This window comes from Nelumbo lutea, chromosome 8 (genome assembly GCF_056320005.1).
Source record: "Nelumbo lutea isolate HS-2025 chromosome 8, American lotus-T2T, whole genome shotgun sequence".
NCBI lineage: Eukaryota > Viridiplantae > Streptophyta > Magnoliopsida > Proteales > Nelumbonaceae > Nelumbo > Nelumbo lutea.
In genome coordinates this window covers 2942877-3087055 of record NC_142691.1, presented here as the reverse complement: position 1 = coordinate 3087055, position 144179 = coordinate 2942877, and the positions used below count along the sequence as shown (strand labels likewise).

The 144179-nt window shown below is 37.7% G+C and overlaps 4 protein-coding genes across 15 annotated transcripts; 2 read left to right on the top strand and 2 right to left on the bottom strand.

Moving 5' to 3' along the window:
* Window positions 1–1923: 1923 nt before the first annotated feature.
* Window positions 1924–46836, top strand: ELF8 (binding protein). The gene is made up of 24 exons (XM_088958406.1): window positions 1924–2299; window positions 6547–6613; window positions 6748–6942; window positions 20414–20514; window positions 20598–20651; window positions 20772–20888; window positions 21005–21068; window positions 21235–21449; window positions 21586–21670; window positions 29489–29589; window positions 29681–29773; window positions 30763–30831; window positions 31972–32064; window positions 32259–32525; window positions 33543–33623; window positions 33727–33885; window positions 34107–34202; window positions 38131–38232; window positions 38325–38432; window positions 38525–38749; window positions 43197–43463; window positions 43580–43651; window positions 45565–45885; window positions 46386–46836. The coding sequence occupies exons 1-24, from the start codon at window positions 2159–2161 to the stop codon at window positions 46578–46580; spliced, it is 3288 nt and encodes a 1095-aa protein (XP_088814532.1). The 5' UTR covers window positions 1924–2158; the 3' UTR covers window positions 46581–46836.
* An 11241-nt stretch (window positions 46837–58077) lies between these two features.
* Window positions 58078–63217, top strand: LOC148842197 (uncharacterized). Of its 2 annotated transcripts, XR_016103029.1 has the most exons (4): window positions 58210–59592; window positions 60126–60243; window positions 62167–62223; window positions 62402–63217. XR_016103029.1 is itself a non-coding variant. In XM_088956990.1 (3 exons), the coding sequence occupies exon 1, from the start codon at window positions 58692–58694 to the stop codon at window positions 59406–59408; it is 717 nt and encodes a 238-aa protein (XP_088813116.1). In that variant the 5' UTR covers window positions 58078–58691; the 3' UTR covers window positions 59409–59592; window positions 60126–60243; window positions 62402–63188. The 2 variants fall into 2 exon arrangements, 1 of the variants encoding a protein (XP_088813116.1); XM_088956990.1 differs by lacking the exon at window positions 62167–62223 and having other exon boundaries at window positions 58078–59592; window positions 62402–63188.
* A 9499-nt stretch (window positions 63218–72716) lies between these two features.
* Window positions 72717–75046, bottom strand: LOC148842196 (growth-regulating factor 1-like). Its single transcript, XM_088957984.1, has 4 exons — window positions 74269–75046; window positions 73667–74135; window positions 73101–73567; window positions 72717–73005 (listed from the first exon to the last, which is right to left on the bottom strand). The coding sequence occupies exons 1-4, from the start codon at window positions 74441–74443 to the stop codon at window positions 72998–73000; spliced, it is 1119 nt and encodes a 372-aa protein (XP_088814110.1). The 5' UTR covers window positions 74444–75046; the 3' UTR covers window positions 72717–72997.
* Window positions 75047–81646: 6600 nt separating this feature from the next.
* Window positions 81647–135153, bottom strand: LOC148842195 (DENN (AEX-3) domain-containing protein). 11 transcript variants are annotated; one of them, XM_088957982.1, is made up of 19 exons: window positions 134945–135153; window positions 132317–132765; window positions 131784–131969; window positions 131481–131564; window positions 126752–126811; window positions 126370–126414; window positions 123478–123677; window positions 119795–120274; window positions 112264–112390; window positions 111599–111796; window positions 111342–111431; window positions 107817–107879; window positions 107580–107654; window positions 107401–107451; window positions 106370–106447; window positions 96238–96372; window positions 93939–94046; window positions 89162–89227; window positions 81647–81977 (listed from the first exon to the last, which is right to left on the bottom strand). In XM_088957982.1, the coding sequence occupies exons 2-19, from the start codon at window positions 132611–132613 to the stop codon at window positions 81909–81911; spliced, it is 2412 nt and encodes an 803-aa protein (XP_088814108.1). In that variant the 5' UTR covers window positions 132614–132765; window positions 134945–135153; the 3' UTR covers window positions 81647–81908. The 11 variants fall into 11 exon arrangements, with proteins under 11 accessions (XP_088814108.1, XP_088814107.1, XP_088814106.1 ...); XM_088957981.1 differs by having other exon boundaries at window positions 132317–132655; window positions 134945–135152; XM_088957980.1 differs by having other exon boundaries at window positions 111342–111440; window positions 134945–135148.
* Window positions 135154–144179: the final 9026 nt, after the last annotated feature.

Sequence of the window (144179 nt, the reverse complement as noted above, 5' to 3'; positions counted from 1 at the left end):
TATTCAATAGCACTCTGACTCCCGAATTGATCCTGGAATTTAAAGACAAAGTACCCCGAGTCTAGGGCAAAAAAATTGACATGTCCAAACTGCCTCTACCTATTCTTAACGAATCACTGAATTGTGAAGAACGAGGGTTTTGGCCCCAGGACAAAGCCAACTAAGGCATTTGACCAACGATCCACTTCTGTTTGCATGTCTGAGGCCTGAATCTTTGCAACCTTTCCCCCTTCCCTGGAGTCCGGGGCAAAGTAGGAGAGAGACTGGTCCTGGGATCTGTTCGCATTGGCTTTAAGGAGCTTAATATAGGGAGACTGCTGCTTATCCTTGCCAAAGTTATCAGTCTCAACCTCCTTCTGCATTGCATCCTACTTACCACTCGACTCTCCCTTCGAGGTACCACTGGGGTTGGGGACCCCTGACCGAACATGGGCCAAGGGAGGCTCCGCGTTCTCACCACTTAAGGTCACAACCTAAGCATCAAGCCAAGCTTTAGTGTTCCCTAGAAGCTCCCGACCTTCTGTTGTGCCCGGTCCAAAGTCCCTACCCTTCCTAAACGCATCGCTTCTCATGAGGTTTTCCAAGAGTCTTTCAGCGAGCAAGCCAACCCGAGCTCTTGGAGAGTGATCCCCAAAGTTTCTCGAGCCACCTTCTAGCACCGACAGTGTTAGCCATAACTCCTTTGCAAAACCCTAACGCTAACACTTGCTGTTTCTTTTCGCTGACACTTATAAACACATTCGGTGAACACTCAAAGATCCATGCCATTAGCCTCAATTGATTTGGATCTATTTCATAAAAGATAAGACAAGCATTTACAAACAAAATAAATGTATTACCCTATCAGTAGGGGTGTCAATTGGACTGGATTTGGTCCAATCCAACGTGAATCCGTTACAAATGGACCAGGTCCAATCCAATAATAAATATTTTGGATTTCATTATGGATGGACCAGGTCCAATCCGATCCAATAAATACTTTGGACCATTAATTCTGAGTTGGTCCAATTCAATATATCTTATTAGTTCGTCCAATCCGTCCAAATTGATTTTGGTTTGGTTGGGATCCAATCCAAAACTAGTCCATTAACACCCTTAACTACCAGATCTACCCATTTAAGGTCTGACAATAAAGTAAACTCATATGTGGTGGTTTTGATCAATGCTTTGAAAATTGACCTGGAACTGGAACCATTTTGGCCACCAGTTTTCTGGTTGGCAGTTCGACCATCCGATTCGAATGAATTGCCTGTTTTGATGAAAAAAGGCAAAAAACCATTGAATGGGTTGATGATTTGACTCCCCGAGTCAAAAAATTATTGACCAATTCAATGGTTTTTAGCTAGAAACTAGGTTTGGGGTAAAACAGAACCAGCTGCCTAGAAGATTCGACTATTTGGATCAATTACAGTTCGAAAACATTGCTTTTGATGAAAAGAAAATTTTCTTCTTGGGGCTGGCATGTGTAAAGCTGAAGGTAAGACGCCCTATTAGTAATCAAGTAGCCCTCGCTATGGTGATTAGTGGAAATACTGTGTTGCTAGAGGCTAGAGCTGCCAATGGTTCAAGTCTGGTTCGGGACAGGGCGTACCGGTCCCAATCCGATTAATAATTGGTTGTATATGATCGACCCATCAAGAAATTAGGTCTGACCACATTAAACCCGATTATACGTGAGATGTTTAATAACTAATATAATAACAACTTAAGCAATTGTTTATACGTTGATAAAACCTGAAGCAAAAGTATGCTAGGATTACTTGGAGCTGGAGAAGCGAAAAGGAGTCTCGAGAAAGATCCACAAAAAAGAAAAGGAAAAGGCCCAGCCCCGTTGGCAATGGGTCCATTAGGACATATAGATGGATTGAGCATCAAATCTTGTTGGGCCAAAGAAAAAGCCCATTCCCTTACCTAATGGCTAATGCCACTGGCCATGTTCACGTTTCGGGAATGGGAAGTTGGGACTCGGCAATCTCCGAGTCCAAATCCAAATCGACCATGGTTTCGCAGTCTCCCTCGCGTTCCGTTGTCTGACGAACTCTCTCTTTCTCTATGCTGATCGCTTCTATTCGCAGGCGAGACAGAAAGCTTGGATTTTCTTCTGTGCACCTATCTATCTATCTCTTTGAATCTTCCTCGGCCCTAACTTTCAGAATCCATGGCGTGCGTTTATATTCCCGTCCAGAACTCCGAAGAGGAGGTGAGGGTTGCTCTCGACCAGCTCCCGAGGGACGCCTCCGACATTCTCGATATTCTCAAGGCCGAACAAGCTCCTCTTGACCTCTGGCTCATTATTGCGGTTTGTTTCACATTCTTATTCTTATCCTTCTTCAAAATTTAATTTCTCTCTCCTCTATAGGTATTTTGATGCCCGAAAAGCTTATTTGTGAATGTCGCCTCGCATTTAAGCCAAGATGCAACTTTTCTTTTCTTTTTTTGTTCCTGTTCTTAGATAGGTTGGTCTTTACTTATGGCAAGGTTTTGCGCGTTCTAGACATGTCTGGAGTTGTTCTTGAGTACAGGAGGATCAACAGAGTTCGTAGAATTTAAGAATGGGTGGATTTGGTTGAGTTTGCTATTACTCTATATTGAATAGTAGTTTGATTTCGAAGGCTATTAGCTTTTATGATTGACACTGTTAGATTCTAAAAAGTGGTGAGAAACTGAGAACCATACGAAGTATTAACTAATTATTGTTCAGTTGTAGGTCTTGTGAGGCAATACCACTTTGGTTCACTGGTACATAAAGGCAGTCATGGAAATTCGATCTTGTGATTCCCTATAACCAGATGAATTCTTTCTTCTGTTAGAGTTCTTGAGTGATTATATTACATAGTGACTAAATAAGGTGCTCTGTTACTAGGGACATCTTCATTTAAACAAGATCCCTAGCTTTGAAATTTCCTAGATATGGTTCTTGCACCCCCCCCTCTTCTTCCACTATTGCTTGGAACCGACAAGCATGAGAACGTGGATTTTAGTTTGAGGACAGCCATATGGTGCAACAAATGCTGGGGGTTAGGTCCATATTCAGTCTACCTACCCCAAGACATCTGATAACTAGGATAGTGGTCTAACCTATCAACGATTATGTGCTCATAGTACAACCTTAATATGGACGGATTCCTTCATCACCATCCAACTCTTATCACCATATATTTTTTGATCAATCTCTAATCACCTGAATATTGATATGCAGTTCCCATCTATCAAGGGCTATCTGCTATGCCAAAAATAAACTGTGAAACCTGTTATTACTGTCTCAATTCTCAGATCAGATCCTTTTTGGCCTTCCCTATTGTTCTTTTAGGCTATGATTTAATGGTTGTGCTCAATGGTGTTCATCATATGATGCCAAGTCATTCTTATTTTGTATATAATTTTTGGTTTTCTTTAATTCCATTGGATGCTTCCTTATCTAATTCTATTCATTGTGGTATTTTGGTACAAATTAAGGGGTAAGGTCATATATTTTGTATATTAATCCTTAAGTTCCCTTAGACAAAGGAAGATCAATTAAAATACCATGTGAATGGTCAGAAAATAGTTTGGATTTTTTGCCTAGAGATATCCTTCAGTCTATGCATTTGATTCTTCTGTGGATTCCTAGAGCTGATCTCAATAGTGGATTGATTAGCTTAGTCAGGGCCACTAGGGATTTCATGTATAGTGAAAGCACTTGCCTGTGTAATCCTTGTTGTTCTGCTTAGTGTTGCTTCCTGATATACATATTCTCATGTACTCTTTTTCTTTTAATGAATATAGCTATCATCTCTAAAAAATAAGAGGAGATGGTAAAAGTATTTACATACTTATATCAATCTGAATTCTGAAATTAAGAGTTGACTCTTTCACCCCTTTTGTTGACCATGGACTGTCTTTTGATTAACTGTTTTTATTTGTCAAAGAACAGAGCATAGTGAAGTAAGCAACTAGCTTTTAGCAGCCAGATACCTTTAGCTGCAGGTTTTGTGGTCGAACTTCAAGGATATTACAGCATACTCTGGTCTTCCAAAATGGAAGAGGCTCAGTAAGAATTCTACAAAGAAGAAGAACCAGAAAAAATAGAATAAGAAAACAAGAAGAGGAAACCGAACTGTAAATGTATAAGCTAGAGCCTGAAGTAAAAACAGTAAAAAATGTACCTTAATTGAGATTAGCAGCTTCAAACTTGAATCTTGAAGTTGGTGGCTAGCAGATGAAGCATCGAGTGACTTGAGCCCTGGCTTCATTTTGTTCTTTTGGTTGCAAATGATTTTTTTTTTTTTTTTTTGGTAGAAAGGTTGCAAATGAATTTTAATGGAGGATTATTTCCTCTTTTTTAAGTTAAGTAAATGATAGTGTGTAGTATGGACCACAATATGATTGTGTCCCCACCTATCATAATTCATAACTTAGAAATACAACAATAACTGAGAAAAATTAAAAAAATAATTTATTTCTCGTGTGCTTTCAATGTTCCTATGTGCGCCTTCAAGATTGACCTGGTTTGAGGTTGTGAGAAAAGATTTGATGGCTCATTCTTTAATAGCAGGTGTGTCCCTGGATCAAGCTGAACAGAGCCACAATACCCATACGTGTGGGATAAGACAAATGGTGATGATTATATCTAAGTTTCATCAGGTGTTCTGTCTTCAAATTTTTAGGATCCCTTGGCTATCTGTTGACTCCGCATAGTTATAGAATAAATATTGCTATTCATATCAACAGCAACCCACATAATATCCCCATGGTTGATTATTAGATTTTTTTTGGGTGGGAAATCATTGCCAACAAGTGTTTCTTGTGTTGATTGGGTCATGACTGATGAACACATGTCAGTTATTTTGTGATAGTTAACAGTGTAATACTTTATTTATTTACAAAAAGAATAAGTGATTTGTACTAATACATGTTATGCCAAGCATCCCATGGTTTAGTTTAGGCTTGCCAGCTACCTAACCCATCAAGATCCCTTTTCTTTGATTACATGGAACAATCAGCTTCCCTATGAATACGAATAACCTCCCCCCCTCCAATACATCTGATCCCTGTTGACTCCCTATCTTGTCAATGCATCTGCAATTTCGTTTGCTGACCTTTGTGTCCTCATGAAAGTGGTTTTCAGCTCCCTTGCTAGATGTGTTATTTATCTCAAAGTGTGCCTATACATCCACAATTGTGGATTATTATGCTTGATCCACTTCCACTCAATAACTACCTTTGAGACCCCTTCTATCAAAACACTGTAGTTGAGTGTCTTTCCTAATCTTAATCCTTGGAGTACTGCATGTAGCTCATTGTTTCTGATAAAAAAAAAACTATATGTAGTTCAGCCTTGATTAAGTTACCTTGGCCAATAGATTCAAATATTTTACCAAAATTGCCCTTCACGGTTCCTAGAAACTTACTCAGTGCTTGAAGGCTGAATCTCCTGAATTGCCCAGGTGACATCCCACAAAGTTCAGTTTAACAAGGTGTGTGCATGGTGGAAACCAAGTAATAGAGACTGTGTTTATAGCAGAAGATGATGAAGCAATATATTGCTACCTCCTTATGACATCTTCCATCGAAAAAGGATTAAATATAAGCATCAATTTAACTTAATGAGCCACTTTCATGGTGATATTCTCGATCAACGCTTCTTTTGCATAGGTCTCTTCTCCAATGATTCTTGTGTTCCTTTCTTCCCATACTGACCAAAGGATGATAGCCTTTGTACATGCAAATAATGTCTTCCCTCTTCTTTTAGGTATGGAGAAGAAGGATTCCTCAAAAATATGTGATGTCCTTTGGAGGTTTCTACCTACATCCAAAAAGAGCAAAGGCTAGGAGACTATTACTAGTCTCACCACTTGCCATACACTGGCATCCCAACAATTGGTTGCCAAACCATGAATACTTTTTATTGTCATATGTCACAACTTATCTGAATCAAATTGGAATCTCCCTAACCATTTAGCCAAAAGTGAGGGATTATTGTGCACCAGTTCCCCCAGTTCTAATCCCCCCCATCTTGTTTCCTTTTCTCACAGTTTTCCAGTTTATAAGATGAGGTTTTTTGGTCTCCCCCAGTTCCCACAAGAAGACCTCATAATTCTTTCCAATCTTTTTGCTATTGTTATTGGGATTTTGAAAACAGAAAGGAATTAGACCTGATGCATCTCCTTTAATCATGTAAGACTAATGAGGGCTTTCAGTAACATGGCTGGATTCTCTTGGAGATGCTTCTATTGGTGTTATATTTGAGCTCATATTCTTCTTAGGTTTGGCTGAGTGGTGGTAGAATCAGAACCTCTAATTAGGTTTTGCTTTGTGAAGTTTTCTATGTACTTGGTATATGCCCTTATTGATTAACATACACTGATTGTAACCCCCCTCCTGAATGAAAAGGATACTTTCTATTGAATTGACATCTAATATGATTACTTTCACATTTTCTATTGAGGTATTGATATCTTTGTACATATTCTTCTTAGGTTTATTTCTGAATGCCATTAAGTTCCGTGGTTTGTTTTCCTAAGAAAACATCATTTTTAATCTGTATTTATCATGGTAATAATGCAGAGGGAATATTTCAAGCAGGGAAAAATTGATCAGTTCCGACAAATTTTGGAGGAAGGATCTAGTCCCGGTACATCTGTTTATTGACTGATATATGCATGTTTCCAAAATGTGATAATGCTATCAGTTGTTGATTGACATCATCTAACATTCATTCATCATGCCATAATGCCGGTTTTACTTGTGAAATTTTCCTTGTTGCAGAAATTGATGATTACTATGCTGATGTGAGATATGAAAGGATTGCCATCCTAAATGCTTTAGGGGCCTATTATAGTTACCTTGGGAAGATTGAGACAAAACAAAGAGAGAAGGAGGAACATTTTATTTTAGCAACCCAGTATTATAACAAAGCATCAAGAATTGACATGCATGAGCCTTCTACTTGGGTTGGGAAAGGTTAGTATCATTTGTTTTTTGTATGCTAATCTTTATTTGAAATATGCTTCTTTGGGATGGCAACAGTGATTTTTTTTTAACATTCATAATGAGATTGAAAAATGCTATCTTGGCAGTTTGAAAAGCATATTTATGAATGATGTGTTTGAATGATATTGAAGTTAAGTGGTATTTTTGCAATAAAGTTGTAACTTCTGTAATTTATACCTTGCAAATAGGTGAAGCAGTGCATTATAATTTGTAATTTACCCATTTATCCCCAGAATCACCCTCAAAGTGTGCTCTTGATTTAAACCACATCATTATTCTGTTTCCTTTTATAAAGAGATGAGCTCAAAAAAAAAAAAAACCTAGAACAGGTCAGCACAATAACTATACAAGAGTGCACTGACCAGAAACCTCCCATGGCAATACCTTACATGCCCATCTAATTGCAGTTGCAGTTCAGAATTTTGCAACTTTCCAAATATTTGCTCCTGTCTTTCTAATATTCCATTCTTTTGGTCACTTATGTTGTAATACTTGAAATGCCTATTTTGGGAGCTCATCTCAACTCCTCTGGTTTTGTCCGTAAACAATTTTTATGTAGTTCAACTCTTTTGGAAAAATAAACAACTAATTTGACAGTGCCAAGTTGGAGTATCCAAATTGGATGTTCAATTCCTCTGGCACAGTTCTCTTTTCCCCCTTCTATTCTCTGTATATTTGGTTCATCCAATTTACCAGTGTATTTTTTATCTCTTTTTAAAATTCTTTCTTGAATGGCAAATTCAATTGAGAAGATGTAGAGAGAGTTCCTATGGGGTAAAGGACTTGAAAGGAAGTACCATCTAGTGAAATGGGATTGGGTTTGCAGGGATAAGGAGGGAGGTTTGAGAATTAGAAGGATGAAGTTAAGGCATTGCTGGGGAAGTGGTTATAGAGATATAGGTTGGAAAGGGAAGTTTTGTGGAGGAAAGTAGTGGCTTGTAAATATGGGGTAGTGGGGTTTGGTTGGGAGTTGGGACACTAAGGAGGTTAAGTCTTCTTATGGAGTTTGTGTGTGGAAAGGAATAACGAGTTTTTAATCAGCCTTTCTTGATTTTGTTTCCTATAAGGTTGGGAATGGTTTAACCATACCATAACATTTTGAGAAGATGATTAAATTTTGTGATTTATGCCCATGTTTGTGTAGGTTAAGCAAGAAAAATACCTCTATTGCAGAATTTTTTAATAATTCAAGGAAGGGTGGTGGCGTGTCCAAGGTTTAGAAGATCCCTTTTGGATTGGGAGCTTGGGGAATGTGTGGAATTTCTACAAAAATTACAATCGGTTGATCTGTAGGTGGACAAGAGGGATAAGAGATGGTAAAAGGAATCCAATAATGGAAAATTCTCTGTTAAGTCTTTCTACAAAGCCCTTTTAAGGAATCAAGTAGAGAGATTGGAGGTGAAAGGAGTTTGGGGATATCCTATTCCACCTAGGGTGGAAGCTTTTGCTTGGATTGTAGCTTTGGATGGTGTCTTGATATTGGATCACATTAGGGGTATCCAGTTGGCTGCAAGATGTTATTTATGTGAAGATGCTGAAGAGAGTGTTTTGCACCTATGTTTTGGCTGTCTCTTTTTGAAATTTATATGGGGATTTTTCTTTGGATTCTTCAAAACTAATATGGTTGAACCAAGGAGCTGCATACCCCTTTGTCATTTTTTGGGAAGTATGGAAAGAAAGAAATATGAGGATCTTTGAAGACATGGCTCGAGAAAGAGACCAGATTGCTCTGTTGTGTAGGAAAAGGATGGTGGACTAGATACTTGTTCTCCCAAATTTTGGAGGAGTCTCAAAGGAAGATTGGTGCTAGTTTTTGGTCTTTTCTTGAGTTGGAGTCAAGTAACTAGTTATGCTGTTTTCTTTATCCGTTTGGATGTATCCTCTTTTTTTTTTTTTTTTTTTTTAATCTAAGGTGACTGTGGTGATCCCTTATCACTCGTAGTGACGCACTGATGTAGTGACTGTGGTGATCCCTTATCACTCGTAGTGACGCACTGATGTACTTTTCTTTTTTACTAATAAAATTCTTTTTTATTTGTTACCAAAAAATTGATTATATATTTGGGTTTCACTTATTTTGGGATAAAATCACATTATATTAATAAAAAAATGGTAGAGGGAAGATGCTATCCACAAAGGCACAAACTGCATAGTTACAACAATACACTTATTTTTTATGAGTAGCATGATTGAAGAGAGTTTATTAATAGGAATAGAAATATACATGGGAAAGTGCACTCCCTACATCTGAAAATTTAGAAGGGAACCATGGTAGCAGCCACTGACAAACAGATATTATATAGTTAAGAACATGCCTTTATTAAGGTATGATACTTGACTACCCATTGGAAAGCAATTCACAGTATCCTTCCCCAATTTCTTAACTTTGTCAGGTATGATACTTTGCTCAAGGAAAAGGTCATTGTTTCTTGGACCCCACCATCTGACAGTTGGGTAAAGTTGAATTTTGATGGAAGCAATCAAGGAAGCCCTGACCCCTTAGGCATAGGAGGAGTCTTGAGAGATAAGGATGGCAACATCTTAGCTTTATACTCTGGTCCAGTGGGAGTAGGAGACTCAGTCAAGGCTGAACTATTGGTGGCTCTACCGGGTATTCAGATAGCAAACCATTTAGGAGTTGAGCATCTTCTAATTGAAGGAGATTCTAAGATTGTGGTGGGCTGGTTAACAGATCTGGGATAATCATTTGGTGCTACAAGGATTTCCTAAAAAAGGGAAGCTGGTTAACAAATAACATGTCTGTTAGCTCACATTGGGGGTGAGCAGGTCAGCAAATGCTTTGGCTGATTATCTTGCTAAACAAGGGGTATTGAGGGAACATCTATACTGGGCAACATTGTAATGCCTTTACTTAAATAAGATAAAAGAATAAAAGATGTGTTCTGATGTAATTCAGGAAGAAAGAAAGAAAAGTCAACTAGGCTTCGAAGAGAAGAAGAAGAAGAAGAAGAGAGAGAAGAGAGAAGAGAAGAAAGAAGAAAGGGGGTTTGGTTAGATTAGATCTGCGGCCCCACTAAATATTATAATATATATATATCATGTCCTTACAAAAGGAGTTGCTCTAATACCTCTACTTAAAACAAAAGACAAATAAACAAAAAATAAACAAGGCCCAACCGGCCCAACTACCAAGACTGTAACAAAGGAAATAAATAATAAAATAAAGTGTGGGGCTGGAACCACACCCACACTAATGAGCTACTAACTATCTCTACACCTTTGATTTATTTATTTATTTATTTTTACTTTTTTACACTTTAATCTCAAGTAAGGTTGCACCTTGTGCCCCTCCTTGAGGTGCTTGTAATTTTTCTGATATATCATTAATAAATCATTTCTCAATTATAAAAAATGCCTTTATTAAAGTTTCCTTTTATTTTCTATTCAAAAATTACATGTTTATGACTTGTTATACATCATCTTAGATCCAGTGTTTTAAAAGCGCAAGGCGCAGGGCCATTTTGCGCCCTAGGCGCACCAGGCATGCGCCTTTTGAAAGGGCTGCGCCTAAGACCTAGGTGAGGCGCATACCCTAAAATATGCCTTGCCTGTGCACCTAGGCGTGCCTTTTCAATCACTGCTTAGATCCATGGAAAAGTAGAGGGGATTATGTATTTTTTTTTTCCTAAGGACACTCTCCACTGGTTAGTGATAGTTCTTAAAGATGTCTTGACTCCTTAGATGAAACGTCTATTTCCCAAGCAGGAATAAGATCTGATAGGTTGTAAGGCATATTGACTCCTTAGAGAAATAATGCTGCACTTAAAGGGATGGAATATTGATTCCTTAGTTCCTAGGGAGGAGAGCATCTATTAGGCTGAACATCTTCCTTAATACTTTAGGTTTAAATTTTACACTCGTTGTCTTTTCCTCTTTTATTCTTAGATTGTCTTTTTCCCCTCCAATGGAGCATCGAATTGGAAAGATGTTCTGGGTATGCATTTTTTCTCAGCAAGTTTCTTTTGTTGATTATTAGTTTTTTCTGTCTATATTAATGTGACTATGTTCATCCATTTTTATTGAACACTTTGAATGTTTGTAGGTATATATCTTTTTTGATTGATTTTATAAAAAAAGCTGAAACAGTGCAGCCCCGGATACAAAACAGCACCGAGTCTGGTATAGCCAATAAAACTTGGTGCTGGGCCTATGCCAAGGGAAATATAAGGAGATCAGAAAAGGAACCCCTCTAAACTATATGGTCCTTATGCAAAGGAATGCGGATTTACATTAGAAAATTCTTTCAAAATGGTGCCCAATGGCAAATTCGTTTTTATCTCATACCTCTTCCAAAAAGTGAGCTACTGTTCTTCAACTGAGGGCCTGTTCCTTTCCTCTTAACTCTTACCTCTTAAGAGAATCTTACAACTTTAAGAGGAAAATGGTTGTTCGTTTCCTCTTATCTCTTATCTCTTGAAGAGGAATCTTACACTTTTTTGTTTTCCAATGATAACCCTACAACTAAAACACTACACTTCTCCTTATAACTCAAGGACCCACATGCAATAATAATAATTATTAAATAATTAATAATAATAAAAATTATTATTTTAATTACAAGAAATTAATTAATACTTATTAAATATTAAATAATTATTAATTAGTAGTTGTTAATTAATTAATAACTATTATATTAATTAGTGTTATTTAATAATTAATAATTATTATAATCATTATTATTAAATATTAATTAATCATTATAAAAATGTTAATAGTATTTCTTTTATTGAATTACAAAATACTATTAATTAATTAATAATTAATTATTCATTAATATTAATTAATTACAATTAATTGTTAGTTAATAAGAATTATTATAATTAATTATTAACATTTAATAGTTAATTTGTACTAATTATTAAGCTTTATTTTTATTTAATTATTATAATAATTAGTATTAGTAATAAATAAATTTTTAATTAAATATTAATTAAATTATTATTAATTTATAATAATTATTAAAATTAATAGATAATAATTATTAATTATTAATTTTCAATTGACTATTATAATAATTAGTATTAGTTATAAATTAAAATTTTTAAAAAATGTTAATTGTTAATTAATTATTAACTATTATATTAATTAGTACTAATTAATAATTAACAACTATTATTAATTAATAAATTATTATTAATATTAATTAACAATAATTATTAATTGTTATTAATTAATTATTAATCATTATAGTATTTTTTAATATTATTTTTTATTGAGTTACATAGACAAACAAAAATACTCATATATGGGGTTAAAATTGTCATTTGACAATTTTCAGAATTCAGAATTAAAAACACCTTCTTTGCATTCAGAGTTTAGAGGAAAGAAACGTTCACCAATACCAATATACCTCTTAATGTAATTATTGCACTTTCAAATGTCAGGCATCAAAGCAAACGATCAGGCCCTGAGTGCTCCTTGTTCTCTTTCCACAAAGACCAGAATATCCTAGTGGAGCATGTTGTCATAAAATTCTTTTGTTGGGACTAAAAGTTTATGTATGCAAACATCTAAGCATGCAATCAAAGCAGAAATTACCAGTTATACCTAAATTAATTTTACAAAGCTACACCACACATTCCAGAAGAATCTATAATGGTGGAGGAGATGTTAATATTTTTTTTTGATGAATCGATGTTAATACTTTTTTTGATGAATAATAGTAAATTTTATTGGCTCAAAACTGATTTAGAGTTATGAATTCATACAACATCCCAGGGAGGCGCGAGCTGCAGCCCCTCCTTGAAACTTACAAGTAAACTAGGAAAGAAATATTGGAATCACAGCTGAGCCCAAAACAATTCTTCCCTATTTACCCCTTACTTGGCTAACACATCGGACAAGGTATTTGCTGATCTCCCCACCCACTATAAAGAGACCAACATATTCCTTGTCAACTAACTGAATTTCTTCATTTCATTCTTGTAGGGCCATATAGCATCTTCAGGATTTTTCAACCAACCCACCACCACTTTGGAATCCCCTTCAATTACTAGATGCTGTACCCCCAGCTGGTTTGCAAATTGCATCCCTTGTATAGCAGTTAATAGCTCTGCCTTGATAGAGTCCCCAACTTCTAAAGGACCCGAGTAGAGCAATAGAATCTCTCCCTTCTCATTTCTCAAGACACCCCCATTCCAGATAATGGATTACCTATGCTACTTCCATCAAGGTTCAGCTTTAGTGAGCCTTCAGATGGAGGAGATCAGCTTGTAATTGACTTATCATTTAAAGGTGAACACCTTGCTATTGCTGGCCAATTTCTCCAAAGGTCAATAAAAGAGAATTGATGAAAGATTTTCAAAGTCTTCAGCCAAAGTATTACCCTATGCAATGCAGTTTTTCAATTCCTGACTGTTCATTTCCTTTTATTGAAAGATTCTAGCATTCCTTTCTTCCCAAAGAGTCCAAATCAGGGCAGCGCGAACACATCTCCACATAATTCTCCCTCTTTTTGTAGGCCAAGAGAAGGTAGAATGGTTAAAGATCATGCGAACTTCTGCTGGTATACTCCAACTACTCCCAAACAACGAAAGTAGCCAAGCCAAAGGTTTGCAGAAAAAGGACAAGACATTAGTAGATGGTAACAATCCTCCCCGTGAGCTCTACAAAGGATACACCAATTGGGGGAAATGTAGAGGAAAGGTCTTCTCTTTTGTAGGTTATCTAGAGTGTTTACTTTCCCATAAAATACTTCCCAACAAAACGCCATAATCTTTGGGGGAACGAGCCTACACCAAATTTCCTTTGATGGAAAAGGTTGTTGAGCCGAATGTTGAGAGATGGACTTGAAGTAAGAAGCACAAGTAAAGGTTCCTTTGGGTCTAGGAGTCCACACCCTTTTTCTGGCTTGGAGGAATCCAAGCAAACCTGATTAAGGCAACATAGCAAGTTAGAGAGAGATTTAATTTCATTATACCTTAGTCCCCTACGAAACCCGAAATCCCAATTAGGAGCCAAGGGTGTTCTCAATGGTGAGACAAATTTTGAGACTACCTCTTTTTTATACTAAGAAACAAAAAATAGCAAAGGGAAAAGGTCCTTTAGGGGGGTGTCTCCTACCCAAATATCCTCTCAAAAGCGAACAACGTTGCCAGAACAAACTTCATACCTGATAAAATTGAGACATTGAGGAAGGGTGTTGTGAATGGCCTTCCAAGGTGTTGCCAGGTTAGTCTGCCTTGATACACCAACATCCCATCCATTCTCTGATCTCCCATGAATGCTTCCCACCACCTCATGCCACAACCTCTCACTTTCCAATGGCCATCGCCACAACCATTTCCCTAACAGAGATTGATTTTTTCAATCACCCTCCCAAGTCCCAAACCCCCCTCTTCTTTACTTCTGCAAACAATTTCCCAACTAACCAAATGATCATTTTTTTCTTGTCTCGGCTCCCACAAGAAGTCTCTCATCAACTTCTCCAACTTCATAGCTTCCCTAGCTGGTACCCTAAAGACAGACAAAAAGTAATTAGGTAATTCTCCCTCCTAAAGAGATATAATTCTTCTTCCACGAGGCTTATCTCTTCTCAAACTTTTCTAGCACTGGGGTCCAAAATCTGCTCTCCCTAGGGTTTGCCCTTAATGGAAGCCCTAAGTATGACATAGGCCAAGTAGAGATGGAACACTCAAGACACTCCGCAATAACCTCGATCTCCCCATCCTCCAAGTTTAAACCCACTATGCAACTCTTTTCCAGATTTATTTTCAGGCTAGAAATCCTTTCAAATCCTTTGATCAGCTTCTTTAGGTTTGCTACCTTCTCACTAAAGCCTCTTTCACAAAAGATCATTAGGCTATCTACAAACTGAAGGTGGCTGACTAGGATTTAGTGTCTCCCTATTCTCCAACTCCTAATGGCATCTTCACTATCAGCCTTAGTAATGATCTTACTAATCACATCGGCTACATCGGCTACTAATGTAAAAAGGAAGGGTGAAAGTGGATCCCCTTGCCTGACACCCTTGCAAGATGGGGAAAAGTCCCTCGTCACACCATTTACCAGAATGGAGTAGTGACAGGTATTGATACACCCAAATATCCAACTACACCACTTGTCCCCAAATCCACTGTTTCTCATCACCTCTAATAAAAACTCCCAGTCCACCAAGCCATAGGCCTTTTCAAGATCCAATTTACAAATAAAACCTCTTTGCCTAAACCTTTTCATTTCCTCCACACACTCATTCGCAATTAGGATCTGATTTGTTATTTGTCGACCTTGAATGAAGGGCCCCTGAGTTTCACTAATGATTGAGGGAAGAACTGTTTGGTCCTAAAAGAAAACACTTTAGCCAGAATTTTATAGATGCTTGTCACCAAACTAATAGGCCTATAATCTTTTGGGTGGTTGGCATCAATCTTCTTAGGAATCAAGGCCAAAAAAGTGACATTGATTCCAGGGCTTATTACATGATTATCTACAAATTCCTTAAAGACTTCAACTAAATCCTCTTTCAACACCTCCCAACAATCTTGATAAAAAGCCCATTGTAAAGCCATTTGGACCTGGAGCCTTGGATCTATCCATTAGAAAGATAGCTTTCTTAATCTTTTCTTCCTCAAAATTCCTTTCCAATCACCTTGCCATTCCATCCCTCCCACGACTGCTCTCTCACTCAAAGTTCTTCTATAGATCGATTTGAAGTGGTTCACAAATTTTTTGGCTATGTCATCTTGGTTGGTAATCACCTCCTCTCCTATCTCTAGCTTGGTTACAAAATTCTTTCTTCGTCTCCCATTGGCCAAGTCATGGAAAAATCTAGTGTTCCCATTGCCTTCCTTAATCCACTTGTGTCTAGATTTTTGTGTCCAACTAATTTTTTCCCTTAGTAACCTCTTCCAAATCCTTTTTCAATTGTCTCCTTAACACTTTGTCATCCTCGGTCAAACCATTTTGGGATTCCTTTACATCCAAGTTTTCTATTCGAGAGATTAGGCTAATTTTTTTCTCCTCAATTCTGCCAAATTGATCTCTATTCCACTCTTTTATTTTGTCTCTCAACCTTTTTAACTTCTTATGAAACTTGACCCCCTTCCATCTTACCCCCCCCCCCATCTCCTCACCCCACCATTCCTTTACTTTTTTTCACAAAATCTGGATGAGTAAGCCACATATTTTCAAATCTAAAAGGTTTGGGTCTAGTAGGAAAAGTCTCGGTGCCTATTTGGATAGGATAGTGATCAGAGGTGACCCTAGGTAATGCTCTAGCAACTACGTTTTCCCAACTAAGGCTAGGTAAAATAAAAACCTGTCCAACTTCGAGCACAAAGGGGTTTCTTGAAGGTTGGACCAAGTAAAACTGGTTTGCAGCAAAGGTATTTCCTTCAACTCACAATCTTCAATAAAACCATTAAATTTCCTCATACTTGTTATGATTACCTGTTGGGGATTATTGGTTTCTTCAGAGAATCTAATGACACTAAATTCCCCGCCCAGGCAACAAGGAGCATCCCATAATCCCTTGATTGCATATAATTCCTCCCACATCTCATTTCTCTCTCTATAGGAGTTAGGGCCATAAACGTTGGTTAGAACCCATACAACCCATCCTCTACACTCTTAAATTTAATGGAAATGGAGAATCTGCCTATCAATTCTTCTACTACTTCCACCACATCCGCCCTCCATAGCATTACGATCCCCCCCAAGGCTCTGCAGGAAGGAGACGAAGTCCAACCTACACCTCTAGACCTCCAAAAACTCCTAACCCATCTCCCATCTAATTCCATCAATTTGGATTTTTGTAACAACAAAATGTCGGGTTTTTCCCTTCGGAGTAGATCTTTGATCAGCCTCCTCTTTCTTGCACTCCCTAGACTTCTTACATTCCAGCTGATAATTTTCATCGAGACAAAAATAACAAAACACCCATGAAGAAGCCTTAGTCTCCTTATTTTAGACCCTTTCTCCTCTCCCCTCTGCCACTAAATTCTAAATCTCCCTCATTGTCTGAGATTAACCTTTCCACCTCAGATCTTTTTTTCTTATTTGTTCCTTTTTTCCCTCCCTTCTTGATACAATAAGCATCCTCTTCCTTCTCTCCATCCTTTCTAGCCACTGTCTGAAATAGAACTTTACCATGCTCACACTCATTTTGGCTACAACAGCTCTTTGTTACTCCTTCCTTTTTTTGGTTCTTCCAGCACTGTACAAATCAAATTCCAGATTCTGTCTACCTCCCCCTTACTACTTCCTTCCACCATTCTCTCTCCTCGTTCCACTATCATCCTCTCTCTTACATCAAGATCTCCTGGATGGAAAGCTGGAATATCTGTTACAGGCATGCCACACAAGTCAGTACCCAAAAAAGAAATGACACCCATACCTGGTAGGACGGGGGTAGGATTAGGATCACTGGATTTGTGTTGCTGACAGGCTTCATTTGGTTTTTAGGCCTTAACCCTTTCTGGACAATGTTGTGAAATAGATGCAGTGAAATTATCACTTCCTGACAACCTACCCACTTGGAATTCCTTTCTCTGTGTTTCCGACACTGGATTACCCACATCCACCTCATGGCAGCTTTAGGACCAATTTCTTCACCATTTCTAGTCTTCCCGCAACCTACATTTTCGATATCTTCCTCTATAAACAGCAGCTCTGTATGCAGAGTTTCTGTTTCAAGTAGCTCGTTGTTGCTTTTTAGAGTCACGCTTCCCAAATTTACAGTTTCATCACTGCTGTCTTGTTCACTCGACCAGTCTTCGATCTCTGTTCTATTAGCATTGCTATGTTTCAGACATCTTGGGTTGCGCCTATCATGTGAGAGACGGTTCGCTGTGTTGGATGGGACCTACTGTAAAGAGCCTCGAGAATGAGAAGCTTGAAACCTTGCGCATGAAGCATTCAACCAAAAGGAGGGATTCGAAGTGGAAGGAGATAGACGCTTATTATTGTCCATCAACTCATCCCTCCTCCCAGTCATGTGAGTACTTAAAGAGTCCCTTGGCCCATCTTTCCTGGATTGGGCCTTGGGCTCAAACCTTTTAAATGGAAATCTGGCTTTTACTTGGGCTGTCTTCTCCGGCCCATCAGGAATGGGATCCACTCGAGTAGGCCCACTTCCTACTTCTTTTCCTCCCACGTGACCTTTTAAAAGGTCACACCCCCTGTTTTAAGAGTTGAACCAGCAACCTTCCCTTTTGAACCACTCTGGGGTTGCTGGTTCAACCCTCCTCCTTTACCTACTTGGAAATTTGTCTTTTTCCCCTGAAGCCACCTGCACTTAAGATCTGCCAGTTGTCAGAAGGTTTCCTTGCTCTCTATGGGTTTGACCTTCCATCTGCCCCAAGACTTTTTGGCTTCCCAGAATTTGTTGGCCCTTTTTAGTGAAACATTCCTTCTCATTTGAACTAGCCAATCTCATAAATCCACGTAGAGCTTCTTCTTCCTCCTTTTCACCTCCTTCCATGTGAGTCTCCTTCTACAGCCCTGCTTCAATGGAGGATGCTAGCCACATAGAGACGAAACTCCCCTCTGTTCGTATCTCTACCTTCTGTGGAATATCTTCTGGCTTCACACCACTTAGCATAATTGCTGCTGAATAAAGATCACCCCAAAATGCTCCTTCTAAGTGTTCTCCACACAATACTACTATAGATTCTGTTACTTCTTGTTTCCACAGATGAAATGGCAAGCCTAATACACGCACCACCACACCATCTTCGACAAAGAAATCCTTGGAGTTAGATGTTGGAATCCATTTGAAGACTATGAATGATCCTAACTCATCTTGAAAATTGAGAGCTGATATTTCCACTTCATTCTATACTGGATCTAAGAGAGCTTTACAGTTATCGAAGGGGGTTACTATGAAGACTCTTTTCAGCTTCAACCTAGTTGTCAGTAAATCAGCTACCCTCCTCCAATCATTGACCTTTTCCTTGGCTTGTATCACAAACTTACTATCCCAATCTCTAGACCACCCTCTAATCATTGACCTTTTTCCGACAGATCAACGTCTTTCTTTTCGTGCGTTAGTTGTAAAAAATGTGACTAGAGTGATTCGAACCCAAATCACCAAGCGCTAAAGGCTTATTTGCGCTCTTAATCCACTAGACCACATTTCGGCTATGACAAGTGAAGTAGAATATTATTTTATCAATTCTGGTGTCCACATGTAATGTGGACAAATAACATACATTTGTGTCCAATTCAATAAAAAATAATATTCAAAACTAATATTTTGTAAACTAATAGAATAAGTAATTTCTTAAATCCACATTTATATCAAAAAGTGGTTTTTAAGCTCAAGAAATTTATACGAATAAAGATATTAATAATAGAATAAATTATTAATTACTATTTTAATTTCAATTCAATAAAAGTATATATATTATTTACAAAAAAAATGTTATTTATAAAATACTCAAGAATATAATATAAATTGAATTTGTGAAATCCATTATTCTGCATTTATATCAAAAATGAAATTTTATCTCAAAATTTATGGAAAAAATGTTAATAATGGAATACTTATTTTAGTAAAAAATTATGAATTTGCATATGATGTGTATCTTAGAAAATTTTATATATTTCATATATTTTATGTTAATATTATATATTTTTATAAAATTTTAATTGATATTTTAATTACATTTTATAATAACATGTTTATTGTTTACAAAAATAAAAATATTGTTAACTAAACATTTGAGAATTAATTCTTAGTTGAATTTTGGTTAATATTAAAAATTAAAAATAATAAAATAGAAAATAATCAATATAATTATTCATTTATAATAGTTGCATATGTTTTGTGCCTTGAAATGCAGTGGAAAATAACTTAATAATAGCTTTATGCATGTATTAATTTGTAAAAAAATATATAATATGTTATAGGATTCTTGATTGATACATTATCAATAAAATTTTATGATTTCTATGCATTCCATTGTATTAACTATAGTATATTTCTTCACATATACCTTTAGAATATACATTTTCTATATATTTTTACATTAATTATGTCTATTTTAATCTTAAATATAATGTTATTAATATATTTATGGAATTTATATGCATTTTTTGGTGTATCCATATTTTTTGTCCGTATCCATGCGTTTCCAAAGCGTATCCGTATCTGTATCTGTATCCGAATGGTCTGATATGATACTTGATACCGATACTTTAATCCTTGGTTATTAGTATTGAGATACCTCAATTTATTTGGACTATTTGATTTTGAATACCCTATTGATGTTGCAAGGACCGACTTCAATGGCTTCTATTCTTGGTGGTTAGGCTCTTCAAAGACATTAGATGTAGCATCTCCCATCTTAATTTTGCATCTTTACAGGACCTTGATCATTTATACAAATTTTGAGAATCACTTCTGAAATGCAATAACATCAGAGTCATGAAAATTCCGTGCTTGGTTTTGGTAAATTCTGCAATAATCTATTGCTTGTAGGTCAGCTTTTACTGGCTAAGGGTGAAGTGGAACAGGCCTCTGCTGCATTTAAGATTGTGCTGGAAGAAAATCCTGATAATGTTCCTGCTCTTCTCGGTCAGGTGTTGGATTTTGTTCTCTGTGTGAATGGAGTATCAATTTTATCTATTTCATTCTTAATTAAGTATCAATTTACTTACTGCAGGCTTGTGTTCAGTTTAATCGTGGACGTTTCTCAGATTCATTGGAGTTATACAAGGTTTATTGGTTGCTCTTTTGTTTTTTACATACTTTGTCAATTATTTAAGACCTTTTGCTGCAAGTGGTGTACCATTGGTTCCTCAAACTAATTTAGTCTTATGGATGAACTTTACTTAAGAGGGCATTGCAAGTATATCCTAATTGTCCTGGAGCTGTGAGGCTTGGTCTAGGTCTCTGTCGTTACAAACTGGGTCAGTTTGAAAAGGCTCGGCAGGCATTTCAACGTGTTCTGCAGGCAAGAAAATTAGTAATTTGTTATATATGCATATATTATTTTTTATTTACCACTAAACATGGTACATATTTCTTTGAGGTCGTTTTCTCATATTTTTCACAATTTTGGAATTGTAGTTAGATCCAGAAAATGTTGAAGCTCTTGTGGCACTTGGGATAATGGATTTACACACAAATGAAGGTAATCCTGCTAGTAAATTGCTGATTAAAACTGCCCAAAAATTTCTTGTTGCAACCTGCTTGACATGCTTAATTTATTCTTTTGCTTATTTGACTAGCTTGGTTTATTTGAAAATATGGTGCAGTCTTTAATTGCTGACTTTGTTGCCACATTAAATATTGCATAGCTGATGGAATCCAGAAAGGCATGGAGAAAATGCAACAAGCTTTTGAGATATACCCCTACTGTGCAATGTCATTGAATTATTTAGCAAATCACTTCTTTTTTACTGGTCAACATTTTCTGGTTGAGCAACTGACCGAGACTGCACTTGCTGTAACCAATCATGGTCCGATGAAGTCTCACTCATACTACAATCTAGCACGATCTTACCATAGCAAGGTCTTAAATAGTTCCAACTCTTCATGAGGCTTCTTGTTTTTTATGCTGTGTTTACTTCTCATTTTGCTTAGATAATTTGGTGTCTTCTTACATTTCTCTTAAATGGAGATGATGGCATTATGATTCCTTTTGTTAGGGTGATTATGAAAAAGCTGGAATGTACTACATGGCATCTGTCAAGGAAATCAACAAGCCTCATGAGTTTGTGTTGCCTTTCTATGGTTAGTAATGATATGGATTATTGAAAAATTGTCACATTCTCTCATCTTTAGTTATATTTTCTATGACCGTGTGTTCTTATACTTCTCAACCTGCTTATTTTGTTCTCGGTTTAAAGTTAGCGTAGCACACAATTTCCTTTTGATTGATTGGTGTTATATTATTCCTCTTCTTTTTTACTTCTTCCCTCTTTAGTTCTCTATTTTATTAATTAGCAACCAGAAATTTTATTAATTAGTAACCAATACTGTTAACCTAGAAAGAATGTTAGACAAGAAAGAAACAAGGAAGAGGTAAAGACTGTTCGGTTGGTATGAGAACTCAATCCAGAAACAATATTTATTTTTGATAAATGAGAGGTTTTATTAGGGAAGAGGATAGAAACAGATAACAATTACAAAAGATACTTGAAGAGGCACAAGCTGCGACCTCTCCAACCCATCAAAAACTAAAAATGATTACAATTGTGCCCAATACAACTGTTCCCTAGTTGCCCCTTGCTTGTCTAAGCAATCAGCAATAGCATTAGCAGATCTCCCCACTCATTGTACACTAACATTCAGATTCCTTGTCAAACACTTAAATTTTTTAAGTTCATTCTTGAAATGCCAAACTACTGTTCTACTCCTAAAAAAGATTCCTTGTCTCTGTAACCACCCCACAACCACCTTGGAGTCTACTTCTATTACTAGCTGTTCTACTCTTAGCTGTACAGCAAGCTCTACCCCTTGAAGGCAGCAAGTAGTTCTGCCCTAGCGGAGTCCCCCTCACCTAAAGGGCCTGAATATAACAGAGTTACAGAACTACTTTCATTCCTTATAACTTCTTCCATCCCAGAATAACCTGGATTGCCCTGACTACTACCATCAAAATTTAACTTCATAAAATCTTCAGGTGGTGGTACCCAGCTCATGCGCGCCTTTATCTTTAACGAGGAACTACTTGCCACTGCTGCCCAATGCCTCCACAAATCATTGAAAGAAAACAATATTTTATATTAAAAGCATAAAGGACAAAATTGTCCTTACAAGAGAAGATAAATTACAGTGAGGTACAATGATGTATAGTGTATACATTACAGTAATAGTATTCAATAGAATATGAAAAGACAAAACTACCGCTCTCTACACTCCCCCTCAAACTGATGCTAGGGAACAAGTATCAGTTTGTCTATAAGAAACATGTGTCTGACCCGAGTCATAGCTTCGGTGAATAGATCGACAAGTTGCAAGCCAGAAGAAACGTGGGGAAGAGAAATATGGTCAACAAGGAGATCTCTGATGAAATGACAATCCACTTCTCCATTTATATTGTCAGCAAAGAGAGGAATGGAGGAGGAATGATCAATGTCCATATCATGGAGCAGAGCTTTGAGCCAAACTATTTCACTGCAGATAGAAGACATTGCTTATTACTTTGCTTCAGTAGATGACTTGGACACAATGTGTTGCTTCTTACATTCCCAGGAAATGAGGGAGTCACCATGGAAGATACATCAGTCAGTAGCCTAATATGTATTGGCATATTCTCTAAGAAGAGAAGAGGAGGATGAGAAAACAAACCATAAATGATTATCCCCCTTACATAATGAGTGATCTGAGGAACAACAAAGAAATGGGTTTGACAAAGAGCTGAAACAAACTAGCCAACAAGCTAAACAACATAAGAGATATCTAGCCAAGTCATAGTTATGTAGATTAGACTACCCACAAGTTGTTGATACAGCGTAGCATCTGGGAGCAAATTACCATCATCCTTAATTTAAGATTGAGTTCCAATGGAGTGTCAACCTGCTTAGAATCAGTAAGACGGGCCATCTTTACTAGATTAGAGGCATACTTTTGTTGGTTGACAAAATACCCTTGTGGAGAACTTTTAATTTTGAGTCCCAGAAAATCAGTAACTGGACCAAGATCTTTCATTTTAAAGGAGCTCCTAAGAAGTTTCAGATTTGCAATGCCATCCACGTCATCCCTTGTAATCAGGATATCATTGATATACACCAAAAGGATAGTCTAGTGTTTTAAAACTGCAAGGGCCATTTTGTGCCTGAGGCGCAAGGCAAGGTGTGCTCTTTCTTGAGGCAAGGCGCACAATTAAAAAAAAATGCAAAAAATTATAAAACATAATATTAATAAAAATATTAACTTAAGTTTTAAAATAAATGTTTCAAAACACCTATTATCTAAAATTAAAATACATAAATATAATATGTAAAGCATATTCAAATGAGAATTTAAAAATGAAATCAAACATATAAAACATTTTCAAAAATATAAGACCTACAATCTCTTTTTTTTTTTCTCAATTGCATCAAGTAGCTAATGTGATATATTACATTCCTAATTCTACGAGCTGCCTTTGTGCCACGCCCCTCGAGGCAAGCCTAAACAAGTCCATGTTATTGGAGCTTCAAGAACCCCCTATTTGGTAATGTTGTCCATTCATTCATCTTAATAAAATATCTTCTTAAAAGCAATTTAAACTATAATTTTTTTTTTGTGTGAAATCTAAGAATTTAAGACCCTAACATGGACTTGTTTGGGCTGGCCTCAAGGGGCGTGGCATGGGGGTCCGGGGGCTCTGCCCCCGGCCCAGCGGCCAGACTCAAAAAAAGGGAAAAAGCGACAAGTTTTCAAAAGGCGCATGCCTGGGCTAAGGTGCAAGGCGCACGCCTAGGGCGCACCAGGCGTGTGCCTTTTGAATGGGCTGCGCCTGGGACCTGGGCAAGGCGCCTACCCAAAAATGCGCCTCGCCTAAGCGCCTAGGCGTTTATTTTAAATCACTGGGAGAGACAATCCTTGGGTTTGCTTTGAGAATAAATAGAGAATAATCAAAAGTACTCTGTTGAAATTTGGTTTCTGAAACCATTGTATGGAAACATTCAAACCAAGCTTGAGGAGCTTGTTTAAGACCATAAAGAGATTTCTTTAGTTTAAACACTAAGTGGGGATCATCACAATACTTGACATTTTTGACATTCATTTTATAAACTACCCATTGCTTGATAGCAGTAATAGCCAAAAGTAAGTGAACAATAATAATCTTGGCAACGGGAGCAAATGTTTCATCATAGTCCATGCCATATTCTTGTTTGTAGCCCTTTGCTACTAATCGTGCCTTACATATATCAAGAATGCCATTTGACTTTAGTTTTACTGAGTAGATCCAACAACTCCCAATGATAAGCATTTGGAGGAGGTGAGACAAGGTCCCAAGTGTCATTTTCCAGTAGTGCCTGGATTTTTGAGTTCATGGTCTCTTTCCAATATTTAAATGCTACAACTTGGTGCTTGGTGGTAAGAGCAAGGTATGTTTGTTGAAGATAACACAATAGAGGAGCGTTGGAGGGAAACCCATAGGGGTCAAATGGATGAGAAAACGATAAGAGACGCAAGGGAGTAGATGCAGGTAAGGTAACAGGAAAAGAACTTACAATGGTGGTGGGTGGAGAAGGATGGCCAGGCTTTTTGTGCTGAAGGAGGAGGCATAGGTGTTAAATGAATTGGATGCTTTATGTTGTAAACTTGTAGCTATTGAGGACTAAGAGGAGGATCACTTGTAGAACCAGAGTAATGTACAACAAAAATGGATGGTGTTGGTAATTTAACAATATGCTCAAAGGAGATGTTCTCAAGGAAAATAACATTGTGGGATATGTGGAGACGATGGACCTTGGGATCATAACAGAGAAATCCCTTGTGTTCCAAATTGTAACCCATGAATGCACACAAAAGAATGTAGGATATTAATAAGGTACACAATTGTATTTGTCACCTTCACCTAGAAGGTAATGGGAACATAGGTGATAAGAATTTTATAATATAAAGAACTGACTTTTGGCTAATTCCCTAGTTTTATATACCATTCAGCATGTATATTAATTAAAAAATAGCAATTCTATTTATTAACATTAATTTTTTTCCTAAAAATGTGGCAAATCATCACATCTAAAGATAAAAATCTTTTACATTATATTAATTTCATTGTTTTTAAAAATAATACTATAATAAGTATTTAATAGAGCAATTTCACATCAATTAGCAATTAAAGAAAGTTATTAACTCTATATGATAAATATTCAAGATGGAATCGAGGTATATTTGAATCCCATCGATAATACAAATTATAGACCCAATCCAATTGTATCTCACAAACATCAATTTGAATATGGATCCATTAGGGATGCTAGATATCTGAATCTAATTTGATCCGATTTAATTTCTGAAAATTTTAATAAATTATTAAAAGGAAAAACATAGCAGTTTATATAAAAAACAAAAAATACAAGTATTTTTTCAACTATTTTCATCATATATGTACATGTCTTTTATAAAAAAATAAATAATATAAAAAGTACCAAAAAAGTAATATAAACATATTTATAAATAAGTAAATAGCATATATAAATAATCGGATTGGATTCTTTTGGATCAGATAGGGGTAATTCTAATTCGATTCGTTTTGACAACTATGAATGGGAATATGTGAATCATGTATAAGGGATCTCACCATACTAGCAATATGATGATTCTTGCACTCAACTGCCCCATTGTGTTGAGGTGTATCAGGGTAGGACCTCTGAAACTGAATGACATGTGTTTAAGATAGGTTTGGAACTCACCATCCTCACCATCAAAGTACTCTCCCCCTGAATTCGATCGCAAGATACTTATGGTGCTTTCAAACTATTTCATAACCATGGCATGAAAGTTCTCAAGTGTGGGAAAAACTTCAGACTTTTTATGAAGAAAATAAACCCATGGATATCATGTGCAATCATCAACAAATAACACAAAATATCTGTAGCCTAAGTAAAAAATAATAGGAGATGACAAAACATCACTATGTATAAGATGAAAAGGAACAAAAGTGCTCAAAAGAAGATGGAAAAGGCAAAACATTACTTTTACTATAACAAGTCAAATAAGATTTATCAACATTCTTAAATGAAGAGCTAGTAACAGGTAAATAACCATAATAAAACATATAATCCAAGTTTTCAGCATGAGTGTGTCCTAAACATCTATGCCATAAATGCCACACATATTATAAACAGTGATTTAAAAGGTGCGCCTAAGCGCTTTGCCCAGGTCCTAGGCGCAGCCTTTTCAAAAGGTGCACGCCTGGTGCGCCTTGCGCCTCAGCCCAGGTGTGCCGTGTGCGCCTTTTGAAACTTCGATGCCTTTTTTTGTGTACCGGAGCTTCGAGAACCTCCTATTATAAGAAACAAGGGAGAACTATAAGTAGTAGACAACAAAAAGAAGCCGGAGGAGAACTCTTGTCCTAGAGTTCTAAAGCAAATAGATGTCAAAGCCTATGCTCCTCCTTCAGCTACCTAGTATATAGGTCCTGGATAAAACAACCATCACGAGAAAATAGAACATTGTTACCATCATCTACAAGTTGTCCAATAGAAATCAAAATAGTAGTCAATTTAGGAACAAAGAGGGTTTCAGGAAGATGAAGGGGATTGTATTGGGAAGTGGACAAATATAAATCATCACAACCACAGATTGGAAAAGTTTCACCATTAGTGGTAACAATGTGATTATAGGTAGGATATGATTTGGGAGACTGACCAAAGAAAGCCCAGTCATGGTTTGAGGCTCCAGAATCAATTATCTAAATATGAAATGGAGAAGAACATAAATAAGTAAGAGAACCCTGAGAGTCTGCCTTGGGAGCTGAAATAGAAGAAGGAGAAGCATCTGATGGTTTAGCCAAAACTTGGAAGGCTTATGTTGCTCTTTCTTGGGAAACCAAGTTGGGCATTCAACATTCAACAATAATATGCCCCTCTTGTTTGCAATAGGTGTAACAGTTCTTCTTGTAGTGAGATGCCACATGTCCAAATTCTTTACACTCATAGGATAAATATATGAAAAATCTTTCTTCCTCTTTTGTTTGGTAGCTATAAAAACTCCATTCATGCTATGCTCCTTATTATCAAGAGAGGATTGAGTAAGAATCCAGGCTTCCTCTCTTAATAACTCACCAAGAATATCATCCAAATCTGGTACTGTCTTCCTACTAAGAATGCTAGACCGTGTTGTTTCGTAATCAGGCCAAGGTGCATAAAAAATGCATAACATTCCTCTTTTCGAAATGTTTCTTCATAGCCTTTACACAACAATTTGTTGATAAATCTCCAGGTGAACCAACTCATATTCAATCCAAAGATTCACAAAACCAGCATAGTATTCTTGAATTCTTTCATCTCCTTGAGTATAATGAAATATGTCCAACTCTATTTGATATTGTCTGGATATATTTGACTATTGATAGACCTTTTCAAGGTATTCAAACATGTCATGTGCAGTCTTGAGGCCCCTTATTGAACTCGCAACATCAATAGTGACAGAACAGACACAGCCTGTGCATTTTCTATCTTCCATTGCGTCAGCCCCTTCGCATTACTAGAATCGGGCATGGCAGTAGAATCATCAATTTAGCCCCACATTCCTTTCCCTTCAACAAAGTACTAGAAGTGAAACTTTCAAAGTGCACAGTTTCTGCTGTCGAATTTTACTGAGATGATTTAACCTTTTACAGGTCTCATAATCAACAAAGTATAGATAAAGACAAGGGAAACAAGCAAAACAATCACCGAGAGCAAGCAATAGTGTTGGGAGAGAAGAGACAAAACCTCTTACAGCCAAGAAAAGGTGTCCAAAGCACAAAGAAAACTGAAATCTGAAGTAACAGTCCAAAAAAGGAAAGAAACCTGCTTCCGCCCAAGAGAAAGGATTAAAACTTCTTATTCACTCGTTCAAATCTGATGAAACTTTCAGAATAGGTGACACTCCCAATCAAGTTTTACCACGAAATGATCTCTCTCAAGAGAGATCTAATAAGATTTCTCTTGCTGGTTGCACAGAACATTGAAAAATGGTTCTAGGGAAATCTATCTTTACAGGAGAAGATAAAATACAGTAAGGTACGATGCTGTATAGTGTGCACACTACATAATAGCATGCGATAGAATACAAAAAGACAAAACTACCCCTCCTCTCTACAAATACATGGGCCTTGGTGGAATGGTCTGGCTGTTCCATTGTAACCTGGCTGACCAGGGTTCAAATCTTGGAAACAGCTTCTCTGTATGTGCATCTGTGCAGGGGTAAGGCTGCGTGCATCTGTCCCTCCCCAGACCCTGCTTTGGCAGGTTCCTCATTTACTGGGTTTCCCTTTTTTAATGAAAAATAGAATAGGTTATAAATAAGTGCGAAGAACCCCTTTTTAACTGTTAAGGCTAGCCCCAGCTACTTGACCCCTTACCTCAATCGTTTCTTGTTTATTACATGTTCCTCCCTGGGGGATGATCCCCCAATACGTATCCCTTTGTAGTTCTCTTTATTTCTGTCTCTTCCATCTTGTGATCCACAATCCATGAAGTTACTGATATCCTCTGGTCAATTAATACTAATGCTATATGTGCCTTGAGGGTGTGCAATCATGCGCTCCGGAACAACTTAGCTTAAGCATCAAACATCAGATGCCTCTAAAAGCAGTATTGACGTGCATTAGTGGCCAGTGCAATTATTCTGTTGATGTAATATATACATGTGAGCAAGAAAATGTTTCTGAATTGGTTAGCTGAGGCTGGCCATCATTTCACTTTTATGTACTTTATATTTCTCAATTTAATAAAATCTATTATTTGTTGCTTATAAAAGAAAAGAAGCTATTGACGCTATGCTTCTTATAGCCAATCAGCACTTTGGAACTCTCATTTTGTGAATCATGCTTTCTTTTTTGTTTTCATTCATTTTTCATTAATTATCCTGTTCTTAATCAACTGTTTCAATCTGGAATAGGTCTTGGACAAGTCCAACTGAAGTTGGGGGATTTTAGAAGTTCTCTTTCTAACTTTGAAAAGGTGTTGGAGGTTTACCCTGAGAATTGTGAAACTTTGAAAGTGAGTCAGAATAAAAGGGAATTGGTGTTTGTGTTTTAAGTTTCTTTTTTTATCATTTCATTAGATAATTTATCTATCTAGCTGATGGCAGGCCGTGGGGCACATTTATGTTCAGCTTGGCCAAACTGACAAGGCCTTGGAGATTCTCCGCAAAGCAACAAGAATTGACCCACGTGATGCACAGGTAGTTTGCCTTATCATCACACGGTTTTCTTTTGTATGTTGCTTGTGATGTAGGAAGACTCGGGAAATTTTGCAAGCAGGTTTTTTAATACTAATTGATGTAGGAAGGTGTGGTCTGGGACTTGTAAACTGAAGAAGAAGTTTTTGTAGGATTTGGCAGATGGTTCAATTTATGTAGAGAGATGGATTAGGCCTCATATTGCTTGGTCCCATGGTAAATCCTTGGGGTTACAAGCATCAGAAAGTGGGTTCAAGTTTGAGAGTGGCCACCTTTGTGCTAGTGTTGTTCTCTCATCTATACTATTATAAAGTGAATACTTCCCTTTTGTTCCATGCAGGTCATAAAAGTTAAATCCAATTACCTATATATTATATATGGTTAATACTTGCATACATGCATAGCACACACTTTTACAGAAGTCCTTAGTACAAGACATTCTTCATCAAACAACATTTGATTTCTATTCCTAAAAGATAATGAACTGCAACTAAAATCACATCATCACAAAACCAATCTCTTTATATATGAACCAGAAATTTAGGATCCTCACATGGACTGTTTGGGCTTGTCACAAGGGGCTATAGAGGTGGAGAGCTGATTTTGTAGAATTAGGATTGCAAAGTGTCTAACATCATATTAGCTAACTGAAGTAATGCAATTGGGAGAGAAATAAACAAATTGAACGTTTTAAATGCTTGAACTGTTGAGTGCTTGAAAATGTTTTATATGTTTAATTTTATTTCTACATTTTCACTTCGAATATGTTTTATATGTTATTTTATGTATTTTAATTTGACCGTATAGGCTTTCTAAAACATTTATTTTCTTTTAAAATCTAAGTTCGCATTTTTTCTGAATTTATATTATTTTGAATTTTTAGAAATTTTACACCTTGCAGTTTTAAAATGTTGCTCCATCTCCTTTCTGTCTCTAAATTTTTAGTCAAGTGTAAAATTTCTAGAAATTTTACACCTTGCACTATGGTGCAGGCGTTTCTGGAGCTGGGTGAATTGTTAATATCATCTGATGCTGGAGCTGCGTTAGAGGCTTTCAGAACTGTAAGAGCTTTCCCTTTGTTATCCTGGCCAGTATGATAGTCTATCGTTTTATATATGGAGGGGATTTCTGAATATGTCTTGCTAATGTTGTTTTGGTAGAACATGTCTTGGCATAGTTGTTTAGGAAATTATATTTTAATACTGGATATTTAGGGCTAAATGCAGTTATATTATTTGATGAATGATTGATGTGAGTTTTGGTGTATTTTCCTGATAGCGCAAGCTTGAAAACAGTGGCCAATTGTAGTAATTTATTATGCTTAGCCATTGGTGGGAAAATCAATTACCTTAGGTTCAGTTTGGAAGGAGTACAAATACAAATATGTAGGGTGCAAAATCTTGTATTTTGTATTATTTTGTATGTGTTTGTACTGTACGTATTTGTATTTGTACTCTTTCGAAACTTAGCATTAAATGCATAAAAGATCATTGGGTTTCTAGGAATGTCTAATTGTCTGTTTTTTTGACAAGTATAAAAAGAAAATTTCATTCCTGTAAGGACTGGCCTAATTGCCTAATTGTCTGTTGAATAGGCTTTTTTTTATGTCTTACTTCTATTCATTCCCAGAAGGACTGACCTCAGGTTAATCTTCCCTCCCTTCCCTAAAATAAGAAAGAGAAGAAAAGGAAAGAAACAAAGAAATGAAATGCACAAGTGAATAAGCAGTGTTAAAGGTGGAACAATGGCTGACCATTCCTGAACAGTTGGTTTTGTTCTTTAACCTACCATTTGTCAGAACAGATTTATATTCACAGAACAACATTCCAAAATATGACTCTAAATCATGTTATATGTGCATGTATATGGTGGGTAATTCAATTCTTAACTGACTTTACTTTTTTGAAATTCTATTAAAGATTATTGCTTCAATATAAACCACCGCATTCCTTGCTGCATTGTGGTGCTGCTTCTTTTTAATGATATTTTAACTGCTGTTATTTACTCTTTCTATTTTCTGTTGCTATAGAATGAATATCACTATTCTTTACATATGTATTTGACACTTTTCTTACTTGATCTTTTAATGTGATAAAGTAATATTTGTGTTTTTTTGTCTATTTTATTTATGGTCATAGTGTTTTTTTTTTCAATTTGTTTTTTAGTTATTCTGTAATTCATACTTTGTTGTATTCTGATAGGCACGCACTCTACTTAAAAAGGGAGGTGAGGAGGTTCCCATAGAACTGCTGAACAATATTGGAGTTCTTCATTTTGAAAGGGGAGAGTTTGAGGTATGCAAATATTATCCCAGATTTGTTTGTTTTGATCACATCTGTTGTGTGGAATAATCTCTACATTTTTGTTATTTGAAGGTTAACACATGCATGTTCATGTTCATTGAGTGCCTTCAAGACCTTTCATTACGTCCATTTTTATGCTGCATTTAATAACTTGAGGATAACATTAATTGTTTTTTCTTTCCCAGTTGGCTGAACAAGCTTTCAAGGATGCATTGGGTGATGGTATTTGGCTTTCTTTCATGGATGGTAAAATATTCAGTTCTACCATGGATTCTGATGTCTCTACCCGTCAATACAAGGACATGCAATTGTTTCAACGACTTGAGGTGGATGGTGTTTCTGTGGAGCTACCATGGGATAAAGTTACAACAGTGTTCAATCTTGCTAGATTACTTGAGCAATTGCATGACACTGAAAAAGCAAGTATTCTGTACCGGCTGATCTTGTTTAAGGTTCTCTCTCTCTTTCTCTCTCTCTCTCTCTCTCTCTCTCTCTGTGTGTGTGTGTGTGTGTGTGTGTGTGTGTGTGTGTGTGTGTGTGTGTGTGTGTGTGTGTCTTGTTTGCTTGCTACTCATGTGTGCACTCAATATTAATTTCACAAGTAGCATGAAATTTAGTAATGACAAAAATTAATTCTGCCAATGTTTAAAATGTCAGTTTTGGGTGAAATGATATTTAAAAATGGGTAACATGTTGATAATGTAGATTTGATGTATTGTAACAATTTGGGTGAAATGATATTAATTTGGAGTTGTAGCATTGGAATCTCAGGACCCTCGGATGTTGGGGGAGTTCTTAGAGACAATTCAGGTTCCTTAATGGCTCTCTACTCAGGTCCAATTGGTAAAGGAGACTCCACAAGGCTAAATTGCAAGTTGTACTTCAAAGATTAAAAATTTGTAAAATGCAAAATGTGCACAATACAGAAATTGAAGGAGACTCTAAAGCATTGATAAGGTGGTTTAAAAACAAGTCCAAAGGTACGTGGTAGCATAGTTATACTTTGAGACACCATTCAGATGGCTAGAACATAGTTTTACTTTGATGCACAGAGCAGTGAACAGTGTAGCAGATTCACTTGGAAGGCTAGGGGTGAATAGGGAAAGTTTGTACCTGGGGGTAATTATATAATCAAATTTTGTCACTCTCCAAACAAGGAGGGGTCAGGTTGAAGGTTTTAGCCTGACTAAATGGAATTGTAATCATTGTACAAAATATTCTTTTACCACATAATATAAATGCTGTTTTATTTTGTTTTCTTATATAAACTTCATGTTCACTATTAAGTTGTTATCTGAATGTGCTTGAATAAGTATGACATTCTTTTATTTATCAAAAAAAAGTATGACATTTTTACAATATATACATTTTACCACTATGTGCAAGGCTTTCAAGAATGTTAAAATATGAAATTTTGTAGTTTTCTCGAATTGAAACTTTGTTCTGATGGCCAAGTCTTTTCTTTACAGTACCCAGACTATTTGGATGCTTATATGAGGCTTGCTGCCATTACAAAAGCCCGGAATAACATTCAGCTAAGCATAGAGCTGGTATGTTTTCCCTTCTTGATGATCTTTTTTTTTTTATTTTATTTTACCCCGGTTTTTAATTACCCCATGTACTTATCTTTAATGAGATAATTCGTTGTCATAGATTACAGATGCTCTTAAGATAAATGATAAGTGCCCAAATGCTCTCTCTATGCTCGGAAACTTGGAGCTTAAGGGTGATGACTGGGTTAAGGCAAAAGATACCTTCCGTGCTGCTAGAGAAGCAACTGATGGAAAAGACTCTTATGCTACTCTTTCTCTGGTTTGTACATTTTCTGCAGTGCATATTAGATTATAAAGTTTTGTGTAACTTCACTGGTCTTTCCTTATTCATCACTAGTTCCTTCAGAGGATACTTACACTCATTCATTTTTTATTTCAATAGTATTTTTGGATAGCTGTTATGACAATCTTGTATCATATGTCACCTTTATCCGTCTAACAAGCATTGTAATATTGTACTTTTGTTTTGAATTTATTCAGGGGAACTGGAACTACTTTGCGGCTGTCCGTTCTGAGAAAAGGGGTCCAAAGTTGGAAGCAACCCATCTGGAAAAAGCTAAGGAACTGTACACCAAAGTATGAAGTGTTATCTTTTCCATGATTTGTACTTTCAATATCGATGAACATTACACCATGTAGAGTTGGAGAAATTTAGGAGATATTTCGCTAATTTTGCTAAGATATTTGGAAAATCTAAAAAATCAGGAAAGTTTTCTAGAAACATGGAATTTGTTAATAAACCTTCAAGGGATCATTAGAAGAAATATAGTTGCACCTTTAAAGCTCAAACCATAGCAAAGATCTATCTAAATCAAAGGAAAAATTAAGAGACTATAATGGGTATGTTTCTCTTTGTCTCCCTTTTGGTCTTTAGCCATCTTATCTTCTTTATATATGTCAATTATTTGCCATTTTAACATTTGTCTTTATTGTTACTATATGTTTTGATTAGATTACAAATATGTTTTTGTAGTTATTTGCAGTTTTCTTTTTCTTTTGAATTATAGTGACTTAGTAAGTGAATCATATCAAGGTAATAAGCTAATTATCCAATCACCAATTCCCTTTTGGTTCTTTTAGGAAAATATTAAAAAACTATGATGATTTTAATGAAATATTAAAAGCTTTAAATAATATTCTAAAATTTTAAATATATAGTTTATCAATGAAATCTGAAATATCACTATCATATCGGCAAAATATCAGGGATATTTGGAAAACAGATTCCCGAAATATTTCATATTGCCACCAAGCAAATGGGGATATTTCAGGGACATATCTCCAAATATTGTCAATATTGCGAACTGTGATCTTTTCTTTTATTTGTTACCACTTAGTGCTCTTCTTTTCACCATTCATTTTTCTTTTGTGTATTTTCTCCTTGCTACTGTTTAAAGGCTTACGAAATATAGGTATTTTTTTGATAGATAACAACAATTTATTAGAATATATAAAATGGAATATTTACATGGATGCCAAGCATCACTGTGGTTTGGTAGCTCAGGAGGCCATCTATACCTATTTATATATCAAATTGTTACTGTTTGCAACACTTCCTTTGAATGAATGACAATTATGTATTTTACTGAATTATCATGTAAACAGTGCTTACAGCTTGGCAAAGGTCACCCATTTAGGGAAGTTAGCCCCAGTTAACCTTTTTACAGCTACAACTATATCCCCCTTTGAACTACTTTTCCCCCAATACGGTTAATCCCTTGATGCCCCTTGCCCTACCAACCCATCTTCTAGAACATTAGCAATTTAGCAATCTGGTTATCATTTCACTTTTGCCCTTAATTTTTCTACTAGTCTTTGTAGCTCTCTTAAGACATCTATATTTCTATGCTACCTCCTATTACTACTCTTGAGTCCCTTCAACTTCCAAGTCTCTCATGTTAAGAGCTTTTTCTCTTCTTACAAAACTATTCTATTTGACCCCAGAATAACTGCCCTTGGTTTATCCCTTGTTTTGTTAGCATATCAGCCGTGCTGTTGGCTTCAGAATTATACGTATTATATATATGGATTTGGTGTGAAACTGAATTTAATGAAAGTTTCAATAGTTTTAACCATTCCTTCTAAAAAATGCCATTACTGCTGGTCCTAGCTATTTGGGGTCTTGGGAGGGGCATATTGGATATGGTCCTAACATTTGGAGTTCTAAGTGTTCCATCTGATTTGGAATTTTAATGCTTTCTTGAATGGTGATTTAGAAGAGTGTACATGGTTCAACCCCCAGGTTTTTGTGCAAAAGGTAGTGAGCAGAAGGTATGTAGGTTGAAGAAATCCTTGTACAAGTTGAAGCAGCCACCATGGGCCTGTTGAACAGGTTCCATTTAGCCATACAACAAATGGGGTTTAAACATTATCAATTAGCCCATACCCTAATTGTGAAGGGTGAAGGAAAAATTGCAGCCCTAATTTGGTATGTTGATGACATAGTAGTTACTGGTGACTAGACAACAAAAATACATAAATTGAAAGAGTTCTTAGCCACATAATTCGAGGTGAAAGATCTGGGTCCTTTTCACTATTTCCTTGGAATTGAGGTGGCCCGCTCCCAAAAGGGAATATTCATCTCCCAAAGGAAATATATTCTAGATCTATTTGAGGATACTGGGAAGTTAGTGAAGCTGGTCGATTCACCAATTGATTAGAAGCATAGGTTGGGTGATAGTCAGGGAGAACCTATATAAGATGTGAAGCAATTTTAGAGACTTGTAGGCATGCTCCTATATTTGTTCATTACTAGACCCGATTGCTTATGTCATGAGTGTCCTCAGTCAATTTATACATAATCCCAAGACCACACATCTTGAGGATGCTGAGAGGAGTCTTAGATGCCTCAAAAAAGTGTCCAGGTGCTGGTTTGTTGTTCCAGAAACATGGGCATTTGAAAGTTGGAAGTGTACTTAGATGTTGACTGGGTAGTGGCAATAGATGACAGAAAGTCTATCTACCAGTGGATATTGTACTTTTATAGGAGGAAACTTAGTTACATGGAGAAGCAAAAAACAAAGTGTGGTTGCTAGGTTCAGTGCAGAAGCAGAGTATAAAGCTATGTCCCATGGAGTAGACGAGATTATGTGGATAAAGAGCTTGTTTGGTGAACTAGGTTTTGCAGTTGACAGTCCCATGTCACTTTTTTGTGACAACAAGGCTACTGTCAACATTGCAGCCAACCCAATTCTCCATGATAGAACTAAACATATTGAAGTAGACAAGCATTTCATTAGAGAGAAACTCATGAGTGGAGAAGTGTGTACTCCCTATGCTAGCTCTGAAGAACAATTTGTAGATATCTTCACAAAGGCCCTTCATCATCTACAGCACAATGGCTTGTGTGACAAGTTGGACATTATTAACATCTATGTCCCAACTTGAGGGGGAGTGTTAAAATTGTTAATATTTAATGTATTATGGGGTTGCAGGGGTACTGTGGTCTTTTTACCTTTTATTATTTGTTTAGTGTGTTGTCCAACTATATAATAGAAAGCTGGCGCCACCAACCTAGATTTTTTGCCTCTGCACTCTCTGTTTCTCTCTTCTCTCCTCTCTTCTTTTCTATTTTCTCTTTATTTCTATCAAGAGAACAAGTTACAACAAAATTTAAATGGTTGTAATAGATCAACCAAATAATCTATTACCGAAACAAAAACTAATATTTAACTTCATGTTTGAAATGAATATTGAGCTAGCTGAAAGTGGTAATCATGTAAGTTAGGCAGGCAATAACATTGTTGCTCCACATATCTACAATACTGTCACCAACTTATGTCATAATACTATCTCTTGTCTTGTATTGCACATAGTGCTGGTAGTGTTCACTGGGGAATATGTTGATTCTAGTAAAGTTTCATGTTGCTACCCATGGAAGTGGAAATGGAAATATGTCATGGAAACTGTCTCTTATACCTCACATAGTGTTGGTAGTGTTCATTGGGCAATATATCGATTCTATAAAATTTTGTGTCGTTACCCATGGAAATGGAAATATGTCATGGAAATATTAGCGAAGTTAGTTACATTTTAAACCATGCGACCAATATATGCTCAAATGTAAACAAGATAAAGAATCAGTGGATGCCCTCCTGCCTTCCTATGGTTTGTTTGTGGTGCTTTGAGAGTCGTAATCAGTTACTTTTGATGATGTTCCATTTGCTGTTAGTTGTTCGAAATGAAGGTTATAAACTAATCTGTTTTAGCCTTTTTCTTTAGGGAACTGCATTGATTTTTATTGGTTTTTGTACGAGGAGTTTTGTTGTTCCTCCCCATTCTTTTCTAATCAACTTTTTTGTTCTTGCTGGGAGGGGGAGGAGTACAATCTGTTGCATAATTGATGAACCTGAATGATTAATTCTCAATCTTGTTGCCGTATTGGATTCATCTTTTATTTGGTCTTTCTTTACAGTTACTGTTTTGTATTCTTAGTATGTCCGTGCTTATGCATAGGGTTTTGTTTGAAATGAAAAATGTACCTTGACTTTTCCACACTATGCAGGTTTTGGTTCAACGACCTGCAAATTTATATGCCGCCAATGGTGCAGCAGTGGTTTTGGCAGAAAAAGGCCACTTTGATGTTGCAAAAGATATTTTTACACAGGTTAGTTAAACTGATCATTTAATTTTGGTAATTCCGTTTCATGCTGAAATAGCAATTAACAGTTATTTCTGTGATAACCCACCGATATGTAGGTTCAAGAAGCTGCAAGTGGAAGTATTTTTGTCCAGATGCCAGATGTATGGATTAATTTGGCTCATGTTTATTTTGCTCAAGGTCATTTTGCATTAGCGGTGAAAATGGTAAATCTACATAGATTGTTTTTATTTATATCTTTGATCTTTTTTTTTTTTTTTTGCATTCGCTTATGGTGATTTTATTTTCTATTTTACAGTATCAAAATTGCTTGAGGAAGTTTTATTACAATACAGACACTCAAGTTCTTCTTTATCTGGCTCGAACTCATTATGAGGCCGAGCAATGGCAAGACTGCAAGAAGACTCTACTAAGAGCCATCCATTTGGCACCTTCAAACTACACGCTACGGTTTGATGCAGGTGTTGCAATGCAGAAATTCTCAGCATCTACACTACAGAAGACAAAAAGGACCGCAGATGAGGTAGCTGAATGCAATGAACTTTTTTCTTTTCTTTTCTTTTTTGTTGTCTCTTCAATGTTCTGCACAACAAAAAACCCACCATCCCTATTTCTTGTGGTTCTCTTTTACTGTATTAAGAAGTGTTATCCAGGTGAAAAACACATGCTTTTAGAAGAATCCCTTACTAATTTATTCTTGATATGGATTATCAGTTTTAAATATTTAAATTGTTATAACATATACTGAAAGTTGAACAATACTTGGGATTTTTCTTTTTTCTTTTTTTGTTGGAAAGAAGGGAATTCAGAGGTGTTAAGCTTTTGGCTTTGTATTCTATCCACACTTTATTTTCCTATTGATTGTTCATCCTTGAATTCATTTTGTAGGATGCCATACTTGAAGTTTTTATCAGGTTCATCTTTTATTCCTACTTGTATGGGGATTCTTTATACTTCAATGGTGCCATTTCCTTTTTCACCAGTTGATTTAATCATAGAGGTGTCCAAAAGGGGGAAATAGATGGAGTAGTACATCACATTAACAGCTGGAGTAAATATTAGGAATTAGTAGGGTATTGCATTTCCAAGTGTAAGTAGATGAAAGAGTGCATGGACTAGGTGGTTTTTCCAGCCTATTAAGGGATTCCTGGCATGCTCGTACATAAATCATTCTTTTAATATCCAATAAATTTAACAGTTACCAATGAAAAAGTAGATGAGATAATGCATGTCTCATACCCTGGATGCCTTATGGACACACTGTCTTCATGCTATATTATTGTGCATCTTGGAAGAAAGAAGTGCAAGTATTCCAACACGGGAAAAAGATTGACTGGGGATATAGTTCAGTTCAGTTGGTGTAGCATCACTCTTGCAATTGCAGTTACAGGTTGGATGTCTAGTAGTGTACCACACTAGTTATCTAGATTCTAGACTAAATCATGAGAGAATGGATTACCTTAGTCAGATTACCTTCTCATAGAGTGGAGATTATTCTCTTCTGCCTATCCCCATAAGAAAACCATCAAACTAATTTTGATGGGTGTTGCTTGGGAAACCCTGGACCTTCAAACTAATTTTGATGCAGTTAAAAATTTCTGCAGTGTTGGTATTGGTGACTTAGGGCCTGTTCGTTTGCTCTGAAGTCTGACATCTGAAAGTGCAATAATTACATTAAGAGGTATATTGGTATTGGATAACTTTTCTTTCCTCTGAACTCTGAATGCAGAGAATATTGTTCTGAATTCTGAAAATTATCAAATATCCATTTTGACCCCATATATGAGTTTTTGTTTGTCTTTTTGGGGTGTCATTGGAAAACAAAAAGTTGCATGATTGCACTTTAAGAGATAAGGGATAAGAGGAAACGAACAACCATTTTTCTCTTAAAGTTAAAAGATTCCTCTTGAGAGATAAGAGTTAAAGAGGAAACGAACAGGCCCTTAGTAGGTACCAAGGTTCAAATTTTTGATACGATACGCCTGATATGGGGCGTATCGTATCGTTGGGGTCCTGATACACCTGTTTATAGGTGTTTTGGGAACCCCATTCTTTTTAATAAAACATATAGTTAAAAACAAGCCTAAAAACCAAATTTTGTAAAAAAAAAAAACTGAAAAAAAAACACAAAGCCATGTGGTTTTAAGTACCAATATGCCTCTTCCAATACACGGGCGTATTGATATTTTGAACCTTGGCAGGTACTAGGTAATTCTCCTTAATACAAGGTGTCAATTAGCAGTATTGATGGGATACCAGAGGGTAGTCATTGAGATACTCAACTTGTAATTGGGTGGAATGGAGAGGTAAGGTCTTTGATATCTAGGGTGAACCCTACATTCAATTGGATTCCAAAGTTGGATTCAACAACTGATAGCCTTGTTTGGGGCCCAACCACCTTATGTGTGTGTGTGTGTGTGTGTGTAGGTTCGACTCCGGAAAGACATGGTATCCGAAAATTTTGTGATCAATCAACCGGTATCATAAATGTGGTAGCCAATTAGGTGGTGTTTATCAAAATTCATGGGCGGGTTTTGATTGGTTAAAGCTCTTTCGGTACCATGTCTTTCTGATTATAAATTTTCCCATATATAAATATATGTTGTGTTAAATTTAGGTATAGATTTTCCCATTTACTTATGATCAAAAGCTCTTAATTTTAGCTCCTTAGTTATCAAGACAAAAAGGTATCAACTTAACACCTTATCACCTAGGTGACAAACCACACACCAGAGAAGGCAGAGAAGGCATAAACATGTTAATAAGGAACATTTTTTCTAATTTTCCATTAGTTTTGGGGAGAAAAAGGAGAATATTAGCTTCAACAGATTTAGTTAACAAGGAAATTAACTTAAGAGGGAAACTAATGATTAGAAATTGTGCATAGTAAGTTGGCAATATATGGCATAGAGAACTTAGTTTATTATGCAAAAGAACTAACAGTAGTATATTTAGCATGGAAAGCTAATTCAGGCCCAGCTTTTAGAAGAAATCTGAATGACTGATAACTTAGTCAAGTCTCATTCAGGGTATAAAACCTAACCCCTAATGGATGATGAAAGAATTTAGTGTTTGGAAACATCGGGTGAATTCTCAGTCAAATCCTTCTATGGCAACCTATCCCTAGTGCAGGACAATAAGGAGAGTGCTTTCCCTTGGACCACAATTTGGTGCTCCAAATCCCTTCAAAAGTTGCCTTTCTTGTATGGACAGCGGCTCGTGGGAGATGTCTAACTACACAGGTTTATGAGAAGAGGAATGCCTCTATCTTTCACTCTTTGTTCTTTATGTAATGAAGTCCTGAAATCCACAATCACCTCTTCATTCACTGCAAATGTTCATACAAGCTGTGGGTAATAGCAATGTCCTGTTTTGTCATTCATTTCTGCCTTTTGGAATCAGTTTTACAGCTTCTGCAAGCGCAACGCTGATCAGCTAAATGTCTGAGCACGAGGGGTAAACTATCATCTGGTTAATATGGAAGGAAAGAAACCATCACATTTTTTACAACAAATGAGCTTTCTTTTTTGCACTCTAGTCTTTCCCTGTTCTTGGTTGGGTGTACAAAGAATATTTCAAGGTGTCCAACTGAGCTCTTTTTTGCATGTTGGGCCTTTTTTTGGATGAGCTTTCTTTTTGTATATTCCCAATGTACAGATTCTCATTGTACATGGGCTGATGTACTTTCTTTTTCTTAATTCTATCAATACAACTTTACTTTCTTCAAAAAAAGCATGGAATGGAAAGTTGGTGATTCACAGATTTGCAGTTTATAAATGTAGTATAGCAACTGTACATTAAATATACAAGAGATAAAGAATAGACAACAGTTGGGTGGAAAGAACATATTTTATTTTCTTTAAACATCCCCATTTTAGGTTTCATTTATGAGAAAGATGGGTTTGACAAGACAGAAAAGAGGAAGCTGAGCAAACTAGCTGCACTGATGAGAGGAGAATACAAGGAAGCACGGGTAGCCTTTGATATACAAAAGTGTAATTTTTTTTTTGGAGAAAACTTAACAATTTTATTGAAGGAGAGGTACACAAGGAAGCACGGATAATTTCTTCTTTCTTCTCTGTCATGAATCCCTAGGTCATTTCCCATACTAATTTAGCACACGTTTTTTGGTCTTCCTATTGCTCTTTCTACATCAGATTAATCTTTGAAAAGGATAAAATTTTTTCCTTCTTTAGCCCAGCTGGTAAAGTCAGTCTATGTAGTTCCCACTGATCTTGGATCCAGTCCCACCTATCTAGGGTCTTGGGAGGGGTGGACTGGATATGGATCTCACCTAGGCACTTTTTTGCACAAAATGATCACTCACAGACTTGAACCCACATTAGTGATAGAAAAAAAAGACTTGAACCCACATTCTTACATGGATCCTGTAAACTCAATTAATCTTTAGAAAACAAAGTCCAGGAGTGCACATGCATACATACAGCTCTTTATTGCCCATCTGACTGCCTTGATAAGTGTGCCATATTCACTCCCCATACCTTAGTAGCATATGTTGTGGGTTTTGTATAGGATATGAGGTTTTTAACTAGTAACTGTGGCATATATGTGTAGACAACTAGAGATTATCCCTCTCTTGAGTCTCTTCTGGAGAAACTTCTGTCCTGGAAGTAAGTTTGTGATTATCTTCATATTTTAATCTGGTCTTTTATACTCTCTTAGTGTATTTAAGGTTGTTTTCTTTAGGAGGGATTGAAGTATAAATTAATTATAATATTTCCCATGTTGTAATTCACTGATTTTGCAAGAGTGGAAGTTCTTTGTTGCTAAGAGTTTCTTCCTTGTCAGTAGTTATTGATATAGTGTAAGGCTATCCTATATGTAGTAGATTTCTAGATCTATTTTCAGAAAGTGCATCTGTAGGGTACCCTTGTACTCGAGTTGAACTCACATTCACTTGTTACTTCTTCCACTTTGTGCCTTGTTGAGAATTTTCTTTAATATTGTAGGTACGTTCAACAGTTGCTGAGTTAAAGAATGCTGTCTGTGTATTTAGTCAGTTGTCTGCAGCATCCAGCCTCCACTTCCATGGATTTGATGAGAGGAAAATTGAGACCCATGTTGGGTATTGCAAGCATTTACTTGATGCTGCAAAAGTCCACTGTGAGGCGGCTGAGCGTGAAGAGCAGCAGAACCGACAGAGGTTAGAAGTGGCTCGTCAGGTCACCCTGGCTGAGGAAGCTCGTCGCAAAGCTGAGGAGCAGAGGAAATTTCAGGTCTGCTGTTATACAATTGCATCATGCCTCATAAAGCTGTATTTGTTTATGTATAAGCAGGGATCTTTGGAGCCATTATGCTAATATAATTCCCCATGAATTTTGTTGGGAAACAGTTAGAGAAAAGAAAGCAAGAGGATGAGCTCAAGAAAGTTATGCAACAAGAACAACATTTTGAGCGTATAAAGGTTTAATGTCCTGACTTTTTTTTTTTAATTTTCCTCAAGCAGTAGATACTGGACAAATGTCCATTGTTTTATACTTTTATTTTAATTTTCTTCGTATTGATAGATTTTACCAGTAAATGATTCATTAGTTTCATTGCTTCGGAATCAGTAAAATTGTGTGTTTGGATTGGGGTAGAAGCAGAAAGCGGGAAAAAGATTTTCAAATTGTCTTTTCTCCATAATTTTTCTGCTATGCTCTGAAAATTGAACTGCATGTTGAAGTTCTAGAATACAGATTTATTGCTGCTTTTTTACCCATCATTTTAGTGGTATCTAGAATTTTGGGAGGGGGGATCATCCTGTGTTGATGAGCAACACTGCATGTTGAGGGAAAAGGATCATCCAGTGCTTTGAATTTGATCAGCAACAAAAAATTTCGTTGATCAATAATGAAAAAATGATACATATCTTGGGTAGCCTCGTCTACCACCCAAATTTATTTGTTTGTTAAAATATAGCCCAGCCTTCGTTCTTGGGTAGCCTCGTCTTCCACACCATCAACTTTTTAAACTTTTCCACTACTGGGTTCTAGAAATTAATTCTTTTAGGGTTTACACCTAGAGGGAGCCCTAAATATTTCATAGGCCACTTACTCAAGACACCCTAACTCTTTGGCCCATACCCCAATTTCTTCAGTTCCCATATTAATCATTGCTATCACATTCTTGCTCATATTCACCTTTACGTTCAACAGTTTCTCAAAGAGTCCCACCAGCAACCTCAACTTCCTAGCTCTCTGCTCTCTGCTCTCCCTCACCTTCACAGAATGATGATATCAGCAGCAAATTGTAAGTGAGTCACCACCCCATTATCTATTCCCACTCTCCAACCCTTTATTAGATTTATCCCATCAGCTCTCAAAATCAATCTACAGAAAACATCTCTGCTATCACATTCTTGCTCATATTCACCTTTAAGTTCGTCAAATTTCTCAAAAAGTCCCACCAGAAACCTCAACCTCCTATCCCCCTGCTCTCCCTCACCTTCACAGAATATGATGATATCATCAGCAAATTGTAAGTCAGTCACTACCGCATTATCTATTCCCACTCTCCAACCCTTTATTAGATTTAGATCATCAGCTCTCAAAATCAATCTACTGAAAACATCTGCAGTGAGAGTTGAAAGGAAGGGGATCCCCTTGCCTCAATCCTCTCAAAGCTCCAAAGAAATGCCACACTACCCCCATTAACCAATATTGAAAAATGAGATGCTTGTAAACACCCTCTCATCCATTTACACCATCTTGCATGAGAACCACATTTAGACATCACTTATTCCTGACCCACAAAGTTGTAGGCCTTTTCCAAATCCAATTTGCATATTATACCTTTCCTCCCAGTTCTTCTATATTCCTCCACACATTTGTTGTCAATAAGTATTTGGTCTGTTATTTGTCTCTCTTGGATACAAGTTCCTTGAAACTGAGAAATGTTTGACAGGAGTACCTATTTCAATTTAAGGGACAGGATCTTAGCTATAATCTTTTAAGGGCTAGTCATCAAGCTGATTGGTCTGAACTCCTTTGGTTGACGTGCATCCAATTTCTTAGGAATTAGAGCCATGAAAGTGGCATTAACCCCTGATTAATGCAACCGATTTCTTCAGGTATTTCCACTTCACCCCTTGAATTTGAACATAACCTAATCAGTTAGTAACATATGCAGTAATGTTGCTTATGTATTCTTCACATTACTGAAATCATATATCAGAGGTTCTAAGAAATTAACGTCATGAACAATTAATTTTATGATGAATAGTTGCTTCAATATTATTTTATGATGAATAGTTGCATCACTTTTCAAAAATTTAGAGCAACCTATTTTTTATGCATGTTTATGTGTGCCTGTCTTGAGGATTTTATTTATTTACAGGAACAATGGAAAAGTAGTACTCCTGCCTCCAAGCGGAAAGATAGATCCCTAGCTGAAGATGAAGAGGGTGGCTATAGTGAGAGGAGGAGGAAAGGTGGCAAGAGGAGAAAGAAGGACAAGAGCTCAAAGGCACATTATGAGATGGAGGAAGCTGAAGCTGAGATGATGGATGATCAAGAAGAAATGGAAGATGAAGACGCAAGGATGATGAACAACCAGGAGGATGTTAACGAGATGAATGATCTGGAGGATGGTGGAGCAGACAATGCTCAGGATCTTCTTGTAGCAGCTGGGCTTGAAGACTCTGATGCCGAGGATGAGGTAGTAAATTCTGGGTTACTTAAATCAAGGCACCATGTGCTTATTTTAGTCATTAATTTTCAGCCTTGTTTGCTGACATCTATTAGTACTAAGACATACATCATACTATAGTAGTAATAATCTCCAGTTAGACTGGAGGTTTTACTGTTGAGTGTTGACAAGTATATTAGCTAAATATGTACAGGTCATTGAGGCTGTCAGCTGTCTCAGCAGTATACTAAGTGCTATTGGGTGTGTGTCCAATGTTTTGATTCCACTGGTTCCATGTTCAACTGGAGCAAGTTCTAACTCCTCGACTTGCATCTTTTGTATGATGCATATAAGCTTTGGATGATGTTGGCATAGTCACATAGGGCACATATTCTGCATCTTGCATTTTTTGTTCTGTTCATTATTTACGTAGGCATTTTATTGGCATCTCTCTCCCCCCTTTTTATTGTAGTTTGCTGAGGATATTCTATCTCTTTATCTAATTTTTCTTCCTCTCTCTGCTGGTGAAGGCTGCACCTTCGTCCACCATACATCGACGGAGGCAGGCATGGTCTGAATCTGATGATGATGAGCCAACTCAGAGGCAGATAGAATCCAGCCCAAATAGAGAGAACTCGGTGGAGTTGCCAGAAAGTGACAGAGAGATCAGAGAGGAGAATGACAAGACAAACAGGGATGCTGCTGACGATGATGAAGAGGACTGAGGATTGACATGTTATAATCACATGAGCGTGGGATATATCTATTTCTTGAATTGTCCGTTTTCTGTTTGTAAAAAAAAAAGCTTACCGGGATTTTTCTTTTCCGGTGTTGGTGAAAATATTTTTCATTTAGAAATAGGAAACATACTGAAATATTGAGATGTTGTATCCGGATATTGTAATAGATTGGAAGATATTGAACATAAATTGGAAATATTCACTGATATTTGGGGAATGACGAAAATAGCATATTGATATCCATATTGTGCAGGGGGCATGGCTTTTCGTGATTCAAATAACGATGCATTAGTACATTTTTTAAGTTGTATTATATTGTATCGTCACATGTTAGGAATGAGTTCTAATCTTAGATATTAATATGCTTTCTTTATCATTGTTTTTGGTATTTTGATTATTTTTTTATTTTTTATATCTGAACCATATCATACGGGTTTTTCACAAAAAAAAACCATTTCATACGGTTGAATTGTTTGGACCATCAAAATGTTCAGTGGTTTGAGCCTTTGAGGTCTCGAGATTTCGTATTATTGAATTAGTGTTTTTTTCAAAGGAAAAGAACAATGTAAGATTTTTAAAAGAATTTTCCTTGGTATTGGAGATTGCATGCAATACGGCAAAGAATCTTTACTGGGTTCCTCAGGATCTTTCGCCCATGTCTCAAGACAGAGAACCGTTTTGTGTCTGGTTCCTGGGTTAAATGGACTGATTGAATTGAATGGATTGCCTGTTTTGATAAAAAAATAGAAGAGTAATAATAAAGTAAGAAAGTAAAAAACGGTCAAAAACTAATGTTTAGATCGATGGTTTGACTGCTCAGGTCAATAGTTTGTTGATCAAATCAACGGTTTTTATCAAAAAGTGATTCTAGACTGAAATGGAACCGGTCAAATGATTGATTCTCCGGTCTGATTCGATTTTGAAAACATTGCTCAAGTCCACATATGATTACGGTTGTTTAGGTTCTGAAGGGCATCCTATTGCACATGGTTACGTTTTAAGCCACTTCCACAGTGATAGTGGCTGAACTTAAATGGCGTTACTTTGCCTTTGTACTGAATAAAATGGACAAAAAATTAAAAATGAAATATTCAACTTATTACTTATTCTCCTTTTTACAGCAAATTCTCTGTTCTTCATCCATCTTAGTTTGTTTTAGGGTTCGACTGTGATACCGAATAAACTTACAGCCACTTTATCATAGTAGAGTGACCAATCCAGCGGTATCATCAAATTCACGTAGTGCTTTGATTGGTCAAAGCTTTTCCTGTAGATTTTCCCTTTGTTTTGATGTAGATAACAGGAAAAATTAGGGGTGATCATCAAAAAACTGAAAAACCAAATTGAATGGATAAAACTGAACCAAAAAATCCCGTTAATCAAATCAATCGGTCTGATGTTTTGAGAAAACCAAAGGTATTGGTTTGGTTTCGGTTAACCAATATGAAAAACCAGAGGTTTATATATATTATATGTATGTATGATGTATTAAGTATAAATATATATTTTTATAATATATAACATATCATATATTATTTTTAATATGATATATTACATGTATTTCTAGTATTTATATTATATAATTCCATGTTTATTTATGACATATATTAAAAATTCAAAACAAAAAAAAATCGAAGAGCCAAACTGGTCAGAAAAACTGAACCAATCAATCGGTTAACATATTGGCTTTGGTTTTGCAAAAACTAGTGGTACCTGTTTGGTTAAAAAAAATTCAAACAATTCGGTTAAGCAAACTGTGAGCACTCCCTAGGAAAAAGAAGGCCTTGTTTCCACCTGTTCCTGTTATTTTAGAAATTCCTATTCCAGAGTAAGAATTTTATTTCTTGCTCTTTAAGAGTAACAAATATGTTTGGCAAATTGTTCTTCTTGAAAGAATTTTTGTTCTACAGGAACAGAAATAGCATTAGAATAGTGAAACTATATTTTAACATAAGTTTTGCAAATCCACCCATACTAAGCCTAAAATTAATCCTAAAAAACGTGTCATTGTCATAGCGATGTCTTCATGTTGTCACCACCTAATCCTTGATCACTTGAGAATCAAAACAAAACATACAAGCAATAAAACAAAAGCCCAACATATCATGATGCAACAACACCCGCAAGCAATAATGACTACAAATCGATCCCTATTTTGCGGAATTGTTTTTTTCCGCACTTCAACATGCCTGCCACCATCATGGGGTATGAATTGGTCTACCCAAATGAAATCATTTTTGTGTGCTTGCTTATAAAAATAAAAGAAAAAAAAACTCTATTATTAAATACCCAAAATATTACATAACAAAAACATATAACCGATAAGAGATGTACCACTCGAATAGGGCGTCGATAGATCCACTGTCCATAATAATTGTTTCCCTCCAATTTTGGTCTTGCATCCGCTTGATTGCCCTCATATATAATTGCTTGCTCAAACCTTCCATACTCTGAAGAATTTCTTGGCACTTGGTTATAGAGATATCTGTTGGTTGTGGGAGCTTGTCCCATCTTGTTTCAATCATTATAGTCAACTTTCAATTGATAATAAAAGAAATTCGAACTGAAATCCCCGTCAGCTGAAATCAACTTCCAGTCATGATGGGTGTGGGAGCTCTGAAATTAACAAATTAATCCATCAAACTAAAAATTTTAGCCTTTGGCTTCTTTATTTGGTACCAATACCAGACTTGCTTCTTTAATATGAGCTACCAATTCCTAGTAGTTTCCTTATGTTTTCATTCATATAAATATGCTAATTTCTTTATTATTTTATATATTTTTTTTCAAATTTAAAATGTTCATCGTGTATCAGATTGGTAACTGAATAATAACAAAAGACACAAAAATCCAACACATGGATAAAGATTTATAACACATAACAAAGGACAATCTTCATGATATTCAACATATAACAAAAGACATAACAAAATACAATGATAGGATTAGAGAAGAAACACCACTCATTCGGCATAACATATAACCATTGATGAGATTAGAGAAAAAACGACACCTATTCGGCATAACATATAACAAATGCAAACAAAATAATATAAAGAAAACGATTTCAGATCACATTGGTTAGAGATTATTTAAAACTCATCTTTACGGTGGGAACAAAAATGATTTTAGGTGAATCTGATCGGACAAAAGGTGAGTTTAAAACAGAGCACACAATACAAAACAAAGTACGATGATGAGACAACATACTTGTTGACACGTTCCTGGTCAGAAATGTCACCTGTGCTTTCTACTGTTTGCTCGCCATCCGATTGGAGCCAAGGGAGTCCTTCCTTCCTTTGAGATTTGCAACGACAAGTTGGAGAGTTCACTGTTGAACGGAAATATTTGTTGGGATTCTTTCTATCATTTAGTGCAAAATACCTAAAATGCCCCTTCTCTCACGTGAATCATTAACATGTATTCGTTAATAGGGATTAACGTTGTGGGACTGCACGTTCCTTGGGAATGCATACTTTGGGAGCATCAATTTTTTACTCCTAAAGAATGTGTTCTTTAGGTGATATTCTCACACGAGAACACCTTTTTTTTTTGTTTTACTTGTATCAAACATGTTTTTGCTTCGTGAAAACACCGGGAAGGCACGAAATGCTCTCTTAAAATGTTGTCAAACAGAGCCTAAGTATTTTAAAAAATTATCAAAAGATGGAACTGTTTTTGGCTTTGGATCATACACTAATGGTTCAACCGTCTGGTCAAGTAAGATATAATAATAAAATAAATAAATGATGGATAAAAATGTAGAAAATTACAGAAAATATCCCCTCCCCCCAACAAAAAAAAAAAGAAGAAACTATTCATCATATTGAAAACATTAATAATGGTAAATGCAAAGTTTTCCACTCATTTGCATGTTTGGGTAATCAAGATTTTCACCAATCTCATCCAAATGATGTAGTCAATCATCCCAAATATCTAAGTACATCAAAGTGGTATTCTAATTTCTAAGAACAATGAATTAATTTCAACCAATAAAGTATCATATTAAATAAAACCTAAGATCCGGACCATTAAAATGGCCTCCTAAAACCAATTAATGAATCTCAGCCACCTAAATGGCATATCAAAATATATTAGCCGGATCTAGCCCATCTAAATACCAAGGTTTTATCTACTCTAACCCATCCAAATGATATACGGAATTGATCCAAAAGTTCTACCAAAGTGGTTTCCTATAATCAATGTTTTTTTTTTTTTTTGCTGCAACCTGTGATGAATTAATTTCAATCATCAGACACCAAAATTTCAATAAATCAAGCCATTCAAATAAATCCAAAAATCTAGGTCTAGGTCATTAAAACTACCTTGGTGCTTGATTTTATTTTGGGTATATTTCTTTTATCCCTGTAACCTAAGCTCCGTTGGTGCTTGGTTCTCTCCATCTCCACTTGGACTGTCTTTAGTACAGCTCTCGGGCAGTTGGGCCATATTCTAACGCTACTCGTAGAGAAACGGATGGACCATGAATTGAATTAGGGTCCGACTATGATTTGGAAAATTATATCATATCTAAAATTTCTACTGCCACGTATACGGCAGTTACGGATTTATTTAAGTAACCGATAATTATTATTTTATATATTAATTAAAATTTAAAACATTGTTTAAGCTATCCGTTAACCGAATTTTCCGTTTTCCCATTCTTTATCTTCTTCCGGTTCCCTACTCTATTCAAACTTCTCCCTCTGGAAATCGTAAATCCATAGATATCTAAAACTTCTACTGCCACGTATACGGCAGTTACCGGATTTATTTAAGTAACCGGTAATTATTATTTTATATATTAATTAAAATTTAAAACATTGTTTTAACCTATCCGTTAACCGAATTTTCCGTTTTCCCATTTTTATCTTCTTCCGATTCCCTATTCTATTCAAACTTCTTCTTCTTCTTCTTCTTTTCTACAATCGATTCCATATTGTATTTAATAACCTCACTAAACATCTCCCCAACAGTCGATTCCATATTTTCTGCAATCACTAAACATCTCCCAAATAGTCAATTCCATATTTTTTGCAATCATTAAACATCTTCCTAACAATCGATTCCATATTTTCTGCAATCCAACAAGTGGCAGTCAATTCCATATTACAGACTAGAAGTTTACTACAAAAATATCTTGCTTTGGCTAATTATAGAAAGCTAAGTATTTGCATTTCTTGTCAAAAAATAGTGTGGCTTCTTGATTCCCGCGGGTATATATTAAGGAATGAAAAAAAAAAAACAGGGGAAGAAGAGTTCCATCTTCATCTTTCTACCATACGGCATAAACAAATGACAAATCCATGATCACCCACAAAACGAATATGGCACAGAAGGGAGAAATTTGCTGTTTATAAAACCAAATCCTTTAAAAAGAACAGTGACATATGACCTTTTCAGAGAATATCACAAGAAGATGGAAGGCTTAAAATGCATTACCTATACAAGGATGCTAGCTCATGTTATGATGCTTCACGTGGACATACTATGATGCTTCACGTGGTGCACTCAATCGGTCAGGAACCTAACAATAATAGCAAACAAGAAAGCGTATCAATAAACACATTTAGAAACATACGAAATAGGTAAACCAGAATTTTTGGAAAATAAATTTTAAAGAATAATGTGATTATGATTATTCACTTGTCTTTTATTATGACTGTGGCATATGGTAGAATACAATGAATTGGACCAAAAGCTATTAAGCTCAAACAATAATCCAATTCTGATAAGGAACTACTGCATTTTCAAAACAGTGGTATTCCTTGATTAATACATCTGCATGCAGTCCTCTCTCTCTCTCTAGATCTCCAATGCAAACGATTTGGTTGGTTTGATTGATTATTATATTAGATGTTCAGTGATTCCATCAACACTACGATGATTGGTTTAATTCAAACTATATTTGTCTTTTATGCATTTCTTTAGAGCAGCTTAAGGGTGAATAAAAAAACAAATCTTTTCTAAAGTAAAATAAGGTGGCTAACATACTCCAAGTTCATGTATATACTTGTTTTCCCCAACTCCAAGTATCATAAAAGCAAATATAATTGAAAGCTCAACCAATCCTCCTTTAACTTCCTTACTTAACAATCCAGTTCACTATCCAACAATACCCCCCGGCTTTTAGGAACTAAATCTGGTGTTAAAACGAACCCTCTGTTCTAAGCTTTGAAGCGAAAAAGCTTTAAAGCTAGAAGCTTGGTACTCATAAATATTATTTTCTCTCTTGGGAAACAAACCACCAGCCATTGGGGCCCGCATATATCGAAAAAATAAACAGACAGTGGGATTCCACAACCAAGTCTTGGCCACTCTGGAGGGAAACAAAAAAGCAAGAAGTCTGAATATTAAAAGGCTCATTGTGTAAGGTAATTCGAGGTTGATATTGGGATGGCTACAAAGAAGGGAAGCTTCAATGAGGAGTTATAGTAATGAGATAAAAAATTTAGGTGGTTGACTAAGGATATGGAAATGAAATTTCAATGGATCAAGATTGCCAATAATTTGGCTGATATTCTTGCTAAATATGGGGTAGGAAGACAGCAATTATTTTGGGCCAAGACAAATTGCTGCAGTGTTCTAGGGTATCCTACTCCACACCAACTCACCAAGAACAAGTACTTTTGCCATATTAGTAGGCCATGTTTGCTACGTTTACCACTACCCTTCACACTAACAGTTTACTAAATCCCCCAAAATTGAAACCTGAGATCATTTTCATAGCAGGCTTACCGGTTTCTGAACAAATCCAGCCAGAAAAACTAGAGACACGGTGCTCATTTAGCTACCAATAATTACTTCTCGAGTGAAATATTGTGGGCAAAGAGACATTCTCGAAATGATGTATCCCTTTCAAAGAGACAATGCACTCCCTAATACCCAAATACCCAAGTACATTTACTTGTTTAGCAGCAGAAGCCAACACCATGCAGATATTGCACCATACATACTATATGAATTCTATATCCCCTTCACAAACTCAAACCATAACAATGAAAGAAGTCCATGACCTAAAGGCTAAAGCACAACTGGCCCACATAAGAAGCCTACTTACAATTCACAAACGACTTCTGGCAGAAGCAAAATACACATACCCTGTGACAGAGAGTCGGGTAATAACCCTCTTGTTGCAAGTAATACCAACAGGAATTAATGTTTAAACAGATAAGAAACAAAGTATGAATCCCATTTACAAGGCAATATATCAATATCATCAACAGATTGGCTCATGGCAATGACAACCATGCAAATGCTCCCATACATGTAAATAATGCAAGCAGATCAAGATCTAAAGATTGAGCCAATCCTTGAAACACCATTCTCATCCAACTTCGGGTTTTGAGGATCACATATGGAATTACCTTCTTAAATTGCCTTTCATAGGTTGTGTTTGGTACCATTACCATTTCAGGCATTTTGACATGAAGCCTATTTGGTTGGTATTGCAAACATCTCCCCATGAACAGTTGTAGTGTCTTGTGGGTAGGGATGTGGGAAGAGTTTGTGTTTAGAAGATCTGAGCTCATTTTGAGCAGTATTGTGTTTTGTATGGGCATTGCTACTTAAAATGTTTAAATGAAATGATTATATTCAATGTGACACCATCCTACTATACTGACTCTCATCCATATGGTCAAATTTAAAAATAAATGCTTTCTGATGAGTTGCTTAATATTACACAGATTAACTTATACCCACCCCCACCACCACCAAAAAAAAAACTTTGTTTTGGAGGCAGGCTTTATGGGTATTCAATGGTATATATCCATCTTTTCTAGTATGCGATGCACCATAATATATTTCCAGACTGCCACTTAGAATGCCAACTAAGAGCTAGGTCATTGGACTGTTTCTTCAAATGGCCAGCTGATGGGGGAAATATCAGTGTTTCCCCCAACAGCCCTAAGTTTATGTTTCTAGTAGAAATGTTTTATAACTGTTATAACTCAAAACAATATCAACCAAACATAAATTGATATTTAAATTCAAAATGCCTAGGTGATGCTGGTGTTGCAGCATTTCAAGTAGAAACAGCCATGGTACCAAACATCAGCATAGTATATTTACTTGGATGGATTTCAAATGTGTTGTCAGTGAAAAAAACATGGTTTATGAAGATAAATTATTGATTTGGCAATTTACTTTCTGTACAACACGTACAACCTTTATGTAACAAAAAAAAAAATCCTTAATCCCAAATGCTATGGAATAACATCAGCTACCCATTTCTGTTGGTAAGATTTAGTATGAAAGGTTCACAAAGACCACATGTTCAGCCATTGATCTCAAGTACCCAGTTCAATGGAAACTCAATAATTCTGCTGCACCTAAAAGGTTTCATAATAACTTAATTGAACTCACAAGTGTTTGTGTTGATTTGAAGATCCTTATTGTGGTTGAATATTATGTTACTTGTGATCCTTCATGTGGTGAAACTCTCAACTACCGTTACTATTTGCACTCACAATACAAATGCAGAGGATTTTACAACTGGTAGTGCAAAATGCTTATTTGGAAGTCTCTTATTCTCCTTGAAGATCACCACACAGTAAGACAGTTGAACTAATAATTGGTCGGAAATGCTGATATAGGAGCTAAAACAGAGGATCCAAAAGGTGATTACAACATATGGACCAAATGGAGATCAACCTTCAGAGGTGGATTATAATGAGATGGGGAGGATCAGAAAAGGCATAATCAACTTCCATGGAGAAATGGTGGTGTTGGAAAACTATAGCAATATCAATTACATAGTTACTCATTAGCCTCAATCTTGAATCTACATTTTAAAGAAAACACGAGGTATTTGTATAATAGCATGACATTTCAGAGATGCAAACTAGCATATGCTGATATGCACATTCAGACTAATGATATCCACCATTCTATGGGTCCTACTCCAGATATAACCTATTTAACAAAGAGAAAACGATCCAAAGAAGGTAATGGTACCAAACTCAACTAGGAAACTGAACCAAAATTTCTAATTAGTGAAAAATTAAGGCAAACCTGTAGGTAATCCAATAGGATTCTCAAATAAGGACTTTCACACTTAAAAACAATTCTAACAACACCCTACTAATTCTACTGCAGCTAAACAAACTAAAAACAACTGCAAGAAAAACCTGAAAATAAAAGTTTTGTAATCTCATCACACACTTGCACCCTACAACTAAAATGACCATAACTCTTTCTAAACAGATCAAATTTACAAGAGCCTAGCAAGAAAAACGCAAAAAATCTCAAAACTAGTTCTTTGAATCATTGAAGTACCAGAGAGAGAGAATCAATAACACTGCAGAACATGATACCCAGTCAAATGGATATTTGCAACATGCATTTTTCTCCCCTATCCAGGCCCCTTTTTAGACACAATGTGTTCAGATCATCACCTAATGGCATTTTAGGAGAACCAGGCATCAGGATCTTCCTCCCGACCAAACGAATGTTATTCTTGATGTAACCGTTTCTGATCACGTATCATTTTTTCGTGATGTGTCAATTTTTTGGCTAAGTACCTTGTCATCTCGTCTGCTCCCATGTGGTCGGTGACTCAGAGGCTGAAGTGGAGCTCCCAGGTGGCGAGTTTCCTGGAGGTGAACTACCTTGATGAGCTACCTGGTGGTGAGCTACCTTGATGTGCTTGGAGGTGAGCTACCTTGATGAGCTGCCTGGAGGTGAGCTACCTTGATGAGCTGCCTGTAGCGAGCTCGAGCTGTCTTGTTGTCAAGGGGCTGCACTTATTTGGCATGAGGTGTCAGGTGTCACGATGTCATTGGAGGGCCAAATCCACCCTCATCATTTGCCCCCCACTCCCGAGCTAAAAGTAACTCGGCGAAGGGAGTAGATTTCTCCTTTTGGCCCGTAATTCGACGAGCTCGTAAGCGCTGATTCAGTTTCTTAGACTCTAGGAGTTGCTTAGAAGCGAACTGCCCATAAGGTGCTGAGGTCTCTTCTAGTTTGGTACTGTAGCCCTTAGGTTCTAGGAGCGACTTGTGGTTCACTCCTGGACTTTGCCCATTCCGAAGAGGCGATTGGGTCTTATGCAGTATTGTGGACTTTAGGCTTTGGGAGCGACTTATAGTCCACTCTTAAACTTTGCCCATGCCAAAGAGGCAACTGGGTCTTGAACAGTATTGTGGCCCTTAGGCTTTGGGAGCGACTTATAGTCCACTCCTAAACTTCGCCCATGCCGACAAGGCGGCTGGGTCTTAAGGGATGAGGAAGTCTTTTATTAGTTCGTCAGTTCGCGCCTGGGCCAAGTCGCCAGGTCGGCGCCCGTGCCAGGTTGCATCAGGTCAAAGCATGTGCCAGGCTACCAGGCCGCGCCAGGCCATGCGTAGGCCGCCAGGTGGGCGCCTTAGAGCTATGAAGCGAGAGCTTCAGTTCCTTTGAGTTCATAAAAAACGGAAGCTATAAAGCGAGAGCTTCAGTTTCTAAAAAGGTGAGGACTTAGTTTTCTGAGAGAAGAGGACTTAGCTTTTTGTAAAATAAGAACTTAACTTTTTGCAGGATGAGAACTTAGCTTTTTGTATCGTGTTCTCACAGACGGCGCCAAATGATGTAACCATTTCTAGTCACATATCATTTTTTCGTGATGTGTCAATTTTTTGGCTAAGTACCTCGTCATCTCGTCTTCTCCCATGTGGTCGGTGACTCAGATGCTGAAGTGGAGCTCCCTGGTGGCTGCCTGAAGGTGAGCTACCTTGATGAGCTGTCTGGTGGTGAGCTACCTTGATGAGCTGCTTGGAGGTGAACTACCTTAATGAGCTGCCTGGAGGTGAACTACCTTGATGAGTTGCCTAGAGGTGAGCTACCTGCCTAGTGGCGAGCTGCCTTTAGCGAGCTACCTGTGGCGAGATGCCTAGTGGGGACCTACCTATAGCGAGCTCGAACTATCTTGCTGTCAAGGGGCTGCACTTAATTGGCATGAGGTGTCAGGTGTCACGATGTCATTAGAGGGTCAAATCCACCCTCATCAATTCTATTAGAAAAATCCCATTAATTGGCCAACTAGGACTTACCATAAAGACCCAAATCATGCAAGAATGAAAGAATGATGAACATATATAAATTGGCAGAGAATTAAAACTAATCCGTACAAACCAATCAAAAAATAAAAAGGAAGAGAGACAAGGCTAGGATCACTTGAAGAAGCACAAGGGTGATGAGGTGACACCGAAGAGAAACCATTATCGTCAGCGATGATTCAACAGGGGTGGTGAGGTGAAGATATTTCCGTAAGTTAACGTCTTTCTTAATTCTTGTTTTAAGAATCAAATGTGATTTTAATTTTTGTTTTTGAAACCGGTTACTTGCCATAACCCGTATTCAGCGAAACAAAAACTCGAAAGTTGATTGGTCCATTTCATCCGATATGATAGGGAAAAGTATCATAGATTTTCCCATTGAATTAATGAATCGTGGTCCTCTTCCTCTACAAAAATTGTTGACATCCGTTGATAAGTATGGCTTGGATTCTTTCTCCATATCAACAAAACCGTTATTTGGACTTTCTCATTCTCTCGTCACCTCACTCTGTCCCAACACCCTCTCTCCTCTCTCTCTCTCCAACATAACTTCTCCCAAGTCCTAACACAGAACGAATGTACTCGCATAAATGCGCGCCTTTGCCGATCTCTCGCCCAATTTTGGCCAACCGTTGAAGCCCGCGAGTGCCTTCTATCCTTCTCTTTCTCTCAGCTTTGTCCATATTTCCTTCTCTTTCTCTCTCCTTTGCATATTGCATATTAGCAGGTCTCCTAGGAAGGGAATGAAAAGAACAAAGGACCAACTTCTTCATGCTGCCTCAGCCAAAAGGAGATGAAATCAAGTAGTTTTCAAAGAGCCCCATCCCCTCGAGTCTGCACAGCAACAACAAGCCCAGGTGGAGGAGTTGGGGTGCGGCAGAAACCCTTTCCTTAGTTCTAGTGCTTCTCGGGATTATGCAGTTTTGAACAATCCTTGATGGAGCCATCTTGCTATTTCTACAGAAGAAGGTAGGAAGACGAAACCCAGATGCAGAGATCCGATCAATATCAGAAACGTGTCTCTACTTCCCTTTGAAGCGGATTTTCCTTCCTGTTCTTCATGGAGCGTCCACTGCTGGCCTCAGTCTTCATTGTTTTGGAGATTATGAGCATTTCCACCCTCCTGGTAGAGTCTCTGGGAGACAATTCCATGATTTCCCATTCTTCCTCAACACCGCCCCCTCCTAGAATTCGGCACCGGTTCCGACGTCATCGAACACCATCGCGACATCATCCGCCATCGCCTCCACCTCCGTCTCCTCCATCGCTTCTGCTTCGGCTTCCGTCTCCGTCTCCACCTCCACCTTCGCCTCCGCCTCCGCCTCCACCTTCGCCTCCACCTCCACCTTCGCCTCCGCCTCCGCCTCCACCTTCGCCTCCGCCTCCGCCTCCACCTCCACCTCCACCTCCTCCTCCGCCTCCGCCTCCGCCTCCGCCTTCCCCCTTGCCACCACCGCCGGGAAGCAACAGGGCGCAATCACCCCACTCCACGCCTCCCTTTTCCCCGCCCACTCCCCGTCAGTCTCCCTCTCCTCCACCTAAAATATCATCTCCGAAAGACTTTAGTTACAATTCATCAGATCCTAAAGAGCAGCAAGATGGTCTATACGGTGAGAAGAAGCAGAGAACGAAGCCTCCAGATCAAACTATCAATATTGGAAAGAATATTGGTTTGCTTTTTGCGGGGGTTGCTGGGGTCTTGCAGGTTGCTGTTGTAGGATTTATAGTTTTCAAGAGGTGGCAGGTGTCAAAGATTAAGGACAGACATGACACTTGATCTTGACTTATTCCTGATTTGGGAACATCCAGTTTTGTCATTATTCTTTTGTTTAGTGGGACGGTGCTAGATTTGAATGCACTTGGATTTGATCAATCATTTGGACTCGGGTGTTTTTATGGCTGAACGGATCGTTGGCTTGACTGGAGCAGGAGTCTTATCCTTCATGTGATTCTGTAAATGGGTAAACTTGATTTGTTTTTTCCTTTTTTTCCCCATTTTTTTTTTTCTTTCCGTGCATTCCAGTACACGGTTGTAGTTCGAAGCAGAGAGAACAGGAAATTCTTTTTCTTCAGTTTTAACAGAGTTCTTTTGCTAATCCATGTTTCGTTTTATTATTATCTATGGGATGTCATAACATTGTCAAGAATCATATAGCATTGCCAAGAATCATGGATTCATGATAAGAGGGTTAGACTTGGTTTGTGCAACGGTGATTATATTTTCTGTCACGTATGGTTTCTTTCTTGACTAGACAGCAAAACAGAAAGAGATGTATGGTTGTGGGTCATTTTTCTTGGCTTCATGATGTTTCCAACTATTAATTATTTCATTGGATACTCTTTTCCTCTTATTTTCTCGTATGAATGAAGCATGTTCTTATTCCATTAGAAGATATATAAACCAATGGCACATCAAGAATTAGGAAAGCAGCGTTACTGTCATGAAATATATTTCATAATAAACAGGTGATTGACTGACCGTTCATGTTCAAAGATGTAGAGTCGGGAATTGATTCATTTCCAGTGTTGCATGCCTACAAACATTGAAGAAGGAATAAATTGCACAGCGAGGCGAGGGGTCTTTACCTACAAATATGGATTGCTTGGACTTGGTACAATCAGATACCTTGTACTCTCTTTAACTTTTAGTATTGACGTTTTGTAAGTTTATCTCTGTTGATTGGAAAAACTTTATAGGAAATTATGGAATTCATAATGTGCAATAGGCATTCATTTCAGGAGACAACGAGAAGAAGAAAACTATATGCCAGAGTCCCTCAAAGATTCCATTTTACATTTTTCTTTGACCAGTGGTGTTAGAATCTCCCTGGTTGATCATTCATTCTTTGGAACCTCTTACTAGTAGCTAAAACCATTTTTTCTTCCTGCATAAATGCTTACATGGATATATGCTGGAATACATTGTCTTTACTGTCATTTCTTGCACCGTTTCTGCCATATGCTTCTCAACCATAAGAGTGTCTGTTCTTCCATATATCTTTATATTTTCCTGTCTTTCTCAAATGAGACAAGTATCCTCTGTAATATGTTTTTAATTAAATGCAAACTTTAAGGGTTGTTTGCCAATGACTATGCTTTTGTTTTTCAAAACAAAAACAACTTCCACATCAGCACTATCAATATTTCTTTTGCTGATGTAGCAGCATAAAAAAAGTTTTACTTGAGCTTATTTTTACATTGAAAGATGAGAAAAATATCCTGTAACTCCCTTTCAAGTTATGTATCTTCACGTAAAGTCAGAAGGTTTCTGATGGTCTGTTACTTGAGTCAGATTTCACAAAATAACTTGATGAACTATTGATCAAAGAAAAAAAAAAAACCTGAATGAACAATATCATTAATCTGTGAACTTTATATTTGGGTTGCAAGCCCAGTGTTCTTTATATTTTCTAGGCTAAGGGAGAAGTATCATCTACATGCATGGAGATTGGAGATTTCCTAGGTTGAGACTTAAGAGCAAAATCCAAAACAACAATGCTATACTAGTAATATTATTTCTTTTAATTAGCAATACTAATAATACTGTTTACTGTACTTTTCCGGATATTATCCATAATACCATAAATGGTAGGTTTTCAAGGTGCTTAGAAGCACTACCTAACTGTGTTTTGGTTCCACTTTCCATAACTCTTTAATGGTAGCTTTATGGATTGATGATTTCCACAAAAAGCACTCCATCATATAAGAATGCTTCGCATCTTCTAGTTACTTTTTTTTTCTTTTTTCTTATTTCTTCTTAATACAACTGTTCCATTTTGGTGGTTTTGCCTACTAACTGCTATAGGAGGAACCGTGAATATATGATGTAACATAAAACCATAAAACCATCATTATCTTGTCTTTTAACTAAAAGCACTTTTTCTTTTTCTTTTTTTCTCTTTTTCTTTTTATGGTGCAACTTGCATGCGATGGCGCATAAAATGGCGTGTGTGCATGGATAGGTTTTTCTTTTCCTTTTTTGTATTAAACCATTTTAATTAATAAAATATCAATCATTCTTCTTTTTCTTTGTTTTTTTCTTTTGAAAGCAGATGAGAGTCTAAACCTTCAATGGCTATAACTAAATAATCCCATTGAGCATCTATATTGTCATGTGAAACAAAATATGGCAATTTGGACAAATGTGAAGGGGTCGGCTATGATATGGAAAAGATATGATATCTGAAAAACAACCGATCAATAAGCTGGAATCATAAACAAAAGATATGATATCTGAAAAACAACCGATCAATAAGCTGGAATCATAAACAAAAGATATGATATTAGGACTTCTTTGGGCCTCTTGGTCTATTTATAGGTGGAAAATTACCATTTATTGGAGATATTTTCTGCGACTCCCAGATCTTGTTGTATTCATACTGCATTTTTCTTTGAGATGTGCTTCATGTCTCATCTACATTTGTGGAAGGGAACAAGGTCAGCTGTATTTATTGATATTTAGTGGAAGATTGACATGTGATTGATAAATTTTAACCAGAATCATACTAAAGATAGCCAACTCTTCTATATAACAGAGAGTAACCAAGGGCAAGGAGGTGGTCTAACCATTGTGCTTTTTTATTAGATTCAAGGTAAATATGCTTAAAAAACACAGATCAAAAAAGGATTTCAGCTTCATTTTATGTTCAAAAAATACCTTTTCCTGCCATGATGTATCATTCACTTCTCAGTTCTCCATAATTTTCCTGATGACTTTGCATCTAATATAAAATGATCCCTGAAGCTCTCTAACTGATGTTGCTATCGCAGTGCTTGAATCATGACCCAGATTTCTCCATCACAAGATCTCATGGCCTTGCAATGCTGTCTTGAGGCTGCAATTAAAGATCTCAATGGTGACAACATGGAAAAACTGATGGTTGCATAAGAATGATCATCATTAAATGACCCATAAACAGAGAGCACAAGCTTTATGAGAAGCACAGGTAGTAAAGGCTCACAAGAGGTTACCTGCGTACCTGAATGAGATTGTGCTTCTTCGGTACTTAGGGTTCATAAATTGGTTGCATTGGATGATGGAAGATACTATTGAATTTCTAAATATTTTGGTAACTTTGCCAGTTAGGGTTCAGAAATACCATATCTTTTACTTTTTTTTTTTATAATCAACAGTAAGAATTTTTCATTGAATTTAAAAAGAAAAGTCCCTAGCATCCCCATGGATGGTGGAGTACAACGATAACACCATTGTTGATGACCTCCCAGGAATGTTTTTAAGGGATAAGATAGCTTGAAACTACATCTCGCAAAAACCAACTTTGGTGGGTGTTGGATGAATCTGGATCTGCTACCAAATGTTTACAGCTTCCAACATGATCTATAGCCTAACATCTTAAAACATGATTGCCGTCTCTGCAGTACGGTCCCATCAATGACCACATTCAGATACGAAACATGTTTGATTGAGACAGGTTTATTGTCTATTCACTTGGTTCAATCTGGTGAATTTAGGCAGGGAGGAAACTCAGAGGTCTGTTCATTTGGTCTGACCTCTGAGGCTCTGACATTTGAAAGTGTAATAATTATATTAAAAGTATATTGGTATTAATGATTTTTTCTTTTGCATATCCATTTTAATCCTTGTTTGTATTTTGATGGTATCATTGGAAAACAAAAAGTTGTATAATTCTTTTTAAGAGGTAAGATAAATATATTCTCTTAAAAGATAAAAGTTAAGAGGAAACCAATAGGCTCTTAGCATCTAAATTAAACATCGCCTAGTTAGGAAAGAGTGTGAACATCTGTGTTTTGTGTTGTATAGATTTTAATTATTTTGAAAACAAACGGTAAAGCAAGAGACCAAATTAGCCCCTACAAAATTGCCCCCCTCAACACATCTTGGCCGTGTACTGAAAACATCTCCCAATGATAATATCATCACTGGGAGATATTCCCAATACACGGCGAAAATATGCAGTAGGACGTTGTGGGGGGCTGATTTGAACTCGTAGAAGAGCAACGGCTTCTGGGTTCTCATATGGCTTGTAATTGTAGTCTTACAATTTCAATTTCCCTTTATCTCAATGTTATTAAATTGCAACTATTAGCCACATTTCCATAGCTGTATCTAATGTACCATCAGTACTTGATTACTGTTAGTCTGTTATTGTTTTCTGAACCCTTGCCCTTTTTTATGGTGTGCGTGGGGAGGATAATAAAGGAATGAACACTTGTTAATGAATTAAATTTCACAGATATTGTTAATTCGGAGCTAGGCTCATAATGATTTTACCCCATTAGTATTAGTTATATTATCAATACTTCATCGACATATTTATATTTATATTAATGTATATATGTGCGAGAGGAATCCGTGGAAGATTTCATGATACACCAGAATGTTCCTTGTGGGACCAGAAAGGTGTAGTTAGGACGTCTTCATACATCCAGTGATGCTGATAGCTTGTTTGTACTGCATTTGACATGCACTTGAATTCAGTCTGTGTGACAGCTATCTCATTACATTATGTGTGTGTTCTGTAATCTGTAATATATTATATATGGGACACACCATACACACACTGTGACACTGGTTATTCAGATGAAAGATCCCAACTCAGCAAATGATGCTTGGACATGTACACAGAACTCAACATCCATCTAAAGTTAATAAGAATAGGAAATCGTGACATAACCGATATGTAGTGATACATGAACAATTCATATCATGTCTTCTAGTTATTATAAACTGCCTATCATTCTAGCTGGTGGCTAGATTGATGAAGAACTGTGTAGCAAGGTTAGTAGTTTTTCCAAAACGGTTGGTATCATTTCTGTAGATAAATGTGAGCAAAACGTAAAGCAAACTGCTCTCCTCTTCCATTTTTCTTTAGGAGATCAAGGTGGATTTGTGGAACACCTCACAAGTGTTTCTACTTAGGTCCTATTCATTTTTCGGTAACTTAATTATCCGGATAAATGCAATTATCTGTGTATATTTTTTCTAGGAAACAATTACCAAGGTAATTGTATTTATTCATGTTCTTTTATTTCCCAGGTAAATAAGATAATGATCACTCTATCCATAAAAATTCATTATTAAAAGGGACATTTTTGTTCCATTCAAGTATTAGCAATTTCCTCGCTAGCTGGGAAAGTTATTTATCCACCTAGGAGATGTGCTTACCCAGATAAGTGGTACCCAGAAAAGTAAACTTTTCTTGATCCCCACATAAATCTGAAAAATGAGCATAGGATTCTTGGTCAATGGGAACCAAAATCCAATTGACCAACTTTCTCCCCTCTCAAAATCCAGAACAAAAAACGCCCCCTTAATGTCCTAAAACCACCATCTTTACTGTAGCCCTTTCAGTGAACTTCAGTGGAAAAGACAAATGAACATTAGAAAATGTAAAGAAAATGATAATTTGGGCATATAGAAAATATTAAATAAATATTTTTCAAAGTTAACTGATGAAACACTAATGGAGGGGTCATAGTCTAATGGCCAAAGTACAGGGGGCTTTGCCAAAAAAAAAATGCAGGGAATGGCGTTGGCCTGTTGAGATCTGAAAATCATCGTTAAGCAACTATTTTCTTTTCGTTTAGGTATTAAAAAACATCAAGTTAAGCCAGAAAAAAAAAAACAATATTTCCTGGAAAGCAGGAATGTTCGTGCAAGAGAAACAGAACATCAGAGTTGTGAATTGGTCTCTCTCTAACAAGTTAGGCCGGATTAGGTCAGATTGAGGTTAAATATAAACCCCGGATGCTGATTCTTAGTCCAATCCAACCTTCTGATTCAGGTTCTTCAATTTTTTTTTTTTTTTAGCTTTAAAAATGAATACTCTAATTTCTTAAGCTCTCAGGATTAATTAATTGGAGTTAATTAGTTTTAGCATTGCTGTATATGCTAATTGAGTGACACGCAAATTGTGCACAGAATATGCTGGTTGTGTTTATGAATTGGATGAAACACAAACACAACCAAACGAAACACCCCCTTAATGGTTGAAAAAATGGGGCTCCAGGATTTCTCATAAAAGGACAGCCCAGTGTAAAAGACTACTGCCAATGCAGGGTTTAGGGAGGGACAGATGTAGATGTATGGAGCCTTACCCCTTTCACATAGAGAGAGGAGACCCCAGAAATTCTCATACGGAGTCACTTTCTCCATAATCTGACCCAACCCAATTTGTAAAAACCTAAAACTTGATGCTAACCCAATCCAATGACGAAATGGGGTTGGAGGCTAGAGCTGCTGCACCCCTTTTCTCCATAGAGGGATGGTTTCTTGGGCCTACATTACATATGCAATGGCTGTTGGGACCAGATCCGGACTTGGAGGAGGGCTACTTCTGTTGTGTCAGTGTTCCTCTTGGGATGTACATAATTGCATATGTAATGTAGGCCCAAGAAACCATCCCTCTATGGACAAAGAAGGAAGATGTTCCCAAAACCATGCATGTTGCAGCAAAATCTCTTTACACATTGTGAAAGTATAGGAATTTAGCAATATATTAAGAATATTTTCTATAAATTATATATATATTCTCAATGTAGGACTGGAAGCTATGTAAATAGAATTTTTTTTTGCAGGAAATTCAGCTAAGATCTATCTCCCAAACACTAGAAATATTTCTGATGTGCCACTGTAGTGTCCTGTTCATAATGTGCATGTAGAGTATGCAGATTCATGCAGGGGAATGCCAAACGTATCTGTCTCACGAGTCGCATGATGAGATATCAAATCATGTTGGGAGGGTATTGGAATCACATTTTATTAGTAGGTGATTCAGATTTCATACGGATTGGATGGACCAAAAAAACAGTGGGTTGGATTAATCCGATCCAAAATATTTATTAGATTGGAATGGACCACGTCTGTTTGTAATAAATTTATATTGGATTTGGTTGGATTAAGCCAATATTCAGTACATTGAATTAGACCGATTTGAGTTCAAACCAATCTAAATTAAAATGAATTTGAACAAATTAGACGATTCAAACATTAAATTGGATTGATCCAAAATGATTCGAATTATTCATTGGATTGGATTGAACCTGGTCCATTTGTAATGGACTCACATTTGACTGAATCGATTTAGACCAAATCCAGTCCAATCGACACCCCTACTATCAAGGGAGTTAAATGCCAGCATTTATCAAATTATTTAGTATTTTTACTCAGCCAAAAGAAAACTAACTGAAGGACACCACTGTTTGACCCAGTAAGCCCATGAAATAATTCTCCGAGTGTTGAAACCGAGTTAAAAATTAAAATGGAACTCTTCTCGAGATAGCCATGAAAGTTGGCCATTTCGGCGTAAAAAAAAAATGCAGCTCTTCTCGAGTTAGGGTTTCCGAAACACTTGAGCTTCTCCAAAGAGTGCTAGTTGGTTAATGTTCTTTTATTTTCCCTGAATGCGTTTGCGTTTAACGAGTTGTTACATAGTTGAATTTGGAATTCGGGTTGGAATAGAGGCAAGGCAAGATGTCAATAATGAATATAGTCGATCTTAACCTGTCCAGTTCTCATAATGAAGTGAACGTTGTTGTTCAGTGCATTTCATCTGAATTTTTTTGCCACATTTGCAGAAAAACAATGTGGAATTAGTATTTATTGATGGAACAATGGAGCTCGTCAATGACACACTTTCTTGCTTTTGAGTTTCTAAATCCGTCTCAGAACAAAGTACGTAATGAGTAACTAACCGGCCGGTTCAATGGTTTTATTTAGGTTGTGTTTGGTGCATCTTTCGGTCTGTGGAAAGCTCAAAAGACCGAAAAAATGATCATTTTCTGTTTAGTATTGTATAGACCGAAAGACCCAAAGACCAGCATGCAGAAGGACAAATGAAGCTTTTGAACTTTCTGCACTGAAATTAGCCTTTCTAGCTGTTTTTAAGTCTGGTAGACCATGATACAAACTAAACAGTCTTGGCCTTTAAAGACCAGACAACAAAAGTTTAGCGCGTCTTCTTATCTATGACTATTAGACTATTGAATGATTTATCTAAAGACTTGCCAAACAGCCTCTTATTCTTTTCTTTTGTTTCCTCTCTTAATGGTCTTTTGGATAGGTGATAGAGATGTTTTATTATCAAAGAACAAAGATAGACTTGGAGATTCTAAGGCCATGTTTGGGAGTGCTTAAGTTAAAAATAAATGCTTAAAAACAAGTGCTTATTCAAATAAGCACTTATTTTATATTGGACGTTTGATAGTCTTTTTCTCTAGTAAGCACTTAAATAAGCATTTGTGGCTATTTTGTCCTTCATTTTCTTGTAAATTTTCAAAATATACCCTTTCAAAGCACTTTTAAGAAAGTATTTTTATAAAAATACTTTTATAAAGTGTTGTTTTCATAAAAAGTGATTTTATAAAAGTGCTTTCATAGAAGTACTTTTGTAAAAGTGATTTCACAAAAGTGCTTTCGTATTAGTGATTTCATAAAAGTATTTTTTGTAAAAATGCTTTCATAAAATTAATTTCTTAAAAGTGCTTTTGTAAAAGTACTTTCATAAAAATACTTTTGTAAAAGTGCTTTTATAAAATTCATCTAGGGATCATTTTATAAGTGGTATTTTAAAATTTAACTAGAGATAATTTTGGAAGAAAAATTTTGAAAAAATGCTTATTGTATGAACACTTAAAAAAAGCTGGAAATTTTGGCTTAAAAAATAAGCCCTTATTTTTAAAATAAACACTTATTTTGGACTTATTTCCCAAATACCAATAAGTGTTTAACGGCCCAAATAAACACTGATTTTTAAGCACTCTCAAACATGGCCTAAATATTTAAAGATTCTTCGTGACTTTCCTTGGCTATGTTTGTTTTGATAGAAATTAAGTGAAAAACAGAAAATTAAGTTATGGATTTTCCCTCAATTTTCAGTTTCGCATTTATTTTCTATCAGACCAAACACAACCTCATCGAAACTTAGTTCAAAAGAATTGGATCCTGGCCAAAACCATCAAAGCTTATTAACTATGAAAAAAGTTTCTAGCTTTGTTGCATCTAGAATGGGAGTTTACTCCCTTAAGGTATTTTTGGGTTTTTTTCATATCTTTAGTTGATTTTTTTTCTTATCCTATTGGCATCAAGTACTTTTAGCTAGGGTTGCAAATGGATTGGATTGTATCAAATTGGATATACGCATATCCAAATTTGATTTGATTACATTATAAGATCATATCTATTGGATATGTAGCAGATTCGAATTAAATTTGGATTATAATCGGATATTAAATAGTATAAATAAATTTGACTAAAATGACCAAAATATTATATATTATTAATAAGATGAGCTAAAAATGACTTTAACATTTTATTTTTATGAATAAAATGAATTGAATAAACTTGAATATATGACAATTTAGTGAAAATACAACATTAAAACAAACTTCATTCACAAATATAATATGTTTTTTAAGTATATATGAGCATATATATTTAAATTGAATTGAATCGAACTATTATCAGATCGGATATGAGTATATCCATATTTGATCCATTTATAAACGGATCAAATTAGGGTAAAATCCCTAATAGGATCGAATTAGAATTCAAAATTGGATAATCAGAGAATGCTTGGGGGCAAGGGCTACAAAAGTAGTTCTAAGTACTTAACAAAAACCTTAGACGCAGCTGGTGAGATCACCAATGGTTTTCAAGATGGGGTGAGGGTGAGAGTGATAATACCAAGGCAGATTTGGCCTCCAGTAAAATTGTGACACGTGGCACCCCATGATAACTAAGAAAACACCCAGCCAACAAACTTACGAAGTTGGTGACCCACCCGGGCACCTGTCTGGCCGGCCTGGCGCGGCCAGACACGCGCTTACGCGGCCTGCACAAATTGCGCGGCGCGCGCGCGGCCTGCGCGAACTGCACACGGCCTGTGCGACCTGGCCGACCTGGACCAGCCTAGCGCATGATCCGACCAAGGTGCCAGCTTGATGACCTGATCTAGACAATGACCCGCCGACTGACACAGGCGCCAGCTTAACGACCTGATCTAGACACTGTCCCGCCGACTGACACAGGCGCCGACCTGACGACCTGGCCTAAACACTGACCCGCCGACTGATGCAGGCACCCCTCTGACAACCCGGCCCAGGCGCCGACCTGGCCGCCTGACACAAGCGCCAGCCTGACGACGTCGAGGAGTTCACCACCGTACCCCGGTTCTGACAGGATGCAACGAGTCTTACCGTTTGGAGGCTTTTCACCCACCAAACCCGCGAAGACTCCGGTATATAAAGACCTCAACCCCCAAAGGGGAAGGGGAGGGAAAAGAAAGGGAAGTAACCCTGCTCTCTAGCTCTCTCATATTATCTTCAAAGCTCTCTACAATAAGAGTGCTAACTTAAGCATCAGAGAGCCCCCACCGGGAAAGTACCCCCGGGACCTTTGATTCGGTTCTCGCAGGTCCTTCAGCTCCCGCCGCCTACGAAGAGGAGGAAAAGATGCAGTTCTCGGAAGTCCCTCAGCTCCCCCCACCTACAAGGAGGAGGAAGAGATGGAGTTCTCGGAGGTCTCTCAACTCCTGCCACCTACAAGGAGGAGGAAAAGATGGAGTTCTCGGAGGTCCCTTACCTCCCGCCACCTACAAAGAAGAGGAAAAGATGGAGTTCTCACACGTCTCTCAGCTCTCGCCACCTACAAAGAGGAGGAAAAGATGAAGTTCTCACAGGTCCCTCATCTCCCGCAGCCTACAAAGGAAAGAAGACCACCTTATGCTGAGGGCAGTCGAATTGCGCCGCACCAGGGAGCTCCAACATTCTCCAGGCAGTTCGCCACCCAGGCAGTTCGCCACCAGGCAATTCGCCCCCAGGCAGTTCGCCACCAAGGCAGTTCGCCCCCAGACAGTTCGCCACCAAGGCAGTTCGCCCCCAAACAGTTCGCCACCAAGGCAGTTCGCCCCCAGGTAGTTCGTCACCAGGGAGTTCGCCACCAGGCAGTTCGCCCCCAGGCAGTTCTCCCCCAGGGAGTTCGCCACCAGTTCGTCACCAGGGAGTTCGCCACCAGGCAATTCGCCCCCAGGCAGTTCGCCACCAAGGCAGTTCGCCCCCAGGCAGTTCGCCCACAGGCAGTTCGCCACCAAGGCAGTTCGCCCCCAGGCAGTTCGTCACCAGGCAGTCCGCCACCAAGGCAGTTCGCCACCAAGTAGTTCTCCCACAAGGAGTTCGCCACCAAATAGCTCGTCACTAAGGCACGCCACCACCGGGTCGAATAACGAGGGACTTTGCCAAAAAATTTTACATCACAACATTGGTACGTGGCCGAAAACGGTTACATCACCACAAGACAGGAAACAGGGCCAAGTAGGGATTTTATAGAAAGTAAAGTATTTGGTTTTGGGAAAAAATACTAAATGTGTTAAGAGTAAAAACATTCTCGTGGTGGCATGATCACTGTTAATGAGATGGATGTACACTAACATCATCATTCTTGAATGTGGACGACTAAAAATCTAAAATATTCTCCTGTTCAGGAACTTTGTCACCAAGTCATAAATCCGATGCACCATTCCTAAAATTAATGGATTAAGGTTCAAAGTATCAGAAAATAAATGTAGAGAATATTAAAAAGGCACCCAAGATATGTTAAGGAAACTCGTAACCTAAAATACAATAATAATACTAAATATGATACAAATTACCATAAATAATACATAAAACACATAAAGAAAACATGTTTTAATAATTTATATTCAGTGTGAAATGGTAAAAGAAATACTTATTTTAATGATCAACTAATTATTTCTCTTCTTTTAATTTTATAATTGATATATTAGGATTCCTTGATAAGATTCATGTAACCAACCCGAGATCATGTGATGATAATGGGAAAAATCAAAATTTTTTAACATTTAAAAGTATAAAATCATCTTTTTCTGTTAACAACTCAACGGCAAACTAGCAGAAGGGATCAGTTTATATAGTTTATTCAAAATGTAGAGGGAGGTTTTAGGACAGGTGTCAAAGATGCAGTATCTCAAAAATTGAAGGGCAGATTATTAGAGGGAGTAAGCATTCATAAGGTGTAAATTGCATTTGAATTTGTCCCAAATGAATCACTCACAATGGTTGTGTTTGGCTGCAGTGCAATTTTATTTCCACTAGTACAAATGTATGGGAGTGTAAATGAAAAAAAGTGCAAATTCTCATTTAATTTGGTTTTGAACTTTACTTTATTCTGCTTCATGACTTAATTTGCTCATTTGTACTACAATCAAACAAGATAAGCTAAAATTTGAAACAAAAATAGGTTAGAATTTACACTGGAATTATTTGCACTGCCATAGTTTTGCATCAATGCAAATTTATTTGCATTGCAATCAAACACAGCCAAAAGGGTTTCATTTGAATTTAAGGTGGTGTTTGGTTCATGATTTTGCAAATATAATGTAATGTCACAAATAAGAAGCTAAGCCTTTTTTTTAGTACCATCAAAAGTAAAAAAAAAATGTTGACTGATACATTAAATCATGCAACGGCTTCTTTTAAACCCTAGTTTTGCTGCTTCTTTTTTCTCGGTGGGGGAGGGGCAAAAAATAACATGGTAGTTTAAGCTTTAAAATTCAAAGATTACTAATCTAGATAGGAAGTTACCAAACACAACCTAATGCATTTTAGCTACGTGGGTCGTGGAGGAATCATGTAACCGATCTAGATCAGCTCATCAGATCCGAACCCTCTGGATTGGTCCATGTGTTTAACCCGGTGGTCCACATCCATCCCATTGTGAATTGTGTTCGATCAATAACAGTTTTTTGGCCCGAATTGTTTCTCACGGCCAAATGGTGGGGATAGGAACCACTAGGGGAGTACTTTTTCCAATCCCACCTACCTGACTATCACAATTGCTAGTTTGCCACGTATAATATTTCTTTTGTCGTGTGCTTCTATTTCCAGATCTGGCTTAGTTTGGAAGGAGTATATTTTGTACTATTTTGTATGTATTTGCATATTTGTTCTCTTTCCAAACTGAACCAGCAAGAAATAAAGAAATTCTATATAGTAAACAACGAATTTATGAAATTTTTGGTTTTGTCTTGTCTCGTGGTGTCTTTTCGCATTCCTCGTGACACTAGCACATCTGTGTTGGGTTCCTCTATTTCAAAACAAAAGGCTTGAAGAAGTATAATAGATGAATCCAGTGTTCATTAGAAAATGAAGTAAAATAAAATTCAGGAGAAAAAAAAAACACAAAATGAAGAAAAAAGGAAGTGGAATCTTCCTGGGGACACATTATTCAACCAAATCTCAAGGAGATCAAAAGAAAGAAGCAATTCTCAGACCTGACAAAGATTGGGAAACCAAGAAGAGAAAGCAATGATCCCCCACTAACAAGTACTAAATTTCATCACCTTGTTTTCAGAAACCCTTTCTTCAAATTCAACCATCTGCATTAAGAAAAAAAAGTTGCAAACTTTAATCGGAATGTAGTAGGAGGAAGAATTGCAGAATCAAGAACACACTTGAAGGAGAATGAAATTACCATTCTGGGTTCGGAAATTGGAGATTGCGAAGTCGAGAGATGGCATAGGAGTGGAAATCGAGAGCTGGGTTGTGGAGAATGAGGCCCGGTTGGATCGGTCGTCCTCCAAATCGAGCCACGAGTCTCTGCTCTTTGGTGGCCACTCGTCGAAGAAGTGGCGAAGATGTTGCTGGGGTTCCTCTTCTCTCTCCATCTTCTGCGGCCTTTCGGATTTGAAGTCGGCACCCAAAACAAAGCAGTGCTGCTCTTGCTGTTGTTTTTGCTGTTTCGAAATATCAGTAAGGCTTTGCAACTGCGGCTGAGAGTAGTCACCTTGTAAAGCAGAGCAGCTCCTCTGTTTGGATTGAGCTAGCGGTGTAAATCGCCAGGAATTATCAAGCGATGAATCCGGTGCACTCCTAGCAGTCCGAGAAGTTTCTGAAAAGAAAGCACGCTCATCCATCTCTCCCTTCAATCCATGAAAATACCTGTTCTTTTTGTTCAGATAACTAGAGAAAAATTAGTATACCATTGTTGGGTTTTCAAGAGGACTGAGCCGTTAGTTTTGTAATTTTGTCTATACAAACCTGTAATCTTTGTCGGCCTGAGAGTAAGATCCAGAGTCCAAGAACAAATGAGTACTGGAGTTGTTTTGAAGCGATAACCCATTGCCAGGAGGTCTGGAAGAGGACGAATGGGGATAAAGGAAGGGATGATGTGGGATGTTGTAATAAGAACGGTGTTGGTGATTGGTCTCAGCAGCAACTGATGAAGAGAGTGAAGGAAGGGAGTAAGAAGAGGAATTTGCAGAGGAGTTGTTGATAATGGCGGAGGGGTTTATGGGTATTGATGAGATTGTTGTAGAGGTGTTTGCCGTAATAACTTCCACAGGCTTTCTTGAACGGTTTCTACCCCTGTGCATGTGTCTCTCGCAGTACTTTGAATCTGGGCATGCTTCTTTCGAGCATCGCCATTTCTTTCCATCCGTTCTCCTGCATCTCCCTGGCTCGGGGTCTGCTTTCCTGCCAAAACTCATCTGAAAACAGCCCCACCCAACTGCAACAACAGATACCCAGATCCCATTTTTACCAAAAAAATACATATACAAATAAGAAAGATGCACGGAAAAAACGACTCAAGACAAAAGCTGTCGTAGAGAAATAGAAAACGATAATCCTCATTTTCTTACTAGGTTGGTGAGAAAACAGCCTTGAAGAGATTGAAGCGTCCATGCTTCGTTTGATAGGAAAGATGAGATCCGGTGGGATGGGAACTCCTGAAACCATGTATTTGAATATCAGAGCTTGATGTTCAAGCTCTTGCCACTGCGATGCAGTGAAAGGAGACCCGCTTCTTGCACTCATCGTTTAAAAGAAACAACGATCGATCTCAGAAGAGCAAGATGAAGAAGCAAGTAAAAACAAGAACTTCAGAGACAGAAAGAGAGATATTAAGCTGGTTGATATTTGGGACGGTCGGGGGGGAGAGAGAGGGAGAATGGCGGATTTGGAGGGGGAGTATTTTATTCAGAGTCTATTGGTTGCAGAATCTTCTGTGCATGGATAAACTAATGGCTCTGATGATGCTGCTGCCACGTCTCTTGAGTCTGCTTATTATGACTGCAGCTCTGTTGCTTCTGCTTCTGCCCTACTGCCTTTGTTGCTGTTGTCTCTGCCATCTTTACGGAAACCCATAAACAATTCGAAGGAGAGAGTGAGAGAAAGAGAGAGAGATTAAAAGTGATCGACGAAAAAAATAAACTATTATTATACGAGAGTCGGAGTCTGAGACTGTTGAGCGAGAGAGATGGAGTGTGTGTGCGTCACACCGAAGGTGAGGGAGGTAGAGAGAGGACTGGACCCTGACTCCCTGAGGGCTGAGGCCTGCCTCGTCCGGCCTGAGAAGATTGTACGGTTCACTCCTTTTCTACTTTTCCTTTTTACTTTTTTTTTTAAATTAATGTTGTTGTTTTTCTTCACCTCAGGCCCTCAACGCACTTACATTTTGACTTCTCAATTTGGAAAAATTATGAGTTCTTAGGGGGTTTTACTTTTAGCTGAGACCATAGCCTGTTATCATCTCAATTCTGTTTTTATTTATTTACTTTTTCTTGACGAGAAAACCTGAAATGAATATTTTTAGATGAAAACATTATTGCATTATCTAAATTTCATTAATAATGGAACTTAAGCTATTACTTCCACTAGAATCGTATTTCTTTTTTTTAAGTGAAAAAAAAAAAAGAAAGAAAAGGTGTTTTAAATGATAAGTAAAAGTAGGATCCATCAAATAAATACCCTATTTTAATAAACTAGGATGATATTAATTAGGGCTTATGGTAATTGCACTGAGGATGTGGGGACAACAGCAGGTATTGTGACTTGAGAGAGAGAGAGAGAAAGATTATAGGGCAGAAGGAGGTTTTGCTTTGTTTGGTTTCAATTAAAGTGGCCTGCAACTCCATTGTCGAGAGGTGGCAGATTTTGTAAGAGCAAGTGCAGTGTTAACGCTGTAAACACTTTCTGGCTCACAGACGACACATGGACTACGTACCCACTTCTTTTTAGTACCACCCACCACGGACCACTTTATTAACTCCACTCCACTCCATTAGAAACTCAAAAAACAAAAACTCTCCTCAATTTCATTTCCACCATTTCTGCTCTCTTCAACCATGCTGCATGCAGCTGCATGCATGCATCCTCTTCTTTATTATATATAATATATTTTCTTCTCGAATTCCTTTAGTTGGCCAGGTGTTCGTACCACATGCATTTACACTTCACTGATTTTCAAACCCTTTCTTCCCTTCCTTTCGTACTTTCGAGTTTTGAGTCTTTTGACCACCACCCTGATTCCCTGAGTCACTACTGACTCAAATTGAGTCGTTTACGGTCTTCTAGCTTTCGGAATCTGACTGACCTCAACCTCAACACCCCAAAATTAAAAACCCAACAACCCTTAGTTCTAATCTAAACAAGAGGGGTAACTTCGTCATTACGCAAGGCAGCTCTTGCCAACCACTGATTTCCGAAGCGACACGTGTTGCGCTAGCAGATCGAACGGTTGTAGTGAGATCGCACGTGCCTTACATGATCAGGATTCAGGAGGCAGATGGAGTTTTGGGGAATTTCACACATGGGCCAGGTTGGAGTTGGACCGACTTCCGATAGTGAGCCGTGAGCGGCTGAGTCTGAGCGCAAAGCAAAGAGTGGTTGTAGGACCAATGGCACAGTAGGCCCGACTGACCCTGTTTATTTTTTTTTTGGCATTCTAGGCTAGTAGCACTAGCAGGTACCAACTCCAGTGGGCAGAAAACCGACAAGGGTTAAAGTGGGACCCAACCCAAACCGGCCACCAGGGAAGAAACTAAGCTTTTGAGTTAGCTCAGAGCCTCAGATCTGACTCCTGAGTCCTGAGAGAGAAAGAGAGAGAGTACGTCGTCTTTCAAACGAGCCTAGATCACCATAACCGGAAGGCGTGGTCGAGATTCTGAGTTCCTGAGTCCTGAGTTCCTGAGTCCTGACCTGATAAGTACAGTTAGGAGTATTCGGACCATTCCAATGGCCCCCACTATATATATAGGACTCTGTGTAGTGTAATCTGTATCACCATGAAGGATATATAGCCATTGATTGGAACAAAAAGGCTTTATATGAATCAACTGAAAACATTTACCTCTCCAAATTTGATCAAATGGTGACATTATCTGGGTTGTGTTAACTTAAAGCTTGAACCCGTTTCAAAGATCTGCGAACGAATTGTCTAATTAAAATCACTTAATCATTGTTGAGTCTGAATCTGATATATATTTTTTTGGTGACACAGACGCAGTCAAGAATGTGGGTGTAAGAACTGAATTGAACTTAACAGTCAGGACTCAGGCGACAAGGAAAGATAAGCAGATAATGTTGATTTTGGTTGCGTGTCTTTTGGAAAGCAGAGAAACAAAAAAGCAAAATACTGTCGAATCTTTCGTTCGTCAGAAAAATATAACTAGCAGAGATGTTTATAGGAAAACGTGTATCCAAACATGAAGTTTTTATAAAGAATTTTGCACCAAAACCCAATAAACCAAGGCTTAGAAACTGCAACCCTGACTACTTCACTTGAAATAAACTAAAGAAAATATAGGGAGCGCACAAAACCTGGAACCTGATGTAGCTGGCAAGAGACCATGTTGAGCTGTGTATGTTGATGGCTATTTTTCAGTCTGTTAACAAGAGTTGACCATAAAACCTACTGATGGATCGAAGTTACTTTTGTGCCTATAAGCTACCTCAGATGAAACCCCAATGAAGATATCAACCTGTGTTGCAAACGACTGAAGAACAACTCTACAACGAAGAAATTCTTGGGCATTTGGTGTACTTGTTTGGATAGAATGATTGAAGAACTCTACAAAGGTGCCTACATGGAGCAAACTAGTACAAGCCTCTACTCCACAGTATCAGTCAGACTATCAGTATGTGCTTGCTGCTCGAAACCGGCAGATTCAGAAGATATCAGTTGCAGAATTATATAAATTTGAATTCGGTGGTTATAAATAATTGCAGCTTTAACTTTTACTTTTCAATAAAGAGAGTGCAAGGAATTTATAAACTACTGTCTTTATGTTATCGTGAGTGTTTTAACTAATTAACCTGCTTTTGCCCGAAAATAAATTAATAACCCAACAAAAAAACTTGTTCTCCGAGTATCTGCAGAGCAGTCATAGAAGATGGGAAAGTAATTAACTTGATCACATCCTGTTTAGTTTTCAGAGACGACGTAAAAAATACAAAGTTGGTGGAGGAATTAAGTCTTTAACCTGGACTCCATAGTTCATACATACATCAGTAAGACCGACAAAGAACCGTATCTTCCTATACCCCCATCTTTCATCAAGAGAACTTTAGTGGAGTAGAACGTTTGAAAATCAATCAGGCCACAGGTCCTAGACGTGATTAGAGTTTTGAAGTCTACCACATGGTTCAATGTTATTTCCTTCTACAGTTCTACCCATCCTTTACTCATTGTAGGGGACAAAGAAATTACACCATGGTGAAGACGATCCTACTCCCTACTCCCTCCCATACCTTCTCTCCTTACAAAGAATGTCTGAGGATTCATTCTATTAAGAAGGTATCGTTCTTTTCTGATGAGAATAGGCCCATAAGAAGCAATAGTCATCGATTCATTGCCAATACTGTCGATACAAATAGGTGGAAATGACAAGAAAATTAACCAGAACCATCACGATTCACGAGTTCAAACGTTTTGTGTTTTTTTTTTTTTTTTTTGGTAAAAGACATGCATACCCTGGCTTTTCATAAATTAACTTACACATACCTTGAGTTTTTCAATTAGATTTAAACATACCCACCCATCATCGCATGTAAACTCGTTTAAATTATTTAAAATCCTATTTTGTCCTTCTATGCCCCTGAGAGTTTTGGTCATCTATTCAGCATGGAGAAAAGGACCATTATCCCTGTCCAAAAAGAAAAGATGTGGACATCTCCAAAGATGAGAGGCGCAGAACAAGAATAGGATCTCTCAAGAAGAAATCCCTAAGTGCTTCTAGCAAGTTCACCCATTCTCTTTAAAAAACCTGCAGTCCATGAATCCGAGGAGTTGTTACTCCCTAAGCATGATGACTATCATACTTTGTTGAGATTCTTGAAAGCAAGGGAGATCAACATTGAAATAATAATATAAACCTCGGAAGAAATATTTCATTGGAAAAGAGAACATGGAATAGATACGAGGAATTTAAATTTTAAGAGCTTGAGGAAGTTTTGCACAATGTTTTGAAAACCGATTCGGAGGCCAAACCACTTTTGTGTCTGGGTCACGGGTCACCGGTCTGACCGTCCAAATGGGTCCAACCTATATATAATTATTTTTGAGATGTAAGTTTTTTATTTGTAAAAAATTAAAAAACGCTAAAAACACTATAATTTGAGGCCCAAAAATGGGTCTTTTGGCAAAAATAATGGGGCAAGGCTCATAGATCTCAAAAAGCTATCCAAGATAAAAAAAAAAAAAAAAAAGGATCACCCCAATCATATATCAAGGTGCAAAGGTATGGCCTCTAGAAGTTTGCATATACATTGAATATGCAACCTGATGACCAGATCAAATGAGTCAACAGTTGAACCCGATGACCAGGTCAACATTTTTTACTAACAAGAAGATTTTAATAGAACAAAACCCAAAATCAAAGTTGGGTAACGGTTCAATCAGCCAAAGTCAACAATGGATTGAAAACATTGGTTTTGCAAAATTACCATCAAGATCACTAATGAGTACTTTGGCCCTCCAGTGACATCACCTCATGTGGCACTTCTGAACCGTGTCATAACACATCATCGCCACGTCGGCAGTGATGCATCCTTACCAAGTCTGTTAGGATCACCTCATATTCACCTCGGATGCAACTCAGAGCCACCTCAGACGTACCTCGGGTCCACCTCGAACATACCTTAGATTCACCTCAGACCCACCTCAAATGCCCCTCGCACGCTTTGAGAGAACAAACGCCCAACATCACCTCGACTAAGACCAAGGAGGACATAGCCTTACATGGTGTACACCTCAACGGAGCAGACCAAACACCCCAGTAGGAGCAAATCAAGGACCTCAACAGAAGGGCCAACTGTACACCGAGTACAACCGACCTAACCGAGGTCCGAGGTGGCAACTTACGTGACATGGCAACCAACTTCCATGTCACCATAAAAATGGGACCTGAGTTAGGATCTTCTATCAACAAAACACGTTCCAACCCTCTACGGCTCTACCAACTTGATCTAACACCACACATGTATGAGATATGGTGTGAGAACTTGTTGGTAGAGGTTTGGAACATGTTTTGTTGGCAGGTGATCCGGACTCGGTAGACCCATCCCCATCCTTAAAATAAACCTTTGTTTTTTCTTTCTTTTTAGGGGACACACAATCCAGACAGTCAATTATTTCTACCTGTACTCTTTAGACCATGTTCCTCCTGATATGGATATACAGCTAAACTTATGGAGCCATTTAAAAGCCAACTAATTAGGGGACTGTTTAGATCTATTGCCCGTTTACCAGAAACTCTTAAAATTGGAACAGAACATTTATTTTTACTTTATGACAGCTCGGTGCCATTAGACACCACATAAGTCAAAGAGTAAAAAATGCCTTACAATTTACTCCAAAAGATGGCTCTCAAACAACCTTGAGAATAATGTTTTCTTGATAAGTGACTTCATAAACCAAAATTTCAAGCTCCATTGGGGGAAACACCTATTTGGAACTCCAAAGGTGTGGTATTCTACTCCAAGCCAAAAGCTTACAGCAGTTAAAAATCATTTTGAAAACTGTCGCAAGTACCAGTGACCCTTCTCTCCGTCTTTGTTTTTGCGTAATATATCATTTACACAGATTTAAGGACAGAAGTTCTAAAACTTAATAAAGTCTTCAACATCTAGTGGAAAAAATGGACAAGTACCACGGCAACTATACTCTGTCGATCCCATTTCAGTCAAAGAAATGGGCTTCACGCCCGTGTCTATGACCGTGACTCATAAATGGATAATTCCATGAACGTCTGCTCATTGATTTGCTGCTAAATTGTACAACATAGCAATCTCATTGGGAGATCAATCTAGTCCCACGATGCCAATACATGGTTTATTCTATAGAGAAAAATCATTTGACAACCTCAAAAAAAAAATACAGGCATATTTCATATCAATTATAAAATGCATAACCTTTGGTGGTTGATAATCACTTCATATTCTACAAATCCAATAAGCAGGCCACCTTCTGGATGGATATTCACCAACCCCTTTGAAGAGTCAAAGAAAAGGTGAAAGCAAAAATGGAGGCAACCTAAGTCCACAAACCACCAAAAGCAGTAAGCAGAATTTGCAACTTCATTTCACATTCCAACTGTTGGAGTGCAACAAGGATTTTCATGAGAGGACCCATAAAATCAGATAGTGCAATAGTTAACCTTGGCAAAGATTCTGTTGATCAACAGGAGCTGATTTTGTATAACTGGTTTAAGTTTGACTATTTGACCCAAGAATGTAATCCTAGGATTTATCTCTGAGTGACTGAGTCTAGGACACGGGATCAATCAGATGGCCCAGGACCCCTCAAATTCACCAACATCAAGGCCATCTGATGGTTCCTATCTACTAGACCAGCTAACAAAGAATCAAGATGCAATTATGTATCCAATGTCAAAACCTCAGAACTTTACTATATTTGTTTGGATGGTTTAAAGTGAATAAACATGCCACAGGCAAATGTACCTGGATTTCATGGTCAGCTAACTCTCTTGCTGACTCGTTACCAAGTTTATTTTATTCAAAAGAGAGGAAAAAATAAAATTAAAAAAAAAAAACCAGAAGAATAAAAGCTCCACGACCTATAGACTCATTACCAAGTTACTAGACAGTGAATACCCGCAGGGGTAAGGAATAGTTTTTGATTTGTAAATCTTGTGGGGCTCAACCTGGAATTGGTAGGGTAGCTTGGGCTGACTTCATTGTATTACAGAGCATGTATACTTGTTGTAAATACATAGTATATAGTCTTAAAGCATCAAAAAATTGACCTGTTACTGATAAAAAAATGGTTTCCAAATATGCTACAAGCCAGAGAAACTTAAATTGGTATTTACTTAAGTTGAGAGGAAGGGAGTTAATAGAGGACAAAGAGGTAACATATTGATATTATAACACCAATAGGGAAAAAAATAAATTATAAATATAATGTAAAAGAAACATCACAAATTACAACTTGCTTTAAAGATTCTTTAGTTGCACCTCCATGGCTACTGTTATAGCCATGCTATTCTTTTTGGAAAAAGGAGAGAACGAGATCTGTATGTACAGAAAAGAGCTGTGTGTCGACAAAAAGCTGTTCAACAAAATAAAACAGGATAATAATAAATCAGTTACACATTACTATCATTAGATGTAATGAGATCACTCTATCAGACTACTTTGACAAAATGTATGCATTATGATAAAGTTCAGACCTGCACCAGAATTCTGTTAGAAATAGTATTAGAGGAAGATAAGAAGAGATAGAAGAGAGAAGAAGAGAAGAGAGGAGAAAACTAGAGAGAAAAAAGTCTCTTTCTCCAGTCGATCAGGTTATATTTATAGGTTTCTATTAAATAAAACAAAACTGTTATGTCCCTACTTAACTATGGGACATATCACTTAACATAAACATTACACATCAGCTTAAACATAAATAGAAAGACTAAACTACCCCTATACAGTTGACACTAACACTCCCCCTCAAGCTGGTGAGTATATATCATACAGTCCCAGCTTGATACATATGTAGTCCACTCTTCCCTGACTCAACCCTTTGGTGAACAAGTCTGCCCATTGACTTCCTGTGTTAACATATGTAGCATCTATCACTCCAATAAGCACCTTCTCTCTCACAAAGTGATTGTCAACTTCTATATGCTTTGTTCTCTCATGAAACACTGGATTAGAAGAGATGTGGACTGCAGCTTGGTTGTCACAATAAAGCTTCATTGAAGTGTCAATCGAGTACCCCACTAGTTCACAAGTGGTATGTGCCATGGCTCTATATTCAACTTCTGCACTGCTTCTTGTCACAACTATCTGTTTCTTACTTTTTTTTTTATGAATAATAATAGGTTTATTGATTCAGAAGCAAATTATAGTGAGTTCATACATCATCCCAACGAGAGGCGCGAGCTGCAATCCCTCCTTGAAACTTACAAGTAAACTAGGAAAGAAAAACAAGAATCAGAACTGAGCCCAAAATAATTCTTCCCTATTTACCCCTTGCTTAGCTAACACATCTGACAAGGTATTTGCTGATCTCCCCACCCACTGTACAGTGACCAACATATTCCTTGTCAACCAACTAAATTTCTTCATTTCATTCTTGTATCGCCACATAACCTCTTCAGAATTTTTCAACCAACCCACCACCACTTTGGAATCCCCCTCGATTATTAGGTGTTGTACCCCCAGCTGGTTTGCAAATTGGACCCCTTGTACAACGGCTAAAAGTTTTGCCCTGATGGAATTCCCAATTCCCAAAGGACCTGAGTAGAGCAACAAAATCTCTCCCTTCTTATTTCTCAAAGCACCCCCCACTCCGAATAATCCTGGATTACCCATGCTGCTTCCATCAAAGTTCAACTTAATTGAGCCTTTGGGTGGTGGAGACCAGCTTGTAATTGATTTGGCCTTTAAAGATGAACACCTTGCTAATGCTGACCAATTTCTCCAAATGTCATTAAAGGAGAATTGATGAAAGATTTCCAAGGTCTTCAGCCAATGTAATGCCCTGTTTAACACACAGTCTTTCAAATCTTGCTTGTTCCTTTCCTTATCTTGAAAAATTCTGAGATTCCTTTCTTCCCAAAGAGTCCAAGTCAAGGCAGCACGAGCACATCTCCACATAATTCTCTCTATTTTTGTAGGCCAATAAAAGGTAGAATGGTTGAAGAGCATGTGAACTTCTGTTGGTAGACTCCAACTACTCCCAAACAACAAAAGTAGCCAAGCCCAAAGGTCTGCAGAAAAGGGACAAGATACTAATAGATGGTAACAATCCTCACCGTGAGCTCTACAGAGGATACACCAATTAGGAGAAATACAGAGAAAAGGTCTTCTCTTTTGTAGGTTGTCTAAAGTGTTTACTTTCCCATGGAAAACTTCCCAACAAAAAGCCATAATTTTGGGGGGAACTGGCCTACACCAAATTTCTTTTGACGGAAAGGGTTGGTGAGTAGAAAGTTGATAGATGTACTTGAAAAAAGAAGCACAAGTGAAAGTTCCATTGGGTCGAGGAGTCCAAACCCTCCTATTTGTTTCTTACTTTTCCATGTCACCAAATTACCCCCAAGAAAAGTACAATAACCTATAGTGGACCTTCTGTCAGATATAGAACCATCCCAATCACCACCGGTGTAGCCCTCTATTTCAAGATTTCCTTCACTCTTGTATAACAAGCCACGACCAGGAGCTCCCTTCAAATACCTTACAATCCTTAGACCTGCATCTCAATGTGGAACCCGTGGATTCTGCATAAATTGACTCACCACACTAACTGCAAATGAAATATCTGGCTGAGTAATGGTTAGGTAGTTTAGCTTACCCACCAACCGCATGTACCTTCCAGGATCTTCAAACTCCTCACCCATATCACTACTCAACTTGGTATTTGGTTCCATAGGTGTTTCAACCGATTTGGCACCTAACAATCCTGTCTCCTCCAACAAATCAAAAACACACTTCTTCTTACACAAATTAATGCCATGCTTAGACATTACTACTTCTATCCCCAATAAATATTTTAATTTACCAAGGTCCTTTGTTTGAAAGTGCTCCTGCAGAAAGGTCTTCAACCTATCAATCCCCAATCTATCAGTGTTAGTAATGACAATATGATCTACATATACTGCCAGTAAGATCTTCCCAGCATGCAAATCGTAGTTGAATACTAAGTGATCAACTTGACACTATTGCATACCAAACTTCTTTATCACTTCACTAAATCTACCAAACCATGCATAGGGGGACTGTTTAAGTCCATAAATGGCCATCTTTAGTTTGCACACCTTACCATCCTCCCCCTGAGCAACAAACCCCAGTGGTTGCTCCATATAGACCTCCTCAAGGAGATCACCATGTAAAAAAGCATTCTTGATATCAAGTTGAAATAGAGGCAAATCATACATAGCAACTAAAGATATCAAAACACTAACGGAACCAATTTTAGCAACAGGAGAGAAGGTCTCCGTATAGTCAATACAATATGTTTGGGAATAGCCTTTGGCAACCAATCGAGCTCTCAATCGCTCTACACTACCATCAAGTAAATACTTAGCAGTTTAAACCCACTTACAGCCTACAGCATGCTTACCAGGAGGGAGTGTGGTGAGATCCCACGTGTGATTATGAGCCAAAGCTAAGAGTTCTTCCATTGCATGGCACCACCCTATAGAGGAAAGGGCTTCCTGGACATCAATAGGAACAGAAATAGAAAACAACAAAGAAACAAACTGACATTGGGAAGCAGAAAGGTGAGATACAAAAACATAATTGGAAATGGGATGAAGTGTGCAACTATGTTTACCTTTCCACAAGGCAACAGGAAGATCAAGGTCAGAAACAAGAGGTGGAAGTAGTGGGGGGACAACTATCGGATCTGTCAACAGTGAAGTTGGAGGAGATGTTACATGTCGATGCGTATACACTTGGCGAATGGGTGGCCATTCAATAGGAAGTTGCATTGGAGGTGAAGACTTAGTCACAATCGGAAGAAGTGGGATGGAATCATCAACAGGAACTAGAAGAGCAGGAGGTGAGGAAGAAGAGGAGACATCACCGGACCCAGGAAAAAAAAAATGGAACAAACTCAAAGAAAGTAACATTAGGGCACATAAAAGAACATCGAGAATTGGGGTTATAACACTTGTACCCTTTCTAGGCCTGGGAATAGCCAAGGAAGATACACTTGGTGGACTGTGCACCTAATTTGTTCATTCCAGGTCCAAGATTATGAACAAAACATACACACCCAAAACCCTAGGAGTAAGGGGAAAATGAGACAATGTAAGAAACAAAGTGGTGAAAGGAGAATGACCTTCAAGGATGTGATTAATGAAGAAACAAGATGTGAGCACAGCATCTCTCCAAAAACGTTTGGGACATTCATATGATGCAAAAGGGACCAAGCAGTTTCCAAAATATGGTGGTTCTTTCTTTCAACCACCCCATTTTGCTAAGGTGTGTAGGTATATGAAGTTTAATGGATAACGCCATTGTCATGTTGTTCCAAATACTCCTGAAACGGTGTATAAAAGTATTTGTGGCCATTATCAGAACAAAGAATCTTAATGTGTACACCAAATTGGTTGCAAATTTCAGCATAAAATTTTTGGAAAATGGAAAACAATTCACTCCTTTCTTTCATTAGGTAAAGCCACATCATCCTTGAATAATCATCAACAAAAATAACAAAGTATTTGTAATCATTGTATGACACTTTTATTTGGACCCCAAATATTTGAATGAACTAAAGAAAAAGGACTCAACATATGATTATCAACCCTAAGACTAAAGGGAACACGATGATATTTCCCCAACTGACATGACTCACAATCCAAAACAAAACGACGACTCAACGACAAAATAAGTGACTTCAGTGCTTTAAGTGATGGATGACCAAGTCTACAGTGCCACTGAAGAGGAGAAAGAGATGTCTGGAGGGTTGTTGACGAACCACCACCACCATCAAGATAATACAGTCCACCAGCTCCATGACTTCCACCAATCTTCATCCCCGTCTTGAGATCCTGAAAAACACAAGAAAATGGGTAAAAGGTGATGGAGCAATTAAGAGACTTGATTAGCTTACTAACAGACATAAGATTGAAAGGGAATTTGGGAACATACAAAACTGAGGTCAAGGATAAAGGGTCTATATCAACATTACCAACACCACAAACGGAGGATGTGGAACCATTAGCAAGGATAACAAAATGTGATGTGGAGCACTGTGAAAGGAAGGAAAATACACCTAGAATCCCAACCATATGATCAACATTACCAACACCACAAATGGAGAATGTGAAACCATTAGCAAGGGTAACAGAATGTGATGTGGAGCACTATGAAAGAGAGGAAAACACACCTAGAGTCCCAGCCATATGATCGGAAGCTCCAGAGTCGATAATCCAAGAGGTGGGTTTGGATGCCAGACAAGCCAATCTTGAATGTGCGAGAGTAGTTGTATTCTGTTGAGAGGTGGCTTGGATAAACCGCTCATACTCATCATGTGGTACACTCATCATCTCCTTCCCGGAGACATCCGTAGATGTAGAGGGCATCTAATCAGCTTGTTGGATATCCTGTCTTCATCACTGGCCACTGCATAATTTGCCCAAGTTGAAAGTGGGTCGTGCAAATCATAACAAAAGTTAATGGTGTGCCCTTCCATACCACAATGTGTACATCTCCTTTGACCATTACTATGTCCTCTGCCACGAGCTCCCCCTGAATCTCGACCTCCAACACATCCACCGCCACCACTACGACCATACATGGATCCACTACTACCACTACGATCGGGCTGAACTCCCCAAGCTCCACCTCTAACACCACGGCCTCCCCCTCTAGTCACTAAAAAGGCAGACCTGACAGAGATATTAGAATTCAACTCGCGGCCTCACTGGTATGTGCTCTCGTGGCCTCACTGGTTCATATTCATATTTCATCCCTACTAAAAATCTGGTCACATCCAATTGTTCTCTTTGTTGTTGCTGAATCTTAACATCAGAAGTGAGGGGATGGTACACATTCAACTCATTACGAAGGTTCTTCATGCTAGCATACTACTCCTCAAGACTCTGATTACCTTGTTACAAATTAAAGTACTCTTAATAAGGTCGACACACTCCAGTAGTATTGTCTTGTCTCGAGTACAACTTGGCATGGTCCCAAATCTCCTTGGTTGTATATCTAGGAACATAAAATTCACACTGATCTTGGGTTTCATACTATTCCATAACCAGGTTCACTATACTCCTGAGAGTCAGCGGGAGGTTTTTCTTCTCCTACATGCTTCACTTTCTTCTTAGCTCTACCTCTACAGATTTCACCCAAGGCACATAATTCTCCCCATTCGATTTGATAGAAGTCATCTGGACATTCAGGTAGTCGGTGGGAACCATAACACTAGATTTGTACCCAATACTGTCTCCCATATCTGAATTCCTTCTTTTTCCCATATATCAAACTTCTAAATCAATTTTCAACCCACTACACACTAGTGAGTCCACCTACATTCACAAATTTCAGCAATACCCATCACTGATTTCTTCACTTTCAGCACCAAACAACTACCCGAATACACACCATAACACTAGCAACTCACCAACCACTAGATTCACACTGAAACACACATATAGCCTACTTATTTGATCACCAAAAACCAACCTGACTCTCAACTGTCCACTGCACCACCTAAAACAGCCCTCTTCATACCATCGATTAGAGGGCTTCCTACAAACCACCACAAACTCCCACTAAACCACTGATGGGAGGCATGAAAACCTCCAAAGGTAAAGGGCGATCACCCCTTTCCAGCCCTTTTCCCTATCTCCAACAGATGAAGAAGAAAACTGTAAAGCCCTAGGCTGAATGGTGATAGAACAGAATTCTGGGCAGATCTGGTTTTGTCACAGTGGCTCTGATACCATGATAAAGTTCAGAACTGCACTAGAATTCTGATAGAAATAGTATTAGATGAAGATTAGAAGAGATAGAAGAGAGGAGGAGAAGGAGAAAACTGGTTCAAACTAGAGAGAAAAAAGTCCCTTTCTCTAGTCGGTCAGGTTATATTTATAGGTTTCTATTAAATAAAACAAAAGACTGTTATGTCCCTACTTAAGTATGGGACACATCACTCAACATAAACATTACACATCAGCTTAAACATAAATAGAAAGACTAAACTACCCCTTTACAGTCAACACTAACACATTAGTTTTAAAACTGCAAACTTTATGATCAAAATCATAAGATAACCAGTTAGATTTTAAGATGATACACAAGCAATGCCCTTCTAGTTATAGATGATTGGTTATCACAGAATTTTAAAATGGATTAGGAAAAAAGGAAACTTTATCAATGTGTATAGGTGTTTTTGACTTTTTGTGTTTGTATGTATGTATATATAAAAATGCATATATACTGTGATATAAAGGAACTAATTACAAGGCAAACAATGTCAAAGCCTTCATTGGAAAACTAATTAGCACCTGAACAATAACACAACTATGAGTAAGTTTTTTCTTGTCTATTTACTTTAAATATAAGAAAAGTGGCCGCATTAAGATGTATGTGACATCACCATTCTTCTACGTCATCCTTTGAAAATATTACCTTCATAATTAGTAACTAGCATCCAAGTGAAATAGATAACCTTAAAGTTATATTATGTCAACTTACCCATGGAACAAATGCATTTATGCCTTTGATAAGTTCAAGAAAAACATAAAAAAGCATTGAATAAATGAAGTGCTTAAGAGGTAATACCTTCATAAAAGGCCGGTCACGGCTTGGGAATGAATCAATGAAACTCTCTTTCAAAAGTAAAGAGACCTAATGTCCAAGGAAGAGAATTATTAGTGTCTAGTTAGATGTGTTTATTAAAATCATTAGGTGGAAATTAAATAATATGAAGTATATTTTATGTTAGTCAATTGAACAGCCAGAACCATTTAAATACTAATAAAAATTCAAAGCCAATGGTGGATCTAGAAATGTTAAAGCAAAAGACTTCCTAGGGATGAAATTGTCTTCCAAGCACACCTAACCATGGACAATTCCACTTTCTTAAAAATTGATCATTGAATTATCAACAAAATTTATTTTTAGAACAAATTTGAGGTCCTATAATATTTCAAAAAGTCCCAAACCAGCAAGATATGCAAACAAAAGACATTCATCAATACATCAGCAAATTCCCATGATTTTGCTGGAGATCAAAATTTGAGCAATGAATTCAGAATTTGGCATGAACTGTTGCCTGCCAGAGTAGCAAATTAACCAAGTCCAACACTCTTTCATTTTATGAGAAGTTTTTAGTTTTGCTCGGTTCACACCAATAGAATCTATGCCCAATTTCCAAGCCTGAGCCAAACTTATGTTGACTCATCTTGTGCAGAATTTTTTTTTTTTTTGTAGTTCATACAAATATTAGAATAATTATTGTCATAAGATATTAGGCATTACAAATGTAAATTATCTAATTAATTGCTAACCTTATTTTGTTTAAATGAACATTAGCACAATGTCTTAAAAAGCATGGGAGGCATACGCCTGGAGCTCCATGTCCAGGCGAGGCACCCCCAAAACACCGAGGCACATGCCAGAGGCATTGATGCCTCTGAGACGTACCACTCAAACGCCATTCATAAAAAAGAAACAAGAAAAAGAACATAAGATCCTTCTTCTTTTTAACCTTCTCTCCTCCTCTTTCCACATCCTCATCCTCCTTGTAAGGAGGTTTCTACTTCCTTGTGCGCAGGAGGCTCACACCTCTTGCATTCTGAACTACTCCTCATGCCTCCAGGTAGTGAAACACCTCATGTCATGCCTCTTCATTTTAAAACATTTAACACTTGTCCTTAGACTGCTGGCTCTATACCATTGTAAATTTTGGACCTTAATGAACCTATGCACTGAAGCTATAGTTTGTGAGCCCAAACCAAGCAGGACAAAGCTCAGCAGTCAGTTCAGTTTGCTCATCCACACTAAAACCATGAGTCCAATCACTCTAAGACCTTTCTTTATTTTGAATTTTTTACACAATTACATATATCAAACCTCTATTTTTCATGGAGAGTAATATAGAAAATGTAATTGATAACCAGGAAAGAACAATGTTTTATAATGGTAATAATAATATTTTGATCAGGTGACAATATAACAGTGGCATCTAAAACAAGAAAATTCATACACTAACAAAGATGAAGTTGGTTCAAGAGTTAGCTAGGATGAATATAAAAACACCGATGAGTTGGAAACACTGATGGTTAAATTATCATCATCTAAGCCTTATCACAACTATATGGGGAAACATTGATGGTGAAATAGGTTAAGTAAAGAATGCCCCACTAGAAGTAGCCCTTTATAAATATCACAAGCATATTTCATTCTTGACCATAAGCCTAAATGCTGCATATTAAAACAAGGGGCAGTATGCACCAATATCACTTAATACCATATATAAAACCACAAACATCAAGGTAAAAATTCAATTTTCACTCATCTTTGTACAACAAATTGTCACTCATCTTTCATTTTGCTAAGTAATTTTTACTAATATGCATATGAGAATGAAAGGGGCCATTACTTGGTGAAATGGTAAAATCCCATGATGGCAAATGTGAGAATACAGGTTCAAATCTGAGGACAGCAACTTTGTGTGAAAAAATGCCAAAGGATAGGACCATACCCAGTCTACCCCTACCAAGACCCCATATAGCTGGGACAAACATCGGGTAATGGCCTTTTGTGCATATGAGCATGAAGAAAACTCCAGCTATGTGACTTTGTCTTGGACCACCAGTCCCAAGCCCAGATAAAGGAGGATTGTGTCAGGTTTGCAGCCAGCATTAAAACTTTTGCCCTTAAGACATGGATCCTTAAGTAAACAACCCTAGATAGTTGAGATAAGGCTTGGACGATTTTCATTATGTACCAGCTTAGTTGACCATCCATAACTGGAATTCCCATACAAGGTTGCCACCACCCTTTCAATACATCCAAATCCTCTGTAGGGAATCAGAAAAGCAATTTCCTAGGAAGGTACCTTATTCGTGATACTCGTTCTACTAAAACTATACCACCCAGCTGCTTAGGGTGACAAGCCCCTTTCCTTTAGACCAAATAGAACTTCAATTTGACTATTCTACCATTCCAAAGGAAAACCTTTCAAATATTCTCAAGCTGTTTTTCCAAGGAAACCAACATTAAGGAGAGAATAATAGTAAAAGAGAACGCTAACCATTAACCAAGGCACTTTTAATGAGGATAATACACCAAACCAAAAGAGAGGAATCACCGCTTCCAACCAGCTAACCTCCAGACCATACATCCAAAGACTGGAAATAAGCTTGCTTAGAAACTGCTTAATGCCTAAATAAAAGCACAGAACAAAATTCACTTCACACCCCAAAATGGTTGCACATTCTCTAGGAGATACCAGATCAAAACTTCTGACGCCAAACAAGGCACTCTTGTGAAGATTATTTTTGAGACCAGAAACAGCCTCTAAAGCAATGAAGAATAGCCCTAAAATTGCAATGCCAATACACGCACAAACCCAAAGAAAAAATCAAGATGTCATGTTTATATGAAGATGATTGATCATCCCTGATTCATTCACCTTAAAACCTGAAACTAGACCAAGAGAATCAGTTCTGCATATCCACTTACTAGGCATAAAATCCTCATCCAGCATCCATACACTATTGATCTGTAACAAGGCAAGGTCTCAAAATGATAGATAGCTTATTAATTAAACTTCTGTGTGACGTCTGGAAACAGGTTCCACACTCAAGTAACACCAAAAATCTATCCAACCATCTAAGTATTGCAGTCTTTTGATCATTAAACAAGGTAAAGCAAATCCTTTCCCATAAAGGTTTGGCAAGTTCATTTCATCTGATGAAATCAGAAAACCCATGCACCCCAAAAGAGATCTATTGCACTACCATCCATATTTCCATTAAGCATCCAAATCACATTGAAATCACCTCCAATTGACCAAGGCAGGTCACTTTCCCCCCTTAAATTATACAGCTCTTCCCAAAGATGTCTATCTTCACTATAGCAAGTGTCGTATAAGCAGAAAGACAGTTCTACAACCAAAGATGTCTTTGAGCTGAACAAAAACAGAATAAGCCTGATATGAGCATCTAAAGTTTGAATCTAGGAATTCACTATTTTTTCTGATTTTTTCAAGTTTGAGTTACATAGGCAATTTGGTCATTTTAAATTTTTATGTGAAGTCTAATCATTATAATTTATTAATTAGGTCATTGTTAGGGTTAGTAGAGTTTCAAAGTCATTATTTCAGTCGGTTACAAGCTATAGTGTTTTTCTCTTGGGTGCAAATTCTATAGATTGGGTGAACAGTAACCAAACCCTATTAATTTTCTATGAATATGACTTGTAAGCCTTGTTTTCAAAAGAAAATGAAGTAAAAAGTATTTTTTGAGTGGTATAGTTCTTCCTTGTTTTTTTCTTCTCAACATGAACCACTATTCTCTCTTATTTCCCTCTTTCCCACTTCTTTCCATGTTCATTCTCATCTCCTCTAGTTACTATTATAGGTTTAAGCAAGCTGTTCTACTTAGCATCTCCTCCAACTCTCTAGTCTCTACAAGGCTTTAAATCACTTGTTAGGACCCTCCAAACAATTCAACTAAGTTTCTCCCTCTCTCTCTTTCAATTCCCTTATCTTCGATATTTCCTAGTCCTTTTCTCTTTGGAAAACTTTCATCCATTTGTCCAAGACCAACAAAGATCCTTCTCAAATTCAGTCCTCCCTTAAAGTTCTCCATTACAACTCACGCTACTAAATTCCCACTAAAAACCAAATTTCCGGTACTCCCTTGCATTTTTCTTGTGCCCCTCACTTTCAAAACACTGCAAATTACTAAGCTAAAAGATAAGGCAATACACTTAACTTTAAAGCTATTCGGTTTTAAGAGTTAGTAGTTTTTACCTGAGAGTTTTACCACTGTGTTCCTGTAATACATTTTTTTTCTTATCATTGGTGTGGTTATAAAATTTGAGCAACCCAACTAACATCGTTCATAAATGTATTTCCACAGGATTAACCACCAAGACCAAGTAAGTAATAATTGAGCTCATCAGCATGAAATTGATTGAACTTTACCCAATCCTAAACTTGTCCCCCTATAAACACAACTAAGACATTAAAACTGTAAACACTACACCAAACCTAAGTCCACCTTGTGAGCATGGCTTAACTAGGTAAAACAACTTTTAACACACACCGGGGGAAGGAGGGAGAGGGTGATTCAAATAAAGCATTTGCAAATAATTTTTTAGAGTGTCATTAATTCAACTAAAGGAGTTGCAGATAATTTTTGGTGAACATGAAAATAAAATTACTCATGAATTCAAGTTCTTTTGCTACCTTGGAAGTATTTAATAACTAAAACCAGAAGAAACACAAAAATGATATTCCCACATACAAAACAATTAAAAGAAAATCTTATCAAAAGCAATCTTATTAACCTGTATTCCCCAACTTTCTTTTGGATTGAATACCAACCTTATCATTATTGGACTGCACATTTGTAATTGTGTGAGACCTTAGGTTTGAGCAAAGTGAATCCAGATAAGATCTTAGCACTGCTAAGAAGCCTTTGGCAGCTTCAATCTACCAATAATTAGAAGAGAAAGCGTAAGGAAAACAAAATATATGGTAAGTTAACACATCTATAAAAGTGTCTGAACAGAGAAGAATGTTATTTGTTGCCTCTACAACTACCGATGGGTGTATGTGACAACCTAAAAGCATTTTTCTTTTCTACATTGAAACAGTTTTCTATCATAAAACTACATAAACTTAGGTAGATGTTTGCTTAAGCACACGGGGAGGATTCCTTTTATTGCCCAAGCCAACAAAATGAATGTTCTCAAATCCAAGTATCTATGTCTTTTAGTTTAACTGAACAGTTAAGGCCATGTTCGGTTTATTGCTCTGGGCCTCATTTTTGATAATTCTTGCTCATTCTGGGCAAGAATGGACAAGAATGAATAACATTAGAGTGTTTGGTTACAAAATTCTTGGCATGGGCCTCATTCTTTTCAGAATGAAAAATCAGCTCATAACACAAAAATTGAGGTTGACTGCAGCATGAAAATTAATCATGCCCCATCTTGTTCATTTTCATTCTTGATAGAAACTCTATGCCAGTGATCATAAACCACCGGCCTAGGTCTATAAAACCACCACCATAAATGTTCATTGACAAACTGCCAGGGAAACTTATGCCAACGGGCATTGACCGCTGGCCATCCACCAGTAAACATCTAAGTCGATGATAGAGACCCTAGGCCAGCAGTTTATGACCGCTAACACAGTTTTTTTTTTAATAATGAAAATTAGCAACATAGGGCACTTACCAGTTTGAAAATAATTCATTTTTAGGAGAAAAGTGTTTGGTTAATAGCAATATTTTCTCATTCTACCAATTCTTGTCCATTTTAGAATTTCATCTTGGGTAAGAATGAGAATGAATGAGGGAGAAAATCATTAATTGCATTAAGATATTAACTCTTAATGCAAACTGAAGTCCTATGTGACTTCCACAGAACATCCTTATAAGGGAGAAAATCACACACAGAACAAGACTGAAAGCAGCCACTTTGTGTTAAAAAAGAAATGCCAAAAGTTAGGTCTGTATCCAGTCCACCCCTCCCAAGATCCAAGATATATACCAGATTTCCTCTTTTGGCTAGTAGCAGGCTATGTGTGTGATATGCATGCATCTGTGTGCTTGTATATGTGACATGTATATATTACCAGGCAAAGAACATAAATATAGGGGTGCAACTTGATCAAGTTTGGATCAAGAATTTGTTAAAATTTGAATGGGTACAGGCTTGATATTGTGTAAAATCTTCCAATTGGGTACCTAACTTGCATCCCGACATAAATATAGCTTACCAGGCTTCCTCTTGTGGGTGTTAGCAGGCTAATTTGTTAAACAGCAAGCAAACCAAAACAAAACTGTAACAGTAATTTAAGGCTTCAGATTCTAGTTAGGAAAAAACAATAGAAAATGGCAGCACCGCTCCTTCAATTCAGGGCCATGGGCACTTGGTGTAACTCACTCTCATGGCACCAAAAGAAGTCACTAAGGAATCATACTCAGGTACCTCCAGAAGAAAGGTTCATAAAATTGAACTTCAATGGAAGCAATCTTGGAAATCCAGGGCCATCAGGAATAGGAAGTGTTCTCAGAAGCACATAAGGGAATATTATTGCTTTATATTCAGGCCCTGCCGGTACCGGGGATTCCATCCATGCTGAACTCCAGGTGGTCTTGCAGGGAGTACAGCTTGCTAGAGAGATGAATGTGGATAGATTGATAATAGGAGACTCTAAGCTGGTAGTTGGCTGGCTAACAAACCAAGACACTGTTATTTGGATCTACATGGAAGCTGTTAAAAGATTTAAATGGCTAACATCCAATATGACTGTAAGGATTAAGTGGCAACGTAGGTCAGTTAATGGGATAGCTGACTGTTCATCTATGTAAGGGGTGCACAGGCAGCATTTTTTCTGGGCTCAGTTGTAATCTGTTTATGTCAAGGCTGCATCTCACACCTTTTCTAGAGAAGACTCATTGTATTATGCTTTGATTTGATCTTAATAAATTTTTCTTCATCTATCAAAAAACAAAAGATGAAGCATTAAATGTTCTATCTTATAATAAATGTACTTTCATCAATTTTTCTTCCTTTATAATCGGTTAAATAAAGCATTTTTCAAGTATGAGATAAGTACATTCATCCTCTCCTCAAAAGCAACTACTTGCATCATTCTCAACATCAAGGTCTACCTGGACATCTGTGCATTCATACACTGGCCTTTTTCTTGCTAAATAGCTTTCTCCTACAAGCTTTGCATGATAGGGACTTAAAGAAGAAAATAACTCCTTATGCTGGGGCAACTGTGGCATGCTGGATGATTTCACCTGTTTCCTCACATAGTGAAGGAAAAGATCAGATAAGAGAGTTTCTAGACAACTGCCCCATACAATAAAGGAAACCCCAGATAAGCATTGGATATCATCACGAAGTACAGTCAAATTAAAACAATTATTTTCGAATCCCATATATAATAGAAATTAGGAAACAAACGAACATAAAAGCAAAGACCAAATGAAAATAGAAGCAATATTCAAAAAAATAAAGTGAAACTGAACTCCATAATAAAACTTTCTCTCCTTAGAGTGATTGGTCTTATACTGAAAGATAATATGCCTTGGGCTTCACAATAGAAACAGAAGTTCCTCTTACTACAATGAGAGGTTATGTGTCATACTCCTTACATTAAAGGTACTGCATCTGAGAAAAAACTCGTGGAGTGGATTTGTTAGCAACAAACATACTCTTATTGTATTCTCCCTTCCCCTACTCCTTTCTCCTTTCCAGATTAGCTCAGGTCATAATAATGGCCTCGTTGGCCCTCACAACTTCAAACTTTTGGTGCAGATTCATCAAGAATTGCATTATTTTCCACTTAACATTGCATTTTCTTAAGCTTCTACAAACAGCAACTATTACTGACACCAATTGCAATATGAACTCATATTGTCCATGAAAACATAAACCTGGCATTTTTTTTTTAAGCAAAGGTAACTTTTTATTGAAGAAAAAACAGAAGTACATGAGAGGATGTACTGAAGCCAAGAGTGGCTTGGCAGGATTATAAAGGCAAACAACTGTCACTAAACATGAAATCTCTAGAGACCCCTGATTTTGCTAGGATATCAGTAACAGAATTTTGCTCCCTAGGAATCCAGACCAGCTTCACATTCATAGAGCCTAAGATATCCCTGGCTTCAGCTAAGAAGTGGGCTAGTCTCCAGGGCCCTCCCTTCTCCTGTGACCAAGCTATAGTATTTGTAGAATCCCCTTTAATGGTTAAGAGAATAAACCTAGCCTTTTGGCAAGGCGAATTCCTGTGAGTGCAGCCAGTACCTCTGCCTTTGTGGCATCTGCCCTCCCAATCGGACCACTGTAAGCCCAGCAAATATTCCCCCTTCCCCTCGGGTTACACCTCCAACTCCTGCTTGACCTGTGGAACCTTGGGCGCTACCATCAAAGTTTAGAGTCATTTCTCCTTCTTCTCTAAGAGCCTGTCTCATAGTCCACTCAGACCTTGGAGAAGAGTGTAGGATTTCTGGAAGGTTGCTCTGGAGATCATTTAGGGAGAGACCTTTGAACACTTCAGAGTTGATTACCCAAAGGTGTTAGACAGTGTATGCCCCTAGCTCCAATCATATTTGGAGCCGTTGGATTCATGTTATTGTGGTGTGTTTCTGTGTAATACCCTTAAATTGGCCACATATGAGACTCATGTTAGTTTAAAATATTCAAAGCCATTGGATAAGTCTAGGGAGATTTATCCTGTCAAGGCTAACACTGATGTACCGCCAAGTTCGTTGGGGTAGCCTGTCTCAACTGCCAGGGTGAGACCCGAGGTACATGTAGTGTAGGTTTACTTGAAACCCTAAACTGGGCCAGATTTCCAGTATTGCCCTGGACCTTGGAGATTGATGGGCAAAACTGGAAAGTTACACCAGACCCCTAGACTCGATTATGATACTGCACTAGGTGTTGGATTGGGCTGTCTTTGATATGCCAATCAGTGAGATCCTTAGAGGGGGTCAAAACTTGGGTATGTTGGGGCAGTCCGAGAATTCATCTGAGTGGGTGATCATAGTGACAGGATCAGCCCCTTTGTCGGACAAAGGTAATGATCGGGGATGCACTCTCTTTGATGGAAACCAAAGTTGTCGGCAGCCGATTTCAATCGTTGAAATTTGTTTTGCAAAATATATTTATATAAAGATATACATGTATATATTACGGTTTCAAAATGTTTGCAAAAGGTTTTAATTCCCAGGATCCATGTGAGTAGAGAGTGCAGCATTGTTCCTTGCAGCCGAGGGAGAGATCCTCTCTTGTCAAGCAGTATTTGATCATTATGGGCTGAGAGGTTAAGTGTAAGACCATTGAGGGTAATACCTGATGGGCTAATCTTGCATCTACCCACAGCCCCTGGGTTTTTATAAGGTAGCTTGGCCCAAGGACCACTTAGTGTAAGTGTTGGGCCCATTAGGAGCCCATGTGATGGGCTTCAAGGGGTTCACTGTCTTTTCAGTGAATTCGGCCAGGCCTTGTAACAGAGGTTGGGCTGAACCCGTGTGGCTGATGTGTAGATCAATGTTTGGATCCCACGCCATACAAAGAAGCCCAACTGGGCAACAGTTTGGAAGGCCACTGAGCACATAAGACTTATTGAGCCTAAAGCCCATTTCGAACTGGTTTAGTTAGACTAATTAAAGAGAGGGGCGGATCTGGGATTGGATCAGCAGATAGGATAGGGAGTTATCCCTATCAACTCAGAGAGTCCAGATCTGAGTTTGGATCTGGAAGCCCCCTAATGAGATTAGGAGAAAACTAATCTAATCTGCAGATAAGATAAGGATTTATCCTTATCACTTAAAGAGAGTCCAGATTCAAATAAGGATTTGAATCAGGAAACTCCTAATGGGATTAGGAGCTGATCTCTTTAAGTCTATAAAAGGAGAGAGGGGGTGAACCATTCAGTTTATCCCAACATCCCAGAGATCAGATCTTAGATCACACAGAGAGAAGACAGCAACAATGTGACTGCGCCATTTTCTCCCTGCATTCTCCTCCAGTTGTCGCCTACTGCCAGTTCGATCTCCACTTTTGTAGGAGAGATCAAGAATAGTTCTTGATATCAGTCTTTCGAGAAAGGCTGATCTGAAGTCATGCTCACAACCTCCATCGAATTCTTGCTGAAGGATTCGGTTCTTGGGAAGAATACTGTTGATTCTGCTCCACCCTACATTGTGTCATCTTTAGTGGGAATAGTCTTTGGAGACTTCTTTGGGTGTGAATACCTTCATTGGAGGATACCATTTCTTCGTATCAGATATATCCCTCTCCTACTGTTTTGGTCCAGATCTGGTTCAATTCTTGGTTCAAGATTGATCCTTGAAAAATGCAGTTTTTCTAAAACAGGGAATGTGGTTCCCACATGGGAGGGAGAAATTTTTTAAATTTCGCCCTACCTTCCTGCAGAGTTCGGCCATCCATATGATGGATCTCTCATCCCTTCAAAGGTTACAGAGATATGTGATGTAGGAAGTTAGATCTTCAACATTTCTAGCTTTATTTTCAAAAGTTCTATTGTTCTTTTCTTCCCAAATGCCCCACAAGACTGCATGGGTCACTGTATTCCGGTAAAATCTTCCTCTTTTTCCTAGCCCTCTGCCTTGCCATTGCCACAAGATGTCCACCACCCTCTCTGGGAACACCCAGCTGTAACCAACTAGGTTTAGGAAGAAGTACCAAATCTTCCTAGTGACCGGGCAATGGAGAAGGATGTGATCAGTTGTCTCCCCGCCACCAAGACAAAGAGGACAGACATGAGAGGAGATGCATAATCTGCCTTTAAACTTTTTCTGAATCAACTCACAGGTGTTTATTCTCTTTAAACAGGCTTCCCACACAAAGGAGACTCTACGGGGGATGTGTGATCTCCAGACTTTCTTAGCCGGAAAGGGAGGCCTCTGATCTTCTGACACTAGAGCCTTGAAAAAGGAGTTGGTGGAGAACTTGCCAGTAGGATTAAGTATCCAAATTATATGGTCAGGGGTAGCAAGAAAGATATAAGCCTCATTAAGAGAGTTTTAGCAAAACTAGCTATATCAGCAATTTCTATTTCTCTTAAAGGCCTTCTGAGGTTTAGGTTCCAAGTTGTTCCCGAGGGTGTAGGGTTGAGGCTAGAGGCTACTGTGGCTTCTTTGGATTGGGACAGGTTAAGGATTCTAGGATAGGAGTTAGCAAGGGTGTCCTCTCCCCACCACAAATCAGTCCAAATTTTGATTCTACTAACAGAATCAAAAAAGAGGTCATAGATAGAAGCAATACCTTTCCAAGGGTTAGAGGCTTTGACCTGGTTCAAGTGGACCTTGATATCCCAACCATTGGCATGTCTCCCGTACTTGCTCTTGACGATTTTTGTCCACAACACCTCCCATCTCCAAGGGGTACCTCCAAAGCCATTTCCCAAGAAGGGCCAAGTTCCTTTCTTTGATATGACCTTTTCACCACCCCCTTCCCATAGGAAATCCTGTTGTAGCTTTTCAATCTTGCTTTTTAATTTGCCTAGGACTTTGAAAACCAACAAAAAGTAGATTGGAATGTTGGCAAGGGAAGCCTTAATTAGTGCAAGTCTTCCACCTTTTGAAAGAAATCTTTTCTTCCACATGGTCAATCTTTTCTCACATTTTTCCACTACCGGGTCCCGAAAACTTTGACTTCTCGGGTTCCCACCAAGAGGCATTCCCAAATAGGCAATGGGGAGCCTCTCCAACTTACACCCCAACAGCTCCTTAAACCTGTCCAATAGAGGTTCACCAGCATTTAGGCCCATAATGCTGCTTTTCGTGTAATTAATTCTGAGTCCAGTCACCATCTCAAACATATTTAACACTCTTTTTAAGTTGGAAATGTTCTCTCAATCTGCCTCCAGGAAAAGGATGATGTCATCTGCAAACATCAAGTGAGAAACCAGGACTGCCTCCCTACATATCTCAAATCCTTTCAGCAAACATATTGCAGCACCTTCTTTTCTCCTTGCAAATAGGTCAAGATACCAAAATTCTCTGGCTATATTTTCCTTTTAATACAACTTGTCTAAGTATTCCACGTGGCTTTCACATTGGAAGCAAACATGCAAATTGGTTACCCAAATTGAAGAATTTCCATTATATTAGCCAAGCACTGGGACCCCTTTCAAAATTCAGCAAATGCTCAACCTAAGCCCTACCCAGTTATCAGTTGGTTTGATCTCTCCATGCATCAACATAGCCCCAAAAACTGTTCCTTTTAGACAAGGAACTTAAAATGGAACATCCATGTCCCATAAGTGGACCGTGGACCCATTGAACTTCACAATAAAATATCTGATTTATTAGATGTCACTAGGACTCTAACAGAATTTTTTGAGAGAAGGTAAAGTATCATTGTATTAAATATGAACAAAAAATGTACAGCAAGAAATACCGGAAGATTATAAATCCAGATGATGTCCAGAAATAGCCTAATCAAGCTAGATTTAGATCAGGCTCTAAAGCCTTTAAGAGTCCCCAAAAAATGGCAGGGTATCTGAATTCTCTTGCCATGATTCAAAATAGAAGATCGGTGCTGCATATTAATGATTGCTGTGAATTGGGAACCTGGGACCATTAGTCATTTGGGGAGCTTTCCCAGATAGCAAAATGTGATTGTTGTGATTCTTGTGAAAGGCATTTTGTGGTTATCAGAGATCAGAGACCAAATCAGAATTGTTGTAAGGCTTAAGTGTTCCTTGTAACTGATGTTAGTGGAACAGTTTCAGCTAGTAGTCCTTTCTTCCTTTTTTTTCTTATTGTTCTTATCCTAGGATATGCCGCCAGGGGCATACTTGTAATTTTGTCTTTTTTATAAAGATTAATATAAAGAGAAGACTGGCGGCTGCTAGTACTGAGTTTTGCTTTTCTTTCTATCATCCGTACCTCTCTCTCTCTCTCTCTCTCTCTCTCTCTCACCACAAGCAACAACATGGTATCAAAGCGGAATTTCTGGGCTGGAGAAGACCTACAATCCTAGCATCAGCCTTTCTAAAGAGGATTGGACGTGGCTACTAGTCTCAGTTCTCTCTGGCGGCAGCTGGTCTCAGTTCTCTCTGGCAGCTGCACTTACAGAAACCCTAGCGGCGGCTTGTGTTTTCAATCTTCTCTGGCGGCTGTGCTTGCAGAAACCCTAGTAAATCCTGCAGCTGTACTTCTGCTGAAACCCTAGTGGCCCCAAGCGACAGGTACTGAAAAACCCCAGCTGTGTCGGGCCGTGGGATGGTGTTGGTCTTCTGAAACCCTAATCGAAGGAGAGTGTTGATGGTGCAATGAAACCCTAGCAGGTTCTGATCTAGTGCTGAACAGGTGTGGTTTTGTTTCAGTTTATCTCAGTATTCTTTATCCAATGGTGTGTAGGGCTTATGCCTTGATTATATGATTACTAGTTTGAATAATTGGATGGTTAGAGTGGGGGAACCACATTCAGACTGACAGTAAACCCTGAGTTGCCACATTCCAGTTGTGGCAGCTGTGCTGTTAGGTGGCATTTGGACTGGTTAGTTGTAATATTCAGCAGTAGTTCTTGTGCTCTCAGCAATATTCAATAGTCTGTTGCTCACATTCTGGGAGTAAACCCTGAGTTGCCACATTCCAGTTGTGGCAGCTGTGCTGTTAGGTGGCATTTGGACTGGTTAGTTGTAATATTCAATGGCAAGTCATGAACTGACCTCACCGGGGAACACCCCAACCCACAACACAGCAGGATGGTGTTTACATAGTTCCATGTTGAAATACAGATCTTCCAATCCAATAATGCGAAGGAATACTTCCATGTTGAAATACAGCAAAATAGGGTTGCAGAAAGAAAAAACAGACACCTCCTTGAGGTAGCCCGCGGGATGATGTTACACATGAATGTCCAAAAAAGGTTTTGGGTGGATGCTATACTTACAGCTGTGTATGTCATCAACCGCATGCCCTCTAGAGTATTGAATTACATGGCCCCTCATCAGTTACTGTACCCTCAATCACCTTTATTTTCCATCCCCATGAGAGTCTTTAGTTGTCGGGTCTTTGTCCATGATTTGTCTCCATCCAGAGGTAAGTTAGACCCTCGGTCCATTCTTTGTGTCTTCCTGGGGTACCCATCCTCTCAAAAGGGGTATCGGCGTTTTGACCCGATTAGTCGTAAATATTTTGTCTATGGATGTGTCCTTCTTTGTCCGAGCCGTTCTTCCCTCCTCCTTAGGTGTCTCTTCCTTCTATTCCGGACCACACTCCCTTCCATGTCTTCCAACGTACTCGTCGGAGGGATCAGCAGTGTGATAGAAATGTGGAGCAGCCAAACACTGAGCAACTGACATCATCAGAATCCCAGGAGGTAAGTCCAACCCCCAACCCTACTCCCATTGTGGACGACCTAGACATCCCTATTGCTCAACGAAAGGGAGTCAGGTCTTGCACTACCAAACACCCCATTACCCACTTTGTTTCCTATGACCACATCTCTCCCTCGTACCGAGCCTTCCTATCGGCAGTTGACTGCATCCCTGTTCCCAAGAATATTGCAAAAGCCTTAAAATACCCTAAATGGATAGATGCCATGAAGGAGGAGATTGATGCCCTCCACAAAAATCAGACTTGGGAATTGGTGGATTCTCTAGAGGGGAAAGAACCCGTGGGGTGCAAATGGGTGTTCACAGTTAAGCACAAGGCAGATGGAACAGTTGAAAGGTACAAAGCAAGACTAGTAACCAAAGGGTACACACAGGTATATGGAGTTGACTATGATGAGACTTTAGCTCCGATTGCTAAGATGAACTCAATTAGGGTTCTCCTATCCTTAGCTGCTAACTTTGACTGGAAATTGGATCAATTGGACATAAAGAATGCCTTCCTGAATGGTGACTTGGAAGAAGAGGTATACATAGTTCAACCTCCTGGATTCTCTACCAAGGGAAGTTAAAACAAGGTGTGCAAGCTACGGAAATCTCTCTACGGCTTAAAACAGTCTCCTAGAGCCTGGTTCGATAAGTTTCACATGGCAGTTCAAGAGATGGGGTTCCAACAGTGCCAGTCTAATCATACACTTTTTGTGAAGAGATGTCAGGAGCAGGTTGTTGTATTGATAGTGTATGTAGACAATATCATCACTACAGGGAGTTGGAGTTCAGAGATACAGAAATTGAAACAATTCCTTGCTTCCAAATTTGAAGTGAAATATCTAGGACTCCTAAAGTATTTCCTTGGGATCGAAGTTGCCTGTTCAAAAAGGGGTATCTTTGTCTCTCAAAGGAAATACACCCTTGATCTATTACGGAATACAAGTAAATTAGGTGCAAGGCCGGCAGACACTCCTATGGATGTAGACCACAAACTAGGTGACTGTATTGGTGAACCTCTGAAAGATGTAAAGCAGTTCCAAAGGTTAGTGGGAAAGCTGATTTATCTATCCATGACCCATCCAGATATTGCCTATTCAGTTGGAGTTCTGAGCCAGTTTATGCATTCTCCTAAGAAGCCACACATGGAAGCAGCAGAGAAAGTCCTTAGATACCTGAAGAAACATCCAGGAACAGGCCTACTATTCAGTAAACATAATCACCTAAAAGTGGAAGTCTTTACAGATGTTGATTGGGAAGGAGCCGGGGATGATAGAAAGTCCACTAGTGGGTATTGCACATTTGTGGGAGGAAATCTACTGACCTGGAAGAGCAAGAAGCAAAGTGTGGTAGCAAGATCAAGTGCAGAAGTTGAATATAGAGCTATGGCACATGGGGTGGCTGAAGTTATTTGGCTAAAGAACCTCCTAGGTGAGCTTGGAGTTGCAGTTCATAATCCTATGTCTCTTTACTGTGACAAGGCTGCAATAAACATCGCAAGCAACCCGGTCCTACATGAGAGGACTAAGCATATTGAGGTGGATAAGCACTTCATAAGAGAGAAACTGGAGAAAAGGGAAATTTGTATCCCTTGTGTCAACTCTAAGGAACAACTTGCTGATGTCCTCACAAAAGGACTTCCGTATTCGCGGCACAATGAGCTATGTGACAAGCTGGGCATGATAGACATCTTCAGCCCAACTTGAGGGGGAGTGTTGTAAGGCTTAAGTGTTCCTTGTTACTGATGTTAGTGGGACAGTTTCAGCTACTAGTCCTTTCTTCCTTTTTTTTCTTATTGTTCTTATCCTAGGATATGCCGCCAGGGGCATACTTGTAATTTTGTCTTTTTTATAAAGATTAATATAAATAGAAGACTGGTGGCTGCCGGTACTACGTTTTGCTTTTCTTTCTATCGTTCGTACCTCTCTCTCTCTCTCTCTCTCTCTCTCTCTCTCTCAATCACCACAAGCAATAACAAGAATGAGATAGTAGATATGAAAGTGGAAGATTTTAAGGAGGAGAGATAGTAGATTCCATTGTAAAAACACAACTTGGAAAGAAAGAAGGGCAGTTACAGGGGAGCTAGCACTACAAGAGTTTCAGATGGGAGATCCAGTAAGGAATAGGGTGGCTGTTCACAAATGTTCTTCCTATAATAAAATGGTAAAGTGGCAGTTTGGCCAAAGGAAGGGAGATGCCCCTTTAGGTGTACTCAAAGATGCCTTTTTGTGGAAACTGGCAAGTTGAGGGTTGTGACAAGGAGGGAAGTTGCCATTTTGTCCATCAGTGCAGGTTGGTTGTTGGATGTTTTGAAGGACGGGTGGGTGGTGCTTTGGAAATGGAAAGATGAACTGTTGAAGAATAGGGTGTGGTGACCAGCATAAGACTGCAAGGGAAATATAGGGCCTTTTCCTCTTCATTTTTCCTTTTAGGCATAAAGCTGCTGATATCCTCAGGAAATGACCTTGGACAATTAAGCGCACACCCCTGCCACTGGAATAGTGGAGCACATGCACATGGTGCTCCATTAATCCAGACAATGGTGATGAGGTTGATGGTGAGTGTGTGTGTGTGTGTGTGTGTGTGTGTGTGTGTGTGTATGTGTATATATATATTGTTGTTGTTGTTGTTGTTGATGATGTTTTAGAGCCCTAACATAATTAAGGCAATCAGGGATTTATGCTTCAGAATTGGATTTGTTAGAGGAAGGACAAAGAAGATATTCAAAAGCCTCATCAACTTTCAAAATAAATAAGAATAGAACAATATTATAAAATGAAATCGAAATTATTTCAAGAATTGTCAAAATGGCCTTAGTCCAAAACAAATTGAAGAGGATAAATAAAAGAGTGCTAAAGAAATAATCACATTTAGTTATGCTCAAAAATCGGTAGAGATGCACCACTTGGGGGGAGGGGGGAATAGATGCAGACCTGATTCTTATTGGCATCAACCAGTATGACATTTGCCAACTTTGTTTGAACTTCAGCAGTTTTGTTCTTCACACCAACCTACAAAAAAAAATTAAAAAATGGCTTATGTAACCAAAGAATCAGATACAGAATTGAACGAACATACAAAAGGTGCCCTACTTTTTCAGACATATTTCTACTGTGTGGTCATAAGGAACTTCAAGTATTCAACAATGTGAAGTGATAAATTGCTTCTTGTCAAAATTGTCATAGATGCTTTTTCCACTGGTTAGTTAAAGACAAAAAAAATGCATTCTAGAATATTTAAAGGTACACATTTTCTACAGTTCATACTTGTAGTTTTTTGAAGAGTTACCCTTTGTCAGATCATCTTAAAGATTAAGAGCTTGAAATATATATATATATATATATATATACAATTTCTTGCAAATAATACACCAAGTCACCAAATTTATCAAAAAAAATACACCAAGTCACCAACAACTATGACAAATGATCAAATATTGTAGATATCTTAATTCTTAAGTGTAGTTAATGCAACCAGGCAATGTCAAGGTGTTTTGACCTGGCAATGCTAGTTAATGCCTGAGTGACAACTACCCATAGCCTAGGCAACAAACAATAAATAAATAAATAAATATATATATACAACTTCTATAGTAAATGATTAAGTGAGAACTTACACCTTGTTTTCTGGAAAAAAAAAAAACTGACAACATTTTTGAATAACATCCTTTAATCAATGGAAGAGAACATATGCACAAAGAGATAAAGACATGTCACTTTTTTTCATGCATTCAAGTTGAGCCAAAATAAGTTGCACCCTTATATCAATACATAACAGGATTGAAATTACTTATTTTTACCCACTTAAATGTTTGTATTCATACTGCCTGTCTGAATGGTTTCCCAGGCAATGTGCCCAAAACGCCTATAAAATTACCTATACCCTATGCAACAATTTTAACTATACTGGATATCATACAGTTCACAGAAGTTGATAACAAAGGTGTGATACTTTGGAAACTCACCACATAAGGGACAGGCGCATCCAAAAAATCCAGCATGTCATTTGGCAAAACCTAGCAGGTCATACAATGATCCATTGAATATTAAAATTCAAACAAGCTAAACATCAAAGAACAATTCAAAGGTGAAGCGAATACTAAAATTCACAAATCCAGATTCTCCAAATTGGGAGGGTACATACTGGCATCAAAAGGCTCTGCCACTGGTACGGACGAATTAGTGGAATAATTGACAAAACTATAGATGACAGAATACCCTGTAAATCAAATGCATTAGACTCCATATGATAGCAAATTTATTATAAAATTCTAGACACAGTGAGCTGGAAAAAATATAAATCTTGTTAAAAAAAAAACAAGTGTTGTAAGCAATTTCTATTTCTAAGAAACCAATTTGTACTACGAGTAATGATGGCTACCAAATTAGAGCAAACGACCACAATTTGCTTCTCCAAAAGTGCCCCAGCAAACATTGTTAACACCTGAAATATGCAAAGAGAATCACTATACATAGCCAATGAAGCTTTCATATAGAACTTTCAGATATTTTTTCTTTTTTTGATAGATAATAGATCTTCCGGATATTCATATTAGAGAGACAGGTTTCAAGCTTCAAAGTTCAGCATCTAATGTATATACTAGCAATAAAATGGGTGTACGGTCATTAATGAGAGTTCAATAAATGGAATCTTTTCCAGCTACATTGCCGCCTCTCCCTGCAGTAAATGGTATCCCACATACAAAGGGCATGAAACGTGTGAAGAGCTCAGCCCTGTTTTATAATTTCTATTAAGCATCAAAATATTTAGAGTGATGCCACCATATAAGACAAAAAATAATAATGAGGACTTAGCCCTGTTTTCTAATTGCTATGAGCCTAGGCATGCTTTTTAAAACATTGGAACTGGATCAAATCTTTATATCTCTCTCTTAGGAGGTGAGGGAGGTCTCATTCCCATCAAGAGGGATTTGAGGACCCGATCTCCCATCAAGGTGTGTTTTTTCCATGTGGACTATCTTGGATAAAATCCTTACCAGAGACTACGGACTGAAGGGAGGGATATCCATAATGTCTGTTCTATTTTTTTATCAGTAGAAAGTTAGTTTTATTAAAATTTGGAATGAATAAATGATTGCTACAACTTTTTAATCAGAGTCTCAGTCCCACTTTACTATTCCAAATTATATGGATGCCCAAAACAGATGTTGCCTCGTAGTCCCTTGTTTATCTAGGGAGTCAGTTAAACCATTTGCACACCTTCCAACCCACTTAAATTGAATGTCTGTTCCATTTGAAACATTAATGAGGAAGAGGTGGCACATCTCCTCCTCCATTGTCCACTTCCCTACAATGTGATATGCCATTTCATTTAACTTTTTGGCCAGTGTCAGAAGCCCCCATAAGATAACATCATCATAATATGGGGTTGGCTACATGAATCCTATTTCACCATTCTGTTCTATTCAGTACCATATCCATCGTTAAACTATGCGCACTCAAATCATTTCTTATTACTTCCACCCAAGTCCTTTTCGGTCTGCCCCCAACTCTTCTAGCTTTTTCATCTTGCAACAAATAACTTTTTCTAACAGTTGTTGTATATGGTTAGATAAGCAGAGGGCTTCAAGGGAACATTTATTTTGGGCTGCTCTGTAACTTTACTACTGGCTATTTCTGTTTTTAATTTGATGTAATACTTTTTGAAGAGGTAAGAGCTCATGCCTCTTCTTGGGTTTCCTGTGTTGCCTTTTTTTCTGAATTAATAAATTATCTTCATTCATCAAAAAAAAAACAGTTGTTGTATATGGTCGTCTACGCAAATGACCATACCATCTCAATCTACTTTCTCTCATGTTATCACCTATTGGAGCCACTCCTAGGTTCTTTTGTATTATTTAATCTCTAAACCCGTCCTTTCTAATTTAACTACTTGTCCATCTAAGCATTCACATTTTCACCACACTCATTTTTAGACATACTATTTTTAATTGCCCAATACTCTTGTGCATACAACATAGTTAGCCCTAATTATAGTATGACCAGTGCATGGTTTAAAAAAGTACATATCCTAATATTTCCATTACATATTTTCATTTCCCACGGATACCAACACAAAATATTACTACAATCAACATATTCCCCAATGAAAACAACTAGTGCTTTATGGAGTACAAGAGATAGTATTACAACATAAGTTGGCAACAATATTTTAGATAATTCTGAGCAGGAGTCATTGCCCGTCTGATCCATCTGATGGACATGATTACCACTTTCCATTACATATTTTGTTGTATATTAATTATATAGTTGCTCTATTAGAACCAATGGCACTTTCCATGAGTTTAGATTTTTCTTAAACTCACTCTATCATGTTGTTTTGACTCTTGAAATTTACAAAACATCAAAGCATATTATTTTACCTTTTAATCTTAGTTTTTTAGCTTTGTTTGATGATTTTGAACAAGACAATAATAATAAAAGGTCAACCAATGCATCTTTTATCATTACATAAAATAGCATTCTATTTTTTGCATATTTAACAATGTTTCTACCATATCTAAAATTTGTATAATATGTCCATATGACATTTCCAAACATTCCCAACATGTTTCCCATCTTTTTTTTTTCAAAGGGTAACATTTTTTTTATCAATAACAGGAACTTTTCATTAAAAGAAAATTTTAAATTACATGGGAGGGGAGCTAGTCTATCTTAACTCCCCAAGGATGCCAAAAGGCAGCCAAAAAGAAAGAAAAAAGCAGTTACAAATGAGCCCAGAAAACTGAATCCCTATTCACTCCTTGCCGATCTAACCTATCTGTAAAGGAATTTGCACTTCTCTTTACCCATGTACATTTTACTTCAATGTCCTTAATTCTAAAACCCACCTTCAGCTAGAAAATTGGCTACGTAAGACCCATTTGAAGAGCATTATCCAAATTTCTAGACTGAAAACTAATTATAAAATTATTGAGAATAAGGTGATATGTGTATCTATTTTTTGGAGGAATCTTAATGACTGAGAGCTCAAGGAGGTGACAGCACTACTGGAGTTACTTCAAGTCACAGCCCATGTCTCAATTAATGTGATCAGAAGGGTTTTGAAGTGGAAAAGTAGGGCATTCCCTCTGTCAAGTCTTGCACAAGTAGGTTGCTTAACCAAGCAGCACTCTCGTCCCTATAAGAACTGCTTGGAATCTGGTGGAACCATCAAAATTTTCCTTCACAATCTGGACAGTGGTCTTGAAAAAAAAAATCTTCTGAAGGAGAATTTCATAAAAAGAAGTCAGGATTTTTTTTTTATTGAAAAAAAGTGGTCTGGATGTTCCATCCTCTTTTTGCATGTTTGTGACTGCAACTGGGAATCTACCAACCATCTCTTCATCCATTGTCCTTTCAGCTTGAAGATCTGGGCTTTCTTTATGTATTGAACGCTAGTTTGATCTTAGCAAGATCTGCTAGGGAAGCTCTGGAAAGATCATTCTTAGTGGCCTCAATAAGAAGGAATGTCAGTTTGGACAGAAGTTCTGGAAGCTATAATTTGGAAATTATGGAGGGAAGGAAATTCAAGAATTTTTACAACAAATCATCCCAAGAAATGAGGTCATAAGGAGAGCAGCAAGTCTATTTAATGCTTGGTTATCAGCTACAAACAATTCCAATGAAAATATTTCCACCTTTCTAGCCAGAGGTAACATAAAGAAATGAATTCATAGTTATTATTCTATCAGATAATAACTCAATAAACGTCTTGGCAATTGAAAAAATAACTCAATAAATGTCCTTGTTTGGGAATTCAGGCTGTCTTCTAGGATATGGTTGGTAAACTGATTTCACAGATAAAAAACAAACCAACAGAAATAAAGGCCTGAACATGAAGGAAGGAAATAAGCTACTCCCATCATTTAGAAATAGAAACATTCTTTTTGATGCACAAACTCACATTTTCAAGCCGCAAGGAGCCACATGCACATGCAACAGTCCAGACGGATAAAGCAGTTGCTTCCTCTTCTGCCAAAAGTGCAGTGTGTGCCTGATAAATCTAAGATTGTTAAGATACTAGAGATATCTTTCAATTGGAACAAACAGAGAAAACAGAAAAGAGAAACAATGTGAAATGAAATCAACTAACATCAACAGAACATGTTTTGAAACATGAGTTAGAAAATCCATCCTAGATAGTTGTCATTTGCAATCTACCTCTGCTAATTCCAAGCTTGTGCTGCAAGATCTTAAATCAATAATTGAGCTGGCAATGTGCAGAACTGTTTCACAAGGTCTGTGAAATTCCAAAGGATGCAGGTGATCCAGAGGGCGGAATGTAAGTGTTGTGCCTCTAGCAGGGCAGCATAAGCCATAATATTCACATATTATTTGCAAGGACCCATGATTATTTGCCTGAAAATGAAACAAATAAATTTATCTTTTTCAAAAAAAAAAGAAATTTATCAGGATTTAAAGGTACAACAAGTGCTGCACCTTAGCAGCTTTCAAGACACAGCAATGCATGGAAACCAGTGTTATCAGACTTGAACTGGAGTGGATGGTTGGACCACTTGAACCAGGAATCGCCAGTCAAAACAGTTTTGGTTACCGGCTTCTTAATGTTGACTTGGTCAAGCTCAAGCATACCCAAAATGTACTTGCCAATTAGGTATTGTAACCTTTAATATTTGTAGCTTGAGTGATTAAATGGCTTTAAAAGATCATCTAGAACCCTTTTTTTTTTTGCATTTTTTATTTGAGCATGCCGAATGGTCAGTCAGACCAGACAGTTGAACTGCTCAACCCAAAATCAGTAACCAAAACAGTTCTATGACCAGTCCAAGTCTGACAAGACTGATGGAAACAATTAAACATCAAACCTTTGCCCACTCAAGAATCTCATTGTGATCACTTGAATCTTCCTGGCCAGAGGAAGAAGCCTCTTCAATGTCCTCTTGATCCCCTTCACTCCTAAAGTTCCTACCTTCACAAGGTGAACCCTGGAAACTGCATAAATAAACAGTATATAGGGCCTTAACAATCACACCATCTCCAGAACGGTAATATAAATCACCTCAAAATGTACCTGCATTTCATATATACATAGACATGTACATGTGTTCCATAAGTCTTCCCTCAGAAAGTATCCAACATGTAGACAAGTTGAATTTTTTTTTGGTAACAAGACAAGTTAAACTTGTAACAGTGCCTGTATTGATCCTCAGTCAAGTGATCAATGGACCTGGAAATGGAGGGATGATGGGAAGTTTTTGGTTAAATCCTTTGCAGATGGTTTAAGAAAGAGAACAGATTCAGGTTTTCCATCTAATCAAGTTTGAATCCCTTTATCTCCCTCCAAAGTCAATTTCTTAGTTTGGGCTTCAGCTTTGGGGATATGTCTAACAAGAAGAAACCTAGTAAGATGAAGAATATACTTAGAAGACCTGAGCTGCGGGATCTGTGGGCATGAGGAAGAATCCATTGATCATCTATGCATTCATTGCACAGTTGCCTGGAGAATATGGTCACATTTCTTACAAACAGTGGGTATTTGCTGGGTGATGCCAGGATCAATACAGGCACTGTTACAAAGCTGGTATTTTCTGGGCATATCTAAAAGAGGCACATTTGGAGGTCTATTCCAGCAGCAGTGATCAGTGCCATTTGGTCAGAAAGGAATAAGAGAGTCTTGAGAAATCAATTTAAAAGTCCTGAGATGTCGATCCATTCTATTGTTGCTAGGTTAGCTTCTTGGCTATTGGTCCTGCCTGAGTTTAGTAATCAGAACATGTTTTTTATTCTAGATTTAGTTAGTCTATGGGACACTTGAAGTTGTATTTTCTGGGGAGGTTTGTCCTGGTGCCTCCCCTGTTGTATGTTTTATTTCAGGAATAAAATTACCTTCTTTTCACACAAACACACAGACGGAAAAAAAAAAAAAGCCTTGTTACTTGTATACACGATGAGGGAATTATAGTTTATCAAATCAACTCTTGAAAAGAAGTATCCAAAATTTGAATGATATGGGATACAGCATAGGCTATCAAATCTATATGTTTTCTAATGAATAACTGAAAATTTTATTAAAAGAGAATGGTGTAAAAGCCAGGTATACAGAGAAGGTCAAACACGGCCAAGAAAGAGTTATAAAACAGGTCAAAGATGCATACTTTCTATCATACTTGGATTGTGTCAAGACATTACTGTATTCATGCAAATATTTTGCATGGAAGATATACAATATTTCTAATGTTATGTTTTATATCTAATGTTATGGTTCCAACAACTTATGCACAGATTAAGAATATAAATATTTCTAGGTCATATTGCTCAGTAAAACATACATGTATTACAGAAAACATGGTTCTTGATAGAGCACAACAGGATTCATGTAGTCAACACTAAAAAGTTGGGATTAAGGCTGAGTTGAGTTGAGTTAATCCAATAAGGTACAAAAGATGCAAAAACAGATAAGTTCCCTTTATGATCAATTAAAAATTAAACTAGCTCTAAACCATATCTAATTTTCCCACTTTCTTAGTTATTTTTCCATCATGTATGCATTATGTCATTTTTTTCCTTCATGTAGGTATGTTGCAACTTACACATGGATGCGCATGCATGTACAAATGCATGAATACATGTACATAATGAAGTACAAGATAGAAGCCTCCAGCAACCAAAAAATGTGCCAAAGGCAGCCCCAGCCCAAACATGTATGAAGGCCTCACAGCCTAAAAAGACAGATAATGAGAACCCATGAAGTAAAGAAAGCAGCTCCCCCCCCCCTATCAACTCCCTCCAAGGTGGCCTTCATAGTGTGACTGCTGCATTATGCAAGTACCCCACTAGAAGAGTTTCCTCCAGTAGCTTAAGTGCTCCTTTTTTTATCAGCAATAAATGAAATCAATTTTATTAAAAACACAAAGTTATAGTAAAAAGCTGAGAGCAGAGCAACGCTATCCCTCCCGACCCAATATTTACAGGTAAAATTTACAACTTTGCCCAAAACAAGTGGTTTCTGTTCACCCCTTGCTTAGCTAAACAATCTGCCCAAGTGTTAGCCAATCTTGGGGTCCAAAGATTTTTTTTAATAAGAAACGGCAACTTTTATTAAGATAGATTAAGAGAATACTCAGGTCGGTCCCCATAAAAAGGGACTAACCCCTAAATGTCTCTTGTTTGGCCAGTGTATCAGCCGAACAGCCCGAACCATTTGTTGATCTTCTAACCCATCTTACAGTTGCACCTAGCTCCCTTGACAAGCTTCTAATCTCCCTCAAGGCCAGCCTGTGGACCGAAATTCTCATGATTCCTGTTAGTAACCACCCTATCACCAGTTTTGACTCCCCCCCCCCACTTCAATCTGTTGGAGGCCCAGTTGTTTCGCCAATCTTAGCCCTTGGAACTGGAGGAAAGCTAAAACTTCAGCCCTGAGGGGTTCAAAGAATTTTCATATGCATGTTTCTTATTAGCCATCCCTATTTTCTCACCTCGTTTCCAAATATCCACATGGCCATCTCCCCATTCCTCAACCAGGACCACCTAGAGTCTCCCTCAATAACTAGTTTCTCAACATTCATCTCATGAGCTAGTTAAACCCCTCTGCAGAACCACCAACCACTTAGCCCTTATAGAATCTCCTTCCTTAAATTGGTCCAAAGTATATTGCTTTTACATTCCCCTCTTCATCCCTTATTACTCCTCCCATCCCTTAAGTGCCCATATTTTTTTTTATCAACAACAGAGATTTCATTAAAAGATTAGGGAAAATAATACAAGGAAGGGGAGTTAAATTATTTTAACTCCCCATAGCTGTCACTAAACACACAAAATACAAGAACAATTACAATTGGTCCCAAAAAACCGAATTCCTATTCACCCCTTGCCTAGCTAACCCATCTGCAAAAGCATTCGCACTTCTCTTTACCCAAGTGCATCGAACTTCCATGTCCTTGGTCAGCCAGTTAAATTTCCTCTATTCATTGCTGTAGCTCCAGAGTTTTGAATTGTCTTCATTTAACCAGCTCACTACAGTCTCGGAGTCACCTTCTATGAACAGTTTGTTTATGTGCAGATCTTTATCCCTTTGAACCCCTTCCAAAGCTGCTAAAATCTCAGCCCTCAATGAGCCCCCGACTCCAATTGGGCCAGAGAACATAGCAATCACATTCCCTTTTTCATCCCTCGTGACTCCCCCTATTCCAGAAGGCCCTGGATTACCCACACTACTACCATTAAACTTGAGTTTGAAGTAACCCATCAAACTTAAGCTTAAGTTAGGCTTTCTCAAAAAAAAGCAAAAAAGAAAGGGAAGCAAATTTGCTTCCTCCAAGTCCCCGAACCTGACAGAGATATACATGTTAAAATGGATGAATATAGAACACTAAGGCCATGTTTGGGAGTGCTTATTTGGGCTGGGACCACACCATTAAGCACTTATTGGTGTTTGGGATAAAGGCCTGAAATAAATGTTTATTTTAAAAATAAGGGCTTATTTTTTAAGCCCAAATTTCCAGCTTTTTTAAGTGCTTATACAATAAGCACTTATTCAATTTTTTTCTTCCAAAATTATCCTTAGTTGAATTTTAAAATACACTTATGAAACTATCCCTAGTTGAATTTTGTAAAAGTGCTTTCGTAAAAGCGATTCTATAAAAGTACTTCCATAAAAGTTTTTTGTAAAGTACTTTTAAAAAAGTGCTTTTGTAAATTTTGAAAGAAAATGAAGGATAAAATAGTCAAAATGCTTATTTAAGTGCTTATAGGAGAAAAAGACTGCCAAACGCCAAATATAAAATAAGTGTATTTTTTTTTAATAAGCACTTGATAAAGTTTGGGTGCCAAATGCAAATAAGTGCTATTCAAATAAGCACTTGTTTTAAGCACTTATTTTTAACATAAGCACTCCCAAACATGGCCAAAAACTAGAAAGGATAGAATCAGATGAATGGAAAACACTAGAACTAGAAAAGACAGAATCAAATTAAGTGTATACTTCAAGTCACACATCTAGGTCCTTGTGATGCATAGGGCTATAGCAATGACCCCCCAACAAGGCAATTCAATCATCATAGTTCCTACTTCCTCCCCTGGCCAAGCAACACAACAACTTGAATGTTCTAAGATAAACATTTAAGCACTTATACAGGTAACCATATCCTATAGACAAAGTCACAATTATTTTGACTTTTTTATTTTTTTAACCAAAAAATGGAATGATTGATAATTATATTGTGACAGGTAAAATGTAAAAGGCGCGCCTAGGCGCACAAGTGAGGCTCATTTTAGGGTATGTGCCTTGCCTAGGTCCTAGGCACAGCCCTTTCAAAAGGCCTTGCACCTCAGCTCAGGTGTGTGCCTTTTGAAAATTCCATGTTTTTTTGCTTTTTTTAACCTAGCGGCTGGGCCGAGGGCTCTGCCCCCTTACCCCATGCCACGCCTCTCGAGGCAAGCCCAAACAAGTCCATGTTAGGGTCTTAAATTCCTAATTCTCATATAAAAAGTAATATTTTATAATTTTAATTGCTTTCTAAGAAGATATTTATTAGGATGAATGAACAATATTCTCTGTAGTATCAATCCCTTTTTAACCCAAGCAACATGGATGCCCAAAGCAATTCTTGCCTCATAACTCCTTGTTTTGCTAACGAGTCAACTAACCCATTTGCATTCCTACTAATCCATTTGAATTCAACCTCTAATTCTCTTGCAAGCTTTTCCACTTCTCTTAGCATGTGTTGTAGGGTCCAAGGGATACACCTGTTAGATTTTGCCCATGAGATGATCACTTGTGAGTCTCCTTCCACCTCAATAATTCTAAAACTGAGCTGTTTAGCTAGCTTAAGACCTTGCGAAAGAGCCAACAGTTCAGCCTTCAAACAGTTTCCCAAATTAATTGGCCCCCAAAACATTGCCACAATCCTCCTCTCTGAGTTTCTGATGACCCCAGTCCCCTCCTATTCCATCCATACCCAGGTTTCCGAGGGAACTCCCATCAAAATTTGGTTTTACTTTATCACCTGTTGGGGGTTTCCACTCCATACAAACTCTGTCTTTTACTCTTGATGAATGTGCTATTTCAGTCCAAGCCCTTGATAACTCTGTTACTGAGAAGGTTTTGAAGATGTCTAATGTCTTCGCCCAAAAGGCTACCATTATTTTTATACTGCCTATCACTTCCAACAAGGTCCTACTCTTCTCCAAAAAGATTCTACTATTCCTCTCTTCCCACACCACCGAGCAAATTGCTGCCTTAGTAGCCTTCCAAAGCACTTTCCTCCTTTTCTTTGGTTGCCTCAAGGGAGGCAACTCCCAAATTTTAAGCACAAAGGCAAGTTGTTCTTAACAAAACTCGGATTTGTTAGTGATCACAAAGCAAGTTGTGCAACAAGCTTACACTTACTAATACCCTGTTCTGTATCTACCAGTATTTGGGAACATTTCTTTGCCCTATTCAGTACTAGATGGAATCCTTCAGAAGACAGAGGCTTATTCTTTTCAACCTTCTATTTTCTGCCTTAGGAGTAAAAGGTAGGATATCCTTTGAAGATGCATGCAGGCAGCAACTCTATGGACCATACGGGACAAATGAAAACACAAAACATTTCTTAATAAGTCTCAATTGGGGAACATAATAAGTTTGATAAAGATCATAAATAATTTATTGGGTGAAGACCAGGAAGGAGTTTTCTACGGTCACCATGGATGGCATCCTAGAGATTGGTGTATAGTGGCATCAACACGAGAGAAGTACACCAGTTTGGTCATGTCCGCTGAGTTGAATACTTGCCTGAAGTCTCCCATGACCAAATTTTCTCATCATCAGTTTGAGGGTTAGGCTTTATACTTTAAATGAGGCTTAACAACTCAGACAGTGATTGATTTCCCAATCATTGAGATTTCTTCTAAAAGTAGGACCCCAAATCACTTCACCATTCACCAAATCAAAGCAATCTTCAACTACAGCTTCCTTATCTTGGGCAATATCAAAAGGAGAGGGAACCCTTTCACAGAGAGCAAAATCCCCATATCATTTATCATACCAGAATTTGATATGATTGGCTTTGCCAACAGTAGTCGTACAAGACTACAAATAACTCTTAGGTTTTGAACAGAGAATAAAGAAAGGAAGAGAGAAGATGAGAAGAAAAAGAAGAGAGATGAAGAGGGAGAACTCGTGGAGAGGTTTTAGAAAGAAGAGAGTGGTTGGTGTGTTTAAAACAGCGGCCCCACTCCTTAATTTATATACATAGTTTTCTAATTGTAAAAGAACTTTAATGCTTACATAGCAATAAAAGATAAGATTAAAATAAAACTAATCCTAGATAAGATAGAATAAAACCAATCCTACTACGAAAGCTGATCCTAATCAATTTAAATCCAAGTACATCTCAGGGTGTAACACGAATACACTTAATGTGGGGTCCACAGTTTCCTACACCAACCTTGTACCTGATGTCCTTCAAGAAATCAGGAAGAACAGTAACAATATGGCTCCAAAGAGCACACCCCCTTGGGGAAAGGACCAAATCCCAATCAAGGCTTGTCAACCCATAATTATTCACAATGATCCTTCTCCAGAGGCTGCTTCTTTCTTTACTGAATCTCCAGCACCATTTACCAAGTAGGGTCTTGTTTAACAAATTTAATATTTCTGACACCTAGACCACCAACTTTCCTTGGTTGACACACTGTTTTTCAATTCACCGAGTTGAATTTGAAAAGGCCCTCATTTTTTTTCTCTAAATGCATCATTATGTTATGGTTCTTTTAACTGTCATGTTACAATTCGATTTGTCATCTTTCCAATGTTGTTGTTACTTTTTTTTCTCTGGATGTCAATAATCAAATGTATCTAAATTAAAAACACGTTATTTACATGATTGAAATTTAATATTTATCATCCAATGCATGACGTGTTTGTATGTTAGTACTAATTTGAAGATTAGTTTTAGCCAAGTCTCCATATCCTTCAGACAAATCCAACTCCTAGATACATTCCGTCATTCCCACACCTGAATCCATGTAAAATAGCTTATTACATGCTTGAAACCAGATAGAATCTTAATTGAGTTGGATTTGGTTGGCCTGAAGGCAGGTACAGGCAGAGAATGGCATCTAGATCATGAGAATCAGAAGTTTTAATACATCACACAACCAATTTCAGAAAGAAGGGGAAAGAGGGGCTGGGGATGTGCCACAAGATTGGTTCAAGAATCACCACCCTACCAGCAGGCCAGCTTCAGCTTGAAAAATGCATTAGAAAGCATTTCTACATCATCTTCGAAACACAGCTTTCATTACATTGAAATTTCAATTTCATGATGAAATTTCCCCAACAGTAAAATCTCAGAATACACAAACTAGAAGCACTAGTTCAATTACACCAACAACAGAGAAATTATATACCTGATGGAAGATTCAGAGCTTTCATATTGATGAAAACGCAAAAGTGGCAGAACAGCCTCTGGTAAATGCCTTTCAATATTTTGCTCCTCTCTCATGGACTCATCAATGGAGATAGCATGAGCATCAGAGATCTGCATTTCAACAACTTGTCTCTCTTCAGGTATAAATATCACCACTTCAGAATTTATTGGGAAAACAGCATCAAAATGGACTCCTTCACTCGATAAGTCATTCTGCCCTTCAAGGATTTGATGCTCCAAATATTTCCCATCCTCTGCAGTTTTGCTAGAAGTAGAACCTCCGGTACTTATTTCAGAAGTGTCAGTTGGTCCATTTGGAATGTCCTCCACATGGTTGTCCTTTGGCAAGTTTTTGTCAGGCTTTTCCTGTGAGTCTTCTTTGCCAAAAGTCTCCAACGATTCCAAATCTAATATACCAATACTTTTTGTTAACCGTTCCAACCTTTCTTCAGTGAAGATGCTACAGGAAAACACAAATATCTCAAGAACAAAAAATAAAATAAAATGGAAGTTGGGTAATTGGAAGTCCTAAGGAAACAAGAACTACTAATAAGAGAGTTTGGATGCTCAATTTTAAAGATTACCCAGAAGATATACAGATGCATCTTTACTTTATATTCAGGCTTAAGTGTTGTTTATCACATATTTTAGTTACTTCTGCACATTCAGATTGTACTGATGAAAAGAAGTTAAATATTATAGTCAGGTTGCATTCTCAAAAAAAAATCATTGTCAGGTTAAGCAACATATGCATTTTAATTATTTTAAATAACATAAAGAGACCATGCTTGTGTGTTCCCACCACCAAGACTCCAAAAAGTCATCCCCAAATCCGCACCAGCTTCTCTCAGTTTCAAGCAACTCCAGAGAACACTTTCAATATTCTCCCTGCAAGGGGCCATTACTTGGTGTAATGGTAAAATCTCAGGCTGACAAGTGTGAGAATGCAGGTTCAAGTTCAAGAGTGTCCACTTTGTGCAAAAAATGCCCAAGGTTAGGACCATATCCAGTCTACCTCTCCCAAGACCCCAGATAGCTGGGACCAACATTCGGTAATGGCCTTTGACACACTAGGATTAGAGATGCAACTTGGGCGGACTTGGTTGACCATTAGTTAAAACTTCAATGGGCCAGGCTTGAAGACCCAAGCCCAATGCAATGCAATGCAAATTCTTCAAGTCAAGTACCTGCTTGCACCCCTAACCAGGATAGATGGTTGTCCCTCCAAATTTCTTTGACCACAAACACTACAGGAGAACAAACAGAAAAAACACCTGGTAACTCTCACTTGTGAGGTGATGCACCTGAAAATCAACACTCATTATGTTCTTCAAAATAGGAATACCATCTGATCCCATTCACCAATATCTGCTCCCCTTCACAAGACAAGCAGTGAGAACATCTTTTACTTACTAATCTCTTGTTCTTATTAGGGGTTGCCACGAGCCGAGCTATTCAAGCTCAGCTTGTGAAAAGCTCAATTCAGCTCGGTCTAAAATGAGCTTCAAGCCGAGCTCGAGCCCAATATATAGGCTCATTTTCTAACGAGCCGAGCTCAAGCCCAATCAAGCTCGGCTCGTGTGGCTTGCAAGCCTAATTGAGCTTTTACATATATACATGTATACACGCAATATATATATATATATACATACATACATACATAGCCTAGGATTCGCCTAGGCGACTAGGCGGTTTTTCATGGTTGCCTCGCCCAAATGCCACAAGTTTTGCCTATTAGGCGCCCCCCCAGAGACTTAAGCGGGCACCTACATACAAGGCAGGCGCCCACATTCATCTAAAATTTATTTTTTTAATTTATTAATATTTTTATTTTTCCAGATTTCAGTCGAATCAGTCTTGAGTTCTCTCTTCTCAACTCAGACATTTTTTCTTTTTTTTTTTTTTTTTTTGAAAAAACAGGGGCTCCGCCCCTATACTCCTCAGTCCTCCCTTTCTCCACTCATCATCATCATCTTCTTCTTCTTCCGCCCCATGACTCCATGACACACACACACACACACACACACACACACACACACACACACACATATACATATATATATATATATAGATATAGATATATGTATATAATAGATATAAAAATAATATATATAAATAAAAAATAAAAATTTTATATATACAAATTTTTGTTTTTTATATATATAATAACTAGTTTTTATAATTTTTAATTTTTATTTGCCAAATAACAATAATTTTTATATGTATAATATTTTTATTTTTATAAAATGTTTGGCTCATAATCAAGCTCAAGCCGAGCCGACCTCGAATTTAAGAGCTTTTGACTCGAGCTAAATTTGAGCTCAAGTCTCTAGCTCGAATTAAGCTCGAGCTCAAGCCTCATTGTCTATTGGCGGGCCGAGCTCGAATAGCTAGATATTCAGCTCAACTCGGCTCAAATCCACCCCTAGTTCTTATGTCATTGGTGAGCATCCCTTTTTCTTTGTTTAGTGCCAAGTTGGCACAGCCTACCAATCTAAAGAGAATTTTCAGCCATTCATTCTTCTCCCAAAGAGTAATGTTAGGGAAGATGGCAGCTAGATGTTTAAAAGCAATAGTGACATGGTTCATATGGGAAGAAAGGACCGTTAGGATTTTTTGACATAAGAAGCAAAGTTGAAAAGTTATGGTCGATGACTGAATAAGAGCATATTGGCTCTACATAAGAGAAGAATTCACATGACACTGAGATACTGGCACATTGCGCCCCCATTTCCAACACGAGAGAGGTGGCCCACAAAAGTGGTTTGTGCATCCCTTAGGCTCCATGAAGCTTGACTATAGTGGATGTTCTATCCAGAACCAAAGACCTCAGGTGTGGAGGGAGCCTTAAGAAACCACAAAGGCAACATGCTTATATTTTACCCAAGTTCCTCTGGTAATAAGGATTCGATTGAGAGCAAGACACAATGACATATACAAAAATTGAAGTAACCATCTGCACTTGGTGGCATTATCTTTGGAGGTGTGAGGTGATTGCCAAGTATCATTCAGATGGACAATAGAGGGTGGAGAGGGCCCTAGGGCCTTAAGACACTACATTAGGTTCTATCGAGGCAGATCTTGAGTATCAAGAATGGAAACTCATTACCTCCAAAAATAAGGAATGGAAAACTCATTCAAATGGAATCAGACTTCAGATCAGCTAAATCAACTGCAGACTCCATAACAAAAGGTGTAAATCAAAAAGGTCTATATTATGGACCAGCTATGAGAAGCTAGTCTTTTGGTACTTGTTGGTGAGCCAGCCTTTGTCTACCTTACCTTTTCTTTTTTTTTCCTGATTAGTGACAAGATCATAAAGAGGACAGGAATTACCTTCTCAGCTATTCCTAGTTATAGATTTCTACTTTTTACTTTCATTTGCTGATGTGAAACAATATTATTGATCAAAATATATATTTAGGCTTATATCTAGAAGTCTCTCTATCTCATTAAGGTTTATTCACCTGCCACTTATGCCTTGATTCTCCTACCATTCCCATACAAGAATTCTTTTTTTCTTTTTTGTTAAAAAAGGAAGAAGTCATGGTATTTATCATAGGAAATACTCTTAAAAGATCTTAGAGAAAGTAGAATGAGAAAAGATTTTTATAAGAAAACTAACATTGATCAGCAGAATTTCTTAAGGAACAATTAGCGCACCTATTTAGTACGCCAAAATGCAAATCAAAGAACGGAAGCCTTGACAGAATGCAATAACAACGAGTGGTCGTCAAGATATGACGGCTTAAACACAATGAGAAAGTTTGCTTGTCAGAAATTACAGAAACCAGCCCTGAAGGTCTCTGCACAAGTTCTTCAACTAGCACACAGCATCCGTATAAGGTAGAATCATCAGCCACCTAAGGGAAAGAAGATTTGAAATAAGAATTGCTTCATGAAAAGACCAATCAGATCATATAAATAAAAAAAACCATAAAATCATAACCACAAAAGATGAATTCATAGAACTGATCATAATACATAAAATGGAAAGAAAAAATAACACTAGGTATTTATTGAAATAATAAGATCTCAGGATCATAAGAAAACAGAACTAGAAATTTGCCTCAATGTGCCTCAATGTGCCATGTTCAATTTAAACAGAGCTTCGAGCCAAGCTCGATCCCAACAATGTAGACTCATTTGCTAATTGAGCTGAGCTCGAGCCTAATGAAGCTCAGTTCATGGGGCTCACGAGCCTAATCGAGCTTATACTATATATAATATTTTTAATTATATATAATAATAAATAATTTTTATATGTATAATTATATATACATATAATTTATATTTTTTATTCTTATATGAAGCTTGGCACACTATCGAGCTCAAGCCAAAAGTCGAGTTTGAACAAACAAGCTTTTGAGTTGAGCCCAATTCAAGCTCATGCCTCTAGCTCGAATCAAGCTTGAGCCCAAAATCAAGCCTGATATTTTTCTGCCAAGCAGAGCTCAAATAGCTAGATATTCAACTCAGCTCAGCTCAAATCCACCCTCAGTTTCTCCTTTAGGCTTTTTTCTTTTAATTTTTTAATTGATAGGTAGGTTTCTCCATTAGGCTTTGTTAAGCCACTTTAGAACTATGTGGCAACCCTAGACCCCTAGTACTTTCTTCGATCAAAAGAAAGACTTGTTGGTCCCTATCCACAATCCTTGTGACAACCTAATTACCGAACAACACCCTTAGAGCCCAAAAAGGACCAAAAAGAAGTCAGGGAAAACATCACATACTTCGAAAAAACAAAGACTTGCATTTGCTCAAATGATTAATATTTATAGTCTCTATGACTAGTTCAACTCTCCCCCTTACACAGGGTACCTATGATTAGAAAGGATGGCTAGATAAGTCTAAATGTTGACAGCCCAATAGCTATAAGATACTAGAAATCATTTTTCAATTGACAATGAACTTTTAAGGGAACAAACAAAAACTCCCCACCCAACCCACAAGGAGAAAGAAGAAAGACTAATAGGAAATAAACAAGCTAGACCCTAAGAAAAATACCAAAATAATAAACAAAACTCACTCCAGAGCCCAATAAGAAACAGCAATTACAAAACACCATTATAAAAAGCATAATCGATTAATAAATACTTGTTGGAATGCAAGTTTGAAATTTGAATGTAAAGATTTCACTAGTATCTCCTTGGAAAGCTATTTTTGCTTGTTCAAACCTCTTTTCTATGACACAATGGTGGCAAAAATAGCTACTGGAATGATTTGAGATGGTGGAGCTACCTTCTGAAGTCAGAATTCCTAGCCTATTCTCTTTGTCCCTCCACAAAGATCTACCCATTTCCTAATGTGTTTCCTTAACTGAGAATGGACCACTCTGTGTACATTATTTTCTTCTCCCAGCCCTTCCTTGGACAATGCTACTTCAGTTCCCATGAAATATGCTAAAGGGTATGTCTTTAATCTCAGACTCTTAGGCATAAAATGACTGCCCAGTGCACAAGGCTCCCACCAATGCAGGGTCTGGGGAGGGACAGATGTGTGCAGCCTTACCCCTATATATACAGAGAGGCTGCTTCCAATTTCAGACTCTTTAGCATCTATAATCTATTTCTACTCATTAGCATCACCAACTACCACTTAATCTACATACACAATGAGGACAATAGCAGATGATTCAACTTTCCATATAAACATAGTATGACCTACATAACTCTGTGTGAGTTCCAACCACCAATATTGCCCAACTAAACCTCTCAAACTGAGCTCTAAATGATTACTTGAGCCCATAAATTGCCAATTTTCCATAACTTGCAAACTTTCCCTTCTTAACTTAAAAGTGAAAACCCAAGGAGAGTGATCATGTAAACTTCCTCCTCAAATGACTAGCCCTATACAAAGCTAGTCAACCTTTAACAACCAACTCTGTAACCACCATCCTAGCCTCTTGGATAACCACCTCAAAGTCATAGATAATAGCCTTATGGTGTCTATACACAATTGTTTAGCCCTCCGCAGGCATCAATGAACTCCATTAATTTAGCTTATCAGAACCATATAACATTATGCCTTAATTCCATAATGTACAAATGTGAAGCTTGATTGGAAGATAACCATGGGGTACATTAAATAGACAATTGAGTGTATCATCTAATTTCACCTAATACGCTTCCCCCCACACCATATTCATCATGGAAAAGTGGATTACAAGCCCATGTGTCACTCTTTTGACAATATGCTCAATATGTCATTGAGTTCAAGCCCATGTATCACCCTTGTTTACGCCTGTAATACTAGTGTATAACAATAAATCCAGTAATCTCCTTAGATCAAGACAACTATGGAAGCTTCAGTTATGGACATGAAAGATAATTGAATCAAAAATTACTTTATAGTCAAATCACCCAAAGCACATGCCAAGACTGCAGAGAAAATTTAACATTGCATTCATCTGCATTGTTAGTTTATAGGTCCAATGGGGTTTTGTTCTACCCCATGAGGAACTTAATAGGCAAGAGTTAATATAAATAATTAAAAAGGAAAATAGACAGAAAAGGTTATTGTAAAAGAACGTGGGCAAGGTAATTCTTATATTACCTGTAAACGAAATACAAAGGATAGGTCACTTTGTTTGAAGTGTTCCTGCAAAAAAAGTAACACCGATTTTAATAATCCTCCAGGAAGATAAGTTGTATATTTCCAAAACTAAATAAATTGATAATAGAATGTTTTTCCCTTTTTGAGAATTAAACTGCCAACATACAATGCCTCAATCAGTCAATGGCTTGTGCTACAGGAGATAGAATTATAACCTCCTTGTTTGAGAACAAGAGTTCTAGCAACAATTACTAAATTCAACACACTGGATAGAAGTTGTTGAGCAGTGAAACAGAGCACCTTCCTATATATAAGTAGATGGACAAAATCACATTACCATAAACTGGAAACACACACACACACAGGATTTTTATGGTTTTACCTGCCCAAGCAGTATTTCATTCAACTCACTCATTGAAGGAGTTCTTTCAACAGCATGAACCTGGAAACGAATAAACAAAGCTTTAAAGAAAAAAATGATGATAAAAGCAGAGCCTCTCTCCAGATAAAACCATGAAACTACACACAAGAAGGATCATACAAAATAGACAAATACAAAGTTATGGCATAAAGTGGTTGTAAGCATACATGGACAGACAGATAATGGATGGGACGTTGGCTTATCTGCTAGAGATACACAGGTTTCTCCTTCAAAGGTTTCATAGCATCCTACCAGCCTTTCTTAATTGTATCAGGTATAATATTTGTTTTAGTAATAGTAACAAAATTTGGCAACAAGTATGGGTGGGGGATTCTCCTTTAAAAGATCATTTTCCCTCATTCTCACTCTCCGCCCTCGAAAAGGAACATGTTTCAAAGTTTGTTATCCTCTTAATCTCTTAACTTCACTTAATTGTTTTGATAGGGATTTGGGTTTTAGAAGGGGTATCCAAGACTCAGAACTTTCTAGTGTAATCAGCTTATTACAAATTCTAGGAGTGTTCTGATCTTAAGGCTGATAGTCGTATAAAGTGTTTTATAAGTGCAAGGCACGAAAAAAAAAAAAAGCACAAAGGCCATTTTGCACCCAAGGCACAAGGCTCAAGGCAAGGTACTAATCAAAATAAATTAAGAAAATCTTAAAAATAGTATTAATTTTTTTTGTAAAAGATAAAATAATTTTATTCAACTCAAAAACATACAAGCTGGGATCAGACCCAGAAGGGCAGTCTGAATACCACAGCAGTTCCACTTTCCTCCAGAATTCAGAACAATAAAAAGAAGACAAATTCAGACTTTTAAATTCCTCAGATTCAGATATCCAAGAAATCAATTTGCCCACAGCTCTCTGAATGGTGTCTGCAGGACTTTTGCCTTTCTTATTGAAGATTCTACTGTTCCTCTCAGCCCAAATGGACCATAAAACAGCGGCAGGAATAGTCCTCCACACCAGCTTCCCTTTCTTACTAAGACCTCCCACCTTCCAACAATCAAGGAGATCCTTAACCGATCTAGGCATTAACCAACTGCATTCCAAGACTCTGAGAAAGTATCCCCGAATCTGAGAGGAAAAAGGACAATGAATACATAGATGATCTGTCGATTCAGCATGATGCCCACACAGACAACATAAAGGATCCATAACCTGAATGCCCCTTCTCACCAAATTAACTCTGGAGAGACATTTATCCAGGGACATCGTCCAAACCAGAAAGTTGGCTTTTGAAGGACTTGTAGTATTCAGTAGCATCCAAACTACCCAATTTAGAGGCAAGGGACTTAACAGAAAATTCACCATTCGAATTCCATTTCCACCTCCATTTGTCTTCCAACTGCTAATCAATCCTTTGATTTTGAAGAAAGGCCATCAGGCCCCCAATCTCTTCTAATTCCCAGTCAAACCGATCCCTCCTAAAAATGGGAGTCCAAGTTAGAGACCCACTTATCACACAACAGTACTCAGCCACATAAGCTTCTTGATTAAGAGCACACTGAAAAAGATGAGGAAAAGATTCAGCTAGAATCACATCCAAACACCAAGGGTCCTTCCAGAACTTTGTTCTTTCCTCATTACCAACCTTAACAGAAATTCCTTCCATGAACACAGAGAAGCTTTTCATGATAGATTTCCAAGGGGAACTACCCCAACTTAGGGGAGGATCCCTGGATCTCCAGTTACTCCACTCCACCCCATATTTATCTGCAATGAGAGATCTCCACCAAGCCTCCCTCTCAGCCGAGAACCTCCAAATCCACTTGCTTAGCAGGGCAGTGTTGAAATTCTTCACTTTCCTAATGCCTAACCCACCCTCAGCCTTAGGAAGACAGACTTGATCCCAGCTTACAAGATGCACTTTCCTCTCCTCCCCCAACCACTCCAAAGAAAATTCCTCTGGATCAGATCCAATCTTTTGGCAACTTTGATAGGCATGGGGAAGAGAGAAAGAAAGTAAGTAGGTAAATTGGAAAGAGTGCTTTTTATCAGAATAACCCTACCCCCAAATGAGAGATATCTAGCCTTCTATGCAGCCAACTTCCTTTCCAGTCTTTCAATAACTGGGTCCCAAATCGAAGAAGCAAGACAATTTGCACCCAACGGCAGTCCCAAGTATTTCACTAGGAGGATTTCAGTCTGAAAAGCCAGGACCTCCGCACAATCAGCTACATTAGACACATGGCCCATTGGAATGATTTGACTTTTACTCCAGTTGACTTTCAGTCCGGTGATTACTTCAAACCAAGATAGGATTCCAAGGACAAGCTCTAACTGGGATGTAGAAGCATCCACAAAGCATAAAGTATCATATGCAAATTGGAGAATATTGATATTTTCTCCATCAGGAGAGAATGCGACCACTCACCAGAATCTGCAGCCTTTCTAAAAATAGTATTAATTAAAAAAATTCAAACCTAAATTCTAGACTAAATGTTTTTAAAAATCCTATTAGCTCAAATTTAAATACCTAAACATAACATACAAAACATATTCAAGGTGAAAATTGCAAAAATAAAATAAAAAATAGCATACAAAACATATTCAAGCATGTCAAACTTTTATTTCTTTATTTCTATCTCAATTGCATTATTTCAAATAGTTAATGTGACGTTACACCTTTCATTCCTAGTTCTACAAGCTACCTTTGTACCAAGCCCCTTGAGGCAAGCCCAAACAAGTCCATGTTAGGGTCTTAAATTCTTAATCCCTAAAAACAATATTTTATGATTAAAATTATCATTTAAAAACATCTTTTATTGGGATGAATGAATGAGCAACATTAGCAAATAGGGGTTTAAGACATAGTTTCTTTCAAGATCGAAACTAGGGGATTAAGACATATGTCAAAAAAAGGGGGTTAAGACCCTAACATGGACTTCTTTAGGCTTGCCTCAAGGTGCTTGGTCGGGGGTTTGGGGTGGAGCCCCCAGCGGCCCAGCCAAGCGACCATGCTTAGAAAACACCAAAAAGCACAAAAAACAAAAAAGATGCACAGTTGGGCTGAGGCACAAGGTGAACCAGGCATGCACCTTTTGAAAGTGGTGCACCTGGGACCTAGGCAAGACACATACCTTAAAATGTGCCTCACCTATGCACCTAGGTGTGCCTTTTAAATCACTAGTTGTATATGGACCCCCTAACCCTTCAGGCTCCTTCTCTACTACTTCTTTTTCCAAGTTAGAAAATCCCTCTCCCTTCGCTTTGCAACCTTTTCCTTCATCATGTATCTGTATCTCCAAACTCCAACCTCATCTATGATGTTGTATGTAACCAATTCTGCAGGGTTGTAAAATAAAAGTGCTTTATTTTAATTATGAAACTGAATTTTTGTATAGTTTTGCTACCAAATACTAACAAATGAAAAAAAAAAAAATACATTACTCATTAGGTCTTGTACAAGTAGCAAGTGGGTCAACTACTTCAAATTTTTCAACTAAACAGGTCTTAATCTGAAAACAAGCTTTATTCATTAGCCTCGTTTGGCATTTGCAACCTCTTGTGAAATCACTTGATCCAATAGGTTTCTTGATGCTAACATACGCAACCAAAATTTTCTTAAAATATGCAGCTATATCTTTACTTCATTCCTTCTGAATTACAAAGATCATCCTCTATTAAATCACAAAGGCACCAATATCCAAGAAGTCAAGATACCCTAGCAAATTAAAAGGAATGCCACCATGCTGTCACAACCCAACTCTCTCAGCCTCTAAGTCATGTGGCACACCACTCACCCACAGGTAAAGTCAGCCTGCCTGCCCAGGATCCTGCCCTTGCTAGAGTGCTTGAGAAGATACATGTGGCACTCAATATACACTCAAACACAAGACCTGCAACACTTGGATGATTCCACTGACTCCTGGACATGTGAACACTTGCTTACTTGTGTGCAAATGAGGGAAGAGTCCCCTATATATAGGACTCACAACCACCTTCAGGGGTGCAATCTTGACCGTCCACTTATCACCTCCTCATCTTGACTGTCCATTAGCACCTCTTTATGTGATAGACAAGTTCCACCTCCTCTAGTGGAACATTCTAGAGGCCCTTCTAGAAACTCCCTACTCTAGAACATTCTCTCAAACTCTACAATGTACAAGAATACACAAGAACATTCTAGAGCCTGTCTAGACCCTTCTAGACGCCTCTAGACCGCACAGAAGACTCTACAATACTCCAGAGCACTCCAAACCCTTGGAGAATACTCTAGAATTCTCCAGAGTGGCCCCGGATGACTCCAGAATGACCCAGCTTTGGCTAGAAAGCTTCATAACCACCACTGAACCTACTAGCCAAAGGCACATTCGTCTATAAAACTCTGGGGATATGGCAACATGCTCTAAGTATTAGAAAGAAATAATTCCACATGGACCTAAAAATATGTAACAAAGGAAAAAAAAACACCATTCCTTCCACGCTCCAACAAAATGATGCAATGATCAAGGGCAACTTTCCACCTTTAATTAGCTATTCCAGCATAATACATTTCTCATATCTTAGCATTGAGTAAGTTAATAAATATTAATTAGGTACACATTACAGATCTGATACATACAAAATCTACAACTGCATTAAATTCTATAATTAATGCAGGTTGCGAGTTCTGAAAAATACAAACTGAGAACTGAAATTTCTATACACTCCAGGCAGAAGGCCCATCAACGTTACAACTAACCTCAACACCTCCAGGAAAGCAGAATGAAAGTAGATCTTTATATTTGAGTGGTAGCCGTTTTTCTGGAGGATATACAAACAAAACCTGAAAATAGGAAAGAAAGATCATATCCGAGATGCCCAAAAGGTCCTCAACATTAAAATGCAAAATCTGAAGCATTAATGAACATCTCTATGTTTTTTGTGCTTTTGTGTAGTACTGTAAACTATATTCAGAGGTCAGCTTTACTTTTGTGCAGTACCACTGATATATTTAATATACGAGATATCGATCAAAACAAATGTTGGATCTGTAGCTCAACACCTGAGGTTCAAGGTTAGGTTCTACACGAGCTTGGTTCTGGCTCAGTGCACTTCGAAATTTCCCCGAGCCTTCAGAACTTCTGGCAAGTATCTGCTTTTGAAGTGCCTGAATATCTGAGTTTGGATGAAGTCCAACAACTACCATACTCTCAAACAGCCTTGATGGCTCTTTCACAGACCTTTGATCCTATGAATTTAAATAACAAGAGACATGTTATAGATAGATAAATTACAAAACTTATATTCATTGTTGTTCAACCTTACCTCACTCCACTAACCACTATTTATGGAAAATGAAAGAAAATATTCCAGCTGGTTAACAAATCTTTTGCAATTAAAAGTACGCATCACATGCTGAAGCCAAAGAGCCAAAAGAAACGAAAGAGGGGGAACAAGAAAAAAGATAAAAGATAAAGCCATTATCATGGAAGCAAATATCACAAACTGCTTGGAGAGAAGACATCTAATAAATGCTTCTTACAGAACAATAATTGCTTCAAGTTAAAGTGGACAACAAGATTGAGAATGGCATACCAAGGACTGCAACTGAAAGTTTGCCCATTGACGCTTTTGACTGGTTAGAACTTCTGGATTGTAATTACTCTTTTTCACTTCAAGAGGAGGTGAGAAACCTTTTAATACTCTTGCAACATGGCGCTGCAGTTTCTGAAGTTGACTGTTACTATCATCTTTGGATGAAAATACTACAGATGGACGTGGAGAGCGAACAGCAGTGGCTGCAGCTGCAACAGCTCTTGCAACATCCTCAGTTGTCTGCATGAAAAGTGAAGCACTCCATCCAGGGCTACCAGAATCCTCACTGTTAGACATTCCAAGTTGTGGTGCCACTCCCTCCCTTTTCAAAACCAGCAGCTTAAAGAGCCCAACCAACAAATATGAAATTGTAATGCTCAAGTATCAAAAGTAAGGAATTATTTTACATTTAATCATAGTAATCCTTCAAACAGCTAGCACACTAGCACCTAAAGCACAAAGGAGGCCAAGGTAGGATAAGTCATTGAGTTCAGAGCAAGACATTTCAAAGCCAATAATCAGGATAAAATCCTACCTAAAACCAATGACCTAATATAATATTTGATTCACAAATAAATTCCGAACTAATATAAGTTTCATTTCTCCTTTAATAATTCAAACAGGATACTCAACATTGAACTTATGAACAAAATAGGAAAAATGAACCATATTTGAAATATCAAGAATGCCCAATAAAAGTAAAAGGCAAAAACAAAAAGATACAAAACAAAAAGATACAAAACAAAAACAATAGCTCCCATGTAATCATAGAATAATTATTCAGAGGTCTTACTCAAGATATCTACAGGTGCCACAACAAATTTAACAAACTCTATAAGGTCAACTTAGCAAACAACAAATTTAACAACTTAGCACTTCCTCACATGGTGAGGAAGTGCTAAGTTGTTTAAGTGAGAATGCACATTTCTTTATCAATCACACCATATCAACCTTCCTCACATGGTGATACTTTCCTCAAAGCAATTGAGTGGGAACATTAGTATTGTTAAATAGGAAAAATATTTGTTTTCTGAACAAGCTTTATTGATTGCCAACTTGGACAGAAATTCATTTGTTTTCTGCTCATAATGAAGTTTTCCACATCAGTTGTCATTAGGATCTCTTTCCAAGCTGTAGCTATATCTCATTAAAAGAGAATAATGGAAAAGGTTCTAAATAAATAATATAGTTATTAGACTGCATACCCACAGATAGGAAACATGACAAATTGACACATCTCAGAATGTGGCTGGGACTCAACCATTCTTCACTATACCTTATCAACCCGCGTATCATCTTTAAAGTTAAATGGTGCTCAATCTAATCTTGATTGTTAGCCAAGTTGCAAAACCAAAACCCAGATTTCTATCATTTGAACCTTATGCAACCAGTATCTAGCAATCCAAAACCTCAAAAATTACTCAACTAATCTAATACACACTATAATAGACACGCAGATCCACAGGGAGTTCATGGACCCCTAGCATGTAGTTCTCACACTTCCTTTCTTGCAGTCCCATGAATAACTATAACCATGAAACTGGTTAGCTCACTTTAACATGGACTAGTTAGAGAACCATGACATGCAAGGAAAAATGGAAGTTCAGAATCTGCCTCACTGCTTCTTGTGGAACATCTTCATAGCATGCAACAACCCATGAGTTGAAGAGCAGTTCAATTCAACATCACTGGTGGTCAACCTAGAGAGCTATAGTTCCAATATATGGATCTAAGTCCTTTTAAATGGACAAAAACTTATACAAAGACCACATTATCCAAGAATTACCTCAAGGACATCATCACAGTAGAACCTCTATTTAGCAGTCAGCCTTTGGTCAATATTTTCTGGCATATGCTGCTCCATTAGAACACAACATTGTATAACTTTTATTACATCAGCTTCAGCTCCAACTTATAAGGCATATAGCAGTTTGATCACTATTAACACATGCACACCTTGACAGCAAGCTGATATCAACCATTAAGGTCCAGTTGAGGGATGAAAGCAAACTCGAACTTGGAGGTGCTTCTTCTTTCTTTTATACATAATAAGAATAGATATGCATTCCTCTCTCACTCGGCTATTCCCCCTTAGTATTTCCAGAAGTTAACATTTAGAAACTATTCCCCGAATAGAGGAACCGACCAAAACTTAATTCGAGTCAACAGATAAATATATGATAAAGTTCACTGGCCATGCTTGGTGGAAAAAATAAAGTCAGTTTTAAACATATTTACAGCTACTCATTCCCTGCAAAATTCACGTTTAATAAAGGGGGAAAAAGGAGATTTACCCGTGAGCAATTCAATCGACAAAAAAAAAAGTACAGATAACGGATACATATGACACAAGTAACAAAGCTAAAACAAAATTCAAATGAAACGGAAATTTAAGTTGAAAGAAACGTAACAACCCCACCTTGAAGAAAATAATGAATAGCTCTGAAACCAAGGAGATTACTACTTGGCATACAATCAGTTTTCCATTTCAACTTAAACGTATAGCTTTGATCAAACTTAAAACATATGAATTATAAATCAAACAAAACTGCTTCAACAGCTATTACTAACAGCAAATCGATTGCATAGTTGGGGGTGAGTAGCTAAGTATAACTGAAAAACACTCACCTGTGAAGGAAAAAATATTACAGACTAGAGGAGAGATAAGATAGAGCAAGCTTAGACGGCCATGGCGGACGAAAGCTCAAGCCGTGGTTCAGACTTCAGGGAAACCCAAATAGAGAGACGACGAAGAGTAGAAGGAACAGAGAATTATAAGATACGGAACCATGTCAAATAAAGTATTTGGAGCAGCAGAAGCAGCAGCAGCATATGATTATACTATTTTCTTTTTAACTATATTAAATAAACAAATGTTAGGGGAAAAAAATCGTAGAAAGAAGTGGGAAAAAAGCCTCGTGTTTGTTGAGTGTCAAAATGGCCTGAGGAGTAATCGTGCATTGTTCTTAGGAGATCACATCAGCGCCCCACAATGCGCGCCCTACAATCTCCCAATGACAAATACCGGAAATATTCCCAATGCACGCTGAGATGTGCATGTGGGGCGCTGATGGGCGTGCTCTGTAGTGCGCTGATGTGAATCATGTGATCTCTGTTCCTGGGGACTGCGAAAGTAAATCGGTAAAACCCGACGTCATTGACCCACGATCAATCATCCGTTGGAATGGGATAAGTCTAATCCAGATAGCGGATTTCAACCAATCTGACGGTTCTAAACGCTGTCACGAAGAGACCATTTTCCGTCATCTATGCCAATTTTAGACGTGCGAAAAAAAAAACACAGATAGAAAATAGAAATGATAGGATGTATCAGAGAAGCATCCGAGGAACTTGCCTTTTCAGTCTTCAGTACCGATCTTACCAAAAAAAAAGGTTCCATTTAGTACCGAGATGGCTCGTCAATACTCGCTTGGCGCATTGCGCCCCTCGTTTTGTTTCCTTCTTTTGGTAGGCAAAAGGAAAATAGCGAAAAAATAACACCATGAACTACAGTAGGGAATGAGCGACCCGGTGGGAGAAAAAAAGCTATTAGCTATGTGGGCACGACGTGGATACATCATCCGTTTCCAATAAATCAGAACCGTCTAATTACTATATGAACTAAGCCCATTTGGCTGTGTCTCCGAAAGAGATTCCAATATAAGATGGTTAGAATTGTTTAATCAGACTAAAAGTGCCACGTGTGCGGAGGAGGCCCCCGTAAGGTGTGAGAGTGGTATGTCTGGCCAATAATTGTCAAAACACAAGACTTTTTCTCTGGAAAGGGTGTATAATAATTATGCGGGAGGAGGGGTTTATTATGGTCATCGGGCGCCAAAGCAAAAGGCAAAGAGGGACCACGGGATAGGTCGTAGACCAGAGCCTTGAACCATCGACTAACAAAATATTTGAAGTGATTGTGTAGGGTAGCTACACCCAGACCCGGTTTCATTATGATGATTGATGGATTGAGGGGTTACGGCATATTCGCATGCAGGTATCAGGTATTGTTGTTAATGCGAATGAAATTAAAAGTGCGTCCTTATGTTGTAGGGCCTACCACTCGTACCACCTGATCGAATAGGATAGGCCACTCACCACCGTCTGATCAATGGAATCTCTTCGCCGTGAGATTTGATGATCGATCACATATTTTTGCTGGTTGCGCAGACACAATGTCTTATCAACTCGGGAAATGAAAGGAGTAATTTGGCTGGGATTTCTTTTTTTGATAGAGGAATTTGACTGGTATTTGGGGTGAAAGAAAAAAGATTCGTTGTTTTTAAGATTGGAAAAACAAAAACAACTGCCAAACAAATTTTAAAAGCAAATCAACGGTGCGATTGGATACCCGAAGCAAACCTTTTCCCGGCTTTCGGATCATTGCCGGTTGGGTAGTTATCGATTCAGCATTTTTTCCAATAAAAATGTAATCAACAAGTGTTATTTACCATTATACAACATAACAAACAAGTTTTCGGATCAGCTACCAACGTAGGATCCCAACCAACCATGGCAGTCTTATATCAGGAATATCTCTCGATGAACGATGAGAGGGATGTTCCCCACGTGCATTTGTAGTGGCAAGTTGGGACAGTGTTGGAAGTGTTTGTTCTATTCAATAATCACGTGATATCAGAAAATTATAAGTTTGTAACTCTAAATCCTCTCCCAACAAAACATGTTCCAACACCGTTTGACATCAAACATTTCATACAAGGCAGGTTTCACTTTTTATTACTAGAAGCATGGACACGCCTAATGCAGATTTCTAAATTACGCTGCAAATCTATTATTCAACCATACCCACTCATAAATTGGTATCAATTTCGAGCTGGCACCTACCCCAATTATACTTTGTGCCTATGAATTCTGACCCTGGACTAAACAGTCATTCTCCCCTTTTATTATGATGGATATCTGGATCTCCTACCCACACATCGCTATAATTGCACATTGGGAACATCTCCCATATGAGCCCGAATATCTTGGCCACAAGGATCCTACCTACATGATACTACACTTGTATAATGGGAACATCTCCTGAATTTCCTTTGGGTAGGATCCTCATGAGTAGGAGATCCGAATTCCTCCCATATTTACATGTTAACATTCATGGTGATGGTGCACGATCTAGATATTCTTAGTTGAAAGATGATCCGAATTCCAGTTGCGTGGGGAGCTAGACCAAGCTGCAAAATAATAGATCAAAGAATCCAAGGTGACTAACCCGGTGAGGTCGCTCTGATGGTTAAGTCAGTTCTATACTATGGATGCGAGCTGAATACTTGAATGCTTGAGTGCTAGTAAGTAAATAATCGTGCATACCTTTGCCTTGGGGTTTGATGTCCTTATATAGTGCAGTAGTCGTGGACCTAACGAAAAAGCTTTGGGATCTTCGAGCTATGTGGATAAGATTTGTTCCGTTTTCGAATGAGAGCAATGTGTCAGTTGATAAGGTTTATCATTTTCCTCCGATTCAAGCGGAGTTAGGATGAGTTCCATCGTGATCTCGAGAAATTCAAGGTCTGTTGGGGAGACATTTGGAGTTGATTATGTGGTGTTTCGGCTCTTTAGCCCCGAACTAGTACTTCGGATCCTTGTCCCTAACTGAATTGGGTGTCAAGGTGTCTCTACGCTAAGGTGGTTTTTGGGTCGAGGTGACTGAATACCCGAGCTTCGATTGTTGCGGACTGAGTTCCTTTGGCTGAATTGTCACCCCTCAAACATATCGCGTCCACGTGACCCCTTCTTACTAGATCATGCCAAATCACCCTTCATCACATGGGAAGATGCTCCCAATGTACAAGTGTAGTATTCCGTGGGTAAGCGTGAATAGGAGATTCAGATTGACCAAAGATTAGTATCTAGAAGGGTGGTGGAACATATTCTATTGCCTCCCAACTCACAAATTACAACCTTCAAAGAATAAAGTAGTGGGAAAAGAAGGGCCACATGTGTTTATAAAAAAAAAAAAAAAAAAAAAAAAAAAAAAAAAAAAAAAGGCCATATGCATCACTATGTTTGATCAGAATTTTGATTTAAGCCCTTTGGCAACCCGTTGGGAAGAACTCTGCCAATGCCATCAATCCCAAGTCAGATGGAAGGTGGATTGCATCTAATTCGTCTTTGTGCTCATACCAAACTAACTAGAGCGAAAACGAATTGGATTAAAGTAATAAGAAATTATTTATGTTTTATTTGGTAATATTGTCATTTCTACTTGCAACATTTAATATATATTTTTTCTACCACAAATGCTTTGAGTTATTAATACAGTATTGGGTATCATAGTTGTTTCTTCATGAAACGTCAAATTTAGTATATAATTTTTTTTGGTGAAAGTAGATATCTGGTGTGATGTGATAATATTATTTCTCAAAAATTTGTATTGACCAATACAAAAAGATTGCAAGTAAAATTGGAAATGGTACCAAACATAACCTAAGCACTCATAATTTAACAATAGATGTGACACTAAAAAATTGCAACCGCAAAACAGGATTCATATAGCAAGATCCCATATAATTAGGACTAGGCTTAGATGATGATGAACAGCCATTTGTGGGATCTGAAAAAAGCTTTGCATGCAGTAACGTGGATAACTAGTTCCCCTACCTCCTTGTAGAATTGAATTGAGAGTTCAGTCATTTAGAGGTTGCATACTATCATTCATGACAAACAAGTCGTCTGTGTACCTATCATCTTGACAGTTCCTTTAGGTTTGATAGTTGATACCAGCTAGACCTGTTCACGGGCTGGATTAAACCCGAGCTTCATTCAAATTTTGGCAAAAGTCAAGCTCAAGCCCGGCCCATGAACAAGTCTAATACTAGCTACAAGTAACCACATTCAAAAACAATATTGTCTAATAGTTTTTTCGTGGTGGAAAAAACACCTTTATTCATTGTCACAATTTCTAAAAACTACGGAGATAGCAATGCAAATTTATTTATACTAATACAAAATTAAACTAATGTAAATGATTTAGGTGCAAACTTTTGATTTATTTTTGTTTCAAAATTTACTTTATTTTGTTTGATTGCAGTATAAATGAAGTAAAATAAGAAGTTGAGCAGAATAAAGTAAAACTAAAAACAAAATTAAAACAGCATTACTTTCAATTGCACTACCATATATTTGTATTAGTGAATTAAAAAAATAAATATTTTCTTCAACCAAACACTGTCTTAATAGTTTGAAAATGCTCCAACTTATGACCTCAATGACTTCGATGCAATATAAATATATTACTTTCTCCTTGCTCAGTTATGTGATTAAAGAAATTAAAGCTGAATTTGGAAGGAATACAAATATAAATATATAGAATGCAAAACTATGTATTTTGTATTTATTTGTACTCTACATATTTGTGTTTAAACTCCTTCCAACTAAGCTTAATACTCATATTGCACCACTATTTGTTGATGCTAATGGCATATCGCATACATTTGCTATGGACACACCAATCTATTTTAAAACCGGGTTGAAGGTTGAAGCGCTTTTACCTCCAGGTCAATAGTTCTCTGATCAAACCATTTGCGTCAACAGGTCATCCACTAATGTCGTTATCGTTATTATAAAAAAAAAAGTAAAAAATAAAATAATATAAAATTGATAACCCGTTGAACAGATCAGAAAGGTCCAAAGTTCAACCCCCACCCTCCTTTTTCTTGTAATATATAATAGATTAGAGGTTGAACTGAATTGGTTATTTTCCGGAAAAAGGGGAGAACTTTAATGTTTGGGAAGATCCATGGATTTCTGTACTACCAAATTTTAAGCCTTTAGAGCCAAAACAATCTCAGCTCAAGTAGAAAGAGTCAGTGACTTAATTGTGTTAGACAGTCTTGTATGCTCTTAGCTTCAATCGAATTTGATGTACTTTTGTGGAAATAAATTAAAGTGTATGTTTGATTCATGTTGTTTGGCATAATTCTGTGTAAAACCCTAAAACTAGACACTTATAAAACTTGTGTTAGTTTTAAATGTTCACAGTCATTGGATAAGTCTGGGGAGATTTATCCTGCCAAGGCTGATATTGATGTGCCACCAAGTGTTGGGATGGCTTGTTTCGGCCATCAGGGTAATACCCAAGGCACATGCAGTATGTGATTGCTTGAACCCTTGAACCGGATCAGATTTCCAGTATTGCCCTAGACCTTGGAGACAGATGGGCAAAATTGGAAAGTTGCACCTGACCCCTAGACTCGATTATGACACATCACTAGGTGTCAGATCGGGCTGTCTTTGATGTGTCAATCAGTGAGATCCTTATAGGGGGTTAAAACCTGGACATGTTGGGGCAGTCTGAGAATTCATCTAAGTGAGTGGTCATAGTGACAGGATCAGCCCCTTTGTCGAATAATGGTAATGATCAGGAATGCAATCTCTCTGATGGAAACCAAACTGTTGGTAGTTGATTTCAATCGTTGGAATTCTGTTTCGCAAAATTAATATATATGTATATGTACGGTTTCAAAAGATTTGCAAAATGTTTTAATTCCCGTGATCCATGTGAGTAGAGAGTGCGGCACTGTTCCTTGCAGCCGAAAGAGATGTCTTCTCTTGTCAGGCAGTGCTTGATCATTAAGGGTTGAGATGTTAAGTGTAAGACCATTTAGGATAATACCTGATGGGCTAATTTTGCACCTGGCACAGTCCCTAGGTTTTTATAAGATGGCTTGGCCCAGGGACCACTTAATGTAAGTGTTGGGCCCATAGGGTCCATGTGATGGGCTCAAGGGGGTCACTAAGTATTTCAGTGAATTTGGCTGGGCCTTGTAATAAAAGCTGGGCCAAACCCATGTGGCTGGTGTATGGATCAATGCTTGGGTCTCATGCCATACAAAGAAGCCCAACTGGGCAGCAGATTGGAAACTGGTTAAACACTGAACACTTAATGGGCCAAAAGCCCATTTCGAATTAGGCTGATATGATCACCTATTCGTGGGGCGAATCTGATATTAATGTTAGTAAAAGGATTGGGTCTTTAACCTTATCCACTCTAAGAGGCCAAATTCAAATTAGATTTGAATCTGATAACCTTCTGATAAGATCAGGAGTTAACTAACTTAATCTGCAGATAGGATTAAGATTAACCCCTATCCAAATACTGATTTGGATTGGGATAACTCCCAAAATATTGGGAGGTTTCTTAATCAAGAAGAAAGAGGAGAAAACCCTAGCAGAAATATCATATTCGAACTAGGGGTTTGAGTAAGCAAGAAACACATCTTGCGAATTGAGATCAAATCTCTCACAAACTCTAGAGAGAAGAGACAGCTCTGCCCTCTTTGTCCCTGGACTTCTCCTCCTCTAGCCGCCGCCATTCCTTATTGGAAGATTGAATCTTTGCAGCAACAGGAAGTCAAGAAATCAGTTCTTGACAACAGTCTTGCAAGAAAGACTAAAGGATTCGGTGTTCAAGGTTACCAGAGGGTTCTCGCGAAGAATCTAGTGTGTAAGACGCACCCTGCTGGTTCCGTTCCATCCACAGGTGTGTCATCTTCAGCAGGAGCAGATCTTGGTTTCTTCTTTGGGCGTGAACACCAACTTTGGGAGATATTGTTTCTCCGGATCAGGTATAATCTTTCCTGTTTCCTTTGGTTCAGATCTGGTTTAATTATAGTTCAAGTAGAATCCTTGAATAATGTATTCTAAATTTAGGGAATATGATTCCCAGTTGGAAGAAAGTAGGAATTTTTTTTGAAATTCGCCCACCCATTCCACACCCTTCATGGCATCCATTAAATGGATCCTACCATTCTTTCAAATTGACCCTCAATCAAATGAATGGAGCACAAAAAAATTTAATTACAACTTTGACCCTGTAGTAACACAAAAGATTAGATCTCCCTAGAAAGAGGGGGTGAGGACAAATTGTGCTAGTTTTCGGATACAAAAGGTAAATTTTTAGTAAAATCAGCCTATCATGTTGCTTGTAAACAGAACTCCCCTAATGAGATTAATAGATCTCCTGACATCTAACTCAAGTTCAGTGGAAAGATCATTGGGCCCTTAGAATCCCCCAGAGATAAAACATTTCATTTGGAAAATGTTGCGACAACAGTATTGTAGTGCCAACAGTTTTTATCTAGGGTTGTTAATGGTATTCAAAAATTCGATTTTGAATTCGATATTTGACATAATCAAATTGAATTCGGATAGTTCAAATATTTTATCAGTCGAATTCGGATATAACCTGATTCAATTTTATAAATATCCGAATTCGACCGCTTATTTATTTATATATATAATATATCAAATATTTTTATATAATTTATATATCTATATATATATATATATAAACTTTATATCAATAAAATATTAATTAATTAATTAATTAAAATAATTAATTAATCGAATTCGAATCAAATCGAATATTCGAATATTTAATCGGGTTCAAATTCGGATATTGCGTGATCCGTCGAATTCGATCCATTTACACCCCAAGTTTTATCTGATACAGGTATTGGGTCTAACCCAAGACATCCTTCATGCTCTCTTGGGTTGCAGTCATGCCAGGGCAGTGTGGTTTGGGAGTAGATTAAATGCGAGGTTCCCCTTCGGGACTCCAGTTCAATCATTTGCAGAAGGGTGGAGTCGGTGGACAGCCCGGTTAGATGCTATTTCTAATTTTATTAGGACTGGTTTGGAGTTCTCAGCTATTTTGTTATGGATGGTGTGGAAGGCTAGAAATGATTTTGTCTTTTATGGAATTATCCCCAATGCTTCTCTCACACCATTATCTGCTAACAGGTTGATGCCGGAAGTTCAGAAAGCTTCCCAGAAAGAATCGGAAGACTCTCCAATTCCTAAAGCAAACCAAAGCAAGAGTGAAATCCAACAAATTTTTTTGGGTCCGTTTTGTACAGCTTTTACAGATGGTGGATTTTCAAAGGATGGTTCAAGTGGTTTTGGTTTTATAGTACAAGATGATTCCGGTTCTCTTTTAACCGCAAACCGTGGGCCACCAGCAGAGGTTTCTCAAACCTGTTGATTTACTGTGACTCCAGGACTCTAGTATCTATCCTAAATCAGAGATCTTTTGAAAGCCCTCCAGAGACTTGGCCTCTATTATTAGATATTTATAACATAGCAGGTTTGAATTGCAGGTTCATCTGGATTAACAGGACTACTGCTAACAAGTCCGCTCATATTCTTGCTTCCAAAGGAAAAAGGGTGGAGTTTAGGCTATGTTTGGTTTGAAGGAAAAGGTAGGGAAAGGAAGGGAAAGACAGAGAAACCTATACAATGTTTGTAAAGGTTTCCCCACCTTTCCCTTCCTTTCCCTGTATTTTCCTTCAAACCAAACATAGCCTTAAGGTTCTTGGAACTCTCCCCTGAATTGGCTGATAGGGCCTCTAGCAGGAGATTCTGCAGTTTTTTCCTCTTTTTCTTAATCTGTTTTTTTCTGTTTTCTGTTATCATTTCTTAGTTTTCTAACAAAAAAAAAAAAAACTGAATTGGTTATTTTGACCAGGTTACTGCCTTTGACCAGCCAGGTCAAATGACAGGTTGAAAACATAGAGATAGGCTTCTACCATAGAAAATATGGCTGCAAATGGATCAGATTTGAACTTGAATTCGATCCATAATTGTATCCATGCATTTGATTAACTACAATAATGGCATCTTGGATTATAAAATATGATCTATTTTATTAATTGGCTCAAGTCTGACTACTGCTATCTATTCAATCCACTAGGTTTGCATACAGCATATATACATAAATACATAATTCTTGAATGACACCCTCAGGAAGAAAGAGGAAAGAAAGGGATGAAGAGAGGAAAATAAATGGATTAAAATTTCCATATGATTGTGAGGTTGTCTTATGTATAAGCGGCATCATATAGTT

Coding starts and splice junctions, on each gene's coding strand:
- ELF8 (XM_088958406.1), top strand. CDS start 2,159: ATGGCGTGCGTTTATATTCCCGTCCAGAACTCCGAAGAGGAGGTGAGG. Junction 20,889..21,004: donor CATTTCAACGTGTTCTGCAG/GCAAGAAAATTA, acceptor TTGGAATTGTAG/TTAGATCCAGAAAATGTTGA. Junction 32,526..33,542: donor ACCGGCTGATCTTGTTTAAG/GTTCTCTCTCTC, acceptor TTTTCTTTACAG/TACCCAGACTATTTGGATGC.
- LOC148842197 (XM_088956990.1), top strand. CDS start 58,692: ATGGAGCGTCCACTGCTGGCCTCAGTCTTCATTGTTTTGGAGATTATG.
- LOC148842196 (XM_088957984.1), bottom strand. CDS start 74,443: ATGAGTGCAAGAAGCGGGTCTCCTTTCACTGCATCGCAGTGGCAAGAG. Junction 74,136..74,268: donor GCTGTTTTCTCACCAACCTA/GTAAGAAAATGA, acceptor CTGTTGTTGCAG/TTGGGTGGGGCTGTTTTCAG. Junction 73,568..73,666: donor CAGGCCGACAAAGATTACAG/GTTTGTATAGAC, acceptor CAAAAAGAACAG/GTATTTTCATGGATTGAAGG.
- LOC148842195 (XM_088957973.1), bottom strand. CDS start 132,613: ATGTCTAACAGTGAGGATTCTGGTAGCCCTGGATGGAGTGCTTCACTT. Junction 112,391..119,794: donor AGCTCTGAATCTTCCATCAG/GTATATAATTTC, acceptor TTATTTATGCAG/TTTCCAGGGTTCACCTTGTG. Junction 86,419..89,161: donor GTGACCGGCCTTTTATGAAG/GTATTACCTCTT, acceptor TGTGTTTTTCAG/GATCTCAAGACGGGGATGAA.